Raw genomic sequence first — 105,964 nt, 5'->3', positions numbered from 1 at the left:
GGCGAGGAGTGGGAAGGGCGGCTGAGGAGGCGTCAGGAGAGGGGCGTGGAAAGGGGGTGAGGAGAGGGGAGATCGGCAAGGAGTGGGGAGAGGGGTGAGGAGGAGGGGCTAGGAGTGGAGAGGGACCGGGGAGAGGGGTGAGGGGGCAGAGAAAGGTTATGAGGGGGCGAGGAGAGGGGTTGAAAGGGTGAGTGGGGTGAGGATTGGCATTGAATGGGTGGGAAGGGTGTGGAAAGGGGCTGAATGGGTGAGAGGGCAAGGAGAAGGAAGAGGAGCAAAGAGGTTGAGGGGTGAGGAGTAGAGAGAAGGGCTGGGGAGAGGAGGCAAGGAGAGAGTCTGTGGGTGAGAGGGGGTGAGGGAAGGGACGTGGGTACAAAGGGACAAGGAGAGGGGCTGAAGGGTTGGAGAGGCGAGCTGAATGAGGAGCAAGGAGTGGGGAGAGGGAAGAGGGGCTGAGTGGGTACGAGGACCGAGGAATGGGGAGAAGAGCTGAGGCAGGAGAGTGGGCGAGGAGGGTGTCTGTGGTTGAGAAGGTGGAGGGGCTGAGGGGTGTGGGGCAAGAAGAGGGGCAGAGAGGGTGAGAGGCTGTGGTTTAGAGGGAGCGAGGACTGCAAAGAGGGGATGTGGGGTGAGGAGAGGGGGTGAGGAGCAGGGAGAGGAAAGGGCTGTGGATGAGAGGGGTGTGTGGGGGTGAGGAGTGGTGAGAGGGACTGAGGAGATTGTGGAGGTGAGGAGTGGGGAGATGGGGGAAAGAGAAAGGCAACAGGAGTGGAGAGAGTGTAGAGAGGGAGAGAGGCCAGAGGAGTGTGGAAAGGGGAGGCAGGGGAGTGGGGTGAGAGGAGATGGCGAGGGGGGAGAGGGAGATGGGGCAGAGGAGTAGGAGTGGAGAGGAGAGGATGAAATGGAGAAGTGAGAGGGGAGGGCGCGAGGGATGTGGTGAGACGAAGGAGGAAAGGAGAAAGTGGGGATGTGGGCACGGTGGGTGGTGAAAGTTGAAGGGGGGGAGGAGGAGGGAACAGATGGAGTGGTCGAGGAGGGGGGATGGTTTTAGGGTGAGGGAGGGTGGAAGGGAGAGTGGAATAATGCAGATTTGGAGGGGGAGCAGGAATTTGTGAGGGAGGATGAAGGAGGAGAGGGACAGGGAGGAGAGTGTGAGGATGTGTTGGGGAACATAGTGGAGGGGCTAGTGATAGAATAGGGGAGGGTGGGGAGAGGGAGGACAGGTGGGAAGAGGGAGGGGAGGAGGGATGGGCGTAGAGAGGAGTGGTTAGCGGGTGGGGGTGGAAGAGGAGGGTGTGTAGAGAATGGGGTGGGAAGGGGTTGGGAGAGGAGAAAGGAATGGTGGGACTGGGGAGGTGGGGAAGAGAATGGAATGGAGGAATGAGGTGAGTTGGGTGAGAGGAGGGGGTGGAGTGGGGATGGATGAGGTGGGGATGTGATGAGGGGATAGGGAGTGATGGAGGAGGGAGTGGAGGGATGGGCAATGGAGAGGAGGGGTGGGGTGGGGGAAGGTTTGAGGAGGAGGAGAGGGTGAAGGAGGGGTGAGAAGGGGTTGTGGAGAATAGAGTAAGGAGGGATAGCTGGTGGGTCGCAGGTCGGTACCTGATACTCTAGCAGTTGTGTGTTGGGGAGCATGTTGAGGGTTGTAGGCATAACTCACTGACTTGGCAGATATCCTAGTCTAGCTGTGAACTAAGAAGACCACATTTTCACAGGAGCGATCAATGTCAGTCATTCCAAGAATAACTTGTTACATGTCTCTCTGTGATTACTCAAACAGGGATTGATGTCATCACACAGATTTGTGATGTAAAATCAGGATCTTGATGCTTGGATGACACACATCGTGAAGTGCCTGTTCAAATTTCCAAGTGGTGTGAGATAACGTAGAAATAGTTGTAACAGTATTTCACTCTGGAAAGATCAATTGCCATTGCATAAAATTGTAACGTGGGCAAGTGTTATGGAACTGAACTTCAAAGCACATGTTTGTACGGGGTGTCAGACGTCCATTTATCCACTGCTTTCTGATTTCTTTCTGGTTATCTCATTGTGTTTGCTGATGAAACACCAACCTTCTGAGCCAATGTAGAATTTGATGCTTCTCTAAGCAACACTATAAACTACTAGTTGACACAAGAGTTGGGATTTTGGTTAGTAACATGCGTCTCTGTGGATGTAAGTCTGGATAACGGCTTCAGCACATGAATGAAGGCACTTATCTGAAGCTCAGATGAGGTTGCTCTAGCAAACAAAATGAAAGAAAATTCTGAGGGCTTCTACAGATATATTAATAGCAAAATGATAGTAAGGGACAAAATTGCTCCTCTGAAAGATCAGAATGGTAATCTATGCATGGAGCTGAAAGAGATGGAGATCTTGAATGGATTTTTTGAATCTGTATTTACTCGGGAGACGGATACAGAGTCTTGTGAGACAATGCAGCAGCAAAATTATGGACCCTATACAGATGACAGTGGAGGAGGTATTTACTGTCCTAAGAGAAATTGGGACAGATAATTCCACAGGGCCTGACAATGTGTTTCCCTTGGACCCCTGTGGGAGGCAAGTGCAGAAATTGCGGGAGCCCTTGCAGTGACATTTAAAACATCCATAGCTATGGATGTGAGGTGCTGGAGGTTTGGAGGATAGTTAATGTTGTTCCGTTGTTTAAGAAATGCTCTGAGAACAAGCCAGGAAATTATAGGCCGCTGAAACTGACATCGGTAGTGGGAAAGTTATTGGAAGGTACTTGAAGGGACCAGATATGTAAGTATTTGGATAGACAGGGACTGATTAGGGATAACACAGCTTTGAGCAGATCCATAATTCAAAGTATATCTTTTGATGTTAAGCTCCCAGCTATGGCCTTCTTTTAGCCACGACTCAGGGCATTTTGTTAAAAGGAACAATAGTATGGACTATTAGTGAAATAGGGAGGAGACTCAAACGTCCGAGATGCAGAGGGACTTAGGAGTCGTTATGCAAGACTCTCAGAAGGTTAATTTCAAGTCTGTGGTAAAGAAGGCAAATGCAATTTTGTCATTTCTTTCAAGGGGAATAGAATATATTAGCAAGGAAACATATAAATCTACAGCACATTACTGGCCCTTCGGCCCACAATGCTGTATGACCATTTAACCAACACTAGAAGCTGCCTAGAATTTTCCTACTGCATAGCCCTCTATTTTTCTAAGCTCCATGCACCTATTTAATTGTCCCTTAAAATACCCTATTGTATCCGCCTCTACCACCTTCGCTGGCAGTACATTTCACACACCCACCACTTCCTGTGTGAAAAACCTCTGACATCCCCTTGTACCTGCTTTCAAGCACCTTAGAATTGTGCCCCGCAACACACATCAAAGTTGCTGGTGAACGCAGCAGGCCAGGCAGCATCTCTAGGAAGAGGTACAGTCGACGTTTCGGGCCGAAACCCTTCATCAGGACTAACTGAAAGAAGAGCTAGTAAGAGATTTGAAAGTGGGGAGTGGGAGGGGGAGATCCAAAATGATAGGAGAAGACAGGAGGGGGAGGGATGGAGCTAAGAGCTGGACAGTTGATTGGCAAAAGGGATATGAGAGGATCATGGAACAGGATACCTAGGGAGAATGAAAAGGGGGAGGCGGGGAAAACCCAGAGGATGCGCAAGGGGTATAGTGAGGGGGACAGAGGGAGAAAAAGGAGAGAGAGAAAAAGAATGTGTGTATATAAATAAATCACGGATGTGGTACGGGGGGGAGGTGGGTTACAATTACAGAGGAAGTGCAGTGCAGGCAGACAAGAAGTGCAGGGCCATGATGAGGTTTTGAGGACAAGAATTCATCTTAATATACTATGGGACTGTATAATAGTCTTATAATAGTGTGATAGAAGCTGTCCCTGACCCTGATGGCCCTCGTGTTAGCCATTTTAGCCCTAGGGAAAAAGCCTTTTGTTATCCACATGATCAATGTCTCTCATCATCTTATACACCTCTATCAGTCACCTCTCATCCTCCGTCGCTCCAAGGTGGAAAGGCCAAGTTCACTCAACCTGTTCTCATAAGGCATGCTCTCCAATCCAGGCAACATCCTTATTAATCTCCTCTGCACTCTCCATAGTATCCACATACTTCCTGTAATGAGGTGATCAGAACTGAACACAGTACTCCAAGTGGGGTCTAACTAAGGTCTTGTATAGCTGTAACATTACCTCACGGCTCTTGAATTCAATCCCACGGTTGATGAAGGCCAAGACACCATATGCCTTCTTAACACTGTCAACCTGCGCAGCAGCTTTGACTACCCTATTGACATGGACCCCAAGAGCTCGCTGATCCTCCACACTGCCAAGAGTCTTATCACAATATTATATTCTGTCTTCAAATTTGACTTACTGAAATGAACCACTTCACACTTATCTGGGTTGAACTCCATTTGCCACTTCTCATCCCAGTTCTCCATCCTACCGATGTCCCGCTGTAACCTCTGACAACCCTCCAGACTATCCATAACACGCCCAACTTTTGTGTCATTAGCAAACTTACTAACCTACCCTTCTACTTCTTCATCCAGGTCATTTATAAAATTCACAAAAAGGACGGGTCCCAGAACAGATCCCTGTGGAAAACCACTGGTCACTGTCCTTCTTGCAGAATACAAACCATCCACAACCATCCTTTGCCTTCCGTGGTCAAGCTAATTCTGGATCCATAAAGCAAGGTCTCCTTGGATCCCATGCCTCATTACTTTCTGAATGAGCCTTGCACAGGGAACCTTTTCAAATACCTGCTGAAATCCATATACACAACATCCATTGCTTTACCTTCATGAATGTGTTTTGTTACATCCTCAAAGAATTCAATCAGGTTCGTAAGGCATAACCTGCCCTTGTCAAAGCCATGCTGACTATCCCTAAGCAAGGAGATAATATTGAGCCTTTATAAGACACTAGACAGGCTGCACTTGGAGTCAATAGTTTTAGGCCCCATAACTCAGAAAGGGTGTGTTGTCATTGGAGATATTCCAGAGGAGATTCATAAGGCTGATTCTGGGAATGAAAGGATTAATATATGAAGAACGCTTGGTAGCTTTGGGCCAGTACTCACTGGAATTTAGAAGACTAAAGGGGGGAAGGGAGAATCTCATTGAAACCTACTGATTGTTGAAAGGATTAGATAACGTAGATGTGAAGAAGTTGTTTCCTATGGTGGGGTATCCAGAATTAGAGGGCACAGCCTCAAAATTGAGGGGCAAACTTTTAGAACGGAGATTAGGAGGATTTTATTTTTAGCCAAACAGTAGTGAATATGTGGAACACTCTGCCACAGTCTGCAGTGGAGGCCAAGTCCTTGGGTATATTTAAAGTGGAAGTTGATAGTTTCCTGAATGGTCAGGGCATCAAAGGTTATAGCAAGAAGGTAGGTGTATGGGGTTGAATGGGATCCGGGATCAGCCATGATGGAATGGTGGAGCAGACTCAATGGGCTGAATAGCCTAATTCTGCTCCTATGTCTTATTGTGATGAGCAGGTAAGGAGATAAGGTGAGAGAGCAAAATGGGAATGGTGAAAGAGGGTGGGCATTTCCTGAAGCCTGAGAAATCGATGTTCATGCCATCAGGTTGGAGGCTACCCAGATGGAATATAAGGTGTTGTTTACACAAGATGCTGGTTTTAATATCACTGACATATATCATGAAATATGTTGTTAATAAAAAAACTATAAATTACAAATTAAATTGAATTAGTGGTGTGAAAAGAGAACAAAAAATAGTGAGGTGCATGGGTTCATTGTCGATTCAGAAATCTCACAGCTACCATGACTTTCTTTCCTCGAACATTTCCATGGCCCGAAACGTCAACTGTACTTTTTTCCCCATAAATGCTGCCTGGCCTGCAGAGTTCCTCCAGCATTTTGTGTGTGTTGCTTGGCTTTCCAGCACCTGCAGATTTTCTCATTTGTTGTTACTCTAATAAATTTTGTTATGCGTATTTCGATCAGAAGGTGGTTGGATTGACAAAATGTTCTGCTTACTCAATGCCACATTCCGCTCAGCTTGGGCAGAGGTAATCAAGAAACCAATTACATTGACAGAAGAAGTTGCCTGTTATTTAAAAAAAAACATATATTTAAATTTTTTTTCCTGAATTAAGTCATCAGTTGTTGAATGTAGAAACCCAGGCGATATTTCTCAGCTGTTTTTTCTTGGGTGGCATGACATTACAACCAGGGTGGGCACAGTAAGACTGCAAAGTGAGTGGCAGGCAAACATTCCCTCAGACAATCTGGCCTAATATTTTACCGCACACTTCAATTCAATGAGGTATAATGGCTATATCTCTACAACTAGATATTTAATATAGAGGCCACTTCTTACTTTTATAAAAATATCGCTGTAATAAATGGTATTCTTGAACCAAATTTACAGTGATATTTTAAGTTACCCGCATTCATGTAAACTCAGAATGAAAGGTTAATTATGCTTATCGGAATATACGATAAATGCCTACAAGTTCCTTCGTTTAAAAAATTAACTGCTTGTAGTTGCAAGTTGTCAATGTAAGGTCAGCGAGCTGTTGGTCTCTAGAAATGGTACAGCTGGAAGTAATATAAATCTTCCAATTATAAAAATACTGTTCAATTGATCGCATCTGGGTTTAACTACCTAAGAATACTCAATTAATATTTTATATTTGGTGTGTGGCCCTGCATTTCACGTAGTGACAAGGGGCAGTATTTTGCGATGCACATCACACCATGTGGTACAGCTTTAATTTTTTTGGGGACAGGGTTGAAAGGGCAAACGTGAGAGGTGGTGCTGCCGCTCTGTTCGTAGGCCGCAGAGAAGTGTGCTGCTAACGCCATGGAGGAAATAGAAACGGAGGAGGACAAGCTTTTAAAAAGACACCGCAAAGAAAAGAAGGAATTGCAGGGTAGGCGAAATCCAGCTGAGGAAGGCGAGGGCTGAGGGCCGAGGGTCAGTGTGCTCTGCGGAGCCTGCGCTTTCCAGCAGCGAGGTCGCGGGCACCGTGCTGCCAGCTTGCAGGGAGCAAGGCCTCCTACTGGAACTCTGATTCCAACTCGATGGATCTTCTCCCTCCCGCCAGATTCTCTTCCCCTTCCGACTGGCTCCTCTTACCCCACCACCACCGGCTCCCCTGTGGCTCAAATTTACCTCCTTGTAGGCACGTCCTCCAATGTATTATTCACTGTATGTAGGCATTTTAAAAGGCTTTGCATGTTAAAATGCTAAATATTATTATGTCTTCGTAGAGTGAATTGCAGCTAAAATACAGGGAATGAAAAATGCCGTCGCTAAAAATGACCCACTCTCCTCTCCCACTGGCTCCACTTACCCCCCTCCCCAACGATCCCAAAAGGTCTTCTTCCCACCCTCCCAATAGCTCCTCTTCCCCCACCCCACCCTCGCACTGGAAGCTGTCTTCCCCTGCCCCCCATCCCACCCCTCACTACCGCCAGCTCCTCTCCCAACACCTCTTCCCATCCTGCCAGCTTGCACTACTCCTTGCACTAGAAAGTAGTAATTCAACGAATTATAAATTATATTAGTGCATTCAGCTACTTCATTTCAAGTAATCCTAAATTTAAATTAGGCACAGTATTAGTGCTGCTAATACGTTTATTGTGCTTGAAAAGATGTTATAATTTCAATGAGGTTTCCGTTTTCTCCACTGTTGGCATAAAAACGTGATAAGTCCGCAGTTACATGTTGAGAGGATGTTTCATTCAGGGTTGGAGATGTACCCAAGTCTATTGAAAACATCTTGGTTCTTTACATGTGCTACAATTTTCAGTGGGAAATGTCCTTTTGGTGAAATAGAAAGTAGGAAGGCAAGAAAGTACAAATAACTGGTAGATTATATATTGTTCCCCCAAAACCATATTGAGCCTTTGTTTTGATTGCTGTTTGATCTAAAATGGAAATTTAAAAAAATTAATATGTACTGTTTTGTATAAATCACTTTATTTCCAGTGAGAAAGTAAATCAGAACCCTTACTGAACAATGAAAAAAATTGATGTAATGGATTTTATTTTAAAAGCAATATTGCTGTGAATAAAGCAAGAATATTGTAACAGTTTCATTTAAAAAAAAATGTACTTTATAACTTTAAGGATTTAGATGCAGATTTATCCAGAGATAAAGTAGCTTATTAGGATGATAAGCATAACGGCCAAGAGTAAAATTATTCAAAGATTGGAATAAATTTGTATGTCCTGTCTTTCAATTAGGATTGCATTTCTTATAAATTTGGATAAATCCTGAATAATGCTTCAGTAAGTAATTATAATTATTTCTGCTTGTGGTACTATACTACTTTTGCTGACTTACCTGACATAGTCTGGAAAGTTATGTTACTTAAGGATATTACTGAACAACTCTCAGGGTTTGAACTTAGTCTAATGTTTTATCAGCTGAATAGTCAACTAAATTTACCTCCTTGTAGGCACGTCCTCCAATGTATTATTCACTGTATGTAGATATTTTAAAAGGCTTTGCATGTTAAAATGCTAAATATTATTATGTCTTCATTTTGAATTGCAGCTAAAATACAGGGAATGAAAAACGCCATCGCTAAAAATGACAAGAGAAGAAGAAAACAACTGGTAGAAGAAGTAGCAAAAATTGAGGCCGAGCTGGAACTAAGGCATGAAGAGGAACTAAAGCAATTCTCACTTGATAAGTCTAATATGGTGAGTAACTGGCATTGTGTTTAGACCTTAAAGAAAAAAAATCGCCCCTTTTCAAATAAAACTATTAAAAGGGATGAAGTATTGAGGTATTTCAAGTATGTCTCAGTTTGGCTTTAATAAACTGTCATCTGATGCTAGAAAGAGATGTAAAAAATGTTCCTGTCATTTCACCAGTCTATCACTTTTGCAAATCCCAAAAAAAATTGGCAATAATTGCATTTATATCTATCACTTTGGATGCGGGCTAAACAGTGCTGACCTCAAGCAGTTTTAAAACTGGAATGTTACCATGGAAGCCTGCTGAACAATTGGAGGAACATTGTAACGACTTCAGTGTAATCAGAAAAAAAGCCGATCGTTAAACTTTCACATTTAGAGAGTTGATGATAGAGGATAATTGTGAAGAACAAACTATTTTTGATTAAAATAATTAATGTTGGTCACCAGCCGAGTCATTTTTAAGGTTACTTAAGGTGAAATATAGATTGTTAAATATACTTTGTTTTTACCTTCATCCGAGGGCATGGCTGCTTTTTTTTGTAGCACACCTACTTTGTTTTAAGCCATAAAGCATTTATTGCACCAGTTTCATTTGGTAACATGGCCTTTGAGCTTACAGTTTGGAATTAAATCAATGTAAATGCCCTAAAATTTCTGTTAACTTGATATCTGTAGATGTTTTACATGAGGATCCCTGCAGCATCTGGTGACCTTGTGATCTTGTCTCAGAGGCTGACGTCAGAACATCTTTCAGAGGGTGAACCCTCGCAAGGTGACAAGCCCCAATGATGTACTTGGTAGGGCTCTGAAAACCTGTGCCAACCAAATGGTGGGTGCATTCAAAGACATTTCAATCTCTCATTGCTACAGTTAGAAATTCCCACCTACTGCGCAAGTGGAAGTGTACCAGTGTCCGTGAAGAGCAGGGTGAGCTGCCTTAACGACTATCATCCAGTAGCACTTACATCTATGGTGATGAAGTACTTTGCGAGGTTGGTTATGGCTGAACTCCTGCCTAAGCAAGGACCTGGACCCACTGCAATTTGGCAGTGGAAAGGGTAGTTCCTGGGTGTCAGCATCTTTGAGGATCTATCCTGTACCCACCATATCGATGTAGTTGCAAAGAAGGCATAACAACAGTTATATTTCATTAGGAGTTTGAGGAGATTTGGTATGTCACCAAAGGCCTTCATAAATTTCTACAGATTTACTGTGGAGAGCATTCTAACTGGCTGCATCACTGTTTGATCTGGTGGGGGGCGGGGTGGCACTGCACAGGATTGAAATAAGCTGCAGAAAGTTGTAAACTCAATCAGCTCCATCGTGGGCACTGGCCTCCCCAGCATCTAGGACATTTGCCAGGACGAATGTCTCAAAAGGGTGGTATCCGTCATTAAGGACACCCTTCACACAGGACACGCCCTTTTCTCATTGCTACCATCAGGGAGGAGGTACAGGAGCCTGAAGGCACACACTCAGTGATTCAGGAATAGTTCTTTTCCTCTGCCATCAGATTTCTGAATGGAGTTTGAATCCATGAACACTACCTCCCTATTTTTTTCTCTTTTTGCACTACTTATTTAATTTTTAAAAATATATATTTAGTATAATTTACAATAATGGTGTTCTCATTACACACTGTTGCTGCATAGCAACAAATTTCATGACATATGCCAATGATATTAAACCTAATTCTGATTCTATTTTATTTCCCTTCAGGTTGACTCTTCCACCAATGGGATTGCAAATTTGGAATTGGAAATAAATAACGAGAAAGAAGTTAAACAACTTCGGCTGTCCAAAGCACAGAAGAGAAGGGTGTGTAGTTTATTTTTAAATGTAGATATACAATTAAAAATTGTGTTTCACCTTTTTTAATGCTTTAAATTATTTGCCTTGTTTATTAATTGAAAAGAAATTTGAATAATACATCCTGAAAGATGCACTTCCAATGAGACCTGTTATTCCCAACGGAATCCGCAATGGTCCATTTCATGGCTAAGTCTTTGCTGAGCTGGGCACAGGGAAGATTGACAGACCCTAAAAGACCCATGCTCATGGCAACCACAAACAAACCGTATAAAAAGGCTGACATGGAGGGAAGGGAATGCTTGAGGTGATTTGCCCATAGTGAAGTGGAAATGATTATTGAGCAGAAATCATGGCTTGATGCTTTGAGGTGCATAAAATTAAAAGGCTGCAAGCAATGAAAGAGAAAGGAAAACTGGGTGAGGAAAATATTTTGACAAGTGGAGTACAGATCTGGTAGATCAGTGCATTAGCATCAGAATGGGGATCCTTTAATTTGTGTCTTATGGGGGATTTGGGTGCAATGTGCTGATTGTTTATCGATGATTCTTCAGTGATGGTTATTAATTCTTAAATTTCTATCAATGAATGTGTAAGTCTCCTTGGGAAACTATCTGAGTCCTGAAAAAATGTGAAGCACACCGAGGTATAGTAAATAGCATACAAAAGTGTGCAGTCTGATTTTTCTAATTAGATTGATTTCCTGTGGTTAGTTTGATATAAAATTGATATAATTGCAGTTATCTACAATTGTGTATTATAAATGGGCACTAATCTATTCAGTTCACTTTACAATAGATACTTTAATGTTGAATACTTCAGTAGAATACATACTTTACATAAATAGTATCTTCTAAAGTGATTTTGATTGCATATTGTGTTATGAACTTAACTTTCAACTATAAAAATATATTTTCAATGCCGCTACAAGGAGAAGAAAGCTGCTCAGGAGAAAGAAAGAGAAGAGAGAATAGCTGAAGCTGAAGTTGAGAACTTGAAAGGAGCCCGGTATCTTGAAAATCAGAAACTTGCTGAAATTCTTGCTTCAAGGAAATTGCAGATTAAGCAGATCCCATCTGATGGTCACTGCATGTACAAAGCTATTGAAGACCAACTCAGCAACCAGAATAGTCTACTAACACTTGTGGAGCTAAGGTCACTGGCAGCTGAATACATGAGAAGTCATGTGGATGATTTCCTACCTTTTCTGACCAACTCTAATACAGGCGATATGTATACACCTGGTAAGTATTTAAATGATGCTTCAGAGGCATACAATTACCAATTCTGTTAAGAATTAAACTTAGAGTTATAGTTTGTGCTTTTATATGGAAGAAGCCTCATGTCTGAAATGAGTTTGTGCTGCACTAACGTTTTTGCTAATGGATGGTGGTGTACTGTTTGCTCTGTTCTCACGTGACCGGTTGAGAAAGTCATGAAATTTCACTGTTTACCTTTACTTCATCTAAAGTCAATCAGAGTAACTTAGAGTGGCGTGATCAGTATCTGACATTAATGCTAATGACACTCACTTACACTGGCCTGTTCTGCCATTCTGCAGAACAATGGTACTTCTCTGTCTCACATTCATTTTCATGTTAAATCTTCATAATCTCCTGATAATTTTTGGAGGTAATCAGTCTCTAGATATGTTAAGTCTTTTGTAAAGAAATTTATTCTCTCTTCAGTCTTGGAGTAGGCTGCCTCTTAACTGGATACTATTCTCTCTAGGGAATATAGTCCTACAAAAGTTCCATTGCAGGTAGTGCAGCTATTTCGTTGTTTTATTATCCCAGTTTATTTTTGAATTTTGTTGCGTGTGTGGGGTTTGCATATTTGCTCTATGGTTGTGCGGGTTTCCTCAGGATGTCCAGTTTGTTCCCGTGTCTCAGTAATATGCTGGTTGCTAGGTTGGAACATTGAGCAGTGCAGCACAGGAACAGGCCTTATGGCCCATAATGTCTCTGCTAACCATGGCGCCAAATTAATCCCTGTTCATGTCCCTGCCTAAATGTCTCTTAATGGTGCCATCTTATGTTTCCACTACTTCCCAGGGTGGCACATTCCAGCCCATCTATCTGTATGTGTGGTGTGGGAGGATGAACTTGCCTTGCAAATCTCCTTTAAATATTCCTGCCTCCCCCCCCCCCACTTTATTCTCAAGGTTTTGACATTTCCTCTCTGAGAAAAAGACTCTTGACTATCTATCCAATCTATGCCTGGTATAATTTTATATGGTTCTGTCTGGTCATCTCCTCTCTCTTCTTCCAGCCACCCACCCCCCCGTGTCCAGCAATCGAGAGAGGGCAATCCAAATTTGTCCAACCTCTTCGATAGCTAATGCTCTACAATCCCAGCAACATCCAGGTGAATCTCTTCTGTACTCTTTCAAAAGTATCTACATCCTTTTCGTAAAGTGGCAGCCAGAACTGTATGCAGTACTCTAAATGTGGCTTAACCAAAGTTTTATACAGTTGCAACAAGACTTCCTGACTTTTATACTCAGTGCCCTGATGGATAAAGGCAAGTATGCCATTTACCATCTTCACCGCCCTATCTACCTGTATCACCACTTTCAGGGAGCTATAGACTTGTAACCGAAAAGCCCTTCATATACTAATGCACCTCAGAGTCCTACCATATCCTGTATACTTTCCTCATTAATGTGATCTCCCAAAATGCAAGTCCTCACGCTTGTCTGGAAAAACACTATCTGCCATTTCTTTGCCCATATTTTCAGCAGTTTTACATTTTGGTGTATACTTTGATAACCTTCCTCAATATACATGTCTCTTGTGGTGTTTTTGCAACACACACACACACACACACACACACACACACACACACATACATGCTGGAGGAACTCAGCAGGTCAGGCACGATCTATGGAGAGAAATAAATCCTCCATAGCCACAGACAAGGCTGGTGCTGTCATAGTCTGGCAGACTGATCTCTACCCTGCTGAGGCCAGATGGCAGCTCTCAGACGCCTGCTTTTGCTTCTTAAATAGGACTCCACTAAAAAGCATCAGGCTATTGCTTCCTGCACCATCATCAACCTCATGGACTCTGGAGATCTTCCATATACTGTCACCAATCTCACTGGTCCCATACCCTGCACTGCTTGCTTCTGTTCCCTACTACGATCCACAAACTAACTGTCCTAGTAGTCCCATTGATTCCACCTGCTCCTGCTCTGCTGAAATCACATCTGCATACCTTGACTCCATTTTGTCTCCCTTAGTGCAGTTGCTTCCTACCTGTGTCTGTGATGTTTCAAATGCTCTCTATTACTTCACTCACTTTCAGTTCACTGGCCTGATCAACTTATTTTCATTATGAATGTGCAGTCCCTATACGCTTCCATCTCATTAGGAAGACTCCTCCCAATTTCTCCAAACCAAAATTGTAGCCACAGGCACTTGCATGGACCCCAGCTATGCCTACCTTTTTGTTGGCTTCGTGGAATAGTCCATGTTCCAAGACTACACTGATAATTTTCCCAACTGTTTCTCCACAACACTAACAAATGCATCAGTGCCGCTTTCTGCACCTATGCTGAGCTTGTCGACTTTATCAACTTTGTCTCCAACTTGCATCCTGCCCTCAGATGTGCTTGGTTCATTTCCGACACTTCTAACCTCTTTCTCAATTGCTCTGTCTCCATTTCCAGAGACAGACTATCTACTTTATACTTCATGGTCACCAAACAATTGATACTAGAACGTACAATCATTACAGCGATATTTGATTCTGCTCTTCCTGCTCCATGGATTACAAATCAATAGTAAATATTAAACATTTAAATTATAAATCATAAATAGAAAATAGAAAAATGGAAAGTAAGGTGGTGCAAAAAAATCGAGAGGCAGGTCCGGATATTTGGAGGGTACGGCCCAGAACCGGGTCAGGATCCGTTCAGCAGTCTTATCACAGTGGGAAAGAAGCTGTTCCCAAATCTGGCCGTACGAGTCTTCAAGCTCCTGAACCTTCTCCCGGAGGGAAGAGGGACGAAAAGTATGTTGACTAGCTGGGTCGTGTCCTTGATTATCTTGGCAGCACTTCTCCGACAGCGTGCGGTGTAAAGTGAGTCCACGGATGGGAGATTGGTTTGTGTGATGTGCTTCGCCGTGTTCACGATCTTCTGCAGCTTCCGGTCACTGCTCTTCCGGTCTTGGACAGGACAACTTCCATACCAGGTTATGATGCACCCTAGAAGAATGCTTTCTATGGTGCATCTATAAAAATTTGTGAAGGTTTTAGGGGACAGGCCAAATTTCTTTAGTTTTCTCAGGAAGTAAAGGCGCTGGTGAGCCTTCTTGGCAGTGGACTCTGCTTGGTTGGATCAAGTCAGGTCATTTGTGATATTGACCCCAAGGAACTTAAAGCTTTTGACCTGTTCCACTTGCGCACCACCAATGTAAATTGGGTCATGCGGTGCGCTACTCCTTCTGAAGTCAACAACCAATTCCTTCGTCTTGCTGACGTTGAGGGATAGGTTATTGTCTTCGCACCATGCCACCAGGTTCTTAATTTCCTCTCTGTACTCAAACTCATCATTACCCAAGATACTGACATCTTCTAGAAACCCACTGATTCTCAGTTATCCTGACCTTACCTCATCCCACCCTGGCACTTGCAAAAATGCTATTCCCTTTTCTCAGTTCCTCCGTCTTGACTGCATCTGTTCTCAGGATGTGGAATTCCATTCTAGAACATCTTTATGGCCTCTGTTTTAAAAACGGTGTTGCCCTTCCTTCACCATCGATGATACCCTTACCTGCCTCTCCTCCATTTCCTGGACATCTGCCTCACCCCATCCTCCTGCCATTATAACAAGGCTAGGGTTCCTCTTGTCCTTATCTACCACCCCACAAGCCTCCACATCCAGCACATCATTCTTTGCAACTTCTGCCATCTTCAATAGGATCCTGTCACTAGGCAGAACCTTCCTTTCTCTTCCCCTCCCATATTTCTCCACTTTCCATAGGGATCGTTCTCTTTGTGATTCTTTTGTCCACTCATCCTTCCTTCTGATTTCTTTCCTGGCACTTATCACTGCTCTTGCACCACCTCCCTCACCATCATTTAGGGCCCCAAATTATCCTTCTAGATAAGGCAATGCTTTACCTACGAGTATGTTGGGGTTACCTATTGAATCCAGTGCTCTCATTGCAGCCTTCTCTATATCGATGAGACCCAGTGCAGATTGGAGGATTGATGTACCAAGCACCATTGCTTTGTCCTCTGCTAAAGACATGATCTCATCACAGCCACCCATTTCAATATGACTTCCCATTCCCATACTGACATGTTCACTGTCTCAACTGCCACAATGAGGCCCAACTTGGGTTGGAGGAGCAACACCTCATAGTCCATCTGGAATGTGGCATGAACATTGATTTCTCTCACTACTAATTACTCCCCCTACCCTTTTATCCCCTCCCCCTTCCATTCCCAATTCTGGTTACTCACTCACCCCTTCCCCTTTTCTCCCCTGCCCTCAGGACCTGCTGATCACCTCTCTCTGGTTTCCCTCCTCCTTCTCTCGTTCCACAGTCCACTGTCCTTTCCTATTATATTCCTCTTTCAACCCTTTACCTTTTCCAGTTATCACCTCGCAGTTTCTCACATTGTCTTCCCTCCTCCACCCACGACCTTCCTCCTCATCTTGTCTCCTCTATCATCTGCTGTCTTGTACTCCCCCGCCACCTTATTCTGACCTTTGTCCCTTTTTCCAGGCCTGATGAAGCACCTTAGTCCAGAATAGATGCTGCCCTGTTCCTCCAGCATTTTATGTGTTGCTCAAATTTCCATCATCTGCCATCTTTCTTGTGTCTGCAAATTTTGTATTGTGTGCAGACTTACTAATCATTAGTCCTCCTTCACTTTTGTCCAAATTTCATCCAACTCAATCAGATTTATAAAACACAATCTCCCACGCATGAAGTTATTTCTGAACATTGCTAATAAGTTCATTCTTTCCTAGACGTGAGTAGATCCTATCTTTAAGAAAGGTTAAGTACTAAGTAAATTTTTCCTAGGATTGTAGGTTTTGGGATGTTAATGGTATGTATGTGGAAATAGAGTGTATATTTTGGGGTGGGATTGATGGGATTGCTTTGAGAAATGGCATAGGTGTGGTGGGCTAATTGGCTTCTGTGTCGTAAGGACACAGGAAGTAAAGCAATCCAATCTTTCAATGAAGTTGCTCCTCATTCTTGTATTCCAGTATAGGCCATTTCTTTGTGATATTTCTCCAGCGCAAACTTTTTTTTTCCAGGATAAATATTCTTCCCAGGTGTCACCAGTGAACCTAAACTACACACATGTATTTTCCTTTGAGCAACTGTGGGCCCACCAAAGCCCTGTAATTTTCGCTAGGTCATCTTACCCTCTGCTTTCTGTTCCCTTAATGTTAACTATGCATTTAATGAATTGACACAGTAAGATCCCACTGAACACCACTAGTTCAGCATTTCTCACTATTTCTATTCTTTCCTTGAATTTGAATTTTTCATGTTTTTTTTCTACTTAATGTCTCAAGCTATTCTCATCTCGTTATGGTTTCTCACTGTATGTTGTGTAGTTGGTGAATTAGCAGACTGACTTAACATTCCATCCTTCCACCTAAACCATCAGATAACTGATGGCCAAGTTCTGAACCCGTTATATCCCATTAGTCATCTGTCATTCTGGGGGAAAATGTTCCAACTGTTTAGTCCTTGTAATGACCTAATACGGTTACAATAATACATTAATGCCAACTATGGGAGATCCAGTTCTATACTAACATTTTATATGATCAAATGCCTTTGGAAAATCTTGGTTGCTTTTTCTTTACTTTTAAAATTTGAATGTCAGAAGTGTTTACAAAACTTTAAGCTTTGACAGCTGGTTAAGCCTGAATTAACCAGCTGTGAACATAGCTCTCTGGGTAACGATTGATCACGCCCTGAAACTTGTTGGGAGTTACAGCCTGTATTATTCCATGTTATGTTTCATATTCCTTGTGTGACTCAGGGCCTTGTTAATCATTTGGAAAGGCTTTGCTGAGGAAGTTATTATTTGAGAAACTCATTCAAGCAGGTTTAGTGTGAGACATGGGAACTGCAGGCTGGGAGGAAGGTCCTGTTTAATACATCCTTAATAATTCATTCCAGCATCGTTCTACCAATTATTGTTGGTATCTGGTCCGCAGATCACTGTTTTGTTTCCTTTCCTGAAAGGTGAAATTGCTGGTGCTGTCATTGACTTCCTGACTGCCGGATTGTTAAAGATCAAAATATAGATTGAGCAGAGCATTCCGAAATATAGGATTACTTCAACCTTGAGTACTATTCGGCAGCTGCCAAAATATATTCCACCTCTCAGCTGTTGACTCAGTCATATTGGACAACTCCGTATGCTTTCCATCACTATTTTTGTTGTTTTACTTTTAATCTAATGAACTTTGTTGCTTTATTTCTGTCATTGGTCAAATACTTATCCACACTTTTTTTAATCTGTCTATTTTACTTCTAAAATATTAAAGTCTGTCACAAACCTTGTGGCCCATCAGGCCGGTGCTTATGCCAGTTTCCATGGCATGAAGCAACTGAGAGTATGAGATTCCCCCCCCCCGATAAGGCCCCAGTCTATTGTGAGGTTAACCCCCAGCATTTTTGCCAGTACCCATTCTCAGCTGGGTAGACTGGAGCATTGTGTGGTTAAGCGTCCAAGTGGTTAAGACGTTGGACTAGCAATCTGAAGGTCATGAGTTCGAGTCCCAGCTGAGGCAGCGTGTTGTGTCCTTGAGCAAAGCACTTAACCACACACTGCTCCAGTCCACCCAGCTGAAAATGGGTATCGGCAAAAATGCTCGGGGTTAACCTCGCGATAGATTGGCGTCCTATCCGGGGGGGTGGGGGTGAGTTTTGTACTCTCAGTCGCTTCACGCCACGGAAACTGGCATAAGCACTGGCCTGATGAGCCTATAAGACTCGGGACAAAAGTCCATAAACTTCTAAAAGAGTACCTTTATTAGCTCTGTTTTACATAATCCACAGATTTCTAATGTTTGCTCTGTCTGAGCAACTTCCTGTCGCCAAATCTTGGACATCATTTCATGCACATCTATCAACTTACCTAGTTTATTACATTGGATCAGAATCTTTATCTCACAAATTTCTATATGACCTTCACCACCGATGTTTAGAAATCCCTTAGTGACTGCCCTGCTTTTTAAACTTAGGCATTCTGTACTTTTATTTTCTTTTAAACCCTTACAATGCTGCATATCTCTAGTGTTTATAATAGAAACACACTCTCTGTTTTGAAACTTTGTTATCCTTCTAAAAGATACTGCCTTTTGTTGCTTCAGGATTATTTTAGCTTAGTCAGTTGTGTAATCTTTCTGCTTGTGGCTGACGTAAGAGTGAAGAAGCTTTTCAGTAAAGGCTAAGGTGAACTTTAATACTGTGTGGATAGACATAATAAAAATGCTGTAAATATTTGTCCAGGTAAACATTGTAGAGAAAGAGACAAAGTAATTACTCCAGATTGTCAGTACTGGGAAAGTTTGAGATGTAACATGTTTTTTTCTGTAAGCACTGAGGCAGGAAAAGGAGGATTGGGAAGGAGAGAATGTAATTTATTCTCTTGTGCTTCACCCACTATTACAATATTTCCATGCCTCTATATTTGTTTAAAACTAGTCACATCTCCAACTTTTTCCATTGCTTACCTGAAACAACTTTGTTTCTCTTTCTCCACAGAGCCTTCTTGATTCCTAAGTATGGGGTTTCTGTTTTCATGATTAAAGGCTTTTAAAGGTAGGCCATACATGGATGAAAGCTTATTTGGCTTGGACCAGAAACAATAAATAAAGCACATATCTAATATCTCTAATGCACAATATTCACAGCCACATGTGAATGGAAATCATTATCAAAATGGCAATTATGATTGATAATACTGATCAAGATATATATTTACATATTGTGTGCTACCTTGTAATTTTTTTCCATTTTTAATTTTCTGTGTACATACTTAAAATGTTTTTTTTTACATATATTTGAAAAAAAACTGGTTTTGCACCTTTCCTCAGAATGATGGTGAGGAGCTTGAAATCAAGAATTTCTCAATCATTTCTTCATAATAGTGCATCATTTAAATTTAGTTTCAACATTTCGGCAGTTTAGAATAAATAACACCTCTACCTGAGTTTCATTTGCTTTAATACCTTTTCAGCTTATTTAGAACTTCAGTCTGATTTACAATTAAGCTCAGAAGCACATTTCATATTTTTTATTTGTGAAGGATGTGTGTTGCTCTGTGAAGATTTTGAGGAATATTTATTCACTTGTAACTTTTCGTAGCAATACAAAGAAGCATGGAAGTAAGTTGAGAATATACAGGTTAAAATGGTAAAATTAAATACCAAATTAAGTTTAATTGTCATTCAAGCCATGCTTGGATACAGCCAAATGAGACAGTGTTCCTCTGCGGCCAGTGGGCAAAAACATACACGCACATTCGAAATAGCAAGAAGGGGAAAAGCAAAGAACATTATCGCATAAGAAAACACATCTTTAGTCCAAGTCCCACAAATGGATGGTTCCGGGCAACTAGACTGTAATTGCATCGATACAACACTCTGGAGGGCAGCACCGACGGGAGATGCCACTGGCAACTGAGCCCAGGCACCACGCGACAACGCAAGCCCCCGGCTTGAGGCCTGGTCCTCACTACAACTCACCACCAAACAAGGGAAGCAGATCTGCGGTGATCAATGTCCAAAAGGGTCTTGCGATCACAGAAGAAACATCCAAGACAGTCACTCGCGGTTTCACTACATGCCGCCTTCGCACCTACTCAAAGGCATCAACTCCGGTGCCTCCGAGTAGCAGCATGGTCTGCACCCAGGTCAGCTCTTCCAAACCCAATCCAACTCTTCCTGTGTCCTGATGGGTGCAATCTGTCGACTGCCCGACTCGCCTTCTCTGAACCTCTGGCTGGCTAGTCTGAACAATGAGCAGCTCACTGTGTGGTAGACCTGCTGTACATGTAATTATTGCAGCCGAGAATAGTCTTACTATATATAAAAACACATTTAACGAAGAAAAAAGCACGTTCGGTTGGTCCCTGAAAGGCTGCTACGTGTATACGCACTGCCATCTTACCAAAAGGATGTAAGTTCTAGACTAATGAACATCAAGATGTGTTCTAGATTAAATGAATTGTGCTGTGCTAAACTATTTGATCTTTGAATTTCTCTTGTAAAATGTGAAGGAGATCCATATATAATGGATGGTTATGGGGAGAGTTTGGATCATGTAGAGTGAGTCTAATACATAGAAGCTGAATGAAGTATATTAAATAAATGTTTTGCATTTATTTCTAACACCATCACCAGCAATTTACCAAAACTAAGGTCAGTCTTAATCGGAAAAGGAACAAATGAAGTTTTGTTCTACATATACAGCTGTCAGCAATTCATTGCTGTTTAATTAGTTGCAAATGAAAATACAGTTGGCCCTCCTTATTGGCAGGGGATTGGTTCCAGGACTCCTCGCGGATACCAGAAAACGCGGATGCTCAAGTCCCTTATTTAACCTGTCCAGTGCAGTGGTCTTTAGGACCCAGCGGAACTCCGGACCTTATTTAACCTGTCTTAGTGCGGTGAACTTTAGGACCCGGTGCAGCTCTGAATCCGCAGTGTTTCTGTTCACGAAAATAATCACGATCACAATTGAAAATAAAGTGGAAGTAATAAAGTGATCGGAAAGAGGTGAAACACCATCGGTCATTGGAAAAGCGTTAGGCTAAGTCAGTAAACAATCAGAACAATTTTAATGGAGCATGTGAAAGGCTTGCCCCGATGAAAGCTACAATTGTTATTAAGCAATGCAGTGGTTTAATTATTGAAATACATAGGTTTCTTAAATGTTTTGTATGTATAGAAAGGTAAAATGTATATACTATATACCTAAAATAAATGTTTGACTAACTGACGCTAAATAATACCGGATGTACCTGTTCCGACTTCAAATCTGACTTAAAGATGGACTCAGGAACGGAACTTGTTCATAACCTGGGGACTGCCTGTATTTTTAAAGCATCTCTAGATTACTTATAATACCTAATACAATGTAAATGCTATGTAAATGGCTATTATAATGTAAATGACCGGGTCCAACATATTATTTCCTCACCTACCAGCCTCTGGGTCCAACATATTATTCTCCGTAACTTTCGCCACCTCCAACGGGATCCCACCACTAAGCGCATCTTTCCCTCCCCCCCCCCCACTTTCCATAGGGATCACTTCCTACGCGACTCCCTTGTCCATTCGTCCCTCCCATTCCCCCCCCCCCCCACTGATCTCCCTCCTGGCACTTATCCTTGTAAGCGGAACAAGTGCTACACATGCCCTTACACTTCCTCCCTTACCACCATTCAGGGCCCCAGACACTCCTTCCAGGTGAGGCGACACTTCACCTGTGAGTCGGCTGGGGTGATATACTGCGTCCGGTGCTCTCGATGTGGCCTTCTATGTATTGGCGAGACCCGACGCAGACTGGGAGACCGCTTTGCTGAACACCTACGCTCTGTCCGCCAGAGAAAGCAGGATCTCCCAGTGGCCACACAGTTTAATTCTACATCCCATTCCCATTCAGACATGTCTATCCACGGCCTCCTCGACTGTAAAGATGAAGTCACACTCAGGTTGGAGGAACAACACCTTATATTCCGTCTGGGTAGCCTCCAACCTGATGGCATGAACATTGACTTCTCTAACTTCCACTAATGCCCCACCTCCCCCTCGTACCCCATCCGTTATTTATTTTTATACACACATTCTTTCTCTCACTTTCCTTTTTCTCCCTCTGTCCCTCTGACTATACCCCTTGCCCATCCTCTGGGTACCCCCCCCCCGTCTTTCTCCCCGGACCTCCTGTCCCATAATCCTCTCATATCCTCTTTGCCAATCACCTGTCCAGCTCTTGGCTCCATCCCTCCCCCTCCTGTCTTCTCCTATCATTTTGGATCTCCCCCTCCCCCTCCCACTTTCAAATCTCTTACTAACTCTTCCTTCATTTAGTCTTTACGAAGGGTCTCGGCCTGAAACGTCGACTGTACATCTTCCTAGAGATGCTGCCTGGCCTGCTGCATTCACTAGCAACTTTGATGTGTGTTGCTTGAATTTCCAGCATCTGCAGAATTCCTGTTGTTTGCGTTTTAAAATTCACTACTGTGAAGCCTCTTCCAGTGATGCCTACACCGAAGAAATTTAGATCCTCTCTTCGAGGGGAGTTCAGTGAAACCATCTCTCACTGCTCCCCATCTGTAATATCTTTGGCTCTTCAACTTTTCGACCACATTTTGACTCAGATTCGCTATCACAGCCATATATCCTTTCTTGGAACGTGCCTCCATCGCCAACTTACTCCAGTTGGCTTTAGGATTCGTTTCCGAGCCTCTCAATTTGGACCTTCTGAGGATCCCAGGTACTCACGTTTTATTGACTCTGCCTCTTGCCGCTTCTCCAGTCAGGCTGTGAAGGCAACCCCCTCTGCCATGAGGAGGTATTTGGTGTCCCTATCCCAGACCCTTCCACACCTTCGGGACACTTCCTTCGCCGTCTGTAATGGTCCTACCCGTTATTTCATCCTCCGTCGGATCCACGCCTGCAATCGCCGTTTTTTTGACTTTGTCATGTTAGGCAAAGATTGCGAGATCCTACATCTGCGGACTCCAGAGCCTGCTGGCCCTGAACCTAGCAGGCACGAACTTCAGATTGCCTCTGCCATTGATCTCGCCGGCTCCAACACCTCAGGGCATATTCAAAACCCGGACTCCAGCAACGACCATGGACACCTTCAAAGCGATTTGCGCAACCACCAACTGCGACTCCAGCCTTGAACTCCAGGCCGGATCTTTATGTGCTGCTACTGTGACTCCCGTCTCCCCTTTCCCCACCAATACTCTGCAGTCCCGTCTGCCCCAGATCCCATCATCAGCTCCTGGGTACTCAGAGGCTCCATCTTCCTCTCACCCCAACCCTCCCCTCTCCACTGACACCCCCAGCCTCCCCCCCTCCCCCCTCTGATCCCAGCTCTCAAGATTCCAGCCTTGAACTCCAGGCTGGGTCTTTATGTGCTGCTATTGTGACTCCCGTCTCCCCTTCCCCCACCAATACTCTGCAGTCCCATCTCCCCCAGATCCCATCGTCAGCTCCTGGGTACTCAGAGGCTCCATCTTCTTCTCACCCCAACCCTCCCCTCACCACTGACACCCCCAGCCTCCCCCCTCTGATCCCAGTTCTCATCCGTGCCGGGTCTTTACCATCCCCTCCGACCTTCAGCTGTCGGAGGCAGAACGCTCTGTCCTCAGTAAGGGCCTCACCTTTGTCCCCCTTCGCCCACACCTCAGCCAGTTCCGTGTTCACCATGATGCGGAACTCTTCTTCCGCCGTCTCCGAGCCTACTTCTTCGGCAAGGACTCTTCCACCCCACCGATGACCCTTCCTTCACCTGTCTTCAACCCTCCTCTTCTTCATTGACACCCCGCTCTGGTCTTCTGCCTGCTCTGGATCTCTTTATTGCTAACTGCCGACGGGACATCAACTGTCTTGACTTCACTGCACCTTGTTCCCATTCCAACCTCACTCCTTCGGGACACTTTGCTCTCCACTCCCTCTGCACTAATCCTAACCTTATTATTAAACCCGCCGATAAGGGGGGTGCTGTTGTAGTCTGGCATACTGACCTCTACCTTGCCGAGGCACAGCGACAACTCGCGGATACCTCTTATTTACCCCTCGATCGTGACCCCACTAAGGAGCACCAGGCCATTGTCTCCCACACCATCACCGACTTTATCCGCTCAGAGGATCTCCCATCCACTGCTACCAACTTTATAGTTCCCACACCTCGCATTTCCCGTCTCTACCTCTTACCCAAGATCCACAAACCTGCCTGTCCTGGCAGACCTATTGTCTCAGCTTGCTCCTGCCCCACCGAACTCGTTTCTGCATACCTCGACACGGCTTTATCCCCCCTTGTTCAATCCCTTCCTACCTATGTTCGTGACACTTCTCACGCTCTTAAACTTTATGATGATTTTAAGTTCCCTGGCCCCCACCACTTTATTTTCACCATGGATGTCCGGTCCCTATATACTTCCATCCCCCCATCAGGAAGGTCTCAAAGCTCTCCGCTTCTTTTTGGATTCCAGACCTAATCAGTTCCCCTCTACCACCACTCTGCTCCGTCTAGCGGAATTAGTCCTTACTCTTAATAATTTCTCCTTTAGCTCCTCCCACTTCCTCCAAACTAAAGGTGTAGCTATGGGCACCCGTATGGGTCCTAGCTATGCCTGCCTTTTTGTTGGCTTTGTGGAACAATCTATGTTCTGTACCTATTCTGGTATCTGTCCCCCACTTTTCCTTCGCTACATCGACGACTGCATTGGTGCTGCTTCCTGCACGCATGCTGAGCTCGTTGGCTTTATTAACTTTGCCTCCAACTTTCACCCTGCCCTCAAGTTTACCTGGTCAATTTCTGACACCTCCCTCCCCTTTCTAGATCTTTCTGTCTCTATCTCTGGAGACAGCTTATCCACTGATGTCTACTATAAGCCTACTGACTCACAGCTATCTGGACTATTCCTCTTCTCACCCTGTCTCTTTCAAAAACGCCATCCCCTTCTCGCAATTCCTCCGTCTCCGCCGCATCTGCTCTCAGGATGAGGCTTTTCATTCTAGGACGAGGGAGATGTCTTCATTTTTTAAAGAAAGGGGCTTCCCTTCCTCCACTATCAACTCTGCTCTTAAACGCATCTCCCCCATTTCACGTACATCTGCTCTCACTCCATCCTCCCGCCACCCCACTAGGAATAGGGTTCCCCTGATCCTCACCTACCACCCCACCAGCCTCCGGGTCCAACATATTATTCTCCGTAACTTCCGCCACCTCCAACGGGATCCCGCCACTAAGCACATCTTTCCCTCACCCCCTCTCTGCTTTCCGCAGGGATCGCTCCCTACACAACTCCCTTGTCCATTCGTCCCCCCCATCCCTCCCCACTGATCTCCCTCCTGGCACTTATCCTTGTAAGCAGAACAAGTGCTACACATGCCCTTACACTTCCTCCCTTACCACCATTTGGGGCCCCAGACAGTCCTTCCAGGTGAGGCGACACTTCACCTGTGAGTCGGCTGGGGTGATATACTGCGTCTGGTGTTCCCGATGTGGCCTTCTATATATTGGCGAGACCCGACGCAGACTAGGAGACTGCTTTGCTGAACACCTACGCTCTGTCCACCAGAGAAAGCAGGATCTCCCAGTGGCCACACATTTTAATTCCACGTCGCATTCCCATTCTGATATGTCTATCCAAGGCCTCCTCTACTGTAAAGATGAAGCCACACTCAGGTTGAAGGAACAACACCTTGTATTCCGTCTGGGTAGCCTCCAACCTGATGGCATGAACATTGACTTCTCTAACTTCCACTAATGCCCCACCTCCCCGTCGTACCCCATCCATTATTTTTATACACACATTCTTTCTCTCACTCTCCTTTTTCTCCCTCTGTCTCTCTGACTATACCCCTTGCCCATCCTCTGGGTTCCCCCCCTTGTCTTTCTCCCCGGACCTCCTGTCCCATAATCCTCTCATATCCCCTTTGCCAATCGCCTGTCCAGCTCTTGGCTCCATCCCTCCCACTCCTGTCTTCTCCTATCATTTTGGATCTCCCCCTCCCCCTCCCACTTTCAAATCTCTTACTAACTCTTCCTTCATTTAGTCCTGACGAAGGGTTTCGGCCTGAAACGTTGACTACATCTTCCTAGAGATGCTGCCTGGCCTGCTGCATTCACCAGCAACTGTGATGTGTGTTGCTTGAATTTCCAGCATCTGCAGAATTCCTGTTGTTTGGCTATTATACTGTATTGTTTAGGGAATAATGACAAAAAAAATAGTCTGTGCATGCTCAAACGAGTGCTAGAGAGAGAGAACTTCTGGGTTTTCCCAGTCCACGGTTGGTTGAATCTGTGCATGCAAAACCTGTGGATAAGAGGGCTGACTGTATAGCAAATTACAACCATATTCTTCACTTAACTCTGATATATCCAGGTTTAGTTCAGGGGGTTATTATACAGCAGGTCAAATCTAACCACAAGATAAAATGGAATGTCTTTTTTGGCTCTTTCCTATGTGGCAATTGATCACATTGGGCTAAATGTCAGGCAAAAGCAACAGAGACTGTAAGGTGTAGCTAATGGATGCTTACAATTGTGAGGAAGTAAGAGATTGGGTTTTGGATGGGAGGTTGTTAACTCCAGTGGTGAGGAAGGTAGAAATTATGGTAAAGAGAATTGTTCCATTGTGAAGGAAAATAAATGGTCATGATCAGCAGAAGAGAAGGCACGAGGCTCCCTTCTGGCTTTACAGACATGGACTCATGGAGTTATAGAAGTTGGTAGTGCATGTACAGATAGTTTGTGCAGTTAGGAAGGCAAGTAGTTCTTCAACTTTTATTCCAAAAGACTTTGCAATATCAACATGGGCATGTTTTGTAGGAGTGAATAGATCTTTGCTGAAGCCACAGCAATAGCATATGGTTTTGGTAGTATTATTTGAGGAAAGATGTAGCTGCCTTAGATGGAATTCAGTGAAGATTTACTTTCCAGATTGATTTGTCAGTTTATCCTGGTGAGAAGACAGCAGGTGTGATGGGCCATTTTTTTGCTGGCATTCTGTAGAAGGGAATGTGATAAGTTTTAAAAACATATAATTACAAAGCTTTGGAGCTGTAGATTTTTACAGCATGGAAATAGACCCTTTACCCTGCTAAATTCATACTGATCAATTTACACCAATCCCATTTATTATTCTTCCTGCAGTCCTATAAGTTACCCTCAGATTCTACTATCCATCTGCATGAAAGGGAGAATTTACAGTGGCCAGTTAAACTACTAACCTGCAAGTCTGGGATACGGTAGCAAATTGGAGCATCCGGGGGACATCTGCATGATCATATGGAGATTGTGCAAACTCCACACAAATGTAACTGAAGGTCAGGGCTGGCCTCGTTCCAAGAGCTGAGAAGGCACCAAACTATTAGCTGCACCACTGCCGCCCAGATGATCTTGAGGTGCTTCTTTCCCTGCTGGATAACCTAAATTAGATTAGTTTTTGTGAAACAGTGTTTCAAAATGAAATTGATGATTTAAGAGGTGAATATGCTGTGAGTCTCTTCGAATATTCTTTCCCAGAAAACTGCAGAATCCCAGTGATTGTGCGTATCTAATTAAGATAGAAAGTGTGAGATTTCTGGGTACAAATGGCACTTTGCAGTAATGGGTATACTGGGTGAAATTAGAACTGACAGAAATTCAGCCATGATTTGACTGTGGCGGAGGTTTGAGCTGTAGAATATGCTGGCTGCTACTTCTTTCTATCTTCTTAATCTGTTCTGCCTCAATAAGTTCTTTTTTGGATGTGGTCAGTTTTGAAGATCTTGCTGTTTAAACAGAACAACATCTATGTCACCACAGTGTTGTAGAACGTAGGTTTAATCAATCTCAGGATGTTGTGTCCCCTGACTAGAAAGGATAGGTTTTCAAATAAAGAATAATAAATGTGAGGAGAATTGTGGTTTATGTCAAACTCTTGTTTTATAATTTCTTCTTGTCATTATGCTTTCAAAAAGTACCTCTACTTTCAGATGAATTTGAGAAGTACTGTCATGAAGTAGCCAGTACAGCAGCATGGGGCGGACAACTTGAGGTAAATAAATTTAACTTTTTTTAACGCCAAATATTTTTAGATCGTATTCTGACATTTAGTTAATAACAGAAGTAAACTGTCAACACAAAGGCTAGTTTATTCTTTGGAATAATGTCCTTTGCTTGTGACTCCTTCAGAGTGGTCAACCTTTTTGTAGCAATCTGACTGGTAAAAGGAATATGTTTTAAAATGGATATGGCAGATTTGATTGACATCACAATACATTTTCTTCATGCACTTTAATACTTTACCACCCTAGGTTTAATATCCCTTGGAAGGTTTCTGAACGTTATCTTGCAGCAAGCTATTTAATTTGCATTTTTAATTTAAAAAAATTTAGAGTGGGGGGGAAGATTCAGAACTTCTGAATGAATAGAATAAGGTCCTCTCAGAATTTTAACATTGCATTAAAGCAAAATAATTTGCTGTAATTATGGGTTTTTACCAGAATTTGGATCTGTGGAATTTCTCAGGCTTGCATAAATAGGAAATGCAGCATATTTACTGGAAAAGTGAAGGACTTGGTGTTTACATAAATTACAAAAAAATGCAGAATGTGATTAAAAATTGAGATAGCAAGGAGATGACACTGAATTTAATTTCATGCTTCCTTTAATTTTTGTGGCAGTCTTTCAATACAGAAACAGACCGTCATCTTATCATGTTCATGCCAGACTTCAATTTTAATCCCGTTTCCCAGTCATGATGTTCCATGTGCTTAGTAGTTTGTAAATATTGTGAGAGTACCTATGGTGCCTATAAAAAGTATTCACCACCCCCCCCCCGAAAGTTTGTTTTATTGTTCTACAACGTTGAATTACATTGGATTTAATTTACCTTTTTTGACACTGATCAACAGAAAAATACTTTTGTGTCAAAGTGAAAGCAGATCTCTACTTCTCAAAATGAATTACAAATGTAAAACACAAAATAATTGATTGCATGAGTACTCACCCCTTAAATATGACACACCAAATCATCACTATTACAGTCAATTGGTTTTAGATGTCACATAATTAGTTAAATGGAGATCACCTGTGTGCAGTCACGGTGTTTCAATTGATTGTAGTAAAAATAGGCCTGTATCTGGAAGGTGCAAATGCTGGTGAGTCAGTATCCTGGCAAAAACTACATAATGAAGACAAAAGGAACACTCCAAGCAACTCTGAAAATGTTATTAAAAAGCACAAGTCAGGAGATGGATACAGAACATTTCCAAGTCATTGAATATCCCTTGGAGTACAGATAAGTCAATCAGGAAATGGAAAGAATATGGCACAGCTGTAAATCTGCCTAGAGCAGGCCATCCTCAGAAACTGAATGACCATGCATGAAGGGGACTAGTGAGGGAGGCCACCAAGAGACCGATGACAATAGGTGCAGGAGTAGGTATTTGGCCCTTTGAGCCAGCACCGCTATTCACTGTGATCATGGCTGATCATCCACAATCAGTATCCAGTTCTTGCCTTATCCCCATAATCTTTGATTCCGCTATCTTTAAGAGCTCTATCCATCTCTTTCTTGAAAGCATCCAGAGACTTGGCCTCCACTGCCTTCTGGGGCAGAGCATTCCATATATCCACCACTCTCTGGGTGAAAAAGTTTTTCCTCAACTCCGTTCTAAATGGCCTACCCCTTATTCTTAAACTGTGGCCTCTGGTTCTGGACTCACCCATCAGTGGGAACATACTTCCTGCCTCCAGCGTGTCCAATCCCTTAATAATCTTATATGTTTCAATAAGATCCCCTCTCAGCCTTCTAAATTCCAGAGTATGCAAGCCCAGTTGCTCCAATCTTTCAATATATGACAGCCCCGCCATCCCGGGAATTAACCTCGTGAAACTACACTGCACTCCCCCAATAGCAAGAACGTCCTTCCTCAAATTTGGAGACCAAAACTGCACACAGTACTCCAGGTGTGGTCTCACCAGGGCCCTGTACAGCTGCAGAAGGACCTCTTTGCTCTTATACTCAATTCCCCTTGTTATGAAGGCCAGCATGCCATTAGCTTTCTTCACTGCCTGCTGTACTTGCATGCTTGCTTTCAGTGACTGATGTACAAGAACACCTAGATCTCGTTGTACTTACCCTTTTCCTAACTTGACTCCATTTAGATAATAATCTGCCTTCCTGTTCTTACCACCAAAGTGGATAACCTCACATTTATCCTCATTAAACTGCATCTGCCCACTCACCCAGCCTGTCCAAGTCACCCTGCATTCTCATAATATCCTCCTCAAATTTCACGCTGCCACCCAGCTTTGTGTCATCCGCAAATTTGCTAATGTTACTTTTAATTCCCTCATCTAAATCATTAATATATATTGTAAACAGCTGCGGTCCCAGCACTGAACCCTGCAGTACCCCACTGGTCACCGCCTGCCATTCTGAAAGGGACCCATTAATCGCTACTCTTTGTTTTCTGTCAGCCAGCCAATTTTCAATCCATGTCAGTACTCTGCCCCCAATACCATGTGCCCCCAACACTGGAGGAGTTACAAGCTTCATTGGCTGATATGGGAGAGACTGTGCATACACAAATGTTGCCCTGGTGCTTCACCAGTCGCAGCTTTATGGGAGATTGACAAAGAGAACGCCACTGTTGGGGAAAAAAATGTCACATGAAATCTTGGCTAGAGTTTTCATAAGGCATGTGGGAAACTCTGAAGTAAGCTGGAAGAAGGTTCTATGGTCTGATGAAACCACAATTGAGCTTTTTGACCATCAGACTAAACACTATGTTTAGCGTAAGCCAGACACCACACATCATCAAAAAGACATCATCCTTGCCGTGAGTACGGTGGTGGCTGCATCATATTGTAGGGATGCTTCACGGCAGCAGGTCCTGGAAGGCTTATGAAGGTAGAAGATAAAATGGATGCAGCAAAATACAGGGAAATCCTGAAGGAAAACCTGATGCAGTCTTCAAGAGAATTGTAATTTGGGAGAAGATTTGTTTTCCAGCAAGACAATAACCCCAAGCATAAAGCCAAAGCTGCACAGAAGTGGCTTAAAAACAACAAAATTAATGTCCTGGAGTGGCCAAGTCAGAGTCCAGATCTCATTCCAATTGAGAATTTGTGGCTGGACTTGAAAAGGGCTGTTCACTCACAATCCCCATGTAGTCTGACTGAGCTTGAGCAGTTTTGTAAGGAAGAATGGGAAAAAATTGCAATGTCCAGATGTGCAAAGGTGATAGAGACTTAAGGCTGTAATTGCTGCCAAAGGTGCATCTACTAAATACAGTCTTGAAGGGGGTGAGTAATTATGAACTCAATTATTTTGTTTAATAATTGTATTAAATTTAGACCAATTTGTAGAAAGTTGTTTTCATTTTGACACAAAAGAGCTTTCTGTTGACCAGTGTCAAAAAAGCCAAATTAAATCCACTGTGATTCAATGTTGTAAAACAATCAAATATGAAAACTTCTGGGGAGGGGTGAATGCTTTTATAGGCACTGTAACTCCACTACCCTTTCATTGCAGTGCAGTCCTTCAGCCACTCACTGGAAAGAAAAAAACCTTCCTCACAAATCTCCTTCTTCTCCTGACCCTTGCATTAAACATTCTTACTGGCTACAAACACAATATGTTATTTTTCTTACAATGCAGGAGGAGGCCATTCAGCTGTTTATGCTGACTCTGATTAATACTATTCCATAACTTATTTCCCTGCAGTCTTTTTCCCATTTTGCATATTAATTTTCTCTGCCACCATTCACAATAGGGATAATTTGCGTTAGTCAGTTAATTACCAAACCCATGGGAAGTTGTGGGAAGAATGTGCAAACTCTGCACACATACAACAGAGGTCAGGATTAAACACAGGTTGCTGGGGCTGCGAGGCAGTAGCTCTGTCTGCTGTGTTATGTTGCTTTAAGTTCCTGTGCTAATGCAAAAAAATTCTCACTATCCTATTTTTGCCTGTCATAATGTGTGCAATTCCACCTCCCCGCCCCTCCAACCTCCTGACCTTCACCAAAAAGAAAACAAATCCAGCCTATCCAGTTTCTCTTCATTAACTGAAACGTTCCATGCAGTATGTTGTTCAAGTTCATTGTCAGCTGACAGCACATGTATACAACCAAACAAAACAAAGTTTCTCTGTACCACAATGCAACCACAATAGATATATCTCTCAATGAACTTAAAACAAAATATTACCATGAATGAATTATAATATAATTCAAAATGCATGTAGTGCATAGCACAGGTAAACAGCTTGCTGTCCTCTTGATAAGACCTCTGTGATGGCAGGGTATTCGTTAGTCTCACAGCCTGGGAGAAGAAGCTGTTACCTAATCTGGCTGTCCTAATCCTTATGCTACTGTACCCCACTTCCTGTTGGTAGAGGGTCAGAGAGATTGTGGGATGGCTGATCGGGATCCTCTACAATGTTTCAGGCCCTTCATATACAATGCTCCTGCTAAATGGTGTTATAGTGGGGAAAGAGACCTCAGTGATCCTCTCGGTGGTTTTTACTATCCTCTGTAGAGTCTGAAGCCAAACAAGACACACTGCTGCTCCTGTGGAAAGTAGTTCGAAGTATATTTATTAAGCATTATCAAACAACCATGAGATTTGTCTCCTTACAGGCAGTCACAAAACAAAGAAACCCAAGAGAACCCATTTTTTTAAAAAAGTAGACAGACACCCAATGTGCAGGAAAAAAAATTGTACAAATGAAAAAAGTAAGTATATAATGTTCAGAACTGAAGTTTACGAAAGTGACTCCACAGCTCATCCAGAAGCCCGTTAAGTTGTAGGTCACGGCCTCCGTTCAGTGCAGAGACAAGTAAACCTCATGGAGCAGTGAGCTGAATATCAGCCCATCTGTCGTATTCAGCCCCAACACCCTGACCTTTTTAATCTGTCCTGGAGCTTAAATCTTTCAAACTTTGGGTGGTTCCTTGCTCTCAGACCTAGGCCCTGCCGCTTCGATACACTCTTGGGCCTGGTCCTGCTACATGGTTTCTGCCCATACCCAACCTTTCCAATTTGGCCCGGCACTTAAATCTGTCATACTCTGGGTCATTCCTCGCTCTTGGACCTGTTTCGATATGCTCTTGGGCTTGGGCCTTTCCACCTCGATTTGGCCCATAGCCAAAAAAAGGCGGGAAGGCTTGAACACATCAACCTTCTCAGAAAGTGTAGATGATGCTGGGTCTTCTGACTAATGAGAAGGTGTTGTGAGTCCAGGTTAGATCATTTGTTATGACCACACCAAGGAATTTTGTGCTTTTCACTCTCTTCAGAGCAGAATCATTAATGTGCAATGGAAAGTGGCTGACCTGTGCACCTTCCTGCAGTCCACAATCATCCTTTATCTTATCCATGTCAAGACTCAGGTGGTTCTCACACCATTCAACAAGCCTCTCTACCTCCTCTCTGTATGTCAATTCATAATTGTTGCTGATGAGGCCAACCACTGTTGTATCATCAGCAAACTTGATGTAGTTTGAGCTGCATTTGGCAGTGCAATCATAAGTCAGCAGTGTGAATGGCAGTGGCCTGAGCACACAGCCTTGAGGGGCACCCGTGCTCAACATGATGGAGCTTGAAATGTTGCTGCTGACTAGATCTTTCCATCAAATAGTCCAGGATCCAGTTGGACAGAGTAGTGTTGAATCCCAGTGTGGACAGTTTACCCACCAGTATCTGAGGGGATAATCATGATAAACGCCGAGTTGGTCGATGAGCAACATTCTGGCGTATGAGGCATCATTTTCTCAGTGGAACAGTACAGAATGAGGGCCAGAGTTATAGCATCACCAGTGGACCAGTTTGAGCAGTAGGCAAACTGAAAAGGGTTCAATGTAGCCAGAGGGTGGGATTTTATACGATCCATTACCAGCTGCTCAAAGCACTTTGATTGTTGAGGTCCTTACCAATGGGTGGTAATCATTTAGATCAGTTACTATGGCTCTCTTGGGCATCAGAACGATGGTGGCTGCCTCGAAGCCTGCTGGTTCAAGTAGACTGTTGCAAAGAGATATTGAAGATGTCCATTTAGACCTCTGTTGAATCCCTTGCATGCTCTCCAGTGCAATAACTTGCATTAAATGCACACAGTAATCTGAACTAATGCTTCTTTAGGTTGTAAAATAACCTCCTTGCTCTTGTATTTGATGCCCTGGACAATGGAAAAACAAGTATTCCATATGCCTTCTTAACCACCTCACGTACCCATGTGGCTTCTGTCTTAGTGCTTTAGGCATATATACTTGCATCTCTGGAGAAGAACGAAATAGAATTGTAGTAGTTTGCTTCTGGTTAGAGTTAGCCTTAAGATGAGTAAATCTGTACAATACTAAACTGTACCTCCAATCTCATTCTAACTAGAGAAAGTACAATAATTATTTATTTTATGCATTGTGATCCTGTCCAAAACTGGTTTTGTGGGTTATTTTAAATAAAATTGCGCAAATAAATTTAGTTGAAAACTTGATAGCCATTTAGCTTTATGTTTCAGTCAGTCTGTTTGCATCCAAATTTCAGTAAACCCTTTGATTTAGTTTTTCCATTAGAAGTCCCATAAAAGATGAGCTTTGACTTCTATGAATGCATTTTATTGATATGAAAGGTGTCGTATGCTGCTTGGAATATAATTTAAGTGAAAACTTTGCATATTCACCTTCGTGTAGTCTATAGTAATACCTCAAAAGTAGAAAATGGTAGAAGTTGACCATGGGTCTTATTGTTGTGATGTAATTTTTTATATTGCATTTATCATTACATCTCACTGTTCAGGTGTTTGAAACTGTTATGCCAATTTTGGAGCTCTGAACAGGAACTTTGGCACTTGTTTTTAAAACTGCATAATGACTTTATGTCATCTTCTGAATCAAATTTCAGCTTGGGTGTCTGTTTTCCTCCATGTATAAATTGAAAACCTGTTTGCTTTGTACTTTTCCTCAACCTTCCAAACAGTTTAATGCATTTGTAGTTATATTTTTCCAAAACAGATGTCAGGTTTCTTGAACATTAAATAAATTATTTGGCTCTTTTTCCTTCTGCTTAGACTGAATTTGTAACCCAATTAAGATGTGGCTGACTTGATTCAAAAATTGCAAAGGTATATAATCTAACCTTTACTTGCATATTTATTTAATTTCTTACAGTTGAGGGCTTTATCACATGTTTTAAAAATGCCCATGGAGGTTATACAAGCTGACTCTGCTCCAATCACAGTAGGTGAAGAGTATGGAAAGAAACCAATAATTCTAGTGTGAGTAGAAACATTTTTTGTTGGAGACTTCTGTTATAAAAAATACTTCAATATTATAGGGCTTTATCAGGTTATAAATAGCTACTACAGACTGTCCAGGGTGAAGAACACCTAACTTAAGGACACCCTACGTTTGAACTATCTACCCTAATATTGAACTTAAAAGTCTGATGTACATGCATGTGAAAGATGTGCTTATCATATTGAGTGAATATTGTGTTTTGTATATTTTCAGACAGGACAACATCAACTTAGGGATGTCAGTAAAATTTAAACCTGCTTGTTACTAGAGACAGCTTGTAGGATCAGATATTCCCATTCAAAAATATTATCTTCTGGATGCACACGAGCTCTGAGGAGGGAAATGGCCTGTTCTCAGGTTTATCACGGATTGACTGCTACATTTGTGAGGCTGAATGACTTTACTTTCTCTATATAATGTTGTTAAAAGGATTAACTTATTAATGAAATCAAGATAAAGCAGGTTCAAAGGTTAATTTTATTATCAAAGTATGTATGCAGAATACATCTGAGATTTGTTGTCTTCAGATTGCCATTAAGTACAGAAAAACAGTGGAAGTTTTTGACGTTCCCCCCCCCCCCGCCCCACCACATGAAAAAGAAACAAAACTCACAAACCCTAAACCACCCACTCCCAACCTCCACCCTCACACAAAAACTAATAGATTGCCCACCTGGACACAGCAACTAAAACATCAAACATCAAACCCCTAACCCCAAGCTCCTCCCATGCAGAAAATCAGTGACAACAACATCAAACATCCAACCCCTCCCTCACCCAAAAAAAGAACATATTGCCTTCCCAGCGATTGGCAACAAGAAGGAAAACACAGAAAAACTTAAGGAGACCAATATAAACTGCAGTCCACATCAATAATCACGTATGTCTCAGAATTTTGAAAACATCCTCCATTGGCAACGAGGAGAGCCAACAGCTCGAACTCAGTCCTTTCGTGAGGCCTTCATATGTCGAGAAGTGGCCTTCTGACCCCTGGCCTGACACAGCCTCCCATGGAGGAAGCAATCACTGGCCCGACACAGCCTACCATGGGGAGCAACCTCCGGTCCGTCGCGGACTCCCGGGGGGAGCGATACTCAACATTGTCTAGCTGAGATGGACATAGTGATGATAATGTTAATATTACAGGAATTGTTCATTTGTGATTCCTGCATTTTTAGTTTCAAGCAAACAGCCTTTAAAAGCTCATAATAAATATTACCAAGTATATAAAATAAACTAAGTATGGCTTTTAGCATGCTTAAGAGTTCACAGACTTTTTAAAAATTGTCTGTTGGGCTCTCTGTTGATAGCTTTACAGGATCCATTGGACGATTCTGGACCTAACAGTGAGTGCATCTCCATGCAATTTAAAAAAATCAAGCCTCATTCTTATTCTGTAGATCAATATCACCAAAAAGTACTCTTGGGTAAGGTATATAATCACAGATGATGCAGGTCTAAATGTAAGCCCTACCATTCCGTTGACTAAGTGCAGATCAAATATTAAATAGTAGATTTAACAGTGAAAATATTTCCTAAATTGCTGGAAGTTCTATAGCTAGGGACTATCTTACAGTTTTTTGATTAGTCAATAAATTTTTTATAACAGGTTGTTAATGCCAAAAAGTTGATTTGTACATAGATTGTTATAACATGCCCTGTTAATTCTTTTAAAGTGCTTCATATCATACACTGTTAAATGTTTTTTCTTGTTTACAGATACATGAGACACGCATATGGTTTGGGAGAACATTATAACTCTGTAGAACAATTAAAAGACCCAGATACGGAAGATACAAGTTAAATGCTACCAGTATTTACATTTTCTATCAGTGTTTCATTTTCAAATGTACTTTTCCTGTGGAGCTGAAAATTGTACTTTTGCACAGTTCATATAGAAAATTTATGAATAATGCATATCCCACTTGTTTTTCTTGGGTACATTATTTAATTGTGAGAAGACCAATAAAAGCCAAATGGAGATTGCATGTGGCGATAAGGATTAAATATTTCAGTGATCCTGCTATTCAGTATGTGCTGTGCATAATAATGCTAATAAAATTAGCAGAAAATATGTTAGACTTCATGTTTTGTGCCATTGAATTTTGAAACTGTGGAAATTGCTTGTCCTTTTTTCTGAGAATGGATGGAATGTAATTCAAATTATGTCCAGTTCTGGTTGCCTCATTATAGGAAGGTAATGGTATAATGAGGAGCGGTGGCGGGGTGGCATTTAAAGTTAAATGTGTAAAGAATAAAACAGCAGCCGGCGCTAATGATATGCACAGATTTGGTAGACTAAAGGGACTGTTACATGCTTATATAATACTATAACTTAAAACTGATTGAAAGCTGTAATGAAAAGGAAAACCAATTGGTTTTAAATGAGTAAGCACCACAGATAGAAAGGAAATCTTAGAAAATTTTCCTGAGGGTGACACAGTAGTGTAGCAGTTAGCATAATACTATTACAGCACCAATGACCTACATTCAATTCTGTTGCTATCTGTAAGGAGTTTGTATGTTCTCCCCGTGACCTCGTAGATTTTTTTCTGGGTGCTCTGGTTTTCTCCCACATTCCAAAGATGCATATTAGTAGGTTAATTGGTCACGTGGGTGTAATTGAGTGACACGGGTTCGTTGGGATGTTACTGAGCTGTATCTCTTAATTAAATTAAAAAATGGTGAATAAAAGACTGGAACCCTTTCATCCTGTTATTGTATCTCACTGTTATAAATCTTTGTTTTCCCAGATTCCATTTGTAGCACAGTAGCTAAGTTACTGATTAGTATTAGCAATCCATTAGCAGAATGGACTGCTGGATACAAGATATCCTGGCAGTCTTACAATTTAAATTCAAATAATTTGACCACAAATGGAATTAAAAAGCTTGTATCTCCTGTACCTAAAGTAGCCACTGGGTGTACCTTTTTGATATTCTGCCTTTGTAGCCCATCCATTTCAAGGTTTGATAGGTTGTATGTTCAGGGATGTTCATGCACACTGTTGTAACACATGGTTATTTGAGTTACTTGTTGCCTTCCTGTCAGCTTGAACCATTCTGGTCATTCTCCTTTGACCTTTCCCATTGACAAGGTGGTTCCACCCACAACTGCCAGTCACTTTTTTTTGTTTCCCTCACCATTCTCTGTAAACTCTAGAGATTGTTGTGCATGAAAATCCCAGGAGATCAGCAGTTTCAGGTATTCAAACTGGTGTCTATCTGGCATCAACAATTATTCCATAGTCAAAATCACTTTGATTACACTTCAGGACATACACCGGTAATGTTAAAGTTGATTCTGATTTTGCCATTTCTTCCCCATTCTGAGCAACAAGTGAATCTCTTGACCATGTCTGCATACTTCTATGCATTGGGTTGCTGCCACATGATTGGCTAATTAGATATTTTCATTAATGAGCAGGTGTACCTAATAAAGTGGCCACTGAATGTAAGTTTGTAACCATGACATTCCTAAAAATTTGTGGAAAAAACCTGTCTGAACCTAGTGTCCTTGGGAGAAGAAAAATCCTCTGAAACTACTCAGTTGAGATGTGTCATTTAGGGATAGTAAATAAATGTCAACTTTGCAAACCATGTCTATATCCCATGAGCAAATAAAATGAAATAGTCCTTCTACAGCATATTGCATTTGACAATTATGTCCACATTTGTAGTATGGTCAATATTGTTCCATAAAGATATGGATAGGAATAGTTGGGTAGGTGACAAAAGTGGTTAAAAAGGTAGATTCTTGTAAAGCTTTTATAGACTGGGAAAGAGTTGCTAAGTTGCAGAAATGTAATATAGAGATCTGTGAAGGGTTGGATGATGGAAGGACTTGGATAACATTGCAGGACTGAGAAGGAATGGGTTGTTTTGGAAGCGGGTAATGTGTTTTGTAGTGAAATTCAAACTTAGAAATAAAGGCAACTGGAAACGAGAAAGGAATTGTTATTTGTATGTAATTATATTTATCACAGAACACAGTATTTCACAAGAGGTTCTGTGGATGCTGGAAATCTTGAGCACGACAAAACGCTGGAGAATTATTTATTCTCTTTTGTGGATGCTGCCTGATCTACGGAGTTCCTCCAGCATTGTGTGCGTGTGGAATAATATCACATCAGGAGAAACTCAGAATGCTAGTGCTTGTCAGTGATACGATTCTGCATATAAAGGGTTGATGGAAGTTTAAGAGGATGACTTCAGTTTTTGATTTGAATAAATCATCATGTCTGATAGTGTTGAGAGGGGGAACCATTGTGTTAACTTACAGAATTACAGCAGATGGTGGCACAGTAGCGTAGTGGTTAGCACAACGCTTTACAATACCAGCAATCCGGATTGAATTCCCAATTCCCACTGCAGTCTGTAAGGGGTTTGTATGTTCTCCCTGTGACCGCCCGAGTTTCCTCCAGGTGCTCCGGTTTCCTCCCACAGGCCAGGTTGGTAGGTTAATTGGTCATTGTAAATTGTCCTGTGATTAGGTTAGGAGCAAATTGGGGGATTGCTGGGCAGCACGGCTCAAGGAGCCAGAAAGGCTAATTCTGGACTATCTCAATAATAATAAATGCAAGGGAAGGGTCCTTAAGCCGCCTATTCCTTTAGATATGTTAGTTGGGTTTGAAATTTGAAATTACTTTCACACTATATATTTCCTTTGATTGCTTTGTCCCAAGAAAAGTAAACATATCAGATATAGTATCTACTGAAGTGTTGAGGATTCACAGTTCTTTAGTATAGAAATTTCCAAAGATTCATAACTGTCTGAATGAAAAACAATCCAATTTTACTCCCAAACAACAGGAATTCTGCAGATGCTGGAAATTCAAGCAACACACATCAAAGTTGCTGGTGAACGCAGCAGGCCAGGCAGCATCTATAGGAAGAGGTGCAGTTGACGTTTCAGGCCGAGACCCTTCGTCAGGACCTTCCCAAGTGTTTTCCTCTTATCCTGAGATTATGTGCCCTTATTTTCTACTTTCTAAAAAGTCCTTTTTTATAAGATGTTGGAGCAGAAGTAGGCCATTCAGCACATTGAGGCTGCTCTGCCATTTCAGCATGGCTGATCTTTTTCTCTCTCAGCCCCAATCTCCTGAGATTTCTCCCTGTAGCCTTACATGCCCTGACTAATCAAGAACCTATCAACCTCTGCCTTAAATGTACACATTCACTTGGCCTCCATAAATGCTTGGGGCAACAAATTCTAGAGGTTCACCTAACTCTGGCTAAAAAAAATTACTTTGCCATTTTAAATGGATGTTCCTCTATTCTGAGAATGAGTCCTCTGGTCCTAGACTCCCCTACCAGAGGAAACATCCTCTCCACATCCACTCTATCGAGCCTTTCAACATTGAATAGGTTTCAATAAGATCTCCCTCATTCTTCTGAATGCCAGTGAGTACAAGCCACAGCCATCAAACACTCATCATATACCTTTCAATCCCTAAATCACATTCATGAACTTCCTCTGAATCCTACCCAGTTTCAGCAGATCCTTTCTTGATAAGGGGCTCAAAACTGCACACAATACTCCAAATGAGGCTTCGCCAGTGCCTTCTACAGCCTCAGCATTATACCCTTCCTTTTATATTCTAGTCCTCTCGAAATGAATGCTAACTTTGCATTTGTTTTCCTCACCATCAACTCAACCAGCAGGTTAACCTTTAAGGAGTCCTGCATGAGGATTCCCAAGTCCCTTTCCTCATATTTTTGAATTTTCTCTCTATGCTTTTATTCCTTCTACCAAAGTGCATGACCATACTATTCAATCTGTCACTTCTTTGCCCATTCTCCTAATCTAAATCCTTCTGTAGCTTCACTGCTTCCTCAACACTACTTCCCCACCTATCTTCATACTGTCTGCAAACTTGGCCACAATTCCATCATCCAAATCATTGACATACAATGTAAAAAAACAAGTCCCAGCACAGACCCCCTGTGGAACGCCATCAGTCACTGGTAGCTGACCAGAAAAGGCTCCCTTTATTCCCACTCTTTGCCTCTTGCCAGTCAGTCAATGCTCTGTTAATATTAGTATCTTTCCTGTAATATCATGGGCTTTTACCATTGTATCTCAATCTTTTTGTTCCTTACGGCTTTTTTTTTAGTTAATTTTGTTTTTTGTTGGTTTTTAAAAGTTTCCCAATTCTCTGACTTCCCACTTTTTTTTTGCTCTATTATATGCCTTCTCTTTTTCTTTTATTTTAGCTTTGACTTCCCTTGTCAGCTATAGTTGTGTCATGCTGCCTTTAGACTGCTTCTTCCTCTTTAGGATGTATGTATCCTGTACCTTCGGAATTGCGCCCAGAAACTCCGGCCATTACTGCTCTGGATGTTATCCCTGCTAATGTCCCCTTCCAACGGTCTTCGGCAAGCTCCTCTCATGCCTCTGTAATTCTCTTTACTCCACTATAGTACTAATCCATCTGACTAGCTTCTGCCTTTCAAATTGCAGGATGAATTCTATCATATCATAATCACTGCTTTCTAAGAGTTACCTTACCTTAAGCTTTGTAATCAAATCAGGTTTATTACACAATACCCAATTCAGAATAACCGATCCCGTGTGCTCAACCACAAGCTGCTCTAAAAAGTCAACTCATAGGCATTCTATAAATTCTCTTTCTTGGGATCCAAAATCAGCACCAACCTGATTTTCCCAATCTACCAACATATTGAAATCCCCCATGACTATCGTAATGTTGCCCTTTCAACGTGCATTTTTAATTTCCCATTACAATTTTTAATCCACATCTTGGCTACTGTTTGGAGATCCGTATATAACTCCCTTCAGGGTCTTTTTACCCATGCAGATCCTTAACTCTAACTACAATGATTCAACGTCTCCCCATCCAATGTCACCTCTTTCTAATGATTTGATTTCATTTTTTACCAACAGAGCCATGCCATCCTCTCTGCTTACCTGTCAGTCTTGTGGCGCAGTGGCATCAGCCCCAGACTCCGGAGAGAAGGCTCCCGAGTTCGAATCCATCCGTGCCGGGTTGAGTGTTGAGCTAGCCACTCGGCCTCGTAAAAAACGGGTCGAATCAGGAATGTTCATATCGTGAACAACAGGAATTCTGCAGATGCTGGAAATTCAAGCAACACACATCAAAGTTGCTGGTGAACGCAGCAGGCCAGGCAGCATCTCTAGGAAGAGGTACAGTCGATGTTTCAGGCTGAGACCCTTCGTCAGGACTAACTGAAGGAAGAGTGAGTAAGGGATTTGAAAGCTGGAGGGGGAGGGGGAGATCCAAAATTATAGGAGAAGACAGGAGGGGGAGGGATGGAGCCGAGAGCTGGACAGGTGATTGGCAAAAGGGGATACGAGAGGATCATGGGACAGGAGGTCCGGGAAGAAAGACGGGGGGGGGGTGACCCAGAGGATGGGCAAGAGGTATATTCAGAGGGACAGAGGGAGAAAAAGGAGAGTGAGAGAAAGAATGTGTGCATAAAAAAGAGTAACAGATGGGGTACGAGGGGGAGGTAGGGCCTAGCGGAAGTTAGAGAAGTCAATGTTCATGCCATCAGGTTGGAGGCTACCCATACGGAATATAAGGTGTTGTTCCTCCAACCTGAGTGTGGCTTCATCTTTACAGTAGAGGAGGCCTTGGATAGACATGTCAGAATGGGAATGGGATGTGGAATTAAAATGTGTGGCCACTGGGAGATCCTGCTTTCTCTGGCGGACAGAGCGTAGATGTTCAGCGAAGCGGTCTCCCAGTCTGCGTCGGGTCTCACCAATATATAAAAGGCCACATCGGTAGCACCGGACGCAGTATATCACCCCAGTCGACTCACAGGTGAAGTGATGCCTCACCTGGAAGGACTGTTTGGGGCCCTGAATGGTGGTAAGGGAGGAAGTGTAAGGGCATGTGTAGCACTTGTTCCGCTTACACGGATAAGTGCCAGGAGGGAGATCAGTGGGGAGGGATGGGGGGGACGAATGGACAAGGGAGTTGTGTAGGGAGCGATCCCTGCGGAATGCAGAGAGAGGGGGGGAGGGAAAGATATGCTTAGTGGTGGGATCCCGTTGGAGGTGGCGGAAGTTACGGAGAATAATATGTTGGACCCGGAGGCTGGTGGGGTGGTAGGTGAGGACCAGGGGAACCCTATTCCTAGTGGGGTGGTGGGAGGATGGAGTGAGAGCAGATGTACGTGAAATGGGGGAGATGCGTTTAAGAGCAGAGTTGATAGTGGAGGAAGGGAAGCCCCTTTCTTTAAAAAATGAAGACATCTCCCTCGTCCTAGAATGAAAAGCCTCATCCTGAGAGTAGATGCGGCGGAGACGGAGGAATTGCGAGAAGGGGATGGCGTTTTTGCAAGAGACAGGGTGAGAAGAGGAATAGTCCAGATAGCTGTGAGAGTCAGTAGGCTTATAGTAGACATCAGTGGATAAGCTGTCTCCAGAGACAGAGACAGAAAGATCTAGAAAGGGGAGGGAGGTGTCGGAAATGGACCAAGTAAACTTGAGGGCAGGGTGAAAGTTGGAGGCAAAGTTAATAAAGTCAACGAGTTCTGCATGCGTGCAGGAAGCAGCGCCAATGCAGTCGTCGATGTAGCGAAGGAAAAGTGGGGGACAGATACCAGAATAGGCACGGAACATAGATTGTTCCACAAACCCAACAAAAAGGCAGGCATAGCTAGGACCCATACGGGTGCCCATAGCTACACCTTTAGTTTGGAGGAAGTGGGAGGAGCCAAAGGAGAAATTATTAAGAGTAAGGACTAATTCCGCTAGACGGAGCAGAGTGGTGGTAGAGGGGAACTGATTAGGTCTGGAATCCAAAAAGAAGCGTAGAGCTTTGAGACCTTCCTGATGGGGGATGGAAGTATATAGGGACTGGACATCCATGGTGAAAATAAAGCGGTGGGGGCCAGGGAACTTAAAATCATCGAAAAGTTTAAGAGCGTGAGAAGTGTCACGAACGTAGGTCGGAAGGGATTGAACAAGGGGTGATAAAACAGTGTCGAGGTATGCAGAAACGAGTTCGGTGGGGCAGGAGCAAGCTGAGACAATAGGTCGGCCAGGACAGGCAGGTTTGTGGATCTTGGGTAGGAGGTAGAAACGGGAAGTGCGGGGTGTGGGAACTATAAGGTTGGTAGCAGTGGATGGGAGATCCCCTGAGCGGATAAAGTCGTTGATAGTGTGGGAGACAATGGCCTGGTGCTCCTTAGTGGGGTCACGATCGAGGGGTAAATAAGAGGAGGTATCCGCGAGTTGTCGCTGTGCCTCGGCAAGGTAGAGGTCAGTACGCCAGACTACAACAGCACCCCCTTTATCAGCGGGTTTAATAATAATGTTAGGATTAGTGCGGAGGGAGTGGAGAGCAGAGCGTTCCGAAGGAGTGAGGTTGGAATGGGGACAAGGTGCGGTGAAGTCGAGACGGTTGATGTCCCGTCGGCAGTTAGCAATAAAGAGATCCAGAGCAGGCAGAAGACCAGAGCGGGGTGTCCATGAAGAAGAGGAGGGTTGAAGACGGGAGAAGGGGTCATCGGTGGGGGTGGAAGAGTCCTTGCCGAAGAAGTAGGCTCGGAGACGGAGACGGCGGAAGAAAAGTTCCGCATCATGGCGAACACGGAACTCGCTGAGGTGTGGGCGAAGGGGGACAAACGTGAGGCCCTTACTGAGAACAGAGCGCTCTGCCTCCGACAGTTGAAGGTCGGAGGGGATGGTAAAGACCCGGCACGGATGAGAGCTGGGATCAGAGGGGGGAGGGGGGAGGCTGGGGGTATCAGTTGAGAGGGGATGGTTGGGGTGAGAGGAAGATGGAGCCTCTGAGGGCCCAGGAGCTGACGGTGGGATCTGAGGAAGACGGGGCTGCGGAGTGGTGGTGGGGGAAGGGGAGACGGGAGTCAAAACAGCAGCACATAAAGACCCGGCCTGGAGTTCAAGGCTGGAGTCGCAGTTGGTGGTTGCGTAATCACTTCGAATCTGTCCATGGTTGTTGCTGGAGTCTTTACACATGCCCTTACACTTCCTCCCTTACCACCATTCAGGGCCCCAAACAGTCCTTCCAGGTGAGGCATCACTTCACCTGTGAGTCGACTGGGGTGATATACTGCGTCCGGTGCTCCCGATGTGGCCTTTTATACATTGGTGAGACCCGACGCAGACTGGGAGACCGCTTCGCTGAACATCTACGCTCTGTCCGCCAGAGAAAGCAGGATCTCCCAGTGGCCACACATTTTAATTCCACATCCCATTCCCATTCTGACATGTCTATCCACGGCCTCCTCTACTGTAAAGATGAAGCCACACTCAGGTTGGAGGAACAACACCTTATATTCCGTATGGGTAGCCTCCAACCTGATGGCATGAACATTGACTTCTCTAACTTCCGCTAGGCCCTACCTCCCCCTCGTACCCCATCTGTTACTCTTTTTTATGCACACATTCTTTCTCTCACTCTCCTTTTTCTCCCTCTGTCCCTCTGAATATACCTCTTGCCCATCCTCTGGGTCACCCCCCCCCCCGTCTTTCTTCCCGGACCTCCTGTCCCATGATCCTCTCATATCCCTTTTGCCAATCACCTGTCCAGCTCTTGGCTCCATCCCTCCCCCTCCTGTCTTCTCCTATAATTTTGGATCTCCCCCTCCCCCTCCAGCTTTCAAATCCCTTACTCACTCTTCCTTCAGTTAGTCCTGACGAAGGGTCTTGGCCTGAAACGTCGACTGCGCCTCTTCCTATAGATGCTGCCTGGCCTGCTGCATTCACCAGCAACTTTGATGTGTGTTGCTTGATGTTCATATCGTGACCCGGTTAATCCGAAAGGGGATAATCCTGACACTATGTGCCAGACAAGAATGGCTGACTGGTGCGACACGCTAGGAAGGACCTTCCAATACAATGGGGATATTAATCCCCCAACTACAATCATCTTTCAGTCATGATTCAGTGATGCTCACAACGTCATACCTGCCAATCTCTAACTGTGCTACAAGATCATTTACCTTATTTCTTATACTGTATGTATTGGAATGTAACACCTTCAGTCATGTATTTGTCACTCTTCAATTTTGTCCCCCGTTTCATTGTAACTCATCCCACTGACTCTGCGTCTATACCTACTGCCCCATCCCCAGCCCTATCACTCAGTTTCACATCCTCCTGCCAGGTTTGTTTAAACCCTTCCCTACAGCTCTAGCAAACCTGCCCCCAAGGATATTGGTGCCCCCGCCCCCCCCTCCCCCAGGTTCAGATGTAACCTGTCCCTTTTGTACAAGTCATACCTTCCCCAGAGGACCTAGAAAACTGAAACCTGCCCTCTGCACCAGTTCCTCAGTAATGTATTCATCTGCCAAATCATCCTATTCTTACCCTCACTGGCACGTGGCAAAAGTAATAATGTAGAGATCACCACCCTGAATGTCCTGCTGTTCAGCTTTCTACCTGGCTCCCTAAATTCTCTCTTCAGCACCTCCTCCCTTTTCCAACCTATGTCATTGGTGTCAATATGTACCAAGACTTCTGGCTGCTCACTCTTCCCCTTTAAAGATGTCCCTGAACCCAGCAGCTGGGAGGCAACATACCATGCAGATGTTTCTATCACATCCACATAATCTTGTGTCTACTCCTCTAACTATGAAATCTCCCTTCCCTTTTGAACCTCAGTGCCAGAAACCTGATCGCTGTGGCTTCTGCCTGGTAGGTCATTCCTTAAGATTTTGAGCCACTTTATTTCTCAAGCTAAAACAACCTTTGATTCAGAATAATTATTATAATTTGATATATTACTTCCTCTAATACATCCTTGGATAAAAGCAAAATTGTGCATAGCCCTGAGAATGTAGTATGAATAAGGATTTGGGAACATTCCTGCCTTACCTTGCTATTACTATATAATAAACAAATTCCATTTGTATTCCTAGTTTTAATCTATCTATAACTTTACATAAATTCATTTTCAAGGCCAAAGTTTTTCTTTTAAAGTATTGATTTTTAATCTTACTATCAAAGTGAGTGTCATATCATGGACCCACTTTCAAGGACTCTTTATCTCATGTTCTCAAAATTTATTGCTTATTTATTAATATTATTTTCTACTTGTATTTGCACAGTCCGTTGTCTTTTGCATATTGATTGTCCATCTTGTTGGGGCAGTCTGTCATTGATTCTATTATATTTCCTTTATTTACTGTGAATGCCCACAAAAGAATGAATCTCAGGGATATATATACACACACACATACACAGTGATATATACCTGTAAACACTTGATGTTTACTTGATGTTCTTTATTATTGCCCACTCTACCAGTCTTTTAACACCTCACAACCCTTGGTTCATATAGATTGTACATAACTGTCAATCACTGATTCTCATAACATCCTGTTAATTATATCTCTAAATCTTCAAAATGTACTCCTCTTTCTTAGTCTGGGTTTGTGGTTAGTGTCGGTTAATGAAGAGCCTGACCCTGTGCTGTACTATTCCATGTTGTATATAGGGTCAAGTTCCTATTTTAGGAATAAATCTAATGCATACTTTACTTGTGGAAATTTAGAATAATTACAACAAATGCTGAATTGACACAAGATGTCAGCATCTGTAAAAGAGATTTAGAGTTAATATTTAAGGTCAAACACCAGCAGGTTAACTTACTTTCTCCATAGATGTTGCCTGACCTGCCGTATTTCCAGTTTTTGTTTTATAAGCTTTTAAACTCTTCACATTTCCCCCGGGATCAATAAAGTATGACTATGACTATGAATATATTTTGCGCAGCTTCCAGAAAACAAATTGATTTTACACATCGTCATTGCTCGTTTTAACCACTTTTTTTTTTAACGCCCATTGATTTTAGGATTAGATAATTGATAGTTTTTCCGATGACCCTTTCAATTGAAAATAATAACCAGCGTGATCATTCTTTTTGCATTATTCTTCCAAACATATTACTCGCAAGGCAAGGAATAAGAGCCAAGCGCACACGGGGAGGTTGTGGTGGAGAGATCGAATGGGAGGTTTGGTCCGCCATCCGCCAGAGGGTGTGAGGAGTGTCCCCACCCAGGGGAGTTCTCTCCCACAACGCCTGTCTCCTTGGAGACAGAACGCGGGGTTTAGAAATGGCCGATATCCTGGTACTACGAGCGGTTCGAGGGAACGCGAGGAATCTGGATCTAAGCGGCAAGAAGTTGAAACGGGCTCCAAAGGCGGTGGGAAGGTTGCAAGAATTGAAACGATTGCAACTGAGAAATAACCTCCTCACCGAGCTCCCGGAGGAATTCCAGACACTTCACAAGGTAAAGGGAAGGGGTTGGGGTCGTACCCAAAAACGGAGCCGGAGCCGGAGCCGGAGCCAGAGCCAGAACCGGAACCTGTTTGTTCTTCGGACCTAAACCACGCTCCCTTTGACATGAACCTCACCCGCTAGCCCCCTTCGTACCTGAGCCCCGTACAGCGCCAGACGGAAACCCTGCCCATTCCTCTGAACGTTAGCCGCGTTTAATTAAGCATTGCACGTGATTTTTTTCCCCTTATAACCACGGTTTGGACTGAAAGGAATAGAAGAGACGTATTATTAATTTATTTTCCCCCCTTTATTCAGCCTAGTAGTTTGGGAAGAGTTAGTTTGTAGCCTATGGCTGCAAAAGGGGGGGGGGATGGGGGGGTTGAGATTGAAGGAGGAGGGTGGGAAACTGTGGAAAACTCCAGAAGTAAGGGTAACCAAAAAGGGGTGCATCAAGTGAAAGACCCGATGTAATGGGGGACAATAAATTGAGAAAAATGGGTGACTTGGAGGAATTTATAGTTCTGTATAAAATTACAGGTCAGAAGGAAGGGGAAGGAGGATTTAGAACCCTTAATCCTTTGAAAGTGGCAGCAGCATTAGAGAACCAAAAAGGTAAAGGATTTCAGACAACAGGAATTCTGCAGATGCTGGAAATTGAAGCAACACACATCAAAGTTGCTGGTGAACGCAGCAGGCCAGGCAGCATCTCTAGGAAGAGGTACAGTCGATGTTTCAGGCCGAGACCTTTCGTCAGGACTAACTAAAGGAAGAGTGAGTAAGAGATTTGAAAGTTGGAGGGGGAGGGGGAGGGGGAGATCCAGAATGATAGGAGAAGACAGGAGGGGTAGGGATAGAGCCAAGAGCTGGACAGGTGATTGGCAAAAGGGATATGAGAGGATCATGGGACAGGAGGCCCGGGAAGAAAGACAAGGGGGGGGGACCCAGAGGATGGGCAAGGGGTATAGTCAGAGGGACAGAGGGAGAAAAAGGAGAGTGAGAGAAAGAATGTGTGTATAAAAATAAATAACGCATGGCGTACGAGGGGGAGGTGGGGCATTAGTGGAAGTTAGTGAAGTCAATGTTGATGCCATCAGGTTGGAGGCTACCCAGACGGAATATAAGGTGTTGTTCCTCCAACCTGAGTGTGGCTTCATCTTGACCGTAGAGGAGGCCATGGATAGACATGTCAGAATGGGATGTGGAATTAAAATGTGTGGCCACTGGGAGATCCTGCTTTCTCTGGTGGACAGAGCGTAGGTGTCCAGCGAAACGATCTCCCAGTCTGCGTCGGGTCTCGCCAATATATAGAAGGCCACATCGGGAGCACCGGACGCAGTATATCACCCCAGCCGACTCACAGGTGAAGTGTTGCCTCACCTGGAAGGACTGTCTGGGGCCCTGAATGGTGGTAAGGGAGGAAGTGTAAGGGCATGTGCAGCACTTGTTCCGCTTACAAGGATTCCAGGCCAAGTTTTTGTCGAATGGATTGCTGAAAATTTGTTGCAAAGATGTTGACCAATATAGCAGTGCTAAAACAGTGGGAAAATGGGTTGTGAAAGTGGAGTGTATTACTCCAAAAGAAAGGAAGGGAGTTAGCGGAGTAGTGTATGGTATTTGGTCTGGCATGACTGAAAAGGAAATTTTGGACAATATTAAAGGTGGTCGAGTGATTGAAGCCAAACAATTAAAATCGAGAGAAGGAGGTGATTGGGATTCTCCTGTCCTACTGGTTTTTGCAGGTGACGTTCTTCCAACTAGAGTCTATCTTGGGGGCATGTTTTATCAAGTTAGAGAATATATTCGACCTCCCTTTCGCTGTTATTGCCAGAGATTTGGACATGTTGCTGGTTCATGTCGAGGTAAAAGAAGATGTGTGAAATGTGGAGAGGATCATGATATTAAAGCATGTAAGGCAGCGGCACCTAAATGCAGAAACTGTGGAGGGGACCATATAGTGGCATTCAGAGGATGTGAGTGTTTTATCAAGGCAAAGCAGATTCAGATTGTTAGTAACCAACAAAAAATATCATATGCTGAGGCAGTAAAGAAAGTTGATAGAGAGCAAAGGATAAATAAAGAAAAGATGGGAATGATGGGGAGTCAGCACATTCTGCATTCTCCAACTATGGTTCCTTCAGACATATAGCCAAATAATCTATATAACAATTACAACACGGAAACAGGCCATCTCGGCCCTTCTAGTCCATGCCGAACACTTACTCTCATCTAGTCCCACCGACCTGCACTCAGCCCATAACCCTCCATTCCTTTCCTGTCCATATAGCTATCCAATTTAACTTTAAATGACAATATCAAACCTGCCTCTACCACTTCTGCTGGAAGATCGTTCCACACAGCTACCACTCTCTGAGTAAAGAAGTTTCCCCTCATGTTACCCCTAAACTTTTGCTCCCTAATTCTCAACTCATGTCCTCTTGTTTGAATCTCCCCTACTCTCAATGGAAAAAGCCCATCCACGTCAACTCTATCTATCCCCCTCATAATTTTAAATACCTCTATTAAGTCCCCCCTCAACCTTCTACGCTCTAATGAATAAAGACCCAACTTGTTCAACCGTTCTCTGTAACTTAGGTGCTGAAATCCAGGTAACATTCTAGTAAATCTTCTCTGTACTCTCTCTATTTTGTTGACATTTTTCCTATAATTCGGTGACCAAAACTATACACAATACTCTAAATTTGGCCTCACCAATGCCTTGTACAATTTCAACATTACTTCCCAACTCCTATACTCAATGCTCTGATTTATAAAGGCCAGCATACCAAAAGCTTTCTACACCACCCTATCCACATGAGATTCCACCTTCAGGGAACTATGCACCATTATTCCTAGATCCCTCTGTTCTATGGCATTCTTCAATGCCCTACCATTTACCATGTATGTCCTATTTTGATTGGTCCTACCAAAATGTAGCACCTCACATTTATCAGCATTAAACTCCATTTGCCATCTTTCAGCCCACTCTTCTAGCTGGCCTAAATCTCTCTGCAAGCTTTGAAAACCTACTTCATTATCCACACCGCCACCTATTTTAGTATCATCTGCATACTTACTAATCCAATTTACCACCCCGTCATCCAGATTATTAATATATATGACAAACAACATTGGACCCAGTACAGATCCCTGAGGCACACCAGTAGTTACCGGTCTCCAATCTGACAAACAGTTATCTACCACTACTCTCTGGCGTCTCCCATCCAGCCACTGCTGAATCCATTTTACTACTTCAATATTAATACCTAACGATTGAACCTTCCTAACTAACCTTCCGTGTGGAACCTTGTCATGTTGTTGATGACTAAAGAGTTTTTTGGCATTTGTTGTTGATGTACTGGTCGGGGCTAAAACTACAACCAAGAGGTTGGATATGATAAAAGTAGTTATTGGAGCTGCAGAGAGATTCCTTGATATGAAACAGGTTTTACTGGAAAAATTACCTGAGTATATGACAGACAAATAATCACTGAATACTTCCCAGTTGTAGGGGTCAGAGGGTATGGAGGAGCTTTATGTGGATGAACAGGCTGATAATTAGTATTTGGATGTTTTTAATATTACAATGAAATGCAAGAAGTTTAATTGCAAATGGTCAAGAATTAAAAAGATTTGTTGGAACTTTTAAAGATAAGCCTGATTTGATCTGTATACAGGAGATGTGATCCCTGGATATGATAGTTTGAGAGCTGACAGAACGGGTAAATCTGGTGGAGGGTGTGCAACTTTCATAAAAACAGGACTTCAGTTTAGAAGACTTGATTTTAAATCTAATCTTGAAATTGTGACTGTGGAGGTTTGGAGCTCTTGTGGTTAAACAAATTTGATTAACTTTTATAATCCATGTGATATGATATTATCAGATTTTGATGAAATTATGAATAAGGTAAGATGCCCAGTAATCTGGGTTGGAGATTTCAATGCCCATAATCCTATATGGGGTAGTGAAAATAAAGATAGTAATGGAGCGGTAATAGAGGGGTTTCTAGATAAATACAACATGGTACTTCTAAATGATGGAAGACCTACAAGATTTAATATTGTAAAGAATACTTGCAGTCACTTAAACTTATCAATCACTTCCTCAAACTTAGCCAGGGTGGGGGAATGGGATGTTATGGACAGATACACACTAGGAAGTGATCGCTATCCTATATTATGTAGATTTGGTAGAAATTTGATAGTTGAAGTTGAGGAGAGGGCTGCTAGGTATAATTTTTCTTTGACCCGTTGGGGTGAGTACCAGGAGAAAGCTGTGGATATAATAGAAGAGATTGATAGCGAGGGCACCATAGACGATTGGAGTGAATCCCTCTGTTCTATAATTGATAAAGTTGCTCAGTTGACTATTCTGCTACAGAATGTTCCTAAGGCTCAAGCATTAGTTCCGTGGTGGAATAAAAATTATGATATAGCAGTAAGAAACAGAAGTAGAGCTTACAGGAAATTAAGATAGTACCCAGAGTTAGATAATGTTATGGAGTATAGAAAGGAAAGAGCAGTAGCAAGGAGAGTAATTAAAAATGCGAAGAGGGATAGTTGGAGAAGATTTTGTGGAACCCTGGGTCCTGAGACCTATAAAGTAGCTATGGATGATCATTCACAGAATGTTAGGGATATATAGGAAACCGTCTATCCCAGCTTTGCTGGAAGGAGATATTGAAGCTGTAACCAATAAGGAAAAGGCTGATATGTTTGTAGAGGTGTTTCAAGCGTTACACAGTTCTGGAGAGCCAGGTGATTTGAGAAAGGAAATTATGTTAGATATTGGACAGGAGTTTGGATGATAATAGCTCCATAAATTTGTTTTTCTCCCTTCAGGAATTGCAGGAGGCTGTCCAATCAGGTTCAAACACTTCTCCTGGTAGGGATGGACTGTGTTTTGAATTGCTTAAGCATTTAGATGACTCTGTATTAATAGAAATTCTAGCTTTGTTTAATTCAGTGTGGAAAGAAGGAAATTTACCAGTAGGATGGAAGCATGCGGTGGTAGTTTGAGTTTTAAAGCCAGGTAAAGATGCGTCTAGTCCTAGTTCGTATCAGCCTATAGTTTTAATGTCAGTGCTTTGTAAAACTATGGAACGAATGGTCACCAACAGACTTGTTTATTTTTTTTTAGAAAATAAGGGACATTTTGCTGCTTATCAAAATGGTTTTAGAACTGGAAGATCAACACTGGAATCTGTTGCCCTTTTAGATCATGATATTAAAAAAGTGTTTCAAAATAGAGAAGTGTATTTCTAGATATTGAAAGAGCATATGACTCACTATGGAAGGATGGTTTATTAATTCAACTCTATGATGCAGGAATTAGAGGTAGAATGTTTAATTGGATCAAAGATTTCCTTAAGGAAAGGACAATTCAAGTAAGAATAGGCAAAACAAGCTCCAAGTCAGTTAAAATAGGTAATGGTACCTCTCAAGGAAGCGTCATTAGTCCAGTTCTTTTTAATGTCATGATAAATGATATCTTTGATCAGGTAGGGACAGGATTTGGCAAATCGTTTGCAGATGATGGTGCAATCTGGAAAAGAGGAAGAAATGCGAAGTATATATTAAAGTAGGTACAAAAGGCTTTATAATCAGTTGAAAACTGGGGAAATAAATGGGGTTTCAGGATTTCTGCTTCTAAGTCCAAATACATGATTTTTGGCTTTAGAAGAAAAATTCCTGATTGTGAATTGTGTCTATATGATTCTCCATTAGGAAAAAGTCAAGGTATTCAAGTTTTTAGGTGTCTGGTTTGATGAAAGACTTACTTGGAGGGTTCATATAGATAAAAAAAAAAATTGGAAACTGTGAGAAAGTTTTAAATGTTATGAGAAGTATTGCTGGATGTGACTGGGGAGCAGGGCGGGAAACTATGTACTTAATATTCCTAGCTATGATTAGATCAGTTATTGATTTTGGTGTGTATTGCTTATGGTTCCACTGCTACAGCAGTGCTTGAAAAATTAGACACTGTGCAGTCCAAAGTACTTAGACTCTGTTGTGGAGCTTTTAGAACAATATCAGTCCCTGCATTATGTTTGGAGATGGGAGAAATGCCTCTACATTTAAGATGAGTTCGGTTGGGTCTGCAGTATTGGGCAAAACTGAATGGTTTCAATCACAGCTGTCCATCAAAATGTCTTTTGCAGGGGAAGTCGGAGCATCAAAGTAAAATTAAAAGATATCCATTTTTAGATTTGGTTAATAACTGGGCTGTGAAATTGAAACTGATTGAGGAAGACATAGCTGACCAAATTTGCCACCTGTTCCTTTTTGGCTTTTGCCAGAACCAGAAGTAGAACTATTCCTCCTTTTTCAGCTTCAAGGAAGCAGAGCAATTTCAACAGCGTCGATCATAAATGAATATTTAAATAATAAATGGAGATCTTATCTGAAGACTTTTACTGATTGCTCAGTAGACCCAGAGAGCAGTAAGGCAGGATTTGGGATGTACGTGTCTCAACTTGGAGCTAAGATTCGTCACCGGGTTTCAGATGGTGTTTCTGTCTTTACAACAGAATTATTAGCAATCCTCTGGGCCTTATGGTGGATAGAAGACTCTCGACCATGCAGGGTTATCACCTGTTTGGATTCTGCTGGTACCTTAGAGGTTGTAAGAGGGAATAACTCAAAAGCTTGTCCTGACATAGTTATTGAGATTCTCTTAGTTTTGTTTAGAGTAGGGAAGATGGGTTGTGAAGTCAGATTTACATGGATGCCTGGGCATGCTGGGGTGAAGGGAAATGAAATTGTGGATGGCATTGCAAAGTCTTCCTTACAGAGCAGGCAAGTAGAAATTAGAGTACCTCTAGGCTGAGCAGAATTGAGAAGTAGGATTTAAAAAAAGTATAGAGAAAAAGTGGCAGGAGGATTGGAAAAATGAATTAAAGGGAAGGCATTTCTTTTCTAGTCACCCACTAGTTAAAAAGGTCTCAGAGTGTTACTTTTTAAATCGTAGAGATATGGTGAAATTAACAAGACTTAGGTTGGGGCATGGTGGGCTGAACTATTATTTAAAGATAATAGGAAAACATCCTACTGGATTATGTGACTGTGGTAGTCCAGAGACAGTTCAGCATGTTTTGCTGAGTTGTAATTGATATAAAATTGAAAGAAGCATATTGTTCAAGAGGCTGTCTGACTTAAATGTATTTTGTTTTTCTATTATATCTTTGTTTGGCCACCAAGAGAACCACCATCTGATTGAAGAGTTTATTATTCAGTTTATACGTGCTGTGACGAAAGAGGGTTACAAAAGTGCACATAGACTAAGATGTTAACTGTCCTGTGCTAGCACCAGTGGGATCAACAGTTGATCTGCCACCTGTCTTCAGGAGAGAGAAATAAGTAAGACAATGGAGCAGCATTTGGAAATGTTAATGAAGAGACGAGAGAGTTTAACGGAAGGAGACACCGGTCTGAGTATTGTCAAGACCGGCTCCTTTTGAACCCTGAACTGTTTGAAGTGTGATGGACAGGCGATACCCCAGCAGGGGGATAAAAAGGGGCAGGTTCGGTGAGACACGACACACGACACCACGAGGTAACGAGACCCTGGAAGCGGTGCGCCCCCACAAATCGGTAGGAGTTTTGGAGGTCTGGTCGCGGGACCAGCCATAGACGCACAGGGTGGAAAGATACGGTCGGCGGGAACCTGGTGTGTGTCCGCCCTTGCCTGGGTGCCGGGTTCACCGCTGAAGAACGATCGTGTCTGGAACGGAGGGGTCACAGTCGGTGACCTCAGAAGACATTACAAAGGGCTTGCCCGAAAGCTAACTGCGAGGAATATCGAAGGTCTGTTTGGAATCCGATTTGCATATTCATTCGTTCTCTCTCTCTCTTCAACAGCACAACAGTGATTACTGCGAACTGAACTAAACTGAACTCTGTCACTTGTGATTGATCATTTTACCCCTAGACTGCGATAGAGCTTGATTGACCCTATTATCCTAGTTCTGTGTACATGTGTGTTTATTCATTGCTAACCTGTTGCATTTATATCCTTACTATTAGAGTACTGTGTTGCTTATTTCTTTAATAAAACTTTCTTAGTTCCAGTAATCCAGACTCCAACTGAGTGATCCATTTCTGCTGGTTTGGCAACCCAGTTACGGGGTACATAACAGTGCAACTAGTTTATATTCGAGAATTTGAGTTTCTAGAAGTTCTATAATTAATTATACATCCTGCGGAGTGCAGTAATATGCCCAGATGTGTCTAAACTGCCGGAAATAGTAGAAGAAGAAGAAGAAAGGAACAGAATAAACACGTTTGAAGATAAGTGGTTGACAATGAGGAGGACTGTGAGTGACGTACATTACCTGGTCAGTGCAAAGCATTAACGGCACTGATCATGAAAATTGTGAGATAGTGCTTGTGGGAAGGTACATCTTCTAGGCAAAGAAATCTACAGTAAAGTACAGGCCTGGAGAAGCAAAGGGGTCCACGTTGAAATATGGTGGTTAAAATACATTAAAAGACATCCATATTAGCTATGGCATAGAATGGAAGGCCAGAAAGGTTATGACAGTGTACAATACCAGTTATATCCGTGCCTTTGCAATATATACAAATCTACTTGCCACATTGTAGAAAAGTTATGATTCTCCTTAACAGGGTGTAAAGGGTATTGCCAGGGCTGAAAAATGTTAACTTTCAAGGATTGGAAGCACAAGGATTGCTTTATTTGAACAAAGAAGTTCAAGGAAGAGGCAGTTGAGACAGATAAACTCAAGCTATGTCTAGTGTTACGTACCCCGTAACTGGGTTGCCAAACCAGCAGAAATGGATCACTCAGTTGGAGTCTGGAGTACTAGAACTAAGAAAGTTTTATTAAAGAAACAAGCAACACAGTAATCGAAAGGATAATAAATGCAACCGTTCAGTGATGATAAACACACATGTGCACAGAATTAAGATAACAGCATCAATCAAGCTCTATCGTTGTCTAGGGGTAAATGACCAATTTCAAAATGACTCAAAGTTCAGTCCAGTTTAGTAGTTCAGTTCGCAGTAATCGTTGCCATGGCGATGGACAAGGTGGGGAAGAGAGACATAGAATAGGAACAACTCATCATTCAGCACAGCTTCACTCACAGACCAGCGGGATGGCTCACAGACCAGCGAGATGGCTCACAAACAGCTTTTGGGCAGGTCCTTGGTGATGTCACCTGAGGCCACCGACTGTGACCCCTCCTCCAGATGCGGTCGATCCTCTGCAGTGAACCCGGCACCCAGGCAAGGGCGGACACACACCGGGTTCCCGCTGATCGTACCTTTCCACCCTTGTCGTTGTCTGGGACTTCTCACCCACTCGTGAGAAGCGCACCGCTTCCAGGGTCTCGTTACCTCGGGTGGCGTGTGTGTCTGTCTTAGCGAACCTGTCCCTTTTTATCCCCCTGCTGGGGTATCGCCTGTCCATCACTTCAAACAGTTCAGGGTTCAAAGGGGGGAGCCGCTCCAGACAGCTCTTCCTCCCACATCCCTTCATTACACATCTCCAGACGCTGCTCCATTGTTCCTTATCTCTCCTTCCCCTGAGGGCAGGTGGCAGACCAACTGCCGATGCCACTGATGCTAGCCCAGGCCAGCAAACATCTTAATTTTATGTGTATTCTCGTAACACTTCCCCCCTTTAAGGATTTTTACCGGGAGGTAAAAATTACAAACATGACTACATTATCTGATACATACACAATATACATCTTTAACAGTTATTTAGCTAATACAGAGAATTTGAAGCTGTCAACACCTTGACAGACAGTCATCACATTTTCTGTTCCTTTTACACGTGTTATTAATAATCCCTTAGACCAGGCTCCAACTCAGCAAACTTCATAGTGGCCAAAAACACTGATGAATTGCGACCAATGTAACCTCTCATTTGGTTTTGTCCCGGACCACAACAACAAGGGTCGTCCCATTCCGACTCAATTTTCCCTCGCAAGGGCTTAGTAGGAGGGGGACGGGTATTGACCGCAGAGTTATTGCAAAACTTCCTGCAGTACCCCACCATCTCCAAAAGCCTTCTGAGGGCCCTCTTGTCTGTCGGGGTTGGGAGGTCAGCACTGCACTGTAGCTTGCATCACTGCCAGCTGCCCCTGTGTCACCACAATTCCCAGGTAAGTGACATTCGCGTGGCCGAATTCATTTTTTCCAAGGTTCACTATCAAGCTGGCTTCAGACAGCCGTGTTAAATTGCCAATACACACCTCTGTGTTCATCAGCCCTTTAGTCACTGAATTACTCAAAAAATATGGGTGTTGTTTACTTGGCCGCCCTATTGTAACCGACATAACCCAACGTCCCAGTTCTTTGCATTTCCTCGGGACAATCAAACACATGGGTGCGAGTCGTTTAATTACTCCTTCGGGGATTAAGGGAGAGACCTTATCAGTAGACCTGGCCAAAACAATAGCCTTCTCCCATCTGACCGATCCCATCCTAATCTTTTCAAAATGGTTTTTTCCTCTTATCAAGGGGCCCCTAGCTTCATTGATTTCCACGCTAACACCGACTAGGTTTGTTAGCATATCAAAAGCCGGTGACCGTCTCAGTTCGCGTCGGTCATGATCAATAACATTTTTCCCCCTGGGCAGCCGGTAACTCTCTTTCATGATTCCACCAACTGTTTCCTCCAGCACCGCAAAATGTCCACCGGGGGGTACCTCGTGGGCCATGTTAAAAACCTCATCCCCATAACTCTTTTGCACCACCCCCCACTCCTCATCTGCGGATGCTGTACTTGATTTCCCTTTCTTCCTTAGCACTTCCTCATCCGCACAATAGCCTACTAGTTCCCTTGTCAAGGCTGTGTCAGAGAGAGCTGTCTCGGCCAAAACCATCAGCCCCTCGTCTCGCTCCTGCGTCTGCACAAATTCTTTCCTGGCTACTGCTACGTCCGTCCCAGCTCCCTCACTACCTCTTATCTCACTACACCCTGTCTCATACAAGGTTGGCAGAAATGTTTCAGCCAAATTCACCATCGCGGGCGGGGCCTCCATGCTGGCAGGCTGACCCGTCAATCTCACGACTGGGAACATGATTCCTCCGGCGATGTCATTACCGAGCAAGACTTCCACGTCTTTCATCGGTAATTCGGACCTCACCCCGATCGTGACTAGTCCAGAGACCAGGTTGCTCTGTAAATGTATCTGGTGCAAAGGGACTGACTCTGTCCCTTCCCCAACACCTTTGACCTCTACCTCCCCAGTCTGGGTCTCTGAGCTAAACTCTAATACACTCTTCAGTATTAGTGACTGACACGCTCCCGTGTCTCTCCAGATCCGCACTGGAACTGGTTTTAACCTCTTTTTCACTGACACCAGTCCGGCCGAGATAAACCTCTCGCGCCCTTCCTGGACTTTTTCAGACCTGTCCTTCCCTAGCGGTTCGCTTAACAGCTCAATACAGCCATTCAAAATTTCCGCTTTTCCTTTCCCCGTCTCCTTCCTTGGGGCAAAGCACCTGGACGCAAAGTGTCCGACTTTCCCACAATTATAACAGACGACCCCAGGAGACTTCCTACCAGGCTGCTCCCGGTCTACCTTATCCTTTTCACTAGTCCCCGGCTTACTTTCTGACTTTTCCGGCGGACTCTCCCCGCCGTCCTGACTACCCTTCTGGTAGCCTTTACTCGAGGCAAACTTCATTTTATGCGTCAACGCATACTCATCCGCTAACTTAGCAGTTGCGGCTAACGTGGCTGCCTCTTTCTCATCGAGGTAGGGTCTCATACCCTCAGGGACACAACCTTTAAACTGCTCAATCAGAATCAGCTGCAGCAGTCTGTCATAATCCCCCTCTACCCCTTTCGAGGCGCACCAACGCTCACAATATGTTTGCATCTCGCGAGCAAACTCCAAATACGTGCGGTCCCACCGCTTCCTCGCATTCCGGAACCTCTGCCGGTATGCCTCCGGGACCAACTCATAAATCCTGAGGATGGCCTCCTTCACCACCTCATACTTCTGGGCATCTTCCGCGGATAAAGCGGAGTAAGCTTGTTGGGCTTTCCCTTTCAGTACACTCTGAAGTAAGACAACCCACTTATCCCTCGGCCATTCCTGACTTATAGCTACTTTTTCGAAGTGGAGAAAGTACCGATCCACATCGGTATCGTCAAATGGGGGAACCAGCCTAACCTCCTGGGTCGCCCGGAACCCTCCACCTTGGTTCGGCACGAGCCCCTGCTCGGCCCTTATCTTTAACTTCTCCAGCTCAAATTCCCTTTCCCTCTGTTTCTCCTCTCTCTCCAACTGCCTGTCCCTCTCTCTCTCTTCTCTCTCCAACTGTCTTTCTCTCTCCCGCCTTTCTAACTCTTTCTCTCTCTCCCGCCTTTCTAACTCTCTCTCTTTCTCCTGCCTTTCTAACTCTCTCTCTTTCTCCTGCCTTTCTAACTCTCTCTCTTTCTCCCGCCTTTCTAACTCTCTCTCCTGCCTTTCTAACTGCTTCTCTTCGTGTTCTAACTGCCGTACCCGGAACTCGTGCTCGAGTCTCAGTTTTTCAAGCTGTACCTGTACCGCGTCTCCAGCAGGTTTTTCAATAGACACCACCCCCAGCTCACCTTGGGGAAACACACCTTTAGATACATAGTGCTCTACAATAGCTCTGTGTATCTCCTCTCTCCTCATTGTCGACTTCACCTTGGCAAGATTCACCCGTTTTGCCACAGCTATCAATTCTGATTTCCTGGCATCCTCTAATGCCTCCAAGGTCGGCGCCTTTATAAATTCCTCAACCTCCATTTCTGCTGTTTGTCTTTTCTTTCTTTCGGGAATTTTAACCCAATCAATTTACTCCGTCCCAAATTTAGCGTTCAAAATCGCGGACGAGAACCCCACTTATGTTACGTACCCCGTAACTGGGTTGCCAAACCAGCAGAAATGGATCACTCAGTTGGAGTCTGGAGTACTAGAACTAAGAAAGTTTTATTAAAGAAACAAGCAACACAGTAATCGAAAGGATAATAAATGCAACCGTTCAGTGATGATAAACACACATGTGCACAGAATTAAGATAACAGCATCAATCAAGCTCTATCGTTGTCTAGGGGTAAATGACCAATTTCAAAATGACTCAAAGTTCAGTCCAGTTTAGTAGTTCAGTTCGCAGTAATCGTTGCCATGGCGATGGACAAGGTGGGGAAGAGAGACATAGAATAGGAACAACTCATCATTCAGCACAGCTTCACTCACAGACCAGCGGGATGGCTCACAGACCAGCGAGATGGCTCACAAACAGCTTTTGGGCAGGTCCTTGGTGATGTCACCTGAGGCCACCGACTGTGACCCCTCCTCCAGATGCGGTCGATCCTCTGCCGTGAACCCGGCACCCAGGCAAGGGCGGACACACACCGGGTTCCCGCTGATCGTACCTTTCCACCTTTGTCGTTGTCTGGGACTTCTCACCCACTCGTGAGAAGCGCACCGCTTCCAGGGTCTCGTTACCTCGGGTGGCGTGTGTGTCTGTCTTAGCGAACCTGTCCCTTTTTATCCCCCTGCTGGGGTATCGCCTGTCCATCACTTCAAACAGTTCAGGGTTCAAAGGGGGGAGCCGCTCCAGACAGCTCTTCCTCCCACATCCCTTCATTACACATCTCCAGACGCTGCTCCATTGTTCCTTATCTCTCCTTCCCCTGAGGGCAGGTGGCAGACCAACTGCCGATGCCACTGATGCTAGCCCAGGCCAGCAAACATCTTAATTTTATGTGTATTCTCGTAACACTAGATATAGAAAAGAGTTGTTGTTAGTGGGGAGGAGATGGTTGTCAAAAACCAGGGGCACAGGTTTAAGATAACTAGAGAAGGAATTGTGGGGAGATGGAGGTACATTTTCACCTGGAAGGTGATCAGAGGTTGGACTCACTATATGAAAGACAGAAAACCTTGTTACACTTAATATATATTGAGGGGTGTAAATTTGAAGAACCATAATCTGTAAAGTTGCAGACAATGCCAGAAGATGGGATTGAGTTGGGCAACTCTTAAACTGATACACTCAGAACAGGCTGTATGGTTTTCCTGTATGTCCCTTCTGTGATTTTACAAATTCTAATAGGTAAGCTCTCATTTCTCAGTACTTTGCTGTTTGTTTGCTCTACAAAATAGTAATGGAAAGTAATTATCCAATACATCTGCTATACCTTTATTTTGATTTGTAATAGCTCTTTAACAAGATATGATACTCCTTGTATAACTAAATGTTTTCTGTATTAATTATGATGGGCTTTAAATATTTCCTTTGTTCACGCTTTTTCTTTAGTATGTCTAAGCATGTATTATTTGATGCTGCCTTGTGTGATCTTGGGTTGTCATCAGTTTAAAAATAAGTTTGGCCTTTGTTTTAAGCAGTTTTGCAGGGTTAAGGATGGTTTGCTTTCCATCCAGACCTGAGTTATGGGATTGCTGATAAGGCCTAAGTAGTACAGGCACTGCCTGACAAGGGCTTTGAGTGATAGTTTGAGAAGTAGTGCTGTATATTCCTTACAAGTAAGCAGGAGTGCCTTTCCAGATGTTCCTTTTCTATTTCGATTCTGAAGGGTCTGGGATTCCTGTCATTCAGAAGGATGGAGTACATCTTTGAAGTGTTTTTTCTGACCTTTTTGAAATTTGTTGCTGTGTGTAGAATATCAGCATGTAAATGATGCTACCACCAACTGGTTGTAATTATAGCCTGGATGTTTGCTGAAGGTAAGATGTTGCAAGCAGGTTGTTTGATGTCTCTATTGATAATACCAACATATGGTAATTATGTTCCAAAGTACATGAGAAACTTTTATATCTGTTTTCTAGCTGACATATCTCAACCTGGGCAATAACTCATTTGAAGCACTTCCAGAAGTTCTGAAGAATCTGAAACAGTTAACGAAACTGCATTTGTTCGGTAACAAACTAGACAAGTTGTCACCAAGTGTGATTGGTAAATATAACACGTTTTCCCACTACTTGAAATTTAAAATATATTATTTAATTATAAAAGTTTTCATCAATTTTGAGGTATTAATAGCAATAAGTGAAATAGTCCAGAATACCAGCCAAATAATTTAAAAACTTTTTTATGTATATGTTAGACTAAATTTTCCACTGAACTATTAAGCTAAATGGGAATATAGGAACTGAGGCTTCCGTGAATTGGAAGGGAGTCGGGGAACCAGGTCCCCATTGTGTTAGAGGGAAAATGGGAACAGGGGCCCAGGTGAGTGAAAGAGAACGCAGCAAACATTACCTGGTGAAGCAAATACCCAACGGTTGGTATTTCGGAATAGCTGGCTAGGAGACATTGGATTTTAGTCGTATATCAATGATCAGCTTTTGTAACACCAGATCATTCTGTCTGTCATGCTACAAAAAGAGAATCTAGAACAAATTGCAAGAACCAACAAGAGAAAATCTGCAGATGCAGTAAATCCAAGCAACACACACAAAATGCTGGAGGAACTCAACAGGCCAGGCAGCATCTATGGGAAAAAAAAGTACAATCACTGTTTCGGGCCTAAATCCTTCGACGGGAGTTCTGTGAAACCCTCTCTCACTGCTCCCCCCTCTGTGATCCCTGCTGCTCTCTGTATCGGAAGAGTCTCGGCCCAAATGTCAACTGTATTTTGTTTCCATGGATGCCGCCTGGCCTGCTGAGTTCCTCCAGCATTTTGTGTGTGTTGCTAGAACTAACATCAGTTTCCTTTTTTCTTTGGAGTTAAGTGACAGTCAGAACTTTCCGTTGTAAATTTAGACTTTTGTTCTTATTGTGCTTGACTTTCAACATGACATGACACTTCCTATGCAATCTGCTTCTGATGGTTCTGAGTTCCAATAAATAAAATTCCTTGGAATAATCTATCACCATTTTGTGAAAATGACAGAATTACATGAAAATATTGGTGAAGCAAGCGCACTTGGTTTAACCCTGAAGCACAGGATGACCTACTGTGATGTTGTAAACGCTGGGCTGGGGAGCATACATCTAATACTTCATTTTTCACCATATGTCCATTTTCTGTAGCCAATGTCCTGGTGAAAAATGACACAAACATAAACATAGAAACAAAATAATGGTTGCCGGGAAACTCTCTTTTGATATAACTGTCCCTGGTTTTCTGTGACACCTTAACAACAAAGACATTTTCATTTGATTGGTAATAAACTAGGCAAGTTTTCATCAGGTTTACTTGCTGAATATAAATAATGCTTCAAGAGAGCAACACACAGAAAATGATGGAGGAACTCAGCAGGTTAGGCAACATCTATGGAAGTGATTAATCAGTTGACATTTCAGGGATGTGATGCTGAGGCTCTATAAGGCACTCGTGAGACCACACTTGCAGTATTGTGTGCAGTTTTGGGCTCCTTATTTTAGAAAGGATATATTGGTGTTGGAGAGATTTCAGAGAAGATTCACGAGAATGATTCCAGGAATGAAAGGGTTACCGTATGAGGAACGCCTGGCAGCTCTTGGGCTGTGTTCCCTGGAGTTCAGGAGAATGGGGGGGGGGGGATCTCATAGAAACATTCTGAATGTAAAAAGGACTGGACAGATTAGATATGGCAAAGTTATTTCCCATGGTAGAGGAGTCTAGGACAAGAGGGCATGACTTCAGGATTGAAGGACATCTATTTAGAACTGAGATGCGGAGAAATTACTTCTGTCAGAGGGTGGAAAATCCATGGAATTTGTTGTCACAAGTGGCTGTGGAGGCCAAATCATTGAGTGCATTTAAAGCCAAGATAGATAGGTTCTTCATTAGCCAGGGTATGGGGAGAAGGCAGGGGAGTGGGGAGATGACTAGATAATTGGATCAGTCCATGATTGAATGGCGGAGCAGACTTGATGGGCTGAATGGCTTACTTCTGCTCCTTTATCTTATGGTCTTATGGCCAAGACCCTTAATCAGAACTCAAAAGAAAGTGTGGGGGGTGGGGGGAGATGCCAGAATAGAAAGGTGGGTGGAGGGGAAGGAGGACCAGCTAGAAGGAGATAGGTGAATCCAGTTGGGTGGGGGAGGGAGGATGAAATAAGAAACTGAGAGGTGATAGGTAGAAAGGGTAAAGGAGTGGAAAAGATGGAATCAGATAGGAGACCAATGTTGACCATGGGAGAAAGGGATGGAGGAAGGGAACCAGGAGAAAGTGATGTGCGGGTGAGAAGAGGTAAGAGAACAGAGTGGGAAATAGAAGAAGAGGGAAAGGAGAGGGGGAAAAAATTACCAGAAGGAAAAATCGCAGTTCATGCCATCAGGTTGGAGTCTACTTAGACGGAATATAGGGTGTTGCTCTTCCATCCTGAGAGTGACCTCTTCGTGGCAGACGAGGGGGTCATGGACTGACGTGTTGGAACAGGAAAAGGGATAGAAATTAAAATAATTGGCCACCAGGAAATTTCGCTTTTTGCGAATGGAATGGAGGTGTTTGACCAAACAGTTCCCCAGTTTAAGTTGGGTCTCACTAATGTAGAAGAGCCCACATTGGGAGTATTGGATGCAGTAGATGACCCCAACAGATTTGCAGGTGAAGTGTTACCTCATTTGGAAGGACTGTTTGGGGCCCTGAATGGAGATGAGGGAGGAGGTGAATGGCAGGTGTAGCACTTCGGCAATTTGCAGGAATCAGTGCCAGGAGGGAGATTAGTGGGAAGGGACAAATGGACAAGGGAATCATGGAGGGAGTGATCTCTGCAAAAAGAGGAGAATGTTGGGGGGAGGAGGTAAAGATGTGTTTGGTGGTAGGATCTTGTTGAAGATAGCGAAGGTTGTGGAGAATGATGTGTTAGATACGGAGGCTCATGAGTTGGTAGGTGACAACAAGAGGAACTCTCTCCCTGTTAAGGCGATGGGAAGACACGATGAGCATAGTTATACTGGAAACTGAGGAGATGTGAGTGAGGGCAGCATTAGTGGTAGAGAAAGCGAAATCCTGTTCTTTAAAGAAGGGAGATATTTCTGATATCCTGGAAAGGGAAGACTTATCCTGGGAACAGATGCAGCAGAGATGAAGGAACTGAGAAAGTAGCATTTTTACAGGAGACAGGGTGGGAAGAGGTACAGAATAGTCAAGATGGCCAGGGAATCCGTAGGTTTATAAAAAAATATCAGTAGACAGTTTGTCCACAGAGATCCAGACAGAGCTGAAGAAAGGGAAGAAATTGTTAGCAATGGACCAAATGAATTTAAGGGTAGGTTGGAAATTGGTAAAATTAGTGAAATTGATGAGCTCAGCATGGGTGCATGAAGCAACGCTGATGCAGTTGTCAATGTAGCAGAGAAAATATTGGGAAGCATTACCGGGGAAGGCTTGGAATATGGACTGTTCAAGTAGCTAATGAAAAGGTAGCTGGAGCATACATAGGTGCCCATGGTTACCTCTTGCATTTAGAGAAAGTGGGAGGATGTGGGCCAGATCAGTCAGTCAGGAGTTTAGAGGGGAACTGGCTTCTAGTTCTTTCTTGCCAATGTCATCATTGACATTTGGTTGAAAATTAAATTAGATAAGAGGGAAATTCATTACTGTAATTCTCAATAAGCTCACATAAGACTGGATTGTAGTTGATCCTGACCACTGTTGCACTTGCTCCCCTGTGCTTTTTCTACAACTGCATCTTTTGTGGCTCTGAGAGGTTGTAAAGCTAAGGAATCAGAAGTGAAGTGCATCCTGTTTCTCAGTTTCTCAGGGCTATGGTGTTTCACCATTAATGTCTGTGCTATAGTTTGCTATCAGTTCTGCACAAAACCATATTAACAGGGCTTTAAACAATAATTTAAAGGTACAATATGCTTACCAGGCTGTTCCTCAGTTTCCTAGTGACTTGAAAAATTGTGGGAATACATCCAACGCCAAACACAAGACAATATATGAAGGACACTTCACATTATGGATCACATAAAAAAAAATGAAATCGAAGCAATAGTGATAAGCGTGAACGCTGAAAAGGCATTTGATCCAGTTAATTGGAATTTTCTTTACACAGTTTTACATAGATTTGGTCTACATGACACAATTATTAAAACTATACAGGCACTATATGACAATCCAACTGCCAGGCTTAAAATCAGTGGATATTTATCTAATAGTTTTACCCTAGAAAGGGGCACGAGACAGGGTTGTGCATGGTCACTGCTACTCTTCGCATTATATCTGGAACCATTAACTCAATACATCAGACAAAATGAAGATATCAGGGGAATTACTATTAAAGAGACAGAGCATAAATTGGCCTGTTACGCGGATGACATTTGATCTATCTAGGGCAACCAACAAACTCTTTACCTAAATTGATGCAATTCTTTGAACAATATGGCCAATTATCAGGATACAAGATCAACATAGATAAAACCCAACTACTTTCATATAACCATAGCCCACCAAGAGAAATTGAAAGTAGATATCCTTGGGCATGGCAAACAGAGTCCGTCAAATATTTGGGCATCATTGTGCCAAAAGATTTGGCAAAATTATCAGAATGCAATTATCAGCCTATAGATAAAAAAATTAAAGATGATATAACAAGATGGAACCTAATTCCTTTTCTTGGTCTCAGTTCAAGGATTGAATTTATTAAAATGAATATACTGCCCAGACTACTATATCTTCAGACCCTACCAATAGAGATTAACCAAAATCAATTCAATGAATGGAACAAGATGCTATCAAGATATATATGGCAAGGTAAAAGGCCCAGGGTTTGTCTCAAAACTTTGCAATTAGCCAAGGAAAAGGGGGATGGGGCCTACCTTCTCTTAGAGATTGTTATTTTGCGGCACAGTTGAGAGCTGTGATATGCTGGTGCAATCCATCATGTGACGCTCAATGGAAAAACATTTAGGAGAGGATACTTTCCATCCCCATACAGGCAATTTTGGTTGATAACAACCTACAAAGTTACATAAATACTATTTGTAACTCGTGGGTGAAATGGACTCTTAAAATATGGAAAACTATTATAAAAGAATATAAACTGGAGAGAGACATTGCAATTCTTAAATGGTGTACACATGACTCGGATTTTACGCTGAATAAACTGGATGCTAGATTTAAGGACTGGACAGCTAAAGGAATAACAGCTATTTGCAATATAATGAAAGAAGGGACACTGTTCAGTTTTGAAATGCTCAAAGAGAAACACTTATTAGAAAAACAAGACTCTTACCGGTATTTACAGATGCGACAGTATGTTAATAAGATGGTTAAAAATGTAACCAAGGCAAGTACATGTCTGATAGAGCTATTTAGAAAAGCATATAATTCAGACAACAGTAGTAGAATCATTTCAAGCGTGTATAAGGTCTTGTCAAATCTTAAAACACATTCGACTTCATACATTAAAACAACATGGGAGAAGGAAGGAGGGATAATAATACCTGAGGAAGACTGGACAATAATATGGAGGAGCACACATAAAAGTTGCTGGGGGAACTTCGAAGAGTCTCGACCTGGAACGTCGACTGTATCTCTTCCTAGAGATGCTGCCTTGCCTGCTGCGTTCCCTCAGCAACCTTTGTGTGTGTTGTTTGAAATTCCAGCATCTGCAGATTTCCTTGTGTTTGCATTTTTAAAATAATATGGAGGTATCAATGGAAGTGTACCAGTTCACAGAAATGCAGGGAGTTCGGGTGGAAAAACTTGATAAGATATTTTATTACACCCTCTCAGAAATCCCATTATGATAGTAACCTCCCTGTTTGCTGGAGAAATTGTGGAAATCAAAATGCAAACCATTATCATATTTTCTGAGAATGCCCTGTTATCAAAAACTGTTGGAGTGGGATACATAATGCCCTACAAGACATCTTTAAATGTGAAATACCCTTGGAAAGTAAGACCATATATTTTGGGTATATACCTCAAGAATGGTTGAAAAGAGATAAATATTTAATGAATATACTGCTGGTGCCTGGTAAAAAGACCCTTACCAGGAAATGGTTATCACAGGAGAGCCAAACTTTAAATGTATGGATGGAAATTACAATGTACATTTACAAAATGGAGAAGATGAAAGCATCAGTTAATCATTAGTTGAAACAATACTGGGAAAATGGTTTAACTACATAACACCTCATAGGCCTGATTTTATTCTCACAAGTCAATGAATATGTCATTTAAAAAAAAATCACTCTCTACTTTGTACATAGTTTTCTTCTTTCAGTTGTCCTTTCTTTCCTCTCCTTTCTATAAGTGTATACCTCAGATAAATATTATATGGAGATTTTTGACAAATATAATTATATGATATATATGTACAGTATCTGAAATACACCCTATGGAAATGTTTGATGATGAACTTCAATAAAAAAAATTACAAAAAAGAAGAAATTGTGGGAAACATGCCACACAATAAGAGATGTGGTGACCACCAGCAGATATTTCTGAATAATACCCATTGTCCAATTTGGTACAAATGAGATCAGAATCAAATACAAGATCAACTATTATTGGCTCAATTGCATGGTACATTATGCTGTTACGTGCCACCCATCTTCTCCAAAATAATTTGCTTTCTAAACATTTATCCAATACAGAGAAAAACCTGTTATTTTGTGTAAACATAATTGCTGAATAAGATGATGAGCAATTTGGGTCAAACCATTTTCATATGAAAATAATAAAATGAGGGAAATTAAATATCAAACTTATTTTGCTAATGGTTGGGACTTGGGAAATCACTTTTGCATTCAACCTTTAGGGGGCAGACTTGTATAGTACATTTAGTATTTATCTTACTTTGAGTGAAATATTTCAATCAATGTTTTCCAAGAAATATGTTTTGGTATTTTTTTTCTGTTTTTTAAAAACATAACAATTGTTTTGTTTACTTGTTTAGTTCAGTTAAATCTGCAGTACAGCTTCAGTTTTTTAAGGTCAGGTGGCTTGATTACTATTGGTATTCAATCAACCATCTCTGATACAGTATTGGCTTAGTTTGTGTGTTTACCCCTATTCCTTTTTTAAGGTCTGTTTTTCCCTCTGGGAGTGGAGGACATGCCCATTGTACCTGCAGGCCATGTCTACCTGTTTACCTGCTTTGTACTTCACAATTCCGGTATTCTTGGGTCTATATTCTCACCCTCTCATTGCTGTCATTCACTCTTTGAATAGATTTACAGCCTATGGTGGATGGGGAAAAGGGGCATGGCCAGACACACCCACTCTCCCCCACCAACCTTTTAGCTTAACAAGCTTGTATCCTTCCCAGTTCTGATGAAGGGTATTTGACCTGAAATGTTAGCAATCTTTCTCTTCCTGTGGATGAAATTTCCACCATTTTCAGTGTTAATATTGCAATCTACTTATCCCCATCTGTGAAGTCTCTGCAGTTTTCTAATTTTACCTCATTCACCACCTTATACCCAACAAAATGAAATGGAAGCAAGTCATCCTGTTTAAAAGATCTGTCTGATACTTGCATATTTTTAGAAAGCGTTTTCATTCATTCATTAGCTTAGTCTAGTTCAAATATGTAAAATTCTGAGCTTCCACTATTTACGTTGCCTTGACCGATTGATATAATCAGCTCACATAAGAACAAACTATTAAAATTAATTTTGTACTCTGAAAAGTGGTAGCACGTAGGTAAAGTTGTTACTAAGACACAGGAGAGTCTGCAGATGTTGACAATCTTGAGCAGCTCACACAAAATGTGAGGAAATCAGCAGGTGGCCATCAAACTTTACAGCTCCTCCCTTGGAGGGTCAGACACCCTGAGCCAATAGGCTGGTCCTGGACTTATTTCCTTGCATAATTTACATTTACATATTACTATTTAACTATTTATGGTTTTATTACTATTTATTATTTATGGTGCAACTGTAATGAAAATTAATTTCCCCCGGGATCAATGAAGTATGACTATGACTAGGTTATGTTTGCTTTTTGCAAAACCAGCACAGGACAGTCCAATCACGACAGCCATGAGGTTGATAGATTCTTGATTGGTCAGGGCATAAAGGGATACGGGGAGAAGGCAGGAGATCGGGGTTGAGAGGAAAAATGGATCAGCCATGATGAAATGGTGGAGCAGACTTGATGAGCCAAATGGCTTAATTCTGCTCCTATATCTTATGGTCTTATCTATGGAGGGACAGTTTGTGCTGAGAGCCCTCATCAGGACTGGAATGGAAATTCCTTTGATGCATATTGGTGAGACTGCAGATGATGCAATCTAGAGCAAAAAGCCAACTGCTAGAACAACTCAGTGAGCAGCATCTACGGGAGGAAGGAACTGTTGTCATTTTGGGCTGAGATCAGGACTAAGCGTAGAGAGTATAATAGAACATAGAAAATGACAGCACAATACAGGCCCTTTGGCCCACAACATCATTCTGACCTTTTAACAAATCCAAGATCAATCTAACCTTTCCTTCCCACATGGCCTTCCTTGCTCTTTCATCGATGTGCTTATCTCATAGTCTCTTTCATGTCCCTAACGTTTCCGTCTCTATCACTTCACCCAGCTGTGCATTCCATACACTTTATTTTACACTGCAAAGAAAAAACTACTTTTGACATCTCCCTATACTTCCCTCCAATCACCTTAAATGTATGCCCTATTGTTACTTTTAATCCAACTTTGTTTTTTGAGCTAGGTACTAAAAAGCATCAACTTTCTCTTAAATCTCTACTTAAAACTTTCCATACAATGATAATGGAGAAAATTGCTAGAGTAAAGCCAGTTGATCCCATGTGTATTTCAATAATGCTATTCTGTACAATTGTTGTTTACTTTCTTTTAAATTCATGCTTCTTTTTGTCATTTCAGAGAGCTTAGAAAAATTAGTTTTCTTGAACCTGAATGACAACAAGCTAACAACTTTGCCTGATGAAATAAACAGGTACTGGAAGTGACATTCTATTATCTTTCTATAGTAGTATCACTCTGCAAACAAGCTGTCTCAATAATGAAAAGTTCTCCTTTTTCACAACTGCCTCTCCCATTTATCCTGAAGGTGAATACTGGCCAGACTATTGTCTAGACTTATTCAAAGCTTTCATACATAACCCCAGATGATAAGCTTTGGTAATTACATGTTGCTGACTTCATCTATCATTTTTATATAGCTATAGTCCATCCTGAAAACGCTACAATTTTATCCTGGGGACCCAAGTCTAATCTTAACCCTTATCATATAATTTACAGCTGTAGCTTAACTAACACAACAATTACTATAACAAAAACATAGACTTTCTAGATCAATAGTTACAATATGTTAAATAGTAGGGAATCTGAATAGTGTATGCTTAACCAATTCATGAATATCTAATTAATAGGAGCCTGTGACAATTCATTTTCAGAAAGTCTGACTTTTTTGTATTACTGTTAAGAAACATCAAGCAGCTGATAGGATATTCAGGATAGAAAATAATTCAGCTTTTAGATCTAAACAGGTCATATATTTCGGCATAATTAAATCCCAATTGTGTTGGCGCGTGGCCAAGCGGTTAAGGCGCTCGTCTAGTGATCTGAAGGTCGCTAGTTCGAGCCTTGGTTGAGGCAGTGTGTTGTGTCCTTGAGCAAGGCACTTAACCACACACTGCTCTGCGACGACACCGGTGCCAAGCTGTATGGGTATTGGCATTGGCACCGGTGCCAGCCTAATGCCCTTCCCTTGGACAACATCGGTAGCATGGAGAGGGGAGACTTGCAGCATGGGCAACTGCCGGTCTTCCAGACAACCTTGCCCAGGCCTGCGCCTGGAAACCTTGCAAGGCGCAAATCCATGGTCTCACGAGTCTAACGGATGCCTATTATTAAATCCCAATACTGCAGAATATCACTTGTTACTTACATGAATTTTGTGAGTACAGTGAGACAGTGAGTACAGGGGACGAATGGACAAGGGAGTTGCGTAGGGAGCGATCCCTGTGGAATGCAGGGGGGGGGGAGGGAAAGATGTGCTTAGTGGTGGGATCCCGTTGGAGTTGGCATTTGTCCCCCCCCATCCCTCCCCACTGATCTCCCTCCTGGTACTTATCCGTGTAAGCGGAACAAGTGCTACACATGCCCTTACACTTCCTCCCTTACCACCATTCAGGGCCCCAAACAGTCCTTCCAGATGAGGCAACACTTCACCTGTGAGTCGGCTGGGGTGATATACTGCGTCCGGTGCTCCCGATGTGGCCTTTTATATATTGGCGAGACCCAACACAGACTGGGAGACCGCTTTGCTGAACACCTACGCTCTGTCCGTCAGAGAAAGCAGGATCTCCCAGTGGCCACACATTTTAATTCCACATCCCATTCCCATTCTGACATGTCTATCCACAGCCTCCTCTACTGTAAAGATGAAGCCACACTCAGGTTGGAGGAACAACACCTTATATTCCGTCTGGGTAGCCTCCAACCTGATGGCATGAACATTGACTTCTCTAACTTCCGCTAATGCCCCACCTCCCCCTCGTACCCCATCTATTACTTATTTTTATACATACATTCTTTCTCTCACTCTCCTTTTTCTCCCTCTGTCCCTCTGAATATACCTCTCGCCCATCCTCTAGGTTCCCCCCCCTTGTCTTTCTTCGCAGACCTCCTGTCCCATGATCCTCTCGTATCCCTTTTGCCTATCACCTGTCCAGCTATTGGCTCCATCCCTCCCCCTCCTGTCTTCTCCTATCATTTTGGATCTCCCCCTCCCCCTCCAACTTTCAAATCCCTTACTCACTCTTCCTTCAGTTAGTCCTGACGAAGGGTCTCGGCCTGAAACATCGACTGTACCTCTTCCTAGAGATGCTGCCTGGCCTGCTGCGTTCACCAGCGACTTCTATGTGTGTTGCTTGAATTTCCAGCATCTGCAGAATTCCTGTTGTTAACCTACTCTAGATACTGCCTAGAATTTCCCTTGTGTATAGCCCTCTACTTTTCTAAGCTCCATGTATCTATCTAAGAGGCTCTTAAAAGACCCTATTGTATCTGCTTCCACCACCGCTGCTGGCAGTGCATTCCACGCACCCACCGCTCTCTGTGGAAAAAGTTACCCCTGACATCCCCTCAGTACCTATTTCCAAGCACCTTAAAACTATGCCCCCTCATGGTAGCCATTTCAGCCCTGGGAAAAAGCCTCTGGCTATCCTCAGGATCAATGCCCCTCATCATCTTATACACCTCTATCAGGTCACCTCTCATCCTCCATCGCTTAAAGGAGAAAAGGTGAAGTACACTCAACTTATTCTCATAGGGTACACCCTCCTATCCAGGCAACATCCTTGTAAACCCCCTCTACACTCTCTCTCTTCATTGTTTTGTTATTACAGGCTGATGGGACTCCAATATCTTTATGTGAACACTAATCAACTGGAGAGCATTCCGCATAAACTTTGTCTCTTGCAGCAGCTTTGTGAACTGCATTTAGCAAACAATAAACTTAAATCACTTCCACATGACATTGGATATTTGACTAATTTAAAGAAGCTTTCTGTGCCAAGAAACCAAATCCAGGAGCTTCCAGAAGTAAGTTGATGTGATAGAGCCTTAAAATATATGTATACATCTATCTAACATTAATTTCCACAGGAATTTTCATAATTGTCTTTGTGGAATAAACAGAAAAAGTTTATGTATTAGTTTCCCTAGGTTTGTGTGTATCTCTTGCTGAAATTGTCAAACAACTCTGGTAGCTCTAGTAGAAATTTACACCATTACATCCATTAGTTTACTTCATTATACCATAGTGGGCGCAACTAGTAGATCTACTGCTTCATAGCTCCAGTGACCTGGGTTCAGTCTAACCTACACTGCTGTCAATATGTATTTGAAGGTTCTCATTGTAACCACGTGGCTTCATCCATCATCTCAGAGATATGTAGATGATACGTTACTTGACCATTGAAAACTTGCCCTAGCATGTATAATTAAATATTCTGATCATTTTTTTGGCAGAAAATCTTACGAAAGACAAATAAATGAAGTTGATTTTACTGGGCTTTTTGAAGCAGAGACTTTGGGCGAACCTGAAAACAATGATATAGAATATCATTACGCTCATCTGAGTTGGCAGACAGGATCTTGAATCGTTGTCTGATTTGAAAGTTGGCAAGCCCTGGCAGAACAGCACTCCTGTAATAATGTCAGTATAGAATATGTACTCCTGTCCTGAGCTGAAGCTTGAACCTTCAAGTAAGAATTCATTCAACTGAGTTAAATAATATGTATAACTTGACATTTTTGTCAGATTCAAAATAAAATAGCAATTAAATATAACCATACTCAGTTGAAATCATTGTAAAAATACCTAATATTTTGAACCTGATTCTGATAGTAACAAAATATTTGGCTCACTCGTTAAGTCCCAGTTAGGCTTTTTGGCTTTGATTGGAGCTAATCCAAATATATCTGGAATTTGCTATCGTCTCATTTAGAGGTATAAGATGACATTTTTGGTCGACCCTGGTGTTTTAGCTTAATTGTTTGCAAGAGCAAATAACCTACGTGCCATGAGCTCCATGGTAGCATAGCATGGTGTCTATGCTTGGTTGTGACTGGCCCCTCCCACCAGTGCTGCCCTCCAGTGTTTGATCAGTGGAATCACAAGCTGTATTGCACATGTGTGTACATTCGTTTGCGGACTGCCGAGAACTGCTTTTTCTTGCTAATGGCCCCCATGCACCATCAATTTACAGGATGTGCCACTGAGGGACCTGGGCTATATACTGTGTATATTTTTTGCATGACTGTTCGTTTACTGATATCCTATATGTGGTGTATGTGCTTTATGTTGTGTACGTTTTGCACCGGAGAACGCTTTGTTCGGTTGTATTCATGTATGGTTGAATGATAATTGAATTTGAAAATTCAGATATTCTTATATTACTGGAATTGAGAGTGTCCAATATACTTCAATGATATGCCTGTAAGATTAATTTATTCTGACTCTTCTATATGATAACCAATATTTAATGTATGCTAATACGCTTCCCCAGCACTGTGAGCTCTTGGTGTACTCATTTGGCTTCTTCTTAAAATAACTAGCTATTTATCCTTAATTATATATTCTAGTCATAAACAAACATAAACCAAACTGGTCTATTGTTTTCTGTTTTTTTTGTCTCCCTTCCTTCTTGTTTTCTAATCTGCTGGTATCAGCTCAGAACTCAGTGGGTTTCGAAAGACTTCAATCAATGACTGTAGTACTTCTGCAGCCACTGCCATTAAAACTTGTGGGTGCATGCCATCAAGTCCAGCTGACTTAACCATCTTTATTTCCATTAGATCTTCTAGTACCTAATCTCTTGTGATAGGGAGTTATTTATTTTCAGGTTATTTAACACAGTTTCACCTATTATCTTTGTGATATTTGTGGTGTTCTTGACCATGAAAACTAATGCAAGTATTGGTTTAACTTGTCCCTCATTTTCTCATTTCCCATTATTAATTCCTCATTCTGCAGTGTTATGGAGTCACATAGAACAGAAGCAGGTCCAACAGCCCACCTTGTCATGCTAACAGTCGAGTTCCTATCCGTCCTATCCCTTCTCTTTGAATCTAATACTGTTTCTCATTTTACTTGTAATCTACAGTTGAGCCCTCTTTCCTAATTTATTTTATCATCAACTCATTTAATAAAATTTCACAATCTATCATAGTCAATTTGTGTCTTATACCTGGGAACCTTTTTTTAATCTTATGCCCCTCTTTACTTCCACTACTTGAATGATAGCTTTTTAACAAAAAGTTTTTTAAAAATGCAGATTTGAAACAAAAACAGAAAATGCTGGAGGTCAGCAGCACGATGATGTTATAATCTGAAAATGATCTGTTTTTCTTTCCGCAGATACTTCCTCACCTTCTGACTAACTCCAGTATTTTCTCTTGATAAAACACAGACACCCAGATTCTTGTGAACGTTAATAGCTTCGCATAATTCAAATAATACTCTGCAATTCCATTCTTCTTAGCAAAAGTACAGTATGTATTTTCATATTTTCTCATTATTATTTACTTTTTTCCCCTATTGTGTAACTTGTCTATGCCTATCAGCAGATTCTTGGTGTCCTCCTCACAGATTACTCTCTCAACTTTCTTTGTATTTTTGTCAAATCTCCATGTATTTCACTGGGTCCCTTCATTAAACCTTTTCATGAAGACTGTTAATAAATTTCTAAGTTGGAAATGACCAGAGAAAGCAAGATCTCCCAGTGGCCACACATTTTAATTCCACGTCCCATTCCCATTCTGATATGTCTATCCACGGCCTCCTCTACTGTCAAGATGAAGCCACACTCAGGCTGGAGGAACAACACCTTATATTCCGTCTGGGTAGCCTCCAACCTGATGGCATGAACATTGACTTCTCTAACTTCCGTTAATGCCCCTCCTCCCCTTCACACCCCATCCCTTAGTTATTTATTTATTTATTTAATAAATATATTTTTTAATTTCCCCCCTTTTTTTTCCTTTCTCTCTTTTTCTCCCTCTGTCCCTCTCATTATAACTCCTTGCCTGCTCTCCACTCGCCAGGCTCCCCTCCCCCCTTCTCTTTCTCCCCAGGCTTCCCATCCCATGATCCTCTCCCTTCTCCAGCTCTTAGATACACCCTTCCCCTCCTGTCTTCTATCATTTTGGATCTCCCCCTCCCCCTCCCACTTTCAAATCTCTTACTATCTCTTCTTTCAGTTCGTCCTGACGAAGGGTCCCGACCCGAAACGTCGGCTGTACCTCTTCCTATAGGTGCTGCTTGGCCTGCTGCGTTCACCAGAATTTTTTGTGTGTGTTCCTTGAATTTCCAGCATCTGCAGATTTCTTTGTGTCTGAGTTTATCCCTTTCATTGTTTTCATTTTGTAACACATCTTCATCATATCATTATTCGATCAAATGAACCATTTTATGTGACACTTTACTGGATGCCTCTTGTAAATCCAAATCCACCTCCTGGCTCAACTTTATCCTGCTATTTATAATTTTGAGAAAATCTAAACAAGTTATTGTAAGGAACTGTCTCTCATAAAATTGTGCTAATCATAAGTGCTTTGTTATCAATTTTTAAAACTGAGCTAACTGCCTCGTTCCTGTTATCTTCCCCCTCCTTTCTTGAAATGCAGTGTTACTTTTAGTTTCTACTCTGCTAGAAACTTTTCCTTCTATCAAATTTTGCAAGGTAACAACCAATTTATCTATATATCTTTAGCCACCTCTTTTATTTATATTAAAAAAGACAAATCATCGCAGCTCAATAAAATAGTTAAATCACATGGAGAATTTTTTTACACTAAAATATTTTAACTATGAAACTAGAGTTTTAACTAAAATTGAATCTCTAAACTATTAAATTATTTACTGTAATTGCACTGAGAAAGTACTGTTGCTTATAAAGGGAGAAGGAGAGACTAACATATGAATATTTTTGTTTTGTGTTAATTCTCCAGGAATTATGTATTCTAAGGAAGCTAAAAGTTCTAGATGTGGCTGGAAATTGGTTAAATATTTTTCCAGCAGGGGTAAGCTCCATTCTCAAAGTTATAATTCATTAAGATACTTTGTTTTCCATATTTTCATTTTTCCTTATAGTATCACCTGAAACAATCACAGCAGGTAGTGTTGATGCCTCACAGCTCCAGTGACTTGAGTTGGTTGTAGAGATGGCACAATCTTTTGAAGGTTTTCCTTTGGCTACTCTAGTTTATTTTCACATCTCAAAAACAAGTCAGTTGATTGGTTAATTGATCGCTTTAAATTGTCCCTTTAGAATTGAGGGAAGTTGATGGCAATGTGGGAAGAATTTTAAAAAGTGATTAGTGTAGGGTTACTTTAAAAGGGTGCTCGATGATTCTGCAGACTCGGTGAATTGAAGGGCCAGCACTGTGTGATTCTGTCAATCATAAATAGCTATTATCCCCAATTTACTTTAAACATTTTTTCTTTTTTTGTTGAATTAATTCTAATTACATAACAGTTTTGACACAGCTGGCTCAAAACTACTATGATAAGATGGACTCTTGACCTCATAATCTACTTTGTTATGTCCTTGCACCTTATTGTTTGTGCCTTGGGGGATGGCCAGGAAGGATTTCTGAAACAATATTGTATGTAGGTGAGCCGAATGGAGGAAAGGCCAGACTGGATCTAGTACTGGGCAATGAACCTGGTCAGGTGATAGATCTCACAGTGGGTAAGCATTTTGTAGACAGTCACTACAGCTCCCTCACTTTTATTATAGTCTTGGACAGGGATAGGAGCAAACAGTATCAAAAAGTATTTAAAAGGGGTAGGGTGGATTCTCACTGTCCAAAAGAGTAATAGGAAAAGATTGGAGAGTGGCAAACGTTATTGCTTTGTTCAAGAAAGATAATAAGGATAATCATGTAAAATAAAGACCATTGATTCTTATGACAATGCTGGGCAAACTATTGGAGAGGATTCTTAGAGTCAGGGTTTATGAACATTTGGAGCATAGTCTGATAGAGTTTGCCAGCATGACATTGTGAGGAGCAGGTCGTGCCTCACGAGCCTAATCAAATTCTTTGTGGAAGTGACAAAATAAATTGTTGAAGGTAGAGCAGTGGATGTGAGGTATATTGATTTTAGTAAGGCTTTCAGCAAGGTTTCCCATCATTGGCTAACTCAGGAAGCCATTGGATCCAGGGAAACTTGGCTGTTGGTATTAGATTGGTTTGTCCACAGAAGGCAGAGGGTAGTAGTAGATGAGATGTATTCTGCCTGGAGTGCGGTGATCAGCGGTGTTCTGCAGGAATCTGCTCTTTCTGATCTTTGTAAATCACTTGGATAAGGAAGTGGAAGTGTGGGTTAGTATGAATGCAGATGACATGAAGGTTGGTGGTGGTATGGATAGTGGAGAAGGTATTCATAGGACATTGATAGGATGAGGTGCTGGGCTGAGAAATGATAGATAGATGCGCTGCCTGTGGTGATGGTAGGGACAGATACGTTATGGACATGTAAGAGACTTTTCAATAGGCATTTAGATGTATGAAAATGGACAACTATGTGAGAAGGAAGAGTTAAGTTGATCTTCATGTAGGTTAACAGATTGGGACAAAATCGTAGGCTGAAGGACCTGTATTGAACCTTCTTGACAAAACCTCCATGCAGAACCTCATCAAAGGCCTTGCCTTCAGCTTTCCTGGTAACCTCCTCAAAAACAAACTGTAAGATTGGTTAGACATGGCCTACCGTGCACAAAGCCATGTTGACTATCTCTCATCAGTAGCTGTCTATTCAAATACTTATCTACCTGGTCCCTTAGAACACCTTCCAATAACTCACCCACTACTGATATCAGGCTCAACAACCTATCATTTCCTGGCTTATTCCTAGAACCTTTCTTGAACAACAATATTAGCCATCCAACGATCCTCTGGCATCTCGCCTGTGGCTAAGGACGTTTTAAATATCTCTGCTACGGCCCCTGCAATTTCTGCATTCGCCTCCCACAAGGTCCGAGGGAACACCTTGGCTGGCCCGTGGGATTTTTCCAGTCTTTGCTTCATGACAGCGAACACTTCCTCCTCTGTAATCTGTATTGGTCCATGCTTACTGCTACTTTGCCTCACTTGATTCTGTGAACATCTGAGTAAATACAGATACAAAAATTCCATTTAAGATCTTCTCTACCTCGTTCGTCTATATGCATAGATGACCACTCTGATCTTCCAGAAACCCTATTTTGCTCTTTACTATCCCTTTGCTCTTATTATATCTGTAGAAACCCTTAGGATTTTTCTTCACTTTGCCAGAACAACCTCATGCCTTCTTTTAGCCCTGCAGATTTCTTGGTTAAGTGTTCTCTTGCATTATTATACTCCCCAACTACCTCATTTGCTTCTTCCTGCCTATACCTGCTGTGCACCTCCTTTTTCTTAACCAGGGCCTCTATCTCCTGAAAACCAAGGTTTTCGAAACTTGTTTATTCTGACAGGAATATACAAACTCTACTCTCAAAATTTCTCTTTTGAAGGCCTCTGCCTTATCAATTGCACCTTTGCAAGAAAACAACCTGTCCCAATCCACACTTGCCAGATCCTTTCTGATACATTCAAAATTGGCTTATCTCCAATTTAGAATCTCAACCCGAGGAGCTAACCTATCCTTCTCCATAATAGTCTTGAAAGGAATGGCATTATGATGACTAGATGCAGTGTTCCTGAACTTACGTCACCTTCCTGTCTTATTCCCTAACAAGAGATCTAGTATCGCACTCTCTCTACTTGGGACTCTATGTACTGACTAAGGAAACTTTCTTGAACACATTTGACAAACTCTATTCCATCCAGCCCCTTAACAGTATGAAAGTCACAGTCAATATGTAGAAAGCTAAAATCTACTGTTAACCCTGTAACAGTCTGCACTCTCCCTGCAAGCTTGTTCCTCTAAATCCCACTGACATTTGGGAGATCTATAATATAATCCAATTAACATGGTCATCCCTTTCTTATTCCTCAGTTTCACCCATATAGCCTTGGTATATGAGCCCTCCATTCTGTCCTGTCTAAGCACTTCTGTGATATTTTCCCTGATTAGTAATGCCACCCCTTCTCCTTTAATCCCTTCTGCTCTATCACATTTAAAACAATAGAACCCTGCAACACTGAGCTGCCAGTCGTGCTACTGCTGTAACCAAGTCTCACTAATGGCTACAGTGTCATAATTTTTATGTGCTGATCCATGCCCTAAGCTCACCTGCCTTCCTTTGAAACACTCTGGTTCTGTGGGCTGTGTAAGTCTAGGGAAGGCAATCTCTGGCCCCACCAAATGGGTGAGATTGAGGTGTGAGCCCACCCCGGAACCCCCGTTTGTGTGGATGCTGCGTGATTCGTTATCCTGTTGCAATTCAGTACCATTAAATAACGGACAGTACACTGCATACAACTAAATTATTTAGTTTTATAATTCTTAGTTTGACTGCAAGGTTAGTGAAGAAAAAGCAAAAAAAGAAAAGGGCCCAATTTAATGAAACAGTCTATTGTGAACAAGTTGGAGGTCATGGTTTCCCCTTTTCCGATCCTCTTTCGATCTCCCTGGCCCTCGTCGGATCATGGCTCTGTTCCAGGTTGAGTCCTATGACCTCTTCTGTCCAGCAACTTCTCTCTTCATCTCCTGCTGAACAAAAGACCCAAATCACACCGGTATCAGGCACACAGCACAAAACACACTCCCGTCATTGGACGGCTCACATTCTAACGCACCTGTTATCTCTAACCATAACCCAAACACTACTTCTACAGAAAGACCATTACATTAGCAGTGAAACCTTTCCTAGGGTGTTACGCCTATAATACCCCTTGCATTGAAATATACACAACTCAGAATATTGTTCCACCCATGCTCAACCTTTCAATTGCCAACTTTGTATGTAGGCTTATCAACATCTTTCCCCACAACCACTCCACTATCTGCTCTGGCGCTCTGGTTCCCATCTGCCTGTAACTCTAGTTTAACCCTCCCGTGCTGTACTAGCTAACCTTCCTGCAAGGATGTTAGCCCCTTCATTTCCAATATAAACCATCCCTTCTGTACAGGTCCCATCTTCCCTGGTAAAAAACGCAATGATCCAAAAAGCTGAAGCCCTCCCTCCTGCACCATCCTCTTAGCCCCATTTTAAACTGTATGATCTTCTTATTTTTGACCTCAGATACACAGTACCAGTTATTCTGCAATGGAAATAATGAGGCATAGATAATTGCAATATACTTATCACCACCAGTACATTTATTGTTCTCTTGCAAGATAAAGGGATGCACAATTGCTGGAAGCAGTAACAGTCAATTCCATATCCATTGTCTCAGCAGACGGGAGAGGTAGCTGCCATGCAATGATTTGTTGGCTGTTGTTTTGTGCGGGATGAGCTGTTTTGTATTATTTGACAGTTTAATGTCCTATTTCTAGGTAGCTACTATTTATTCTAGTTTTACTGACAAATCAATCTAGCTCACTAGTTTCGCTTGCAGCAGTGCAGAGATTATTGCAAGTGATAATATTCACATATCTAATCATCCTCAAATCCCACTTCTCACTCATCCACAATATCTTTTGACTGGATTGGTAAAATGCAGATTGGTTAATTGTGCATCTCTTATTGCCCTCTTCCCCACACAATAACTGTAGCCTTATAAATTTCTGCTTTCACCTAGCCAAGAAATCCACCCACACTAATCCGAGGTCATAAAGTGATGAAGAAGAAGATGCCACTAGTTCCGATATTATGTGTACTGTAGATGGTAATTTAAAAATGAAATCTGTTTGTGGTAAATAATAAGGCATGAGTGATGGCTAGCCAGACAGAGTGGAATAAGAACATTGTAAGCCAGCTTCTGAGAACTCAGATAAATGTTTTGATAGGATTTCGTACAACTGAAGTGTGACATACACAAAAAGACTCTTGGCATTTATAGGTCTACCTGAAAGCCTGTGTAAAATATGAAGGAACATGCATGGGAGTTCAAACCCAGTTACAATCTGTGTAAAGAAATTTCTCCTTATCTAACTTCTATGTGGTTGACATGAACCTTTATCCTCTTTTTCTTTTTAAATCTTTTTATTGACATGAAACTTTATCCTCAAGGCTAGAATCTTTGACTAATCTGTCCCTGGGCATCTTCCTTTCCAAATTGACTCAACATCTTTTGTCTCATCAGGATCACCTGATTCTTCCAATCAGCAGGATCTCCTCTAATCAGTTTAGACCAAACTTGCTCAGTGCAGTTCTTCATAGGGCAGCTTCGTCATTCTAGGAAGCAATTAATTTGTCTTGCAACTACAATAAGCCAAATATTCTTTTCTTTAGGCATAGAGACCAGAACTGCCTGTAGTACTCAAAATGTGTTTCACAATGGTACTGCACAATCTCTGCAAGACCTCCTCGTACTTCAACCTTCCAACAGACTAACTTATGCTGTTTTTTAATCATTTGAATACATAGTTTTTATACTGCTGTAAATCATTTAGAAACTTCATCAAACAGAAGCCCCAGATGAAACATGAATTTGTAACCTACTGAGGGCCAGATCAGTGGCATTCAAGTCCGATGACCAAGAAAGTTACGAGGTTCAGGTCCAATCTCCAGAGAACCACTTCGTAGGTGAAATGTCAATTCTGGATGAAACCTGAATGAAGGATGCTTGACAGTTATGGCAGGGCTTGAATACTATCACCTGTTATAAAGTTAAGTCAGGAGACATAGGTGACAGCAGGGCTTCACTTCTAGATGAGCTCAATGCCTCGTATGCTCAGTTTGACCATAAAAACATGGAGGACCCAGCATGAACTCCCACAGCTTATAATGATCCTGTGATTTTAGTCTCTGAGGCTGATGTGCGAGCAGCCTTCAGGAGGGTGAACCCATGAAAGCATCTGGCCCAGATGGGGGTACCTGGCCAAGTACTAAAGACCTGTGCTGATCAACTGGCTGGAGTGTTCACGGACATCTTTAACCACTCGCTTCAGCAGACTGAGGTACCCACCTATTTCAAGCAGGCTTCAATTATACCAGTGCTTAGGAAGAACATGGTGGCCTGCTTCAATCACTAATGTGCTCTAGCACCTACATCCACAGTGATGAAGTGTTTTGAGAGGTTGTTGAAACATATCAACTCTTGCCTGAGAAGCATCTTGGATCCGCCCCAATTTGCCTACCGGAGCAACAGATCCACAGCAGATACATCTCACTGGCTCTTCACTCAACCCTGAAACATCTAGACAACAAAAATGCATACATCAGGATGCTCTTTATCGACTACAGCTCAGCATTCAACACCATCATCATCTCAAAACTAATCAATAAGCTCCATAACCTTGTCCTCAATAGCTCGTTGTACAATTGGATCCTGGATTTCCTCACTTGCAGATGCCAGTCAGTGCAGATGTGCTTTATCCCCTGCTCTACTCGCTTTACACTTGTGACTGTGTGGTTAAACGCAGCTCCAATGCTATATTCAAGTTTGTTGACATCATCACTGACATAGGCCAAATCAACAGTGGTGATGAATCATCATGTAGGAGGGAGATTGAAAATCTGGCTGAGTGGTGTTGTAACAACAACCTCTTACTCAATGTCAGCAAGGCCAAGGAGCTGGTTATTGACTTCAGGAGAAGGAAACCAAAGGTCTCATTGAAGGGTCAGAGGTGGAGAGGGTCAGTAACTTTAAATTCCTCGGTGTAACTAGGTGGACCTGCCTTGGGCCTAGTATGTAAGTACAATTATGAAGAAAGCATGGCAGTGCTTCTAGTTAGGAGTTTGTGAGGAATTGGCATGACAACTCCAACTTTGAGAAACATCAATAGGTGTGTAGTTGAGAGTATATTGACTGTCGGAATCACAGCCTGGTATGGAAACACCAATCGGCTTGAACAGAAAATCCTATGAAATGTAGTGAATATAGCCCAGTCCATCACAGGTAAAGCTCTCCCCACCATTGAGCACATCTACACAAAACGCTGTTGTAGGAAAGCAGCATCCATCATCAGGGATCCCCACCACCCAGGTCATGCTCTCTTCTCACTGATGTCATTAGGAAGAAGATACAGGAGCCTCAGGACTTGCACCACCAGGTTCAGGAACATTACCTCTCAACCATCCAGCTCTTGAACCAGAGGAGGTATCTTCACTCAAGTTCACTCGCCCCATCATTGGAATGCTCCCACAACTTATGAACTCACTTTCAAGGACTGTTCATCTCATGTTTTCAATATTTGCTTATTTATTTATTAATTATTATTTTCTTTTGCATTTGCACTGCTGGTCTTTTGCACACTGGTTGAACATCCAAGTGGGTGTGGTCTTTAATTGATTCTGTTGTGGTTATTATTCTGTGGATTTATTGAGTATGCCCGTAAGATAGTGAATCTCAAGGTTGTTAATGGTGACATATATGTACTTGGATCACTTTGAACTTTGGTACATAATTTTGTTCACAACGTTGGTACACAACATTCTCTGTTTGCCATTTCTTTCATTCAATTTACTTGCTCAAATCCCTTTCCATACTCTCTGCTACTACTTCCAAGTTCAGTTTCTCCACTAGTTTTGCTAATTATATCTGCAGTAGAAGCACAAACATCCACCAAGCCATCTTAATTACTACCAGTCTAATTCTGGGTCCCTGTGTTCAAGAAGGCTTTGAGGATATCCTGCCATTTCCCCTGACAGAATTTGATATTACCATGGCACCTCCCTGTAGCTCTGTAGAATTGGCTATTCTCTCATTGGATGACAGTATTTTTAATCCATCACTGATGTTTTGCTGGCACCCTTGCAATTACCTGTCAGCATGTGAGCTCAGATTTTTGGTACTGATAATGATGCAGCTACTTCATCACAATCTCAAACATTTTTCCACCAGCTTTGGGAAAACAAATTTGAGAAATACTGGTTGGAAACAATGTGTCAAGAAGAATGTGGGAGAAAGGCAGTCAGGTATGCATACATACAGGAGCACCGAATGCAATAAATGACTCACAACAGTTCTTTGGGGTTATCTATTGCATTCCGGTGCTCCCGATGCGGCCTCCTCTACATTGGTGAAACCTGACGCAGATTGGGGGACCGCTTCGTCGAGCACCTCCGCTCTTTTCGCCACAACAGACAGGATCTCCTGGTTGCCACTCACTTCAACTCTGCTTCACATTCCCATTCGGATATGTCCATACATGGTCTCCTCTACTGCCATGGTGAGGCCAAACTCAGGTTGGAGGAGCAACACCTCATATACCGTCTAGGTAGTCTCCAGCCCCTTGGTATGAACACTGAATTCTCCAACTTCTGGTAATTCCCTCCACCTCCCTTCCCCTATCCCTATGTCACTCTGCCCCCTCCCCCAGCTGCCTATCACCTCCCTCACTGTTCTGTCTCCTTCTACTACCCATTGTGCTTTCCCCTATTCCTTCTTCACCTTTCCTGCCTATCACCTCCCTGCTTCCCCTCCCCCACCCCTTTATCTTTCCCCTTACTGGTTTTTCACCTGGAACCTACCAGCCTTCTCCTTCCCACCCTCTCCCCACCTCCTTTATAGGGCCTCTGCCCCTTCCCCCTACAGTCCTGACGAAGGGTTCTGGCCCGAAACGTTGACTGATCGTTTCCGCGGATGCTGTCCGACCTGCTGAGTTCCTCCAGCGTGTTGTGAGTGTTGGGTAACCCTAGGTAATTTCTAAGGTAAGGACATGTTCGGCACAGCTTTGTGGGCCGAAGGGCCTGTATTGTGCTGTAGGTTTTCTATGTTTCTAAAACAGTATGCAGCATGAGCCCTCCTAATAATTTTTTGTGCTTACATGTCTACATTAGTGTTTATGTACCAGGACTCCAAGATTAATTTGCATGTAGCATTTTGCAGTATCAGTTTATTTAAATAATGTATTTTTCCTTTCTTCCTTCCAAAATGCATCAATTTACATAATCTCACAATACCTACTTATCTATAACACCTCACTAGTTAACAACCTGAAAATGGCTCTGTTGATCCTGATTCTTTGTCTTTCTGTCCATGCCAACATGTTACCCACAACACTGTTTGCCTTTGTTTTGTAACTCTCTAACTGACCCCTTGTTGAATGTTTTCTGGAAATTCAGAAAGAACACTTCTACTGGTTCCCCTTTATCCACCCAGTTTGTTAGAATACATTGTCAAAGAACTCTTGCAAGTTTGTCAGACATGATTTTCATTTCAGAAAACCATGTTGATTCTTCTTCACTATCTTAACATCTTATGTCTTTCCTCCTCTTTGTAGGCAGTACTTAAAAATTTGCCTCCACTCCATTTTTGTAGGTTCTGAGGTGGCAAATAGGGAACTGCAAATTCGGCAACAGATAGTGGCTGACAAGGGTTTGGTTATGTAAACACGAGGAAATCTGCAGATGCTGGAATTTCAAACAACACACATAAAAAAAATGCTGGTGAATGCAGCAGGCCAGGCAGCATCTATAGGAAGAGGTACAGTCGATGTTTCGGGCCGAGACCCTTCGTCTGGACTAACTGAAAGAAGAGATAGCAAGAGATTTGAAAGTGGGGGGGGGGGGAGGTGGAGATCCAAAATGATAGGAGAAGACAGGAGGGGGAGGGATGGAGTTAAGAGCTGGAAAGTTGATTGGCAAAAGGGATATGAGAGGATCATGGGATGGGAGGCCCAGGGAGAAAGAAAGCGGGAGAGGGGAAGCCCAAAGGATGGGCACGGAGTATAGTGAGAGGGACAGAGGGAGGAAAACGAGAGAGAAAGAAAAAAACATAATAATAAATAAATAAATAACGGATGGGGTACGAAGCGGAGGTGGGGCATTAACAGAAGTTAGAGAAGTCAATATTCATGTCATCAGGTTGGAGGCTACTCAGCCGGAAAATAAAGATGTTGTTCCTCCAACCTGAGTGTGGCTTCATCTTGACAGTAGAGGAGGCCGTGGATAGACATATCAGAATGGGAATGGGACTTGGAATTAAAATGTGTGGCCACTGGGAGATCCTGCTTTCCTCTAGTGGCCAGAGTGTAGGTGTTCAGCGAAACGGTCTCCCAGCCTGTGTCAGGTCTCGCCAATATATAGAACGCCGCATTGGGAGCACGAGACACAGTATATCACCCCAGCCAACTCACTGGTGAAGTGTCGCCTCGCCTGGAAGGACTGTCTGGGGCCCTGAATGGTGGTTTATGTAATTTGTGAGGTACTGTATTCTTTCTGCAACTTACACAAAGTTACTGATACATGACTTCAGTACGACCAGACTTGTACGGCCAGATTTGGAAACAGCTTCTTTCCAACTGTGATAAGACTGCTGAACGGATCCTGACCTGGATCTGGGCCGTACCCTCCAAATATCCGAACCTGCCTCTCGGTTTTTTTGCACTATCTTACTTTCTATTTTTCTATTTTCTATTTATGATTTATAATTTAAATTTTTAATATTTACTATCGATTTGTAATCCAGGGAGCGGGAAGCGCAGAATCAAATATTGCTGTGATGATTGTATGTTCTAGTATCATTTGTTTGGTGACAAAGTATAAAGTATAAGTATAAAGTAACCCTTTTTTTATTATGGTAGGATGAAACAGGGTCTAGAATGCCAAGCTTCTTTCCTGCTGATGAAACTGTAGTAATTAAGTGCTTATCCTCAAAACTTTCTGTTCACTGATGACTCAGGATGTTAATAATGAAAAGGCTGGTGCTGCTGTTGCCACTGAATGTCAAGGAGAAATTGTCAGGTGATGAAACACTTGTATGATGTAAATATAATTTAACACATCAGCTCATATTGGAATTTTTCCCAATTCATCATGCAGCTGACATAGGCTACCACATTCTCTGGCACATGATGATCTTGAATTGATTCAATTGAATTGAAGGGCAATTCACTGCACTTTTTCAACACATTAGAATGGGTCTCTCTGTTTCACCTCCAGTCTTGATTTTACTTGTTGCTCTTCCTTTCTTCATCTTCTTTCCTTTCTTCTATTTCCTCTTCCTGCTTTTCCTCCACCTCACTTCATCATCTGCCTTGATTGTCATCTTTCTCCTCTTCCTCTTCCTGCTCCTCCTCCACCTGCTTCAGGCAATGGCTGCATTTTTGCAAGACTTGTAGAATACAATAGTGTTTCAGTCTATCTCCGCTTGAACCCATATAGAGCCTTGGATTTCTCTTTGGTATTCCAATTTCCTGTTCAATTCCAATTCAGTGTACAAATATGAATCTTATTACAAAAATCCTCCAATTCAGGGGTAGATCTCCCCGTTTAAAAAAAAATAATAAACAGTTCAGATACTGGTGGGGGAGGGGGAAGAAATATAAATAATTTGTGAGATATTTTGAATGACTCAAATGTTTCATTTGCTGCTTATTCGATTCTCTTTTATATTAATAACAGTAAACTATTTTTATTTTGTTCTTTTTAATTATGAAGCTTATGGAGCTGAAATTGGAAGAATTCTACTTTGAGCAGAATCCATTGTTGGAAAAAAATCTCGTTTCATCAATACAACAAAATGAAGTTTTAACTCTCCAGGTAATTATTTCTATGTTATTCGGATGTGCTGGGTTACTTTTCAGCTTTATTCCACACAATCTCACTGAAATGGCATTTAACCTGCACTACCAGATTACTGCCAGGTAGTGAACACTCAGGGCTCCCCAACAGGTCCTCACAGATGCAATGACATTAGTCAACTATTTAGAATTTAGCTTTGTACTTCATAAAATTAAAATAATATATTCTGCTTTTTGCAGATTAACTTTTATTATCTCTCCTTTATTTGTACCTAGTAAGAGTTAGAGTACAGCTAAATCTATACCATATTTATAGAGTAACCAACCACATCCCTCAACTTTCTCAAATCATTTCATCTTTCAATGAAGACTGAAAAATAGATAGCCAGCTACACATGCCACTTTGCACAGAAACCTTTACAATGATGAAAAATTGATCAATGTTTAGTGGTATTCGTTGACTGGATAATGATAAGCTGTTGTTCAGAGGCCATTTCTCAAAACTTTAATAATGTCTTCTTGAATCTGAAGGATGGCACAATGCAATTCTGTTGCAGTACTGTATTAGAGTTGCAGCATAGAATCAGAAATACTTGCTGTATTAATGCATCTGATACAATTTTTCACCCACACAAGAAATTTTCTATCAAAATAAATAAATTATTACACAGCTGTGCGAGTGAAATAAGGTGATTGTCTCCATAAGGTTAGGAAAATGCAAAATCTAAAAATAAGAATAAAAATAAATTATTGGAAGAACACAGCAAATTTGAAAATTAAAAACAAGCATATTATCTTTTGTGATGAATAGTTCAAAACCGAAAACATCATAAGTCTTTTCTCTTTGCTGTTGCTGACTAATTTATTTGTTTTTGGTATATTCGGTAATAAAAAGTGAAGATTAACTGTTGAATTTAATCATAGTTTTTAAGTAGGTATTTTCTTTCTGTTATGTGTAAGATATTATCTAAAATAATCAATAAAAATTATAGAGATTTTAATGCTAAAAATAAAATGACAAAATCAGGTTACAACTGCTGAGATGGGTATTTTGTGTTGTTAATATGATTTGCAATTAATTTAAACAATCACTGAGTCCAGATGTCATTTTCTATTCTATAAAGCTATGTTTATTTCTTTAAGTTCTCTATTCAATAATTCCTGTGTCTGATTTCTGTGTCTTCATTTGTGAAGACAAACACAAAATACTTGTTTAACCTCTGCACCATTTCTTCTATCCCCCGTATATTTTTTCTTCTGTTTGTAAGAAACCTGTGTTAATCTTAGCCCGTCTGTTCCTTTCCAAATGTCTATAGATGTTTTTACGATCTACTTTGTGGTTCTTGCTAGATTACTCCCCTATCTGCTTTCCATGTCAACACCTTGATCCTTCTTTGATGAATTGTGAAATTTTCCTAATCCTAAGGCAGATTTCTTGCATTTTCTCTTTTTACTTCAGACTTCCCGAGGTTTTTTAGTCATTAAATTTTTGTTTAATTGGAAATTTAAATGCAATTTTAAAAACTTTTAACCTTTGGAAATGATTTAAAAGGCTTATTTTGCTTGAAAAGATCACATAGAATGCCATACTGTTGTCAGACTCCTGTGGGCTGTTGACAATGTTTCATATGAGAGACTGGTTAGAATCCATGGAGACCAGGCAAAATTGACAGATTGGATCCAAAATTGATTCAGTAGGATGTAGAGAATGATGATATAACCAGTGTTGTACCACAGAGATAAGTGCCCGGATTCTTATTGTTCATTGTATATGTTAACAATTTTAATGATTAGTGAGATCATAGGAGACAAAGAAATTGGTGGTGGTGTTGACATTGAGGAGGGTAGTGTTCGGCCTCTAATATCCTTGGTCCCATAATTTCCTATAATTGGTAAAATGGGCACAGCAGTGGCAAATTTAATTTAATCCTGATAAGTTATGCATTTTGGTAGGTCTAATAAGGCTAGAATATGCACTGTATATGAGGAACAAGAAGATATTAAGGTTTAGGGGGACCTCGACACATGTCAGAAGATTTCTGAAGTTGGTAGCATATGTTAATAAAATGGTGAGGAAGAGACACAGGATACACATGGAACGCACATCAAAGTTGCTGGTGAACGCAGCAGGCCAGGCAGCATCTCCAGGAAGAGGTACAGTTGACGTTTCAGGCCGAGACCCTTCGTCAGGACTAACTGAAGGAAGAGTTAGTAAGAGATTTGAAAGTGGGGGGGGGGGGGAGGAGATCCAAAATGATAGGAGAAGACAGGAGGGGGAGGGATGGAGCCAAGAGCTGGACAGGTGATTGGCAAAAGGGATATGAGAGGATCATGGGACAGGAGGCCCAGGGAGAAAGACGGGGGGGGGGAACCCAGAGGATGGGCAAGGGGTATAGTCAGAGGGAGAAAAAGGAGAGTGAGAGAAAGAATGTGTGTATAAAAATAAATAACGGATGGGGTACGAGGGGGAGGTGGGGCATCAGCGTAAGTTAGAGAAGTCGATGTTCACGCCATCAGGTTGGAGGCTACCCAGACGGAATATAAGGTGTTGTTCCTCCAACCTGAGTGTGGCTTCATCTTTACAGTAGAGGAGGCCGTGGATAGACATGTCAGAATGGGAATGGGATGTGGAATTAAAATGTGTGGCCACTGGGAGATCCTGCTTTCTCTGGCGGACAGAGCGTAGGTATTCAGCAAAGCGGTCTCCCAGTCTGCGTCGGGTCTTGCCAATATATAGAAGTCCACATCGGGAGCACCGGATGCAGTATATCACCCCAGCCGACTCACAGGTGAAGTGTCGCCTCACCTGGAAGGACTGTCTGGGGCCCTGAATGGTGGTAAGGGAGGAAGTGTAGGGGCATGTGTAGCACTGGTTCCGCTTACAAGAATAAGTGCCAGGAGGGAGATCAGTGGGGAGGGATGGGGGGGACGAATGAACAAGGGAGTCGTGTAGGGAGCGATCCCTGCGGAAAGTGGGGGGGGGGGGGAGAGAGAGAAAGATGTGCTTCGTGGTGGGATCCCGTTGGAGGTGGCGGAAGTTACGGAGAATAATATGTTGGACCTGGAGGCTGGTGGGGTGGTAGGTGAGGACCAGGGGAACTCTATTCCTAGTGGGGTGGCGGGAGGATGGAGTGAGAGCAGATGTACGTGAAATGGGGGAGATGCGTTTGAGAGCAGAGTTGATGGTGGAGGAAGAGGAGCCCCTTTCTTTAAAAAAAGGACATCTCCCTCGTCCTGGAATGAAAAGCCTCATCCTGAGAGCAGATGCGGCAGAGACGGAGGAATTGCGAGAAGGGGATGGAATTGTGAGAAGGGCAGGATACACATGGGCATAGAATGTATGAAGAAAGAGTTATTGTACAATTTTATTAAGTATTAGTTCTGCTACAGCTGGAATGCTGTGTACAGTTCTGTTTGCCACACTCTAAAAAAGACACAATTCTACTGGAGAGAATGCAGAGAAGATTTATCAGGATATTGCCTGTGATAGAGCATTTCAATTATAATGGGACAGGCTAGATTTCTTGGAGCAAAGAAGACTGAGAGAGACCTGACTGAAGTATGTAAAATTATGAAATGCTAGTAAGGGTAGATAGAATGAAGCATTTCCCCGTGGCAGAAGTACATAAAAGCAGAGGGCTTAGGTTTGAAGTAAGGTGAAGTGGTTGGAATCTGTAATGTATTGCCTGAGGAGTGGTTGAGGCAGGGTTCTTACAATATTTAAGAAGTATCATGGTGAGCAACTGAATCACCAAGCAACAGAATACTACAGGCTCAAAAACAGGATTAGTATGTTTGGGTCGGTATGAACATGGCAGGAGATAGGACTTGCTTCTGTGTTCTGTAAATCTATGACTGAGTTACTGTGTGTTGGAAGGTGTGCTGAATGATACCTTGGCCATGCAAGTTGAGCTAGTCCGGAATGTATCTGAGGCATTATTATAAACCTGTAATTCAAAACAGAAAAATGAAAACTAGCACCTAAGAGAAAGAGACAGCAGAGATAATTCAGATAAGTTTATGCCTTCAATTGTTGAAAAATCTTGTTTTTATTGCACATGTTCTTGAGATCTCACCCTCTGGTGATTGGTTTAAATTACATCCAGGCAAAAATTCTCCACAAGAGGCACATCTTTAAAAGAAAATAAAAAAAACAGATTTTCTAAATGTCCTACAAAATACTTCGAGTGTGCAGGGGAAACAGTTCATCATTTTCATTTTTTCCTGCCCTTTCTCTTCAACAAATGTTCATATTTTGGTTGGTATTGCATAATGACAGTGTACTCAATAGCAACAAACTTCATAAGGAATGAAACCTATAAACCTCTCACTGATTTATTTATTTAGTGAGATACAGCACCGAATAGGCTCTCTGGCTCTTTGAGCTGACCCACCAAGCAACCCCTGATTTACCCCTAGCCTACTCATGGGATAGGTTACTAGCTGTGGGTGGAAACCGGAGCACCCTGAGAAAACCAACGTATCCCACAGGGAGGGTGTACGGACTCCTTACGGATGACGTGGGAACTGAACTCTGATACCATGAGATGTCATAGCATTGCGCTAATACCAGTTGTGGGTAGTGGGCCATAAGAGCATAGGCTGGATGATGTGCTGAATGAATTTTTTATAGGTACTGTATGTACTGTATACAAACCTCTTGTTTCTAAATAGTGTCGATTATTTCATTTCAAAACTTAATTAAAATTGATTACACTTGATTATATCAAATCAGAGGGTATAGTCAATTAACATAGAACAGGACAACACTGAACAGGCCATTCAGCCCCCAGTGTTGTGCTGATTTATGCTAAGTGTCCTCTTCCAGTTTCAGATCCATATCCCTGCCTTCATGTTCATGTGTCCTATCTAAAATAATCTTAAACTCCACCATACCGCTTTCTGATCCACTACCATTCCAGGTGCTAACCATTCTCTGCATAAAAAGAACTTGCCCCTCAAGTTGCCTTCAAACTTACCCACTTTAACCATAAAAGCATATCTTCTAGTGTTTCACATATCATAAGACCATAAGACGTGTTTCGAGCCAAAACCCTTCCTGCCAAAAATACGTCGACTGTACTTTTCTCCACAGATGCTCCCTAGCCTAGTGAGTTCCTCCAGCATTTTGTGTGTGTTGCTGTCATTCCATCATGGCTGATTTATTGTCCCTCTCAATCCTATTCTCCTGCCTTCTCCCCAAAACTTTTGACAACCTTACTAGTCAAGAACTTATCAACATCTGTTTGAAATATACCCAATGACTTGCCTTCCACAGCTGGCTGTGGCAATGAATGCCACAGATTCATCACCCTCAGGCTGGAAAAATTCCTCTTCTCTATTCTAATGGGGTGTCCTTGTTTCTGAAGCTATGCCCTCTGGTCCTGGACTCCCCCGATCTAGGAAACATACAACCTGATGGCACGAACATCGATTTCTCAAACTTCCGGTAATGCGCTCCCCCTACCCCTTCATTATCCATCCTCTTCTCCCTCTCTCACCTTATCTCCTTACCTGCCCATCGCCTCCCTCTGGTGCTGCAAATGATAGCAGACATCTCATGATTCTGAAATTATTATTTTTAAGCAATATAGGGAATATTGAAGTTAGCACTTATCAACCCTCATGAATTATTCTGGATTTGCCAGAAATTCATTACAGTGTCATGGTTTTATGTGTTTTAAAATTTTTTCTTCAAGTAGTTGTGTTCATTCCTTATATAGATATGTGAGGTTAAGAAAAAAAAATCATCTTTTTGACTGTCAGGATGCTTGAAAGATGAGGAAATAGACGGCATACTTACTGGGCCATTTTGTATCAAGAAAGACTTGCATGATAAGATTAATACATGCAAATACTGCAGCCAAGGTTGGTGGATTGCAGCTGGCATAACATTCAGGCAACTTCCATTCTGTCTTGGAGATTGTGATTATGTTGCCCTGCTTTAGGTAATTGAAACTCAGTACACGACTCTTCAATGTTTTATATCTGGAATTGGTTTTACCCCTTTCCTTTCTCACAACAGCCACCTATCTATGGTTCTCACTTAGAAATGTCAGCTTACAACATGTTGTAGCCTATCAGAAATAATTTCACATGATTGTCATCATTGATTGACGTATTTCTTCTACAGTATGAGGGGGATTCAAATATTCACTAGTCTCTTGTGTTATTCCATCATTGCTCTCCTAATTGCATATTCTTCATCTTTACTGAAGGAGATTACAGCAAGATATATCTTGGATGAGCTGACAAGTAATTCATTCAATTCAGGTTTTGAATATTACCCAGAATTGAGAAAGATATTGAAAAATGCGAGCCGATGTGCTGTGTGTCAAAGAAGTTTTCTGAACACATGGCTTGAATGTGTGAAATTTGTTGATCTAACGCAGGTAAAATGTTTGTTGTTAAATATTATTTCCTAACAGAAATGGATATAGCTTGAGAGTTGGCTACAGGGCAATGATATTACCTGTTGAATGTAACAGGTGGTGAAAGTGTAACACTTCTGATTTGTTTAGAATGAAGCTCTTCCAATGCAAGCAATAGGCTTATTGCATGTACATTTGAGGTATCAATGCATATTTCATATCTTTAAAATGTTTCCAGCAACTTAGCTGCAGTCTGTAAATGTCTGCCTTTGTCAGTGTTCTCAAGTGCACCTCCAGACTTTAAGTACACTGCTGATGGTGGCTAACGTAAATGATTGATAATTTTCATTGTAGATTTAGAAAAAGCAGGATTGCTATTTTTGGCTCTGTAATACATTGTGACTTTGGCAATCACCTTCCAATTGTCCCCTGAATCCTGGACAACACCTATCAACATACCCCTTAGTTAATCTTTGCTCTTTCTGGACAAGCAGCTTTTCTGTGTCCTGATTGATAGAGCGTACAGTGGAATTGCCTTCTCTACCCTAAACCTGGACCCCATATCAAAAGTGGCGATGGCGTATAAAAGATATAGAATTCCTGGCTCATTTTGCAATTGAATATATACACGGTAGCAAATTGAAGTTGGGGATTAACTTTGAGTGCTGATTTAAAAACATGAAAAGGGATACTGAAGTTCTCATGTTACAGGGTTCATAAGCAGATTTTACAATGCCTGTAAATGGAGCGTAGACCTGCTCAAGATTCCTAACTTCTATTGCGATAACGTCGTGAAATAAGCACTCAATAATGGAAGCATATTGCCTCAGTTGTCTCCTGCTGAGATCATAATAGCAATCCCTTACCTCTCATCATTTTGTGATCAGCACTAAAGGTTATCAACATTCTGAAACTTAGGGCAAAATAGGCATGCAGCAAAATTTTCCAGTTGAATGAATGTTAGTTTTCAAATTTGCTTTTTAAAGTTTTAAGTTTATTAAAATATCAGAATTGTCTAAAAGGTGGAAAAGCAAAAGAAAAATAAATAATCAAAATGGAGCATTTATCATGATTTTATCTTACTCAACAATAGAATCTTTGATGCTATTTTGGTGCAACATTCGTTTTACTTTAAATTATGACTTTTGATACAAAAATTTGTCTTGACAAGAGCATTTATGTTGGTGTAAATTAAAATATATTTACATGCAAACATGCCACGAATCTGATCTGAGTGGCAAATTATTCAACAATTCTCATTTCAAAGATAAAATAATAAAATCAAGAATTATTCACCTGTAAGTTATTCTTTAGATTTATTACAAATATCTTTGTGAGATGGAAAAAATGATTAATATTGTTTTACAATTTGTATTTTATATGGGTGTTTAGGGACATTAGGATTATCTATTTATTTTTTATATTGTACCTGAGTTGTTTATTTATATATACTTTTTTTTTTCTCTTTCAGAAAATTAGAATGACCAGACCTGCTCATGTTGTCCCTGTTCGGGCCTTACTTTGTTCATATAAATGTTTCAATAAATCGGACCATCAATACTATGCAATAGCAATGCCATAACCATATGGGATAATGACTATTAATAAATTGAAAACAGTCTAGAAGTTGTGAACTGTTAATGATGTACAATTAAGATGATGCTCTAAAATTAAACAAGGAAAGCTCACAATGTCCAGATTATTCTCAGATGTTCTGTAGATCCCAAACATCAACATGCGATCATGGCTGTTTCACACTTTTTTTCTGTTTTAATATTACTTGTTAAATCAGTCATTTTTTTTTAGAAAAGTTTGTGTTTTTGTGACCTTTAGACTCTTCATATTTTTGGTGAAAACAAGTTGAAATATATTTTTTAAAAATCCTATTGTGTTGCTTTATACATTTGAAATGGATAAAGGGCACAGTTCGTCCTTGTGCTGCAACAATATTATTGCCTTTTTGCTCCTGGAAGCTGAAACCTCAGTTGGACTTCCTTCCAAAAAATTAACAAAATGGATGTTCAGTTGGCTTTTGTTATACTAAAAACATTCCAAATCCTTGTCATGTTTGACAGCCAGCATATCCTGGAGACATGGCTTAAATCTCTTCTTGGCTGGTACAATGACTCTAGTAAATATGTTTGCATCTAAATCATGGAGTAGTGATGAGCATTTGAAGTTCATTACTGTTATAAAAGATATTAACCTGATTTTTTAATTCACTAGTTTCATAACTAATATCTCTCAAATTACTAAATCTAACTGATAGAAATTTAGATTTCCAGTCCGCAGTTCGTTTGTTATATGCAGTGTTGTGTGATGTAGGTGATTATGGTTTTTCCATGACCAGGATTACCCTTAGCAAATTTTTCTACAAAAGTGGTTTGCCATTGACTTCTTATGGGTGATGACTTTACAAGATGGGTGATCCCAGCCATTATCAATACGTTTCAGAGATTGCTTGGCATCAGTGGTCGCATAACCAGGACAGTCCTGCTGAAGGGTTTCAGCCCAAAACATTGACTGTACTCTTTTCCTTGATGCTACCTGGCCTTCTGAGTTCCTCCACCATTTTGTGTGTGTTGCTTGGATTTCCAGCGCTTGTGATATTCACCAGCTGCAGCTACAATCATCCACCATCTGCTCCCATGGCTTCATGTGACCCTGACAGGGACTAAGCAAGTGCTACACCTTACCCAAGGATGACCTACAGGCTAGTGGAGGGAAGGAGCACCGTACCGCTCCTTTGGTAGAGACTGTCGGAAACCACTGGTTTTTAATAAGATTTGTACTTTTTAACTAGTATTTTTCACACTCACTGGCAGAAAACGGTACAGCAGTTAAACTAACAGCTTATCACCTTTCTCTTTTTCATTGGCTATGTATTAGCACATTACCAACATGATGTAATTGTTCTAATGATGTAGCCTATTGATTCATCATTATCTAAGGAATGTCTTGTCTATAAAAGTGATAAGAATTTTCTGAAGCATTTTTCTACAGAAGTGGTTTTTATTCCTTTGTCTCACTCTTTAACATTATTTCCAATCTTTTCTTAGTTCTACTTAGTTTGCATAGTATTTGTGTGCTTGTTCGTACTCTAAAATAAACTGCTTGCCATTCTTGACTCCTGGAAGAACCCTAAGAATCAGAAATTAAACAGAGATCCAAGCCTAGAGTAGTAAAATTTTATTCAGAAATAAGCTCTTTTGGTATGGGATGCAACACATATTTGATTTGAAATTAGAACTTTTGATCTAAATATTTGGCTTGACTATAACATTTATGTTGACTTAAATAAAAATATATTTGCATGTGAAGCTGCTTCAGCTGGTATGTTGTCACAGGCCAGTAAGGTCTTTAATTTTGGTAACAAGTTTTTTTGTGGTATTTTTTAGAGTTTTTTTTTACTAAAATTAGTAGTCAGGAGTAACAACAATGATCTAACAGGACTTAGGCTCTAATACCTAACATGTACTGATGCCAATTTGCTATCCACCAGGTTGTCATTGTCTTCTTTAGAGAGAAAAACCTACCTATACTGACCATATTTAAATTGAGATGAGGCTTCATAATGTTTTTAATTCAATGATTTAGTATTATTCAGCTGCGGCCTGGGTAGCATAGTCGGTAGAAGATCAGATTTATAATCTGAGGGCTCAGGACTGAAATTCCTGTTCAAGGCACTGCCTTTGTGTGTTGCAGGGATCGGTGCTAGATCCCATGTTTTTTCCCATCTATTTTAATGATTTAGATGATAATGTTGTAAACTGGATCAGCAAATTTATAGATGACACCAAGACTGGGGGTGAAGTGGACAGTGGTGAAGGCTATCAAAACTTGCAGTTAGATCTAGATCAGATGGAAAAATGGCAGATGGAATTTAATGCAGACAATTGTGAGATGTGCACTTTGAGAGGACAAACCAGAGTAGGACTTACACATTGAATGGTAGAGCACGCAAGAATGTGGTAGAACAAAGGGATCTGAGAATACAGATCCATAATTTTTTGAAAGTGGCATTACAAGTATATAGGGTTGTAAAAAGAGCTTTTTGGTACAGTAATGGGTAAAGGAGTTGAGATGTTATGTTGAAATTGTAAAATTTGTTGGTAAGGCTTAATTTGGAGTATTGTATGGAATTATGACCATCTACCTATAGGAAAGATAACAATAAGATTGGAAGAGTACAGAGAAAATTTATAAGGTTATTTCCATAACTTGAGATCCTGAATTACAGGGAAGGGTTAAAAAGATTAGGGATTTATTCCCTAGCGTTTAGGAGAATGAGAGGAGATGTGATAGAGGTATACAAAATTATGAGGGGTATAGATAGAGTAAATGCAAGCAGGCTTCTTCCACTGAGGTCGGGTACGACTAGAACTAAATGTCATGTGTAAAAGGTGAAATGTTTAAGGAGAACCTGATGGAGAACTTCTTCACTCACAGGGAGGTGCAAGTGCAGAACTAGCTGCCGGTGGAAATGGTGGATGTGGGGTCAATTGCAACGTTTAAGAGAAGTTTGGATAAGTACATGGATGGAAGGGGTATGGAGGGCTATGTCCAGGTGTGAGTCTAGGCAGAATAACAGTTCGGCATGGACTAGGAGGCCTTGCTTCTGTGTGTTAGTGCTCTGACTAATAGAGACAGTAGGACAATAAGTGCAAGGCATTCAAAAGTGTCTTTCATCAGGAATTTTGAAATATGTTTGTAGCTCTGAGGAAAGGCTATTTATTGAAAATATTGACTTTTTCTCTCTCTATTCAGCTGCTGTTTAACCTGCTGATTATTTCTAATACCTTTCAAAAATAACAAGCGTTATGAAATGATCATTATCAATTTGAACAAATTTCCTACTTGGGATTGGTTTTATCTTGAAAACCTGTCACAGGATGACAATCATAAAACATAGTCTTAGAGCAATTCTATTGGAAATTATGTCAGGTTTCTAAAACATGCCTGTTTCTGGTCAATCTCAACCTAACCAGATTTTCATAGCCCATTGTGTCTACACTAACTTTCTGCCAGAATAATTCATTAGTTCCACCCCATGCCCCTTCTCCATAGTTTTGCAAATGTTTCTTCATTTATTTATCCAGTTCGCTCTTGAAGATCCATATTTGCAAGCAGTGTACAGTATTCTAGATTCCAACCACACTGTCTCAGTATATTTATATTTGTGTGCTGTAGCACTTACTTTTTACTTGCAGTTATTTTGTAAATAACACTATTCTTTGCATTTCTGGTTAGATGCTAACTGCATTTCATTGGCCTTGTATCTGTACTCGGCACAATGACAATAAAATTGAATCTAATCTAATACTGCATAGGAATGTTTTCCCTCGTCATTACTAATTTTCTTCCTTTTCTTTTCACACTTACCATCTTTAGTCCTCAAACCCCCCCCCCCCCACCAACAGGAACAGCTGTCTAACAACTAGCTTTCTCTACTCTTAAGGAAACAACCTCAACTTCTCTCATCTATCTTTGTAACTGTAGTCCTTCAATCCAAACACTTTAAAAAAATGTATTAATCCTTTGTAATGCCTTAATTTCCTTCCTATAATGAGGTGACCCAAACTGAACACAATACTTGAAGTGGAACCAGTGTTTTATAAAGGTTCAGCATGACTTCCCTGCTTTTTTTTAATTCCATTCTTCTGTTGATAAAACTCCTAATTGTGCTTGCCTTATTAATCACTTTTTCAACCTGCTCTGGCCTTTCTGATGATGTGTTCCCAGACCCCCAGGTGTCCTTTCCTGCTGCTCCTTTAGATCCTTTATTCTGTTGTCTCACCCTATTCTGCCTACCAAATTACATCATTTCATATTTCTCCACATTAAACTTCCTCTGCTATCAATCTGCCTATTTGATCAGCCTATTTATATCTGACTGCATTTTATCACTATCCTCATCCTAATTCACAAAAGTGTGTGTTTCTTTAACCAACAATGGATCATTAATATGGACCAAAAATTGCAATGGCTCTAATGCTAATCTCTGGAGAATGCCATTATTCCCCTTCCTCCTGGTTGAGACACAGCCATTCCTGATGCTCTTCTGTTGGCTATTAGCAAGCTTTGAATCTTTCCTGATAAGCCTTTTGTGTGGCACCTTATCAAAAGCATTTTGGCAATCTTTACTACTTGGTCTTGGTAGTCAATGAAACCATTATCACTTAGAAATAAGTGATATAGGATCAGAAGGTGTAGAATCCTTTTGGATAGAGTTAAGGATCTGCAAATGTACAAAGACTTCTGAATAGTAGCCTGGATGTAGGGTATAAATTGCAATGGAAGATTGGGAAAGTCAGTTTGCTACTGGATCCCAAAAAAAAATCTGTAGAATGCCTTCGAGATGCCTTTTCAGAACAGATTGTAGCCAAGTCCACAAGAGAAAAGGCAGTTCTGGATTTGTTGTAAAGCAATGAATCAAATTTCATTAGATAAAGGAACTCGGGCAGAATTCACGCTGCAGTTTCAGAGGGAGAAACTGTAAGGAGTTTGCGCATTCTCCATGTTCCTTGAATGGGTTTCCTCCAGGACCATTGGAAAATGATGCAGGAGAGGTAGTAATGGGCGACAAAGAAATGGCAGAGAAACCCATTAAGCATTTTTTATTCGTCTTCTCTGTGGAAGCTATCAGTAGTATGCCAGAAACTGAGTGTCAAGGGGCAGAAGTGACTGTAGTTGCTATTACTAAGAAGAAGGTACTTGAGAACCTGAAAGGCCTTAAGGTAGATAAGTCACCTGGACCAGATGGTCTACACCCCAGGTAAGAGGTAGCTGAAGAGATTGTGGAGGCATCACTAGATTCGAATGGTTCCAGAGGACTACAAAATTGCAAATATCACTCCACTCATTAAGAAGGGAGGGAGACAAAAGACAGAGAATCATAAACCTGATTGGTAGGCAGCAAAGAGTGGGAATAATGTGGGCCTTTTCCAGTTTGCTGCCAGTGACTAGTAGTACTCTGCAGGGATCAGTGTTGGAACCACTTCCTTTGACTGAATTGATAGCTTTGTGGTTAAGTTGTGAATGATATAAAGATAGGTGGTGAGGTAGGCAGTGTTGAAGAAGCAGGGAATCTGCAGGAGGGCTTGGATAGATTAGGTGAATGGACAATGAACTGGTAGCTGGAATACACATAGGGAAGTGTATGGTCATGCACTTCGGTAGAGCAATAAAGGTGTAGACTATTTTCTAAATAGGTAGCGAATTCAGAAGTCAGAGGTGAAAAGGGACTTGGGAATCCTTGTAGAAGATTCCTCAAGATTAACAGGCAGTTTTAGTCAATGGTAAGGAATGCAAATGCAATTTGAATCAGTTTTGTATTAACTGTTGTGAAATTTGTTTTGCGGCAGTACAGTGCAATATATAAAATATATACTTATTGTAATTTACAGTATAAGTATTGCAAAAAGAGCAAAATAGGTAGTGTTCATGGTTTCATGAACTGTTTAGAATATAAAGCAAGGATATTATACTGAGGCTTTGTATGACGTTAGTCAGAGCATACTTGGAGCATTGTGGTCAGTTTGGGCTCTATATCTAAGGAAACATATGTTGGCATTGGAGAGGACCCAGAGGAGGTTTAGAAGAGTGATTCCAGGAATGATGAGGAGTATTTGATGACTCTATGCCTGTACTTGCTGGAGTTTAGAAGAATAAGCAGTGCTGTCATTGAGACGTACCAAATGTTGAAAGGCGTAGATGGAGTGTACATGGACAGGACGTTTTCAATAGTGGGAAATTTAGCACTAGAGGTCATAGTCTCAGAATCTAAGGGCATCCTTCTAAAACAGAAATGAAAACTTTTTCCAACCTGAGAGTGGCAAATATGTGGTTTTCATTGCCTTGAATGGCTGTGGATGCTTAATAATTGGGTATATTTAAAATGGGTTTGATAGGTGCTTGGTGAGTAAGGGCATCAATGGTTATGGGAAGAAGGCAGCAGAATGGAGCTGAGAGGGAAAATAAATCAGCCATTATCGAATAGCGGAGCTGACATGATGATCCAAATGGCCTAATTCTGCTCATCATAATGAATCATAAGTGATTCAGTAGGGATGCACATCCATGGATAAGCAATTTTGGCCTGAAAGTTAAATGGGAGGCAACATCATTAGTCCACTGACATTCTTGCATCACTGAATCTACGACAGGATATTTACCTTTCTGCACACTGAATAACAGACACAGGAAGACTATCTGAATAAGAGTGTCAGAGCTCTCATCTTCAAATTTCTTATGATGTTATTGTACTTTGTTAGGAATGGAGTTTTGGGCTGAGACTGTTCATCAGGGCTGGACGAAAAGATGAGGATTTAATCCACCTATATTCTGTGAAGCATTCTTCCCCCTTTTGTCTCTCAGTCACACTACCCATTTTTTTTTTGCTGCAGTGGCTTGTCAATTGTGTTGGCTAGATCTTGTACTGGTCTGAACACAGCAGATTTCAAGCAGCTTTGAGAAATCCCACCAGTGGTATTTGCATACTTTGTTATCCAAATATAAAGGCAGTGGCAGAAACCCTCACGTTGTTCTTGCAGTGGAACTTCAATCTAGAACTATATTCCTAATGCACAGCAGTGAATTAGAATGGGCATGCTTCTTAATGATTTTTTAATATTCCTGAAACAAGTGCTAATGAATTTCCGGGTAGTTATATCTATATGAAATGTCATCTACCTTCAACGTTAATTGTTTTTCTTTCTTTGCAGATTATGACTGGCTTTTGAATGTTATCTGAATAAATAATTTCAGATTTGCAGTATCCACAGTATAATTGCTTTTGTACTAATATAGTGGGTCAAATCTTGTAAACAGCAGTGAGCTACTCACGATCACTAATATGTACAGAAATATTTCAAACATCATGCACAAAATGCTGGATGAACTCAGCAGGCCAGGCCGCATCAA

The 105,964-nt window shown here is 41.9% G+C and overlaps 2 protein-coding genes across 2 annotated transcripts; both read left to right on the top strand.

Moving 5' to 3' along the window:
- The first annotated feature begins 6,753 nt into the window (after nt 1-6,753).
- On the top strand, nt 6,754-39,571 carry otud6b (OTU deubiquitinase 6B). The gene is made up of 7 exons (XM_063061471.1): nt 6,754-6,915; nt 8,548-8,696; nt 10,416-10,514; nt 11,437-11,749; nt 28,218-28,279; nt 35,401-35,507; nt 37,249-39,571. The coding sequence occupies exons 1-7, from the start codon at nt 6,846-6,848 to the stop codon at nt 37,331-37,333; spliced, it is 885 nt and encodes a 294-aa protein (XP_062917541.1). The 5' UTR covers nt 6,754-6,845; the 3' UTR covers nt 37,334-39,571.
- A 9,032-nt stretch (nt 39,572-48,603) lies between these two features.
- lrrc69 (leucine rich repeat containing 69) lies at nt 48,604-98,972 on the top strand. The gene is made up of 8 exons (XM_063041194.1): nt 48,604-48,782; nt 63,574-63,700; nt 72,524-72,596; nt 75,013-75,208; nt 79,121-79,192; nt 90,589-90,690; nt 96,890-97,063; nt 98,514-98,972. Exons 1-8 carry the CDS (start codon nt 48,606-48,608, stop codon nt 98,622-98,624), a joined length of 1,032 nt encoding a protein of 343 aa, XP_062897264.1. The 5' UTR covers nt 48,604-48,605; the 3' UTR covers nt 98,625-98,972.
- The last annotated feature ends 6,992 nt before the right edge of the window (nt 98,973-105,964 follow it).

This window comes from Mobula hypostoma, chromosome 1 (genome assembly GCF_963921235.1).
Source record: "Mobula hypostoma chromosome 1, sMobHyp1.1, whole genome shotgun sequence".
NCBI classification, from domain to species: Eukaryota; Metazoa; Chordata; class Chondrichthyes; order Myliobatiformes; family Myliobatidae; genus Mobula; species Mobula hypostoma.
The sequence above is the reverse complement of the archived record's forward strand: the minus strand, read 5'-3'. Positions and strand labels throughout refer to the sequence as shown.

Excerpts from the sequence above, each read along its gene's own strand:
- lrrc69 (XM_063041194.1), top strand. The coding sequence starts at position 48,606 with ATGGCCGATATCCTGGTACTACGAGCGGTTCGAGGGAACGCGAGGAAT. Across the intron at positions 75,209-79,120 it reads AAATCCAGGAGCTTCCAGAA|GAATTATGTATTCTAAGGAA; the intron begins GTAAGTTGATGT and ends TTAATTCTCCAG. Across the intron at positions 79,193-90,588 it reads TAAATATTTTTCCAGCAGGG|CTTATGGAGCTGAAATTGGA; the intron begins GTAAGCTCCATT and ends TTAATTATGAAG.
- otud6b (XM_063061471.1), top strand. The coding sequence starts at position 6,846 with ATGGAGGAAATAGAAACGGAGGAGGACAAGCTTTTAAAAAGACACCGC. Across the intron at positions 11,750-28,217 it reads AGGCGATATGTATACACCTG|ATGAATTTGAGAAGTACTGT; the intron begins GTAAGTATTTAA and ends CTCTACTTTCAG. Across the intron at positions 35,508-37,248 it reads AAGAAACCAATAATTCTAGT|ATACATGAGACACGCATATG; the intron begins GTGAGTAGAAAC and ends TCTTGTTTACAG.